The sequence below is a fragment of the Trachypithecus francoisi genome, unplaced genomic scaffold, assembly GCF_009764315.1.
Source record: "Trachypithecus francoisi isolate TF-2019V2 unplaced genomic scaffold, Tfra_2.0 Lachesis_group8, whole genome shotgun sequence".
Taxonomy (NCBI): Eukaryota; Metazoa; Chordata; class Mammalia; order Primates; family Cercopithecidae; genus Trachypithecus; species Trachypithecus francoisi.
The window spans coordinates 46890770-47027257 of NW_022681473.1; the positions used below are offsets into that span (position 1 = coordinate 46890770).

The 136488-nt window shown below is 41.0% G+C and overlaps 2 protein-coding genes and 2 pseudogenes across 5 annotated transcripts; 2 read left to right on the forward strand and 2 right to left on the reverse strand.

The window, feature by feature from the left end:
* Window positions 1-42981: 42981 nt before the first annotated feature.
* Window positions 42982-48916, reverse strand: LOC117080043 (mas-related G-protein coupled receptor member X3). The gene is made up of 2 exons (XM_033204524.1): window positions 48748-48916; window positions 42982-44284 (listed from the first exon to the last, which is right to left on the reverse strand). The coding sequence occupies exon 2, from the start codon at window positions 44257-44259 to the stop codon at window positions 43291-43293; it is 969 nt and encodes a 322-aa protein (XP_033060415.1). The 5' UTR covers window positions 44260-44284; window positions 48748-48916; the 3' UTR covers window positions 42982-43290.
* Window positions 48917-55112: 6196 nt separating this feature from the next.
* LOC117081290 lies at window positions 55113-60629 on the reverse strand (annotated as a pseudogene).
* LOC117080885 lies at window positions 60168-80508 on the forward strand (annotated as a pseudogene).
* Window positions 80509-86630: 6122 nt separating this feature from the next.
* Window positions 86631-113403, forward strand: SAAL1 (serum amyloid A like 1). 4 transcript variants are annotated; one of them, XM_033204971.1, is made up of 12 exons: window positions 86631-86816; window positions 89678-89791; window positions 96476-96559; window positions 100977-101056; window positions 102827-102886; window positions 103027-103142; window positions 103813-103993; window positions 106112-106194; window positions 106282-106470; window positions 109616-109812; window positions 112239-112331; window positions 113255-113403. In XM_033204971.1, exons 1-12 carry the CDS (start codon window positions 86685-86687, stop codon window positions 113345-113347), a joined length of 1422 nt encoding a protein of 473 aa, XP_033060862.1. In that variant the 5' UTR covers window positions 86631-86684; the 3' UTR covers window positions 113348-113403. The 4 variants fall into 4 exon arrangements, with proteins under 4 accessions (XP_033060862.1, XP_033060863.1, XP_033060864.1 ...); XM_033204972.1 differs by having other exon boundaries at window positions 109619-109812; XM_033204973.1 differs by lacking the exon at window positions 113255-113403 and adding an exon at window positions 112987-113247.
* Window positions 113404-136488: the final 23085 nt, after the last annotated feature.

The window sequence follows — 136488 nt, forward strand, 5'->3', positions numbered from 1 at the left end:
GTGTGATAGGATAGTGGGGATACGAAATTGCCCTAAGGTTGTTTGGATAAATATTCAGGTTTCTCATGTGATCAGTGGGGCCATAGAGCTCCCACGAGTTTGTGTCTTTTGTCTTTGGCTACCAGGGTAGAGAAAGACCATCAGGTGGGGGCAGGGTTAGGTGCGTCTGAGCTCAGGCTTTCCTTGGATAGGGCTTGCTGCAGCCACTGTGAAGAATAGGGGGTGGTTCTCAGGCCAATGGAGTTATATTGCAAAGGGGATTATTGTGGCCTATGCTGTATCATACAGGTTTCCAGGGATGTGCAGGAAAGCTGGCAGTGACAGGCCTCCCCCAGCTTCTACGCAGCCATCAAGGCCAGTCTGACATTCACTGTGCCTCACCAATAGCACTGACTTTTTATCCAAGCAGCTGGTGAGCAGAGCTGAGATATTGTCCCAGGCTACAGCCTCCCCACTGAGAAAGCAGGGCTTTCAGCCTTCACCCCTCTCCACCTGCTGTGGCTTCTGTGTTCATATCTGCACTTCCCGTTTGCTTCCCACCCCTGGATCCTGCACAGAAAAATTCACACTCAGTTGAATTTATTACAAAGTAGCTAGAAGTTTCCTTCTCCCTGCGGTCCTTCCCCAATACCACTGGCAGTTCTCCCCAAGGACCCCTGTGAGATAAGGTCAGAAATGGCTTCCCTGGGGACCGGACGTGCCTACAAGGCTGTTTTCACCACTTCTTCTACTTTTATATTTTGGTCTACTTTCTGAATTCTAAATCTTACCTTTCAGCTCTAGGTAAGGTTAAACCCTTCTCCCGTGATTTGGATTTTCAAATTCTCTAGTGAGGATGCACATTTAGAGGTGGACTTTCCCCCTCTCACACAGTTTTTTGGATATTTCATAGAGTTTGCAGTGGCAAACTGCTTCTTTCAAAGGGTCTGTGAATTCTTTTATTTTTTTCTTTGGCATGTTCCTGTGGTGGTTCTTGGAGCAGAGTTCATGATGTGAGTCTCCACACACATTCTGTCTACTTGAGTGGGAGCTGAGTATTAGTCCTGCCTCTTATCTGCCATTTTTCCCTTTGTCAAGTAATTGCTGATTTTTAATCCAATTAATCAGAGCTGTTTCACATATAACCATCACTGAAACACATATAAATTCACATACAGACAGAAGAAGATTCAGTTGTAAGAGCTTTCATTTGCCAGTTTTTAAGTTTCTTAATCAGATTACTGACTTCAGAGTGGAGCCCTCAGAGAAGCAGGGCCAGAAAAGCTTGCAGTTTCTGGGGCCTAATAAGCGGGCACAGCTGGAAGGCCAAAACAGATCCTCCAAATTAAGGGTCACATTTTTATACTGGATCCTGGATCCTCCCAGAAAGAGGGAAATGTTACTGGAGAAGAGAGTGCAATGATTCTACTACGTGTTTCATTGCAGCACAACCCAAAACCAATCAGCTCATCTTGTTATTAGCCCATCCCCCATGGGAGTCTCATCTCTTAATGGAGGTGGGGGGATGCTTTCATACTTTCTAGGTGGTCAAGAGCATGCTTCTCTAATCCAATGGTGGGTATGTTGTTTTTGACTCCCCTGAGTCTGGAATGCAAGCTAGAAAATAGAAGATGCTCAGTACATATTTATATAGTGAACAGAAGAATGAGTAAGAGACATTGGCATGAAAAGTCCACTTAATGATACATTGAAGACTGTAGGTGGATAGGTTAATTGAAAATGTCTTGTAATAATCAATTATAAAAAAGGATACATTTGTAAGATGAATATTTAATTTTTTTTGCTTTGGATGTATTTTCATTAAAAAAAATTTTTAAGTTATACTTTAAGTTCTGGGATACATGTGCAGAATGTGCAGGTTTGTTACATAGGTATACACGTTCCATAGTGGTTTGCTGCACCCATCAACCCATCATCTAATGCTATCCCTCCCCTAGTCCCCCACCTGAATATTTCATTTTTATCTAGAATTCATTCACTATGAAATAACTAGTCTGAAGGACTTTCCATTGTGGAGGATTCAGCAAATAGAATTCTATTCTGTCTGTTTTACAGAACACGTAACTATCAGTCACTGTCTGATTTCCAGTTTGGACTTGCTTAAGTGTAGATCTTAACATTGGATGTATGGCATTCTGTCTGAGAACATTTTTCAGTGGTGTTCGTCTTTATTTAGTCTTGTTTAGTAGGGAGGCTTACACCTAATGCACTAACAGTAACTTTGGGACTTGCTTTTCTGTTCCTTTAAGCATTCACATTAGTTTTTATTGAAACCATGATTCTTCTTTTAACTTGTATTTCATTGATATGTCATATATTCATAAATTAGGTAATTATGTTGGCAAGTCTAATCGCCATATGCAGGACAGAAAACAGATCCAACTGGTTCTTGTGAATCTGATGACTCAGTGCTTTTGAGCCCAGGTGTACTAGAGCATCAGTGAATGGCCATGAAGGCTCAGCCCTTACTCAGCAGCAATCAATGTATTTTCTAGATGTACTGAATAGGATTGGTTATACAAATAGAGTCTGTTATCCAGAGATGTATTTGAAAAGTGTTTAAATGTATGTAGAACTAGCACAGTGCCTAAGGAATTAGGTTTGAATGCTTGTTGAATTAATGCATAAAAATATTCATGAATGACAGCTCCCCAAAAGTGCCATTAGGGACTTTCATATCATTCCTTTCTTCCTGGAGGAAACTCTTGGATGTCCTGCATGCTCTTCCTTGACGTGTAATTGAGAGGAAATGATATCATTGGCCTTGGAAAGAAGGCAGCTTGTGCGCAGACTCCTGCATCCCCTTTCCCCACTTTCTTCACCCCAGAGGCAGTGAGCAGACCTGCAATGAAAGGGCAGAGCTATTCTCAGGATAACCAACTGCAGAGGACGCTCTGTTCTCTTGAGTGGGAGGTACCTGTAGGAGCTCCAGTGAGACCTGGTGACTGAGCCAGCCTTTGCAAGATGCTAGACAACCCTGTGATTTTTAGGTGGGAGCTGCTTGAGAAAAATAGTTGCTGAGCATCTTGTAAATTCCACATCTAGTCTGTGGCACTACAAATTCAAGAAAGTGTTTTCTGCTCTTAAAGACCTTACAGTGTGGTTGAAAAGCAAGGCATGAAGACAAATCATTCAAGTACACTCTTCTAAGTGCTATAACAGAGCAATGTGTGGGGCCAAGTGAGTCCAGAATGGCCTTCGGGGGCTGAAAGTAAGCTTCAGGAGCTTAAAGTTTTCTTGCAGTAAAACAAAAAGGAATATCACCGACATCAAAATAACCAGTTGCCCAGGTGAACACCAACAGTCTTTTGTTCAATTGCCAGGTGAAATTTCTCTCCAGAGCTCCTCCCTATGGACAAAATTGTTAGCTGAAGCTGTACAATTGATGATATCAGAGACTCTCAGGGACTCTCCTAATAACCTCCAGTCTGAACTGATGACATCACATCAAAAACCCATGCCTGGAACACTGGCTGCAAGCACTGTCTTCCAGCTTCCTTACACCCTCTACAGCCAAGTCCTAATACGCCATTTGCAAATTAAGGGAGGACATATAGAATACAGAATCAGCAAAGCGCTGGGCCTGGAAGAGCAATGGAACTGGATTGAGGAGGCATGAGTTCTATGTGCTGAACAGTGTTACAGGAGCCATCAATAAATATATATCTTTTTGAAAAATGGAAAACTATAGACTTCTTATTGCTTTCACAGCTACTTTGTATTGTCTGCTGAGTACTCAAATGTCATTTGTCAGCTCTCTTCTGTGAGAACCAATCTGAGGGGCAGTCTCGCTGCCTGTGAGCAACAGAGAGCCCACTGTGATGTTGTAGTGAATTCTCTTAATGGTTTCTTCTGTCTGCTTGAGTTATCTGTGGATGGGGTGACCACTGGGACAGAATAATCCTGAATTTTGCACTGATTCCAAGTTTTCATAATTAAATATATTAAACCGTGGTAAAATATCCATAACATAAATTTTACTAATTTAATCATCTTTAGAGTACAACTCAGTGACATTAAGTATATTGGCAATGAGATAAAACTATTACTACTCTCTCTTTTAAGAACTTTTTGTTACCCAAACAGAAATTTTGTGCTCGTTAAATAATAACTACACATTCTCCCCATCCTCTGCCATTTGGCTCCTCCTAATCTATTTTCTATGTTTACCAGTTTTCCTAGCTTGGATATCTGAAAAATTTGAACTTAACAATATTGTTCTTTTGCATCTGGCTTATTTCGCTTAGCACAATGTTCTCAAGGTTCATCTAGATTACAGCATGTATTAGAATTCTGTAGCCATGCTAAGCTATTATCCAGATACTGTAATTGACATTATGAAGGAAAGGTCAGAAGTTTTCAGTCTTGCTTCTAATGGTGACTGGCCATAAAACTAACTAAAAGTTAGAGCCAGAACAATTGGTACAAAAACAGGAAGTATCTAAGATTCTCCTACAACAGAAGGAATCTATAAGCGAATAATCAATGTTTTCAAGATAATTTCCACTTTGAAACCAATACTGAGGTTGTAAATGGCCAAATTAGAACTGATGTGGCATATTTATAGACTCTACACGGATTCCTTGGTCAAGGAAGAGCTAAATAACCACTTAGTAGTTCTCAAGGGGAAGGGGCCATGGTGATCTTTACTGGAAACCAAGGGAAACAGGTCACCATGCCGTGCACAAATCACAGCACAGGACTTTTCATAAAACCAGTTTCTGAGACTGTTTTTATGAATACAGAGAATCTGTTTCTAAGGACATTATTTTCCCTTATATCTGAGAATTCAATAAAATTTAGAGGCACCAGAGCTTACTAATCCAGAATTGAGCTTCCTACCTGCAGCAATGCCTCCAATTATAGAAGGGAACATAGTCTGAGAGATAAATAAGGAATCTTCCTTTTTGATACTGTCACATAGGAAACAATTAGAAAGCAGAATTTTTCAGTTTTGGACTGGAATTCTTTCCATTTTAATGAAAATTGCAAAAAAAAGTTTTCAGTAGAAAAAAATTCAATGGAAGAAAATGGGATAAATTTATTGGTGATATGAAGAGGAATCTAAACATTGTACCTTCAAACTACTAGTTTCTCTGAGTAAAACTAGAAATGTGAGATTAAAAGCTATTTGAAGATACTGGGGAATCACTGGGGCATTTCAGAGGCACAAGGATGAGAAAAACGCTTATAATTGTCAAGGATGGCAGGGCAGTGTTGCTCTCAAGTCCCGTCTGACTGACAGGGCAGAGGCTCTTCCTCATTGCCCCAATCTGCTTCCCGACAGCTCCAGGGTTTCCTCAGGAAGATGCCCTTAAACTTTCATCCACCTCAAGTGTGTCCTGCAGAGCCCTCTGGAGAACCAGCTTCAGGTTCTGCCAATTTTGATGCTGCCTAAAGGATCCCACGAAGAAGTAAATGATGGATTGGCACTGCTGTTAAGAGAGGACAGGACATCAGAAACTAGAAGAACAAGACAGGGTAAGTCATGAAAATCCTTCTGGATCCAGTATAATAGGAACCACTGAATGCCAAAGGGCAGGCCGCAGAGGAGGAAGACCAGCACTGTGAGCAGGATGGTCATATACAGCCTGGTCAGTGGCATCTGCCGGGAGCCATAGAGGATCCTGACCAGCAGGGTCAGGCTGGACCCACAGAGAACCACACATAAAAAAATCACCCCTGCAACTATGATGAAATTTAACATGGGACAACAATGATAGTCATGAAAGCTCATTAGAAAGCTACGGAACATCCCCTTTAATATGCTCAGCATCAGGGACAGGGCCCAGAACAGGGCACACATGACAGGTGTCTCGGGTGATGACAGTGGTACCAGATAGGCCACAGGATAGACAGGCAGCACTCAGTGCTGATTGCACTCAGCATGCTCATGCCTGTAACATAAGCAAGGGTGGTCATAGTGTTGAGGAACATAGGGAAATAGACGAAGATGGGGTGGAAGAAGTTATTATAGAACTCCATGATTTCTAAAATCTGGAAGAAGAAGAGGAAGTCAGCCCCGGCCAGGTTGCGGATGTAGAGGGAGAAGGTGTTACACTGCATGTGGAAGCCCAGGAGCCAGAGCAAAACTGCATTTCCTGCCAGCCCGACCAGCTCGGTAATGAAGATCAGCACTGCGAGGACCAGGACTTCCAGGCCACAACGTTGAGTATGGGTCTCCTCTGTCTCATGGATTGGTGCAAGTTCCGTACCCCAGGCTGAGATGGTTGGATCCATGCTCAGAAACGCACCTCTGGTGCTCCTGGGAACACAAACCAGATGCGATCACCAGCTATATCATCTCTGATTTTCACTACCACTCTGCTGTGTGTGAATTGCTGTTCCCATTTTACAGAGGAGAGAAACAGAAGCTTGTAGAGAATAAGTCATCTATCAAAAGGTGGGTATTCCACAAATCCAGTTTCAAATACAATATTTGCTGACTCTGAAGCCTGGGCTCTTTCCACTGCAACACAAATTCTCTACTGACATGAGAATAACATTATGATTGAAACACTCCCACTCAACCAGCCAGCATTGTGGACCCAAGCATTACTCTGTCCCGGACCTGAAATTCTGTCTCTGGTGCAGGAATTTAGATACATGGACAAAAAGGTGGTTGTGACACCCTCATGACTAAGAGTGGTCACCCATGGACGAAAATGAAGACCATCCCTCATTGATCAGAGGAAGATGTGACATCTTGCTAGGGCAAGGTCACACTTGTCCTAGGAAGACAAGGGCTAGAAATTGCCTGGGCCTGTTGGGCTGGAAATGGCTCAGTGTGTCCTTCATGGCACTTTTTAAAGTGAATAAAAGGAGCATTTTTTATATCCCCCGTGCCTAGCTCCATGTGCAACACTCTGCGTTATGCAAAAATATCCATCCAGTGAATGAATGCATGAATGAAGAGCCTCGTGGTAGTGATAGCTTTGGATTAAATGGAAAATAAAATGAAAACACAGTTAAAGGCACTCAAACACACACATTTAAGGAGATGAAGAAAATTTCATTCATCAGAATTTTATTTGTGGGCAGCTCTGTCTGTGTTAAAAGAAATTACCAGTGTGTGCCCAAATACCTGAAGTTGACCACTGATGTACCTTTGAAATAAGGACTCAGTGTGGCTTTGCTGAGCACCTAGATGCATTTTTGTACACAGTGTTGGGGGTGGGGTGTGTGTGTGTGAGCTGACTTGCTCAGCAATATGAGAGAGGAGAGAGTAAGTGCGGCTGAGGTCTGAGAGCCACTGAAGGAGGTAATTGAAGTGTGGAAATATCTAGGGGGAACTTCTAAGTGTTCTGCTGGTGTACACAATGCAAACCTACTCAATTCTGTCTCCCAGGAGATCTGCGGTAGAGTTTCTTGGTTGATGGAAACATTTGTTTGAGAGGAGTCCTTGAGGGGAAATAAGGGGAGTCCAGGGCTTGGAGTGTAAAGAGAGATGTTCATGTAGATTTCAACTGGTGAAAGAGGACTAGCTCATATCTTGGTTAAGAGCAGGAGCTGATTGAGAGTTTATTAGGGATTCTCTCTTTTAATTCTCTCAAGAGCCTAGAGGGTAGGAATTAGTATTAATTCCCATATTGCACAGCATGGGAGCACGAAAATGGTGAGTATTTTTCCTGGACATTACACAGTGTGAATATGAACCTAGCAGAGGTGCTTCAAGGTCTACCCTTTTCGCCAGCCCTTTGGACCCAGCACCACTGTGAGTCAATTATACATGATAGAGGAAAAAAGCAGAGGAGTCATTCTCAAATTTAATCCAAGTTGGCAGTCAAAATTATGGGGTGAAAAAAAAAAAAACCCTAACCTAAAAAACTCCAGATAGAGAGAGAATGAGAAGCAAATCAAATAGGGAACCAAATAGAGGTGAGTGAAAGCCAATTAGGAAGAAATCAAGGAGCACTTTTCTGCATCACAAAGGCCACCTTTGCTCTGGAATCCCAAGGATAAACAGGGGCAGGAGGCCTGAGAGTGGAAAGAAGACACACCCTCCTATGGGAGCTCAGAGGAGCATCAGAAGTGAGTGCATCCATCATGAACTCTCTTAAAGAGACAAGCTGCCACAGCCTTTGTTGTCTAGGAAATGGGAGGAAAACTAGAGCCTCTGTTATCCACACTCAGGGTACTTAAATGTTGTCCATCTATTTTTAGGGTATGATATATTTCTCTTCCTCATGAAACCTGAAGCCCTAAGCACTAAGCCATGCCTGTTCTGGTTCACTGTAGTATCGCCAGCATTTAGCATGTGTTCCTCAAAGACCATCTATTGTAATATCCTCATATAAGATAAGAAGCAGCCGAGGTTTAAAGATCAAAGGATCTTCCTGAGATCACACCATGAAGAGCAGACCTAATACCAGCCCCTCATCCCTGGAGCCCTGCATGAGACTTCTCTACTGCTGTTTACCCCATCAGTTATTACTTCTGAGGAGCTCCTGAAAAATCTGGATGTGAGCACAGAATCAGAGACAATCAGGGGCTGAAGAAACTGCTAGATTTCCCCAATCTTCATTTTCCTCCTCAGTCACATGACAAATCTGAGAGTTGAAAATCAGCACAAGGACCCACATCCCAGTTTTCCTGGAGCTGGATGACATCATATGACCAGGTTCTGGTCAATGGGAAGTGAGTAGATGTGATGTAAGCAAGTCCTGGCTCATGGGATCAATAGAAGGAGCACAGCCTCTCCTTCCCCTCTTCCTTCTCCATCAGGCTGGAATGCTGATGTTTCTGGGAACCATGTAGGATCACAAGGATAAGAGCACCTCTCTAGACACTGGGGAGCAAAAATTTTTGAAGTCCCAATGTCTGATGCCTTGGAGCTTCCAGCTCAGGTCTTAAATACAGTCATTCCTGGGTATCCACAGAGGATTGGTCATAGAGCTCCTGCATACACTAAAATCTACCCAAGCTTGATTTCCTCATATAAAATGGCATAGTATTTGCATAGAACATTCTCCTTTACACTTTAAATCATTTCTAGATTACTTACAATACCTAATGAAATGCAAATTTATGTAAGTAGTTGGTATACTGTATTCTTTAGGAAATAATGACAAAAGAAAAGTTTGTACCTTTTCAGTACCTAGCAACTCCTCTCTCCTTTCTTTTTTTTGGAATATGTTCTGTCTGTGGTTTGTTGAATATGGATTCAGAACCTACTGACATAGAAGGACAACTGTACTTTCTTACTGAAGATATTTCTACTTTGTGTCTCCGTTAGAGTAGCTAAGTTTATATTCTAATAATAAGGAATATGTTTTCTCTTTTTAAAATTACATTGCATTTTCCAGGCATTCTTGGTGAATGCAGATCATTCTTCATAACATTGACACTAGAGACAGACTATCCAAACATAAAAAAAAACTCTGATACAGATGAGATGAGACGTGATTCAATGACGTTTAAAGAAAAAAAGCCCCAGCAAGTGGGAGGATATATGAAGTTGGAAGGGATAGTCTTATTTGCCATGAGGGTTTGCTTTTCTTCTTCTCTACCCTATTTGACATTCCAAGAGGGTGGCTTCTGCATACCTCATCAGTGGGATCATTTTCCTTTGGGTTTCTGGTTCCACTGAAACAATGGGAGACACCAGGAGGAGACCAGAAGGCAGGAGGGGAGTGATTTGGAATTTTCACGTCCTGTCCCTCTGCCTGTGTGGCTGTGTGTTGGTAATGCAGGGCTTCACCACCTGCCTGCTCATCCTTTCCTGCCTCTACAGCATAGCTATGGCTGTGATCCTAATGGTAACTGCTCCTTTTCTGTCCTTTTAAGCCTAGGAGAGGAAGCAGTGCTCCACTATTGCTACTTAGGGTCCTGCCCCATGCATCGTCTCTTTCCCTTAACCCTGTCCATCTTTATAAATATTCTCCTCATGAAACACTCCTCAATTATTTCAGGTGGACCATCTATTTCTTCCTTGGACATTTGCTGATAGGCAAGGAAGAATTACTTTGAAAAGTAAGTAAAAGAATATGCTCCCTTTTACAGCAGTTCAGCTCTGAGAAGTAATGCCAGTGTGTCCCCTTCCTCTTTAAATGCATGTAAGAGACAGCATTTTCTCCATGACAGGGAATTGAATGGTTGCAATCAAGGGGGTGATACGGAGAGATGGATCAGAAGGGAGGAAGGTTTGCCAGACCACCTTTGAAACTCACAGAGTTTGGGCTGCCAGCACTCAGTTTACAGAAGGAAGCTTCATGTCGCCTGCCTTTTCCTAAAATAAGCTCATGACCCACTGTATACAGCTTCTCAAGGGGGAAACACAGGGATGTGAACTATAAGTTCACAAAAGAATAACTGACTATGGAAAGAACAGAGTTCTTGGTACATACCCTTATGTTTCCTCCTTCTTCTGTCCAGAGGTGAAGAGCTGCTCCTCGCTAAAGAGGTAGAGCCTTTCTGGGATTCAGGAACTTCAGAGGACACCTCTGTGTTGTGTAATTTAGGGGTTGCTTCCAGGTGCTGGAATGTGAGCTGGTGAGCAATCCAGGCATCTGACGATAACGGGCCACGTTGCAATTTCTTGTATGAGGACTGTGGGCAAATCAGAGGCCAGAGCTGTTTCAGCCCACTGGCCTCTGTCCCACTTTTAATACATTTCAGTCTCTCCCATCGCATCACATCTCATTCAACTCTTTGCAAGTAATTGCTGTTCTGAACCTTTAAAAACAATTATGAGTCTAGGTATCAATATAAAGCAATGTGACCTTATTTTGTGAGGCTTTAAAAGTAAAGAATAAATTAGATCATAGGCTCATTCAAGGCCCACAATGGCCTGACCCCACTTTTTTGGTGTGTTCTTTATCACAGTAGTAATACATTCATGCATATACTTTCTTTCCAAATGAGAGAGAAATGTTTACAAGGTGAAAATCACCTTCATTCTACTGTCCAGAGGCCACCACTTGATACTTTTCATTCTTATTTATTTAATTATAATCATCTCTGAGTAATAAAGTTATATTTCATTTTAATGTATCAACATGAACAAGTGAATCAGTTGATTTCCCTTATAAAATATAGAATGTTCAACATATGTAACATATTCTTCTTTTTTCTTCTACTTCATGAAATTTGTTATTTGTTTATTTTTGTTTCAATAGATACTCAAAATTTGATATCTTAACCTATGCTTCCATTCTTATGCCTCATGCTACAGTCAAATTATGCCACTTATCTTTTTCAGAAATGTCATTTAAATTAGATTATATTCCAAAGATGGTGAGAAGTTCTTCAATGCATTCTTCCAGCAAATATTTTTTTCAGCACCCTCAGCAAGCATTTAATAAGGATCTTGCACAGGCTGAATTTTGTCCACATGATATTCATATTTGATGTCCTAACCCCCAGTAATTCAGAACCCTACTGTACAGTATTTGGACATAAAGACTTTAAAAAGGTAATTAACTTTAAAAGGAAGTGTTAGCCTGGACCTTAATCCAACAGGACTGGTTATAATAGGAGGAGGTTGGGACACAGACACCCGGAAGGAAGACCACGTGAAGACACGGGAGAAAGACGATACCATCAACCTGGTCCACGCCTGGATCTCAGACTTCTAGCCTGCAAAGTTGTGAGATAATAAAATTGTGTTGGTTAAGCCTCCTGGTCTGTGGTACTTTGTTATGGCAGACCTCATGAATTAATAGAGATATACCAAGTACCTGGCTTTATTTCAGGCACTTGAGTTTTAGTGTGAATAAAACTTAGACCATGGTCTCCTGGAGCTTATCCCCAAAGGGCTGAATGAGCACCCTCAGAAAGTAAATAGAGACTGAAAAGAGAAGAGGTCTGAAGGAGACCTGGAGTTAAAGCTCTGGAGGAGAAGTTGGATCCAGCAAACCATCTAAAGAGAAACTGATCAATGGAGCAAAACCCTAAGAGTTAGATAGAAGTTCATATGAGAATTTAGTATATGATAAAGGTTGCATGTCAAAATTGTGGGCAAAACATGAAAAGGAAAAACTGTGGGAGAAGCAGGAGAGCTAGGGGAATGCTATGCTCCGGAATCCCAAGCCACGGAGTCATTTGTTAGTAGATGAAGTGAGTAGTACTTATATGCTTTTGGTAGTAATGTAAATTAGTTCGACCACTGTGGAAAGCAGTGTTGAGATTAATCAGAGAACTTAAAATAGAACTTCCATTCTACCCAGCAATGCTATTACTAAAGAAAACAAACTGCTCTATCAAAAAGATACCTGTATTTGTATATTCATTGCAGCACTATTCACAATAGTAAAGACATGGAATCAACCTAGGTGCCCATTAACAGTGAATTGGATAATGACAATGCATTACATATACACCATGGAATAATCTCCATAAAAAAGAACAAAATCATGTTTTATGCAGCAGCATGGGTGCAACTGCAGGCCATCATCCTAAGCAAATTAACTCAAGAACAGAAAACCAAATGCTGCATGTTCTCACGTGTAAGTGGAATCTAAACATTGGGTACTCAGGGACATAAAGTTGATAACAATAGAAACTGGGGTCTACTAGATGGAAGGGGGCAAAGGTTGAAAAACTAACTCTTGGGTATGATGCTCAGTACCTGGATGATGGGATCATTCATAAACCAAATCTCAGCATCTTGCAGTACACTCAGGTAATCAACCTGCACATGTACCCTTGAATCTAAAATAAAAGTTTAAAATAGGAACAACAAAAAAGGAACCTTAATGCCTTTCCTGAATCCCTGCACAAAAGGTAAGTTGAAATAGACTACACATCTAAATGTAAAAGCAAGAATTAAAATCCTGTTGGAAGACAACATTGAATATCTTTTCTTTCTTGGGAGCAGGAAAGATTTCTTAGGATATATAAAGTTCTTAAACATAAAACAATTGATGTTAGATTTCATAAAATAAAAATTTGTGCTAATCAAAAAGTACATTAAAAATGAATAGTGAAGTCCCAAATTGGGAAAAAATATTTTAAATGCACAAATATGAGAAGGATTTTTATTTAGTATATAAAGAAGTCCAACAAATCAATGTCAGGGACAACTCAATCAACATGAACAGCAGTATTGAACAGACAAGTTGAAAAAGATACATAAATAGTGAATAAGCATATGAAAAGATGTGTACTGTGTTGGGTGAAAGTTTGGCGTGTTTTGAGGTATATGTCGGATAGTTATGTTAGGGAGAGGTTTGACTCTGCTCTTGTCTTTATTTGGAATTAACTGTGGTTTAAAGAGGTGTGAATGAGCACCTAGTTGACAAGAGGTAGACTGAGATGGTTTGAAAGTGTCAACTTCGGCCGGGCGCGGTGGCTCAAGCCTGTAATCCCAGCACTTTGGGAGGCGGAGACGGGCGGATCACGAGGTCAGGAGATCGAGACCATCCTGGCTAACACGGTGAAACCCCGTCTCTACTAAAAATACAAAAAAAACTAGCCGGGCGAGGTGGCGGGCGCCTGTAGTCCCAGCTACTCGGGAGGCTGAGGCAGGAGAATGGCGTAAACCCGGGAGGCGGAGCTTGCAGTGAGCTGAGATCCGGCCACTGCACTCCAGTCCGGGCAACAGAGCGAGACTCCGCCTCAAAAAAAAAAAAAAAAGAAAGTGTCAACTTCAATTTGTCTAGGCTAAACTCTGTTTCCCAGATTTCCCTTTCCTTTAGGTTTCTAGATAGGATGGGCACCAGGAGATTTTGCACAAGATTTTGTGTATGGAAGCGAAGCAGCAGCCATATCGACGTTTTGCCTGGAATTTTGGTGCAGGGGCACTAGGATGCTCATGCGTGTCTTTGCTTCCCTGTGGGTCACTCATTGGCATGAGCCAACAGCTGGGCCTGCAGCTTCTCCACCTTCCCTTGGACACCCTCAGCTCCTCTGACTCCTGGACCAGGTGTGTGTTTAGCTCTATGATGACAGGAGCCAACTTCTCCTGCAGAATCTTCTTTATCATCAACATTGCAGGTACTGAGAGACACTGGCATGGGTTCTAGTCAGTTCTCAGGGGTTTAGCTCATGCTCCTGGGTTCAAGCTTGCCCTGCAGACTTCAGGTTCCAGCATAAGACAATCAGACAACAGCCCTACAGAGATAATTTAACCAGAACTTAGTTGTGTCAGGTCTGACCTGTCAGGATTATACATATGATCATCTAGAGGTGCTGCTGCTCTAACTGAACGCTGGTTGATATGGAATCACTACATGAAGGGCTTCCTGAAATCTTTGAGAGGAAGAATCTCCTGAAGAAGTCTTCTGCCCTTTCCCCACCTCAGTTATGTCCTCTAACGCCTTCTGGAGAACCAGCTTGGAGGTCTGCTGCTACTGCTACTGCCACTGGCGCTGCCTAAAGGAGCCAGCGAAGAAGAAATTGATGTGACTTCTGGGCAGGTTAATACTGGACAAGATAATTCCAGTCCTTTTAAGATAATCTAAGATCGTGCTGTAATTCTGAACCCCGTACACCAGAAACCAGTGGTTGCAGAAGAGCAGGCCACGGAGAAGGAAGACCATTGCTGTGAGCAGGATGGTCACATACAGCCTGGTAAATGGCATCTGCTGGGTGCTACAGAGGATCCTGACCAGCAGAACCAGGCTGGGCCCAGAGATAATCACAAATAAAAATAAAATCAGCTATGCTGTAGTGATGACATCAAATATCTGACACCAGTCATGGTCAATGTCCCCAAACAGGGAGCCACAGGAATTTCAACCAAGATGCTGAGCAGCAGGGACAGGGCCCAGAGCAGGACACACATGATCACTGACAGGTATCCTGGGTGACAGCATGGTGCAAGATGGGACACAGAATGCACAGGCAGCTCTTGGTGCTGATGCTGCTCAGCATGTCAGGCCTGAGATGTAGGGAAAGATCCTCATAGGGGTTAAGAAGCTGGAGATGGAAGTGGAATTGGAATGGAAGGAGTTGATGCATCCCACCAGGGAACCTATAGGATGGCAACAGAGCAATATAGAGGAGGAAGAGGATGAGAGTGAGGTCTGAGAGATCCAGAAAAGTATTCATATGAATGATCGTGGGCTATGGAGACTGCTAGTTTCCTCCAAAGTCCATACTCTTCTCCCGTCATGTAACAATTCTGAGAGTTTTAAAGCAACAAAACACCTACTTCCTAGTTTCCTTGATGCTGGATGACATCATGCAACTAGGTGCTGGCCGATGAGAGGTTAGAGAAAGTGATATAACCAATTCCCGGCCATGAATGTAATAGGATAGAGGCCTCCCATTTTTCTCTTTGCCTCCCCCAGGCTGAGCACTGATGTTTCTTTGTGCTATGTAGAACCACCAGAATAAGGGCACCTTTACAGGGACTGGGGAGCAATAATTTAAGAGGAGTCCTGGTATCTGATGCTTTGGAGCCTCCATTCTAGGTCTCATAAACTATCTTGTTTATGTCTTGTTATTGTGGGTCTCAAAGTCACCACATTTATAGTTAAGCAATAAGAAATGTTTTTCCTTTTAAATTACATCAATTTTCAAAGCATTTTAAATAAATGTGCAGAACTGCTTCATTAAAGTGACACAAAGAAAGTACAAACAGAAAAAACACACTGGGGAAGATCAAATAAGACATGATCCAATGATATTTAGATAGAGAAAAATCCAGGAAGTATCAGGATATAAGACGGTGTGATGCTCATCTCCAATTGCCATAAGGATTTTCTTCGTCCTTCTCTATGCTGTTTGGCATGCCGGGAGGTGGCTTTCATGTGCCTCATCAGTGGGATATTTTCCTTCTGGTTTCTGGCTGAATTCGGCCACTGGGAGTCATCAAGAGACTGGAAGACAGAAGAGTGATTTGGGATCTCCTGACTCTTCTGCCAGTCTGGCTGTGTGTTGGCCATGCAGGGCTTTGCTATCTGCCTAGTCATCCTCTCCCATCCCTATAGCTGCAGCTATGACTATGTTCTCAATGGTAGCTGTTCTTTCTCTTGTCCCTTTAAGCCTAGGGGAGAAAACAGTGCTGCACTGTTGCTGCTTAAGGTGCTTCCTCACGCACTGTCCATTCCCTTAAACCTAATCCATCTTTGTAAATAGTCCCCGGTTAAACATTCCTCAGTTATTTCAAATAGGTGTGATTGTTTCTTCGTGGGACCTTTCCAGAAATGCAAAGGAGAATAATTTTGAAAAGCAAAAAAAAAAAAAATAAAACAATAAAACATGATGTACAGCAGTTCAGCTCTGGGAAGAAATGCCTCCAAGTCATCCTGCTCCTTACGTGAATGCAAGAGGCAGCATTCTGTTTATGACGGCAGATTTGAATGGTTGGATAAAGGGAAAATATGGGTAAATGGATCAGTAGAAAGATCTACTTGACTCCATTTGGAACTCCCGCAGTCTGGGCTGCCAGCACCCAGTTCCCAGAAAGAAGCTTCATTTCTCTTGCCTTTCCTTAGTTAGCCCCATGACCCCGTGCATGCAGCACCCTCTCATGGAAAGACTGGGATGTGAACTTTGAGCAAACACCATGGCTGACTATGGAAAGAACACAAGGTCTTGGTATATTTCCTTACTTTTCTCCTTCTCTCCAGAGGTGGAGAGCAGTCCTGTGCTAAAGGCAGGGAGCCTTTCTCTGATTGGATGATGCCAGAGGACCCTTCTATGTCCTCTAGTTGGGGAGATCCTTACAGGAGCTGGAGTGAAAGCTGGTGACCCATCCAGGCTCGTTAAGATGCTGGACATCTTAATGGGCTGTGATTTCCTGTACAGGGACTGCAAGAAAGTCTGAGACCAGAGCCATTTGAGAAACATTTTTTCAGTGAGATGTTCCTTGGCCTCTACCCCATTTCCACTCACGTATCAGCCTCTCCCGTCCCATCCCATGTGGCCCACATCCCTGTAAACTATTGTTGTTGTGGACCTTTCAATGCCCGCTGTGAGCCTAGGTTCAATGTTAAGCAATGTGAGAATGTATTGTGGACTTTATAAGTGAAGAATAAGGTATATCAGAAGGTCATCCAAGGCTCACCATGGCCTGAGAAGAACTGATTTTTTTCACACATTTTTAAAGCACATTAGTTAATGTATTCATATGTCTACTTTCACCCCAATGACAGAGAAGTGCATAAAAAGTGAAAGTCCTCTGAGTCTCTTTCTCCAAAAGCCACCACTTGCTAGACTTGCCATTCTTGTTTTATGATTATTATTAGCTGTGAATAGCAAACATATTTATGTTTTTAATTTATTAGTATTATCAAGTGGATCAACTTACTTCCCTTATAAAATGTAAGTAGCACACATAGAATATCTTTCTTCCTCCACTTTATGAAATTTATTTGTTTATTTTTATTTGGTGTAAATATCAAAATTTCTGGTCTTAACTCCTGTGACTTATCTTCTTGTGCCTTATGGCGCAGCCAAATTAAACTTGTTATCATTTAAAAATGTTATTTTTATTAGAAACTATTTCAAATATTTAGAAAAGTTCTTCAATATATTTGTCATTGAGGAGAATGCATGGAATTCTGAGGACCTGGAATAGGATGTCAGTTTTCAGTATATGCATGCAAATGATTTATTTTTGAAAACTGCGAGTGTATTACTATTTTCAAAATAATATTTAAAACACAAAAATAAATTCAATTATGTAGCTAAGAGAAGGAGATAAAGATTTTAAAACATATGGGAGACAGAGACAGAGAGAGTGAATTGGTGGTGAGAAAATGAAGATAATGAACACAGAAAACTCTTATGAAGAGATTTTCTCTGAAGGAAAAAAGAGAAACCAGGTCATGGATGGAGGGGAATGTGGACTTGGGTGGTGTTTTAAGCCAGGAGGTAGGATAGCCTGTTGGTACTGCGCTGGAATGACCCAACAGAAAGAAGCAGGAGGGAGAGCTGGTCATTATACACAGTGTTTCAGTGCAGAGAGGGGAACCAGCACACAAGGGGAAAGGATGGTTATGGACAGGAGTGTGCAGAGTCCATTCCCTGACATGGAAGGGAAGGCAGAGAAATGAGCTCAGAGGCTAACTGACAGGTAGATCTGGTATGGAAAACTGGGGTAATCTCAGTAGAACATCACCTGAGAGTGATAAAAGCGAGGAGGTGATTTCAGGAGAGAGGAGATGGTCTGAAGAGTTTCCCTTGGAGTGTGAGAGGCAATGATTGAAATGTCACATGATCGTTCAGGAGAGAAAATAGTTCAGGCTAAAGGTCACAAGAGTTGGATTCAACTACGACAAAAGACTTGAACAGACACTTCTCAAAGAAGATATATGGATGACGAATAAACACACAAAAGGACATTCAACATCACTAACCATTAGGGAAATACAAATTAAAACCGTGATGAGCTACAACTACATGTCTCTTAGAATAACTGAAATAAAAAGTACTAGTAGTTTCAAGTGCTGGCAAAGACTTGGAGACATTAGATATGTCACACATTGCTGCGGGAAAGTAAAGCTCTACAGTGACTCTGAAAACCTCTTTTGCATTTTCGAAAACAGTTAAACATACACTTAACATACAACTCAGAAATCCAACCATGGAATGGATCCTAGACTATGGAAAACAATGTTCACTTAAAAATCTGTATACATTAATTTCCTTAAATAGGTGTCATGCATGCTTCTGTCTGTGCTCCTAGATAAGTTCAATCCTCTATGGAATTGCACAAAGAAATATGCCCCACTCCCCCAGAAATGAGTGCACTGGAATCTAGTTATCTAGGAGCTAGATTCCAATCTAGTACACTCAAAGAGGATTGGGCTGATGTAGGAGCACAGACAGAATCATGCATGTTCATACAAGGGAAGGGAAAGTACATGGGAACTGATGTCATTATGAGTGAGAGTAGATATTGCAATTTTGTGTAAGTTGAGTAATTTTAAAAATAAAGAAAATAGAATGCAAAATGACCTCAAGCTGGATTAAAGATAGGACTATTAAAGTGCCATATGGAAATGATTCATGATTTTAGAAAAAAGTATGTATACATATGTTTATAGCTGCTCTATTTATGCTAGCTAACCTGGAAACAAGCAAAATGTTCTTTTACTTGAGCATAGTGAAACAAAACATAGTACATACATACAATGGAACACTCAGCAATTTAAAAAATCAACAATAAAGACTAAACCAGGAAGAAGCTGAATCCCTGAATAGATCAATAGCAGGCTCTGAAATTGAGGCAATAATTAATAGCCTACCAACCAAAAAAAGTCCAGGACCGGATAGATTCACAGCTGAATTCTACCAGAGGTACAAGGAGGAGCTGATACCATTCCTTCTGAAACTATTCCAATCAATAGAAAAAGAGGGAATCCTCCCTAACTCATTTTATGAGGCTAACATCATCCTGATACCAAAGCCTGGCAGAGACACACACAAAAAAGAGAATTTTAGATCAATATCCCTGATGAACATCGATGCAAAAATCCTCAGTAAAATACTGGCAAACCGGATCCAGCAGTACATCAAAAAGCTTATCCACCATGATCAAGTGGGCTTCATCCCTGGGATGCAAGGCTGGTTCAACATTCGCAAATCAATAAACGTAATCCAGCATATAAACAGAACCAAAGACAAAAACCATATGATTATCTCAATAGATGCAGAAAAGGCCTTTGACAAAATTCAACAGCCCTTCATGCTAAAAACGGTCAATAAATTCGGTATTGGTGGAATGTATCTCAAAATAATAAGAACTATTTATAACAAACCCACAGCCAATATCATACTGAATGGGCAAAAACTGGAAAAATTCCCTTTGAAAACTGGCACAAGACAGGGATGCCCTCTCTCACCACTCCTATTCAACATAGTGTTGGAAGTTCTGGCTAGGGCAATCAGGCAAGAGAAAGAAATCAAGAGTATTCAATTAGGAAAAGAAGAAGTCAAACTGTCCCTGTTTGCAGATGACATGATTGTATATTTAGAAAACCCCATTGTCTCAGCCCAAAATCTCCTTAAGTTGATAAGCAACTTCAGCAAAGTCTCAGGATACAAAATTAATGTGCAAAAATCACAAGCATTCTTATACACCAGTAACAGACAAACAGAGAGCCAAATCAGGAATGAACTTCCATTCACAATTGCTTCAAAGAGAATAAAATACTTAGGAATCCAACTTACAAGGGATGTAAAGGACTTCTTCAAGGAGAACTGCAAACCACTGCTCAGTGAAATAAAAGAGGACACAAACAAATGGAAGAACATACCATGCTCATGGATAGGAAGAATCAATATCATGAAAATGACTATACTGCCCAAGGTCATTTATAGATTCAATGCCATCCCCATCAAGCTACCAATGAGTTTCTTCACAGAATTGGAAAAAACTGCTTTAAAGTTCATATGGAACCAAAAAAGAGCCTGCATTGCCAAGACAATCCTAAGTCAAAAGAACAAAGCTGGAGGCATCACACTACCTGACTTCAAACTATACTACAAGGCTACAGTAACCAAAATAGCATGGTACTGGTACCAAAACAGAGATATAGACCAATGGAACAGAACAGAGCCCTCAGAAATAATACCACACATCTACAGCCATCTGATCTTTGACAAACCTGAGAAAAACAAGAAATGGGGAAAGGATTCCCTATTTAATAAATGGCGCTGGGAAAATTGGCTAGCCATAAGTAGAAAGCTGAAACTGGATCCTTTCCTTACTCCTTATACGAAAATTAATTCAAGATGGATTAGAGACTTAAATGTTAGACCTAATACCATAAAAACCCTAGAAGAAAACCTAGGTAATACCATTCAGGACACAGGCATGGGCAAGGACTTCATGTCTAAAACACCAAAAGCAATGGCAACAAAAGCCAAAATTGACACATGGGATCTAATTAAACTAAAGAGCTTCTGCACAGCAAAAGAAACTACTAACAGAGTGAACAGGCAACCCACAGCATGGGAGAAAATTTTTGCAATCTACTCATCAGACAAAGGGCCAATATCCAGAACCTACAAAGAACTCAAACAAATTTACAAGAAAAAAACAAACAACCCCATCAAAAAGTGGGCAAAGGATATGAACAGACATTTCTGAAAAGAAGACATTCATACAGCCAACAGACACATGAAAAAATGCTCATCATCACTGGTCATCAGAGAAATGCAAATCAAAACCACAATGAGATACCATCTCACACCAGTTAGAATGGCAATCATTAAAAAGTCAGGAGCAAACAGGTGCTGGAAAGGATGTGGAGAAATAGGAACACTTTTACACTGTTGGTGGGATTGTAAACTAATTCAACCATTATGGAAAACAGTATGGCGATTCCTCAAGGATCTAGAACTAGAAGTACCATATGACCCAGCCATCCCATTACTGGGTATATACCCAAAGGATTATAAATCATGCTGCTATAAAGACACATGCACACGTATGTTTACTGCGGCATTATTCACAATAGCAAAGACTTGGAATCAACCCAAATGTCCATCAGTGACAGACTGGATTAAGAAAATGTGGCACATATACACCATGGAATACTATGCAGCCATAAAAAAGGATGAGTTTGTGTCCTTTGTAGGGACATGGATGCAGCTGGAAACCATCATTCTCAGCAAACTATTGCAAGAACAGAAAACCAAACACCGCATGTTCTCACTCATAGGTGGGAACTGAACAATGAGATCACTTGGACTCGGGAAGGGGAACATCACACACCGGGCCTATCATGGGGGGAGGAATTGCATTGGGAGTTATACCTGAAATACCTGATGTAAATGACGAGTTGATGGGTGCAGCACACCAACATGGCACAAGTATACATATGTAACAAAGCTGCACGTTATGCACATGTACCCTAGAACTTAAAGTATAATAATAATAATAAAATAAAATTTAAAAAAGTCAACAATAAACTGTACAACCATGGAGTATATCTATACCTATAAAACTTGCATGGATTTTGAAGGCATTATGCTAAATGAAAAAACTAACTCAGAAGGTTAGATACTGTAACATTCCATTTTAAAACATCTTCAAACTGACAAAATTATAGAGGTGGAGAACAGATCTGCGGTTGTCAAGGATTTAAGAAGTGGGATGGGAGTGGGTGTGACTATATATGGTAGCCCATGGAAATTCTATGGTTGTGAAGAAACAGTTCTATATCTTCACTGTGGTGATGGTTATATGAATGTCCACATGTGAAGAATATGGCAGAATTAAACACAAATAAATACACCCAACTCCCCCAGAAACGAGTGCATGCAAAACTGTTGAAATCCAAGTAAGGTCTGAAGTGTAGATGATTGTACTGTACCAATGTCAATTTCCTGGTTTTGATAATATACTATATTGATATAAGATGCCACTTTTGGTGTAGGTTTGGTGATGGGTACACAGGAACTGTCTGTACTATTTTTGTTAAGTTCTTACTAGTTTTTAATTATTTCAGAATGAAAAGTTAAGAAACAATGGAAAGTTGTTTGTTGTATGGACTACCTCCATAGGTATTGAAGTCACCATGAATGAGGACAGAGTTTATGCTGGAAAGAAGTTTGTAAACCATGTACACAGGATACAACATAATGTAATAAGCATTCGCACATCCACCACTAAAATGAGGTATATATTAACATTTTGTCATATTTGCTTCCAAATTCTCTTTAAAAATTGATGAACTAAATTGTACAGGTACAATAAAAAGTTCAAACCTGTATGTTTCCTCTCACTGATGTCTTCAGAACTTCTGAAGCCAATATGCATTATTCTGTCACACATGTGACAGGATGTTAAAACAGGAGTATTAATCTAAACATGAAGACAGGGCCAGGTGCTGTGTCTCACTCCTGTAATCCCAGCACTTTGGGAGGCTGAAGTGGGTGGATCACTTGAGGTTAGGAGTTCAAGACCAGCCTGGCCAACATGGTGCAACCCCGTCTCCACTTAAAATTTAAAAATTAGCCGGGCATGGTGGCATGTGCCTGTAATCCTAGGTACTTGGGAGGCTGAGGCAGGAGAATCACTTGAACCTGGGAGGTGGAGGTTGCAGTGAGCAGATATTGTGCCACTGCACGCCAACCTGGGCAATAGAGTGAGACTCAGTCTCAAAACAAATTAGAAATAAATAAATAAATAAATAAGAAGAAGTCACTATAGATACCTTATTACGAAAGAGGTGCAAAAGTGACGAACAGAATTTAAATATGGTTTCTGATTATTGGTTATCAACTCACAATCTATCACTCATACCAAGGCCATAAAAGTTCGAAGTTGAATTTTTATGTGAGCAATAAAATGCTGAATTTAATGTAAGATGAACCATCTCTCTATTCCCAGCGTTGTCCTTTTGCAGGCAAAAAGACTGCCAGAGGGAAAAGAGTGCACTCCGCAGCTTTCTCTTCCTCCTCACCCTGTATATTTCTCCTTGTTTCGCATCCCCATTGCTTTTATTAGTGTTTTCTGACACTGAAGGGTTGGACATATTCTAGGGAGGAGGGTCAGGAGAGCAAGACTTTGCTTGTTGGCTTGTCCTGCTGGGCTGACCTGGCTGGTTCTCTCCAGACATGACTATATTTTAGTGTACACTCCAACTAATTTCACAAAATGAATGCCAACTTCTATCACTTCAAGGCCATGACAGGCAATGCTCATTGTTCCGAGCACTCCGTCTTTGAGCCTTTTAAGAGTGTTCTCCTAACCATGTACAAATGCTTGTTGTGGCACAAGAAATGAAACTCATTTATGTTCTGATCGCCATATTCAAAACAATGCTATACTTTTATTAGCAATGCCACTAGAAATTAACTTTTCTACCATTTCCATCTGTCCAGATCATATTTATCTTTCGTTGCCTAATTCAAAAATGCATGTGACTGGCTAAAGAGACAGAGGATAAAAGCTGGGTGAATTGTAGAGTCATCACTTCAAATTCCAGGTGTTTCAAGAAATCTTCCTTGATCTATTCACCATCCTAGACACACTTATTAATGAGGATTTTACCCTCTGCTCCCATCTCAGTGTTTAATCCTAGTGGATTTTGAGCCATTTATGCTAATATGATAAGCATGTGTAATAGGATCTTTTTTTCCACACTCTACTGTAGCTTCTGGAAAACAGGAGCTAAATTCCATCTATTTTTATAGTCACCATTGGTGCACTGACACTGTTGGTGCCCAATACATACCACACCATTGTCTGAGTTCTAGGTACCTTCCACATATGTGAGAAGAATATATGCTCAATGTCATTATAGTCATGATGTAGATATATGATCTTCTGCACCTGCCTGGGTCTCAATGATAGTTACCTTTAAGTTTATGGTAAGGTAAGCTCCCACCAATGTTTTCTTTTACCTGGACATAAGTGGCATAAGATTCAGACTGGAGAAATCTCATAAACTCACTAGCTGCTTCAGTGGCCTGGATAGGGCATGTGACCCAAGTTGGTCATGGAGTCAACATGAGAATCCAGGTTCCCTGACTCCAGGTCCACTGTTCTTTCCAATCTGGCATTGTCCATTCTGCATCCCTACATATCTTAGGATTTCCTGATGCTGAGTTGGGCTTGGCCAGAGGCAAGGGCTTCGTCTGCTGGAATACAGGGTGGGGGGAGTAGGTAGTTCTGTAATGCCTATGCCCTACACACCTGTAGGGACTCTCCTTGAAATTGTTTCCACAAATTGTGAAGTGGTGAGACATCAGACTGTAGACTGAGCAACATTACAAGATTCAGCAGAATGAGTCTTGCCCTTCCATCAATTGTAAACCTTTTGCTGAAGATGTATTTCATCCTCATGTGTAACCACGGGGTGAACTCTCCCTTAATTTTTGGAACCATATTCTCATGCATACGAGGGAGGTTGGATGTGACATTCCTCTTTAGGATGGGAGTAAGACAACTGAGAGTTTTTAGACGCCTCCTCCTCTGAGCACACTAGACCCACACATGCAGCTCTATGACAGCATGTTTCACAGTGTGCAGCAGTCTTCCCTGCATTAGGCTCCATCCTTTTACAGACTGTGACCTCTGTGAAGGTGGGTATGTTTTCTCTGACGCTCCAGTGTCTGGCATGGAGGCTAGAAGATGGAAGATGCTCAGTATGTATTTATAGAATAAACAGAAGAATGAGCAAATGACATTGCTATGAAGAGCCAACTTAGTGACAAATTTAGGACTACAAGTGGACAGTTTAAATGCAAAGGTCTGTTAAATGACAATTTTTTAAAAAATGATATATTTATAATACAAATATTTTATTTCTAAGTAGAATTCATTTACCAAAAATGAAGGAGATGAAGGACTTTCCTTTGAGTAGTGTTCAGCAAATAGAATTCTACTCTACCTGTCTTGCAGAATGCACATCTATCAAGCATTGTCTATCACTTGCAGTTTGACTTTATTAAAATGGAGAATATAGCATCATATGAAAGGCATTCTGTCGGAGAATGTTTCTCAACATTGTTAAATTTTTTCAGTGCAGAACAGTTGTCAGGCTCACAGCTAAAATTCAATAACAATAATTTTGAATCCAGTCTTTTTTGCTCTGTTTAGCATGCACATTAGTTTTCACTGAATCTACATTTTTACTTTCATACTCATATTTCATTGATTTACATTGTATTTTGATAAATCAGGTACAGCATGCATCACTTAACAATAGGGATACATTCGGAGAAATGCATTCTTAGGCGATCTCATTGTTGTGTGAACATCATAGAATGAACTTACACAAACCTAGATGGTATGTAGCCTGTTACACACATAGGCTATATTTTATGGTCTATTGCCCCTAAGTTACAAACCTACACAGCAATAACTATACTGAATAATGTAGGCAGTTATAGCACGATGTAAGTATTTGTGTTCTAAATACATCCAAACATAGAACAGGTACACTGAAAGTGTGGTACTAAAGATTAAAAAATGATATGCCTATATAGGGCACTTATCACGAATGGAGCTTGCAGGACAGTGAGTGAGTTACTCTGGGTAAGTCAGTGAGTGGTGGGTGAATGTGAAGGCCTAGGATATTACTGTACACTACTCTAGACTTGATAAACACTGTACATTTAGGTCACACTAAATTTATAAAAAATGTTCTTTCCTCAATAATAAAGTAACCTTAGTTTACTGTAACTATTTTACTTTATGAACTTTCTAATTTTTAATTCTTTTCTCTTTTGTAATAACACTTAGCTTAAAACACAAAGACGTTGTACAATTGTACTAAACTGGTTTTTTAAATTTCCTTATTCTATAAACCAATTTTCTAGACTATTTTTATGCAGGCAGAGAGTCTGTCTCCAAGGACATTATTCTCCCTAACACCTGAGAATTCAATGAAATTGAAAGATAGCAGAGCTCACTTATTCAGAACTGAGCTTTCCATCTGCAGCAATGTCCCCAGCCCCAATCTCAGAACAGAATATGATTTTCAGGGGAACATAGACTGAGAGATAAATAAAGAATCTTTTTCAATATTGTCAGGGAGGAAACAATAAAGAAGAGTTGTACGGTTTTGGACAGAGATTCATCGCATCAGATGAAAATTGCTGCCTCAGTCCACTTCCCGATAGCTCTAGCTTTCCCTGAGCAAAGTATCCTTCCCTGTGATCCATCCTAGGCATGTCCTGCAGAGTCCACTGGAGAACCTACTTGAGGGTCTGCCTATTTTGACGTTGCCTAAAGGAGCCCAAGAAGAAGTAAATCATGGGGTTGGCACTGTCTTAAGAGAGGACTAGACAACTAAAACTGAAAAAGGAAGACATGAAAGTTTTTGTGAATCCAGAAGAACAGGAATCACTGAATGCCGAGGGGCAGGCTGCAGAGGAGGAAGACAGCCCTGTGAGCAGGATGGTCACGTACAGCCTGGTCAGTGGCATCCGCCCGAGCCACAGAGGATCTTGACCAGCAGGACCAGGCTGGACCCACAGAGAACCACAAATCTAAAAATCAGCCACGTGTCTGTGACAGAATAAAATGTCTGAAACCAACTGTAGTCCCCAATCTTAAACAGAAAAGCACAGTAGTAACCTCCAGGAAGGCAAGCAGCATGGACCGGGCTCAGAGCAGGGCACACAGGACTGCTGACAGGTGTGTGGGGTGATGGCAGCAGTACCAGATGGGCCACAGGGTGGACATGCAGTGTTTGGTGCTGATGGTGCTTAGATGCTCAGCCCTGCAAGGTAGTAAAGGATCATCACAGCAATGAAGAAGCTAGGAAAGTAGATGGAGATGGAAGAGAAAGTGCTGATGAATTACATTGGTGAACATATAATGTGGCCGCTGAGGAAGAGGCAGTCCGTCCGACCAGGTTGAGCATGTAGATAGAGAAGGTGTTCTTGGCCACATGGAAGCCCAGGAGCCAAAGCACAGCCGCCTATCCTGCCAGCCTGACCAGGGCAATGATGCACATCAGTAAGTTTGGGATCAGGGTCTCCAAGTCACAAGTTCAAGAAAGGTTATTTTTATTTCCATTCATTGATGTGAGTTTTGTCCTCTAAACTGGGATGGTTGAATCCACGATCCAAAACCCTTCACTGGTGCCTGGGGAAAGACAAGGAGATTTGAGCTCCAGATATGTGATCTCTGATTCTCAAGATCACCCTGCAATGTGTGAATTACTGTTCCCATTTTTCAGAGGAGAAAAACAGGGGTGTATGGAGAATAACCAAATAAAATATCAGGAGGCCTTGGATCTGGTTTCAAACCAGTTCTTGCTGACACTAAAGCCTGGGCTCTCTCTATTGCAACAAGATTCTCTAATCACATGGAAGTATTCCTTGATCAAAACACCTCCATTCAACCTGCTAGGGCTATGGGCCTGAGCTTTACTCTGGACTGGGCCAGAAATTTTCTCAGGTGCAGGAATTCAGAAAGACAAAGAGGTGACTGTGACACCCCCATGACTAAGAGTGATCTATCCATGGAGGAAGAATATCATGATTAAGGGACACGAAAGGATGTAGCATTTTGCTGGGACAGATGTAAGGATTGCTGGGCCTGATAGGCTAGAAAGGGCTCAGCATGTCAGTCACTGAAGACAGTGAGGTAAGAGGTGGGACTTGATTCTAGAGCCAGGGACTTAGACATCAGACCAAACTGAAGACTAGCTAAAACAAGGCCACGGTGAAAGCAGCTTTCCACAGGACATGCCCACCAGTGTGCCATTGAGGTAGGAGGTGTGACTCGACTCTGGAGGTGAGGACTCTGACACTGGACCAGATTGAGGACTAACTAAAATAGGGCTGGGTGGAAGCAGTTTTCCATAAGAATGCCCACTAGTGTGCCATGTCAGTTTATCATGGCCATGGTAACACCTAGAAATTATCACTTTTTTCCATGGCAACTACCTCATTACCTGGAAGTTACCACCCTTATCCTAGAAATTTCTGCATAAACTGTCCCTTAATTTGCATATCACTAAAAGTGGGCAAAAATATGACTGCAGAACTGCCCCTGAGCTGCTACTCTGGACACATTGTTTATGGGGTAGCCCTGCTTGGCAAGGAGCAGTACCTCTGCTGCTTTAATAAAACTTGCTATCTATCACCACTGGCTTGCCCTTAAATTCTTTTCTGTACAAAGCCAAGAACCCACTTGGGCTAAGCCCCAGGAAGGAGCACCACTTTTTATATTCCCAGTGCCTGGCTCCATGTAAGGCACACTGTGTTCTCCACAAACATTTATTCAATCAGTGAATGCATGCAGGAGGAGCCTAATGGTAGTGGGAGATTTGAGTGAAATAGAAAGTAAAAAATGAAAGCACAATTAAAGGTATCAGAACACACATATGCATAAGATGAAGAAAATTTCATTCATCAGAATTCTATTCGTGGACAGCTCTGTCTGTGTTAAAAAGAATTACCCACATAAGCCTAAATATCTGATCACTGATGTGCCTTTGAAATGGGGACTCAGTGTTGGCTTTGCTGAGCACCTCGAGGCGTTTTGGTATACAGTGTTGGGGTAGGGTGTGAGTCTGAGGTGAATTGCTCAGAATATACAGGAGGAAAAAGTAAGTGAGCATGAGGCCTGAGTGTCACTGAAGGAGGCAACTGAAATGTGGAAATAGACCTGGAGAACTTCTAAGTGGTGTGCTGGGTGGGCACAATATAAACCTACTTCATTCTCTCTCCCAGATCTTCGGTAGAATTTCTTTGCTAATGCACACTTTTGTTTCAGAGGAGTCCCTGAGGGGAACCAGAAAAATTTCAAGGTTTCGAATGTAAAAAGAGATGCTCATGCAGATTTTAACTGAAGAAAGAGGACTAGCTTCCATCTGGGTGAATAACAGTAGCTAATTGAGTATTTATCAGGTATTGTCCCTCTTAATCTTTTCAAGAGCCTAGGAGGTAAGAATTAGTAATATTCCCATTTTACAGGGGATGACAAAGGAAGACATAAAGGATGTGTAATTATTTCTTAGTCTCACATGATGTGGATTAGAACCCAGCAGGGCTGCCTCAGAGTTTATCTTTTTTGCCAGCCCTTTGGACCCAGCACCACTGTGTGTTGGTTACACATCACTGTATGGGAAAGCAGAGTAGACTGTAATTCCCAACATAAATCCAAGATGGTAGTCAAAACTGTGGACTGAAAAAAAATAACCTAGCAAACTCTGGAGACAATGAGAAGCGAACCTAATATCTAGCAAATGAGAGTGAAGGGAAACCAATTAGGAGCACAATAAGGAATTCAGGCACCCTTTCCTTCCTCAAGAAGGTGAGCTTTCCTCTGGAATCCTGGGGAGCCACAGGGGTAGAAAGCATCCAAGTGGAAAGAAAATGCGTCCTTCCTCAGGTGTACAGAGAGACATCAAAAGTGAGTGCATCCATCCTGAGCTGTGTTAGAGAAACAAGCTGCCACAGCCTTGGTTGGCCAGAAAAGAAAATGGAAGGAAAACTGATCCCCACCCAGGGAACTTAACAGCATGTGCATCTATATTTAGGGTATATATTTGATATACCCTATTTAATATTTGAAACATTTGTCTTCCTCATTAAACCTGAAGCTCCATAGGGACTAAGCTATGCCTGTTTTTGTTCACTGTAGTATCACCAACATTTAGCATGTGATATGGTTTAGCTCTGTGTCTCCACCCAAATCTCATCTTGAGTTGTAATCCTCATGTGTGGAGGGAGGGAGCTGGTTGGACATGATTGGATCATGGGGCCAGATTTCCTCCTTGCTGTTCCCATGATAGTGAGTGAGTTCTCACGAGATCTGGTTGTTTAAGTGTCTGGCACTTCCCCATTCTCTCTCTCTTTCTCTCTATCCTGCTGCCATGTAAGACATGCCTTGCTTCCCTTTCACCTTCCTTCATGATTATAATTTTTCTGAGGCCTCCCGAATCGTGTGGAACTGTAAGTCAGTTAAATCTCTCTTCTTTGTAAATTGCTCAGTCTCAGGTAGTATCTTTATAGCAGTATGGGAACGGACTAATACAGCATGTGTTCCTTAAAGGCCATCTATTGTACTATTCTCATTTAATGTAAGAAGGAGTTAAGGCTACAAGAGTCAGACTTGTTTTTCCAATATCACAAAGAGCAGACCCGATATCAACATCCCTGTACTTATGTACTATTCTCTGCCCCATCATTGGTTATTTCTGAGGAGCTCCTGAAAAGCCTTGATGTGAGCAACAAGTCTGAGAGATAATCAGGGGCTTCAGCGACTGCAAGGTTGCCCGAATCTCCATTCTCCTCTTCAGTGACATAACAATTCTGAGCATTTAAAAGCAGCACAAGGACACATGTCCCAGTTTTCCTTGATGCTGGATGACATCGTATGACCAGGTTCTGATCAGTGGAAGGTGAGTAGATGTGATGTAAGCAAGTCCCAGCTCATGGGATCAATGGATGGAGTACAGGCTCCCCTTTCCCTCTTTCTTTTTCCATCAGGCTAGAATGCTGATGTGGATGGGAACCAGTAAGACCACAAAGAATGAGGACTCCACTCTATGGACTGGGAAGCAGCAGTTTGTGGAGTCTTAATGTATGATGCCTTGAAGCCTCCAACTTATGTCTAAGATACACTCATTTCTGGGCATTACAGGCGATTCATTCTGGGATCCCTGCATACACCACAATCTTCAGATGTTCAGTTTCCTTATAGAAAATGGCATAGCATTTATATATAACCTACCCACATTCTCCAATATACTTTAAATGATTTCTACTTTGCTAATAATACCTAAGACCATGTAAATGCTATATAAATAGTTGGGTTTTTTTAGGGAATAAAGAAGGGATAAAAATGTCTGTACCTATTCAGTACAGATGCCACTATCGTTTTTTAATTTTCCTTTTCTGACCGTTTTTGATTTGCCATTGGGTGAATCCCCGGATGTGGAAACTATGTATATGGAGAACCCACTGTACTTTCTTGTTGAAGATATTTTGATTTAATAAAGATATCTGTATTAGGACAACTAAACTTATACTCAAACTAAAAGAAATACGTTTTCTCTTAAAAATTACCTTCCAATCAGTATTTTTTTTTTTTTTTTTTTTTTGAGACGGAGTCTGGCTCTGTCGCCCAGGCTGGAGTGCAGTGGCCGGATCTCAGCTCACTGCAAGCTCCGCCTCCTGGGCTTACGCCATTCTCCTGCCTCAGCCTCCTGAGTAGCTGGGACTACAGGCGCCCGCCACCTCGCCCAGCTAGTTTTTTGTATTTTTTAGTAGAGACGGGGTTTCACCATGTTAGCCAGAACGGTTTCGATCTCCTGACCTCGTGATCCGCCCGTCTCGGCCTCCCAAAGTGCTGGGATTACAGGCTTGAGCCACCGCGCCCGGCCTTTTTTTTTTTTTTTTTGAGACGGAGTCTGGCTCTGTCACCCAGGCTAGAGTGCAGTGGCCGGATCTCAGCTCACTGCAAGCTCCGCCTCCCGGGTTTACGCCATTCTCCTGCCTCAGCCTCCCAAGTAGCTGGGACTACAGGTGCCCGCCACGTCGCCTGGCTAGTTTTTTGTATTTTTTTTAGTGGAGACGGGGTTTCACCGTGTTAGCCAGGGTGGTCTCGATCTCCTGACCTCGTGATCCGCCCATCTCGGCCTCCCAAAGTGCTGGGATTACAGGCTTGAGCCACCGCGCCCGGCCCCAATCAGTCATTTTTAATTAATGTGGGTGTTTGTCCATAAAATTGACACTAGAGAGAGAAGGTGGAAATAGAAAAAAAAAATAACATAGATGGAGCTGTGATGATATACAATTGAATGACATTTAGATTGAGAAAAACCTCAGAAAGTAGGAGGATATAAGAAGGTGGGAGAACCATAGCATATCGAAAGCTATGCTTTCAATAGTAACTGCTGTTTTCCTGTCCCTTTAAGCTGCCCTAAGGATTTTTTGTCCCTCTTTTTCTACCCTATTTGGCATTCCAAGATGGTGGCTTCTGTGTACCTCATAAGTGAGATTCTTTTCCTTCTGGTTTCTGGTTTAACTGAGCAACTAGGAGACACTGTCAGGAGACTGGAGGGCAGGAGGACAGTGATTTGGGGATTTCTGGCTCTCTGCCTGTGATGCTGTGTGATGGTGATGCAGAGTTCTCCACCTGCCTCATCCTCTCCCACCTTTACAGTTACAGCTACAGCTATGCTTTCAATAGTAACTGCTGTTTTCCTGTCCCTTTAAGCTCAGGGGAGGAAATAGTGTTTATCGCTTGCCTTAGGTTGCATCACCATGCATTGTCACTTTCCTTTAAGCCAGAATTTTTTGTAAGTAATCCTGGCATAAAATACTCCTCAACTATTTAATGTTGGATCATTTGCTTCTTCCTGGATAACTATTATTATTATTTCAGAATAACTTTGAAAGCAAGCAAAGCAATGAAACTTGGGTTAATAGCAGTTTAGCTCTGGGAAGCAATGCCTGCATGTCTCTTTGCTCCATAATGAATATAAGAGGCAGCATTGTCTCCATGACAGAAGATTTGAGTGGTTGAAATAGAGGAGAAGCCATGGAGAAACAGATCAGTAGGGAGAAAAGTCTGTTTGACCCCATTTGGAACTCCTACAATCAGGTTTGCCAGCACTCAGTTTCCAGAAGGAAGCTTCATGTCTCCTGACTTTTCCTCAAGCAAGCTAATGACTCCCTGCATGTAGCATCCTGATGTGGTTTGGCTTGTCCCCAATTCAAGATGTGTCCCTCATCTTGAATTGTAGCTCCCATAGCCCCCACATGTCAGGGGAAGGACCCAGTGGGAGGTATTGAATCATGGATTGGGTCTTCCCTGTGCTGTTCTCATGATAGTGAATAACTCTCACAAGATCTGATGGTTTTATAAAGGGCCATTCTCCTGCACATGCTCTCTTGCCTGCTGCCATGTAAGATATGCCTTTGCTCCTCCTTCACGATTGTGAGGCCTGTGAAACTATGAGTTCATTAAACTTTTTCTTTATGTATTACCCAGTCTCAGGTATGACTTTGTTAGTAGTACGAGAACAGACTAATACACACCCCAAGATGAAAACACAGGAATGTGAATTTATAGCAAAAACCCATAACTGACTTTGGAAAGAAGACAATTCTTGATATATACCCTTACCTTTGCTCATTCTTCTATCCAGAAGTAGACAGCCATCCTGTGCTAAAGTAGAAGAGCCTTTCTGGGATTTAGTGACTCCAGAGGACCCTTCTGTGTCCTGTAATTCCAGAGATGCCTTCAGGAGCTGGAGGGAAAGTTGGTGACCAAGCCAGGCTTATCAAGATACTGAACAGCCCTGTGTTTTCCTTTACAGGGAATGGGTGCAAATTGGAGACCACAGACAGCTAAGGCATAATCCTTAGTTGAGGTGTTTCTTGGCCTCTGTCGTATTTTTACTCACATATCAGCCTCTCCCATCCCATTTCATCTGGTCCACCTCTTTGTTAGTAATTGTTGTTCTAGAGCACTTAATTGCCAACTGTGAGCTTAGGTAGCAGTGTCAAGCAATGTAAGCTTGTGATGTGAGTCTTTAACCAAAATAATAATGTATACCATAGAGTTATCTAAGTCTCATAATGGACTGACACCACTTATTTTAGTGTTTTCTTCTCTTTTTTTAAAAATAAAGAAATGCTTTTACACTGTTGATGGGAATGTAAATTAGTTCAACCATTGTGGAAGACAGTGTGGCAATTCCTCAAAGATCTAGAACCAGAAATAAGATTTGATCCAACAATCCCATTACTGGGTATATACCCAAAGAAATATAAATACCCAAAGAAATATAAGTCATTCTATTACAAAGATACATACACACATATGTTCATTGCAGCATGAGGTCATGTCATTTTCAGAGACATGAATGCAGCTGGAAGCCATTATCCTCAGCAAACTAATGCAGGAACAGAAAACCAAACACCACATGTTCTGACTTTAAGTAGGAGCTGAACAGTGAGAACACATGGACACAGGGAGTGGAACAAAACACACTGGGGACTGTTGGGGCTGTTGTCAGGGGAGGGAGAGCATTGGGAAAAATAGCTAATGCGTGCTGGGCTTTATACCTAGGTGATGGGCTGATGGGTGCTGCAAACTACCATGGCACATGTTTACATGTGTAACAAACCTATACATCCTGCACATGTACCCTTGAACTTAAAATAAAAATAAACATTAAAAAATACAGACCAATTTATATTTTGTATGACAAGGAATAAATATATGTAAAAGAATATATATAAGAATACATATATAAAAATACATATATATTCTTTATCATACTAAAACAACTACATATATATAGTTGTTTTCCACTTGAATGCAGTTTCCCTGCCCCTCCCCTGAATTCTTTTATATCATTATTGAATCTCCCTCCTGCACCTGCAACGTTTCCTTCTCTGTTGGATCCTTCCATTACAGAAACAAATATATATATGCAGGTATGCCTGAGGACCTGGAATGGGAATGTCAATTTTCACTGCATGCATTAAAATTATTTTGAAATCCGTGACTTTATTACTTTGACAAAATAAATTTTCAAACAAGGAAAATAAATTTAATGATCTAGCTAAAAGAGGGAGATAGAGATTTGAGAAGATATGAATGGGAAAGGAAATGAGGATAATGAGTGTAGAAAACTCTTTGGAAGAGATTTTTTTCTAAAGTAAAGAAAAGAAATCAGGCTGTAGATGAAGGGAAATGTGGACATGGGTGGTGATTTAAGCCAGGAATAGGATAGTGGGTTTCAACTATAATGGAAGGATCCATTAGAGAAGAAAATATGAAAGATGCGGGAGGGAGATCCAATGATTTTATAAAATGATCCAGGGCAAGGGGGCAGGGGAAACTGCATTCAAATGGAAAGGATGGTTTCAAACAGGAGCACACAGAGCCCATTTCCTGGGATGAGAGAAAAGGCAGAGCAATGGGCTCAGAGGCAGATGGGCAGGTAGCCTGTGTGGGGAGGTGGATAATTCTCAGCAGTGCATCACTTGAGAATGATAAAAAGAATGAGGAAGTGGTTTCAAGAGAGAGATGGTGTGAACAGCTTTGCTTGCAGAGTAAGAGGCAATTATGGAAATGTTAGATGATTGTTCAGGAGAAATAAATGGACTTTTCAGGTTGAAAGACATAAATACAAAGTAAAACAATGGGGTATGGTTCTTTACTGTGCTCCAGCCACATTCAGTTCTATGGGAGCAGGCCCGGAGTTAGCGGAGAGCTGGATTTAACCAGGGCAAAAGATGAACAGATGCTTCAGCAAGGAGATGTATGCATGGCACATAAATGCATGAAAGATGCTGAACATCACTAATATTTTGGGCAATAAATAAAAAATCTCAAATATTGGCTGAGATTTGGAAGGATTACCAGTGAGAAAGTAAAATGATAGAGCTATGCTGGGAAATCCTATTTTCATACAACTCAGAAATCTGGCTCTAGATTTTATCATATGGAGAGGAAAATTAAGTTCACTTAAAAATCTGTACACATAGGTTTCTATTTGCTTTATTTTTAAATGCAACATTAGAAAAAAATGACAATGTCCTTCCACTTATGAAGAGTGAAACAAAGCACAGTCCATCTGTACCTCGGTAGTATAAAAAAAACAATCAGCAAAAAGCTACTGATACCTGCAACAACTTGGGTGGATCTTGAAAACATTGTGCTGAATGAAAAAAGCCAAAGTCAAAAGATTGGATACTGTATGACTCCATTTATGTAACACATTTGAAATGACAAAATTATAGAGATGGAAAATAGATCAGTGATTAGAGGAATTTGGGAAGAAACATAGTGTGGATATGACAGTAGGAGGAGCCCAAGGCAGTTGTTCTAGGTCTTCAATGTGGTTTATGTGGTTTTGATTATATGAATCTATACATGGGACAAAATGTTATGGAATGAAACACAGAGGCATAGCTCACTTCACAAATGAGTACGTGCCGACACTGGTAAAATCTGGTAAAATTTTACTGTAGATATTTGGTGAAATCTGATAAGATCTGAAGTGTAGTAATTAGATGGTACCAATGTCAATTTTCTGGTTTTGATAAGATATTTATGTTACATGTTACTATTGCTGTAGTTTGGCTGGTAGGCATACAGAAACTCTCTGTACTGTTTTTGTAACTTCTTCATAGTCTACAATAAATTAAGAATGAAAACTTTAAAAACAACTGAAAGGCCTTTTTCTTGTATGGACTACCTCCATAGATATTGAAGTCACCAAGTGATATGGTTGGGCTGTGTCCCCACCCAAATCTCATTTTGAATTGTAGTTCCCATAATTCCCATGTGTCGTGGGAGGAACCTGGTGGGAGAGCACTGAATCATGGGATGGGCCTTTCCCATGCTGTTCTCATGGTAGTGAGTAAGTCTCACAAGATCTGATGGTTTTGTAAAGGGGAGTTCCCCTCCATATGCTCTCTTGCCTGTCACCATGTAAGATGTGACTTTGCTCCCCATTCGCCTTCCACCACGATTGTGAGGCTTACCCACCTATGTAGAACTGTGAGTCAATTAAACCTCCTTCCTTTATAAATTATCCAGTCTTGGGTGTGCCTTTATTAGTAGTGTGAGAACAGACTAATACACCAAGAATGAGGACATGGGGTACACTGGAAGGAAGTTTGCAAGCCAGGGACATAGGCTAGAAGATATTATAATAATCAGTCACACACCTACCACAAAATTGAGTACATATTAAATTTTTATCATATTTGCTTCCAATCTCTCTTGCAATGAATATATAAACTTTTACAGACACAATTAAAGGCTGAATCCTACATTTCTACTCTTTAGTAACTGTACATGAATTGATAAGAAGGAAGGAAGCCTGAGGACTTGAACAGGGAATGACAATTCTCATCAACTTCTTTAGAACTTCCCAGGTTGGTACGTATTATTCTTTCACATGTGTATCAGGATGTTAAACCAGGAGTACTGAGCCAAATATCAAGACACTGTAGATACTACATTACAAAAAAGGTGCAAGGTGACACACAGAATTTGAATAGGGATTTTTTGAAGAACTGGTTACCAACTCTTAAGCTAGCATCCATACCAAGGCTATGCAAAAGTTTAGAGTTAAATGTGGGCCTTTTGCAGGTAAAAATGCTGCTCCAGAGAAGGGGCTGCATTCCACTGCTTCTGTCTTCTCCCCTAACCCCCACGCTTTTTCTTATCTTTTATGTATGCCTTCTGACTCTGGAGGGCTGGAGGAGGGTATGGACAGCAGAGCATTGACTTTGTGGCTTGTCCTGTTGACCTGACCTGCCTGGCCTGCTCTGGACTTTACATTATTATGGAGTTCATTTCTATGAATATCACAAAATTAACACCAACCCCTATCACTTCAAGGCCACAAAAGATAATGCTCATTATTCAGAGCATTCCAGCCTTGTGATTCTATTTAAGAGGGATCTTGCCACCATTACCAAATACATGGGAGGGGTGGGAACACAAGGAATAAAACTCATGTATGAATTATTCACCACTCCCTAAAAAACTCTATGCTTTATTTTTTTTATTTTTTATTTTTATTTTTTGAGATGGAGTCTGGCTCTGTCGCCCAGGCTGGAGTGCAGTGGCCGGATCTCAGCTCACCGCAAGCTCCGCCTCCCGGGTTTACGCCATTCTCCTGCCTCAGCCTCCCGACTAGCTGGGACTACAGGCGCCCGCCACGTCGCCCGGCTAGTTTTTTGTATTTTTTAGTAGAGACGGGGTTTCACCGTGTTAGCCAGGATGGTCTCGATCTCCTGACCTCGTGATCCGCCCGTCTCGGCCTCCCAAAGTGCTGGGATTACAGGCTTGAGCCACTGCGCCCAGCCCAACTCTATGCTTTTAATAACAGTGCCAGTATAAATTATCTCTTCTTCTATTTCCATCTGTCCAGATCCTATTTATCTCTCCTTGCACAATACAAAAATTTGTGTGACTGGCAAAATTTACAGAAGGTATAATTATTAATAATAATGCTGGGTAAGTTGTAGTCATCAGTTAAAATTCTACCTATTACATGAAGCCTTCCATGATCTACTGACTTCTACATACACACTTAGGAATGAGATCTGCTCTGTCTCTGCTCTCCTTCTTTGCGTTTGCATCCTGCAAGGTTTCAGAACAATTGAACCAATATGATATGCATGAACATTGAGATTTCTTCTTCTATACTCTGCTGCTGTTGTTAAATAACAGCAAACAAATGCCATCTATATCTATAGTCAGCATTGGTACATTGACAATAATGGTGCCCAATGGATACCACACCGTCATACAGAACAAGCACCACAGCAGTCTCTTCAGATGCTAGGTCACTGCCACATAGGTGAGAAGAACATACGATTACTGTGATTATAGTCACTGTGTAGAGACATGAATTTCTCAGGTGGTCTGGATCATAACAGTACTTATCTTCAGTCCATGGTTATGGCAAAGTCACACTTTACCCACATATTCTGAAAAGAGATACCTGAGCACAAATGCACAAATGGCACAGTTTCAGACCGGGGAAATCCCATAATCTCACTATCTGCTTGGTTTCCCTGGAATGAGCATGTGACTCATGTTGGCCATGCAGTCAGCTTGAGAATCCCAAATCCCTGAAACTATGTCCATGTTCTTCCCATTTTAGCACTTGCATATTCTGCATCCTTCTGTATCCTGGGATTTCTAGATGCTGATTTGGGTTTGCCTGGAGGCAAGGGCTCTGCTGGAACACAGGGTAATGGTAGTAGGTAGTTCTGCGTGCCTGTGACCTAAGCACCTGCAGGGTCTCTTGAAAATCTTTTCAGGAATTGTGCATTGGTGTGATGTTGGACTATAGACTGAGGGCTGTTGTAAGATTCAGCCTATTAATCTTTTGATGTCATCAACTATAAAACCGTTGCTAATATTGTTGTCTTGCATGAGCAGTCACCTGGTGAACATTCTCTAATTTACTGGAATCTTATTGTCCTGCTTCAGCTGGGTGCTTGGGTGTGGCATTCCTCTTCAGGATGGCAGCAAGATAACTGGGAAGTTTTAGATAGCCTCTCCTCTGAGCATCCTTGAGCCACAAACACAATACTTGGATAGCATGTGTCACGTTGGGAGGCAGTCTTTCCTGCACTAGTGTCCTTCCTTCACAGGCTGTGCACTCTATGAATGTAGGTGTGTTTACTTTGACGCCTAAGTGTCTGGCATGCAAGCTAGAGGATAGAAGATTCTCAGTATGTATTTATACAATAAAAAGTAGAATAAGAGATACTGTTATGAAAAGCCCACTTAATGATATATTCAGAAATGCAAGTGGACAGTTAATTCAATTAATTAACTGTCTGTTAATCAGTATTATTAAGAAAGAATACATTTGTAACATGGATATTTCATTTTTACCTAGAATTCATTCACTGTAATAGAACCAGACTACAGAACATTCCTTTGTATAGCATTTACAAATAGAATTCTGTTCTATCTTGCTGAAAGCATATCTATCACTCATTGTCTATGATTTGCAGTGTAGATTAGTTTAAGTGTAGATCCTAGTATCAAATGCATAGCATTCTCGCTGAAGATATTGTTCCATATTGTTCATTTTTGTTTAATCTGATAGAGTTGGCAGACTCACACCTATTAAAGTAACAATAATTTTGGAACCTGCTTTTATTGTCCCTTTAAGCATTCACATTAGTTTGTATGGAAACCACAGTTCTTCTTTCATACTCGTATTTCATTGATTTGTGCTGTATTTTGACAAATTAGGTAATTGTATTGACAAGCCTAATTGTCAAAAGCAGGACAGGAAACAGATCCAATTGGTTCTTGTGAGGCTGATGACTCAGTGCCCTTGAGCCCAGGTGTACTATAGCATCAGTGAATGACCATGAAGGCTCAGCATTTGCTCAGCATCAATCAATGTATTTTCTCCATGAAATGGAAAGGATTGGATATAGAGATAGAATGTATTAGTGAGAAACTTATATGAAAGGTGTTTGCTATTATGTAGAATCAGCACAGTGCTTGATAAATTTGTTTGTTGAATTCATGCCTAAAAAGTAGTCATGGGCTGGGCGCGGTGGCTCATGCCTGTAATCCCAACACTTTGGGAGGCCAAGGCAGGCGGATCACGAGGTCAAGAAATCGAGACCATCCTGGCCAACATGGTGAAACCCTGCCTCTACTAAAAATACAAAAAAGTAACCAGGTATGGTAGCAGGCATCTGTAATCCCAGATACTTGGGAGGCTGAAGCAGGAGAATCGCTTGAATGCAGGAGGTGGAAGTTGCAATGAGCCGAGATCATGCCATTGCACTCCAGCCTGGGCAAAAAATAATAAATAAATAAATAAATAAATGCACAAAACTCCGTCTCAAAAAAAAAAAAGTATTCATGAACAGTAGCTCCCAAAAAGTGCCATGTGAGATTTTCATATCATCTCTCACTTTCTGGAGAACACTCCTGGATGTCCTGCATGCTCTGCCTTGACATGTAACCAAGACGAAATAGTATCATTGGCCTTGGAAATAAGGCAGCTCATGAGCAGACTCACACATCCCCTCCATTCTTCTTCCCAAAGGCAGTGGGCAGACCTGCAACGAAAGGGAACAGCTGTTCTCAGAACGACCAGCTGCAGAGGACACTGTTGAGTGGGAGGTGCCTATAGGAGTTCCAATGAGACCTGGTGACTGAGCCAGCCTTTGCAAGATGCTGGATGACCATGAGATTTTCAGGTGGGAGCTGCTTGAGAAAAATAGTTACCAAGCATCTTCTAAATTCCACACCTAGTCTGTTGCACTAGAAATTCAAAGACAAGTTCTCTGCTCTTAAAGACCCCAGGCTGCAGTTAAAGAGAAAGATGTGGGTACAAATACTTGAAGTACACTGTTTTAAGTGCTGTAGTGGAGGAATGTGTGAGGCCAAGTGAGTTCAGAATGGGCTTCAAGGACAGAATCTAAGCCTTCATGAAGTTGAAGTTTTCTTCTATCAAAAGAAAAAGAATGTCACTAACATCAAAATAAACAGAATCCCAGGTAAGAACCAACATTATTTGATTCAATTGCCAGGTGAAAATTCTCTACAGAATTCCTCATGATAGACAACATCTTTAGCCAAAACTGTACAATTGATATCACAGACTTCCAGAGTGGACTTTCTCAATAGCCCTCAGTCTGAACTAAAGACATCAGAGCAAAGCTTCTGGCCCAGAGCATTGGCTGTAAACACTGCTTTCCTGCTTCCCCTCACCTGTAGGAAATTCTCACCTACAGCTACGTCCTACTACAGCATTTGGAAATCCAGGGTGGACAGATAGGATTGAGCATCAGCAAAATGTTGGGCCTAGAAGAGCAATGGATCTGGACTCAGGTGACCTGAGTTCAACATTGTGAACAGTGTGATAAGAGCCACCAATAAATATGGTTTGAAAAATGGAAAAGTATAGACCTATTTATTACTTTCCTAACTGCTTTGTACTGCCTCCTGCATACTCAGATTGCACTTGTCAGCTCCCCTCAGTGAGGGACAATCTGAGGGGCAGCCTCACTGTCTGTGAGCAGCACACAGTCCACTGTGATGTCACATCTTCTCTTGGTGGTCTCTTCTGTCTGCTTATTTGTGGAAGGGATAACCACTGGTGGAGCACAGTCCTGAATTTTGTACTGATCCCGTTTTTATAATTAAATGTTTTAAATTGTGGTAAAGTTTACATAACATACATTTGATAACTTTAACCATTTTAATTGTCCAACTCTGTGTCAGTAAGTACATTCACAGTAAGTCGTAACGGTTACCACTGTCCCTTTTAAGAACTTTTCATTATTCAACACAGAAATCCTGTGCTCATTTAATAATGGCTACACAATATCTCCATCTTCCAGCACCAGGATCATCCTAATTTATTTTCTGTGTTCAAGAATTTCCTAGTTTGGGTACCTCGTAGAATTTGAACTTACTTATTGTTTGACATCTGGCTGATTTTCCTTAGCACAATGTTTCCAGGTTCATCTATGTCACAGAATTCTGTACCAATTATCCCGATTCCGTAATTGAGATTGGCAAGGAAAGGTCAGATGTTTTCAGTTTTGCTTCTCATGTAAACAGCCATAACACTACCTGAAAGTTACAGTCAGAACAATTTATACAAAACCTGGAAGTATGAAGAATTCTCCTACAACTGAAAGAATCTGTAAGTGAATAATAAATGGTTTTCAAGATAATTTCCACTTTAAAATCAATATTGAGGTTTCCAATGGCCAAAATGAAACTGGTGGGGCATACTTATAGGCTACTCACTGGTCCGTTCGTTCAGGAAGGGCTAAACAAGAACTTACCCATTTTCAAAGAGAAGTGGCCACAGATGTCTTTACTACAAACCAAGGCCAACATGTCACCATGCTGTGGACAAATGACAGGAGAGGACTTTTCATAAAACCAATTTGTGAGAGTGTTTTTATGAAGAGAGAGTCTGTAAGGACATTATTTTGCTTTATATCTGAGAATTCAATGGAATTTAGAGGTAGCAGAACGCACTTATTCAGAATCGAGTTTCCAACTACGGTAAAGCCTCTAGACATAGAAGGGAACATGATTTTGAGTGAAACGTAATCTGAGAGATTAATAAGGAATCCTCCTTTTTGATACTATCAGGTAGAAAACAAGTATAAAGAAGAGTTTTAGGGTTGTGGACAGGAGCTCCTTTTATTACAATGAAAATTGCAGAAAAAGTATTCAGTAAGAAAGATTCGGTGTAAGATAACAGGAAAAATGTGTTGGTAATATCAAGGAGAATCTAAACGTTATACTATCAGACTAATGCTTTCTATGGGTGAAAACTGCAACTGTCAGGTTAGATAAACATCTATTCGAAGACCTGGAGGAACCACTGAGACATTTCTGAGGCAGAAGGCTAAGAAAAATGCATATAATTGTCAAGGGTGGCAGGGCAGTGTTGGTCTCAAAGTCCCCTCTGATAGGGCAGAAGCTCTTCCTCACTGCTCCAATCTGCTTCCCGACAGCTCCAGGGTTTCCTCAGGAAGCTGCCCTCCAACTTCATCCACCTCAGGCGTGTCCTGCAGAGCTCTCTGGAATACCAGCTTCAGGTTCTGCCTATTTTGACGCTGCCTAAAGGAGCCCACGAAGAAGTAAATGATGGGGTTGGCACTGCTGTTAAGAGTGGACAGGAACATAGAAACTAGATGAACATGACAATATAAGACTTTCCAATTCAGGTGGATCCTGAAAAACAGGGCCCACTGAATGCCGAAGGGCAGGCCACAGAGGAGAAAGACCAGCACTGTGAGCAGGATGGTCACGTACAGCCTGGTCAGCGGCATCCTCTGGGATCCACAGAGGATCCTGACCAGCAGGACCAGGCTGGACCCACAGAGAACCACAGATAAAAAAATCAGCCACGCAATTGTAATGAAATCTAATGTTTCACACCCAACAGAATCCGCACCACTAAGCAGGAATTCACAGAACATCCAATCCAGGATGCTCCGCAGCAGGGACAGGACCCAGAGCAGGACACACACGACCGCTGACAGGTGTCTGGGGCGGCGGCAGCGGTACCAGATGGGCCACAGGACGCACAGGCAGCGCTCGGTGCTGATGGCGCTCAGCATGCTCAGGCCTATAAAGTAGAGAAAGGTCATCACAGGATTAAGGATTTTGAAGAGAGGATGGAGGATATTGATGAGGCGTAGTGGCGAACGGATAACGTGGCCACTGAGGAAGAGGAAGTCGGTCGCTGCCAGGTTGAGGATGTAGGTGGAGACAGTGTTCCTGCGCATGCGGAAGCCCAGGAGCCAGAGCACAACCGCGTTTCCTGTCAGCCCCACAAGGGAAATGATGCACATCAGCACCGTGAGGATCAGGGTCCGCTTGTAGCAAGGAGTTTCCACAGTTCCGTTGATTCGTGTCAGTTCTGTATCCAAGGCTGGGATGGTTGGATCCATGCTCAGAAACCCTAGTCTGGTGTCCCTGGGAACACAAACCAGATGTGATCACCAGCTGTATGATCTCTGATTCTCCCCACCACCCTGCCATATGGGATTTACTGTTCTCATTTTAAAGAGGAGAGAAACAGAGGCTCACAGAGAATAAGTCACCTACCAAAAGGTGGGGGTCCTCAAATCCAGTTTGAAATCCAGTTCTTACTGACTCTAAAACCTGACCCCTCTCTACTGCCACACAAGTTCTGTACTGACATGGGAATAACATTAGGATCAAAACACCCCCACTCATCCGGCCAGGGCTGTGGACCCAATCATTACTGTATCCTGGGCCTGACATTTTCTCTCAGGTAGAGGAATTCAGATACACAAAGAGGTGGTTGTGACACACTCATGACTAGGACTGGTCATCCATGGACAGGAAAGAAGACCAATGCATTATGAATCAGAGGAAAATGTGACCCTCGCTAGCATAAGTGTGAAAATGACTGGGCCTGGTGGGTGAGAAATAATTCAGTGTGTCAGTCATTGCAGACAGGACCACATTTTATGTTTTATACTCTAAGAGCCTATTTCCATGAGCAGCACAATGTGCTCTTCATAAACATTCACTCAATGAAGGAATGCATGCATGAGGAACCTAATGGTAATGGTAGATTTGGATGAAATGGAAAATAAAAATGAAAGCACAATGTAAGGCATTAGAACACATACATACATTTAGATGAAGAAAATTTAGTTAATCAGAATTCTATTTGTGGACAGCTGTATCTGTGTTGAGAAGAATTATTGATGAGCGCCCAAAACCTGAAATTGACCACTGATGTGCCTTTAAAGTAAGTGCCCAGTGTGGCTTTGCTGAACACCTAGAAGCATTTTGTAAGCAATGTTTTTGGTAGGGTGTGGGTCTGAACTGAATTGCTCAGCAATAAAGCAGAGGAAAGAGTAAGTGAGGGTGAGGTCTGAGTGCCACTGATGTAGGTAATTGAAGTGTGGGAATATCCATGAGGCACTACTAAGTATTCTGCTGGGTATCCACAATGTAAACCTATTTCATTCTCTTTTGGGAGATCTTTGGTAGCGTTTCTTTCTTGATGCAAACATTTGTATGAGAGGAGTCCATGAGTAGAAATAGGAGAAGTGTAGGGCTTGGGTTGTAAAGAGAGATATTCATGCAAATTTCAACTGGAGAATGAGGATTAGGTCTACTCTGGGAGAATAACAGCAACTGATTGACAGTTTATTAGGTATTGCCTCTTTTAATCATCTGAAGAGCCTAGGAGGTAAAAATTAGTATTATTCTTGTATTGCAGATAATGCAATTAGAGTACAAAGAGAGGGAATTGTTTTTCCTGGGGGTTATATATTATATAGTATGAATGTGAACCCAGCAGGGCTGACTCACGATCCGGTTTTTCATCAGCCATTTGGACGCAGCACCACTATGTGTCGATTATACATGTTAGAGGGAGTAAAGTAGAGGAGTGATTCTCAAGTTCAATCCAAGTTGGCAGTCGAAATTGTGGGCTGAAAAAAAAAAAAAAAACTAACTTAAACAAACTCCAGATAGAGAATGAGAAGCAAATGAAATAGGGAACAAAATAGAGGTGAGAGAGCGCCATTTAGGGACAAATTCAGGAGTTCTTTTTTGTCTATCAGAGGCCACATTTGCTCTGGAATCCCAAGAATGCACATGGGCAGGAGCTCTCCAGGTGGAAAGAAGATGCAGCCTCCTCTGGGAGTACAGAGGAGCATCAGGAGTGAGTGCATCCACCATGAGCTCTCTTAGAGAGACAAGCTGCCACAGCTCTGATTGGCCCAAAAAGGAAATGGGAGGAAAAGGAGAACCTCTGTTATCCACACTCAGGGCACTAAGCTGTTTGTCCAGCTATATGGTATGCTATGTTTTTCTTCCTCATGAAACCCAAAGCTCCGTAAGGAGTAAGTCATGCCTGTCTTTTTCACTGTGGTATCACCAACATTTAGCATGTATTCCTTAAAGACCATCTATGGTATTATCCTCATATAACATGAGATGAAGCCAAGGCCTAGATAATTAAAGGGTTTTCCTGAGTTCACAACAGGAAGAGCAGGTCCAATACCAGCCCCTGGTCCCTGGAGCCCTGCATGAGACTCCAGTTCTGTTCTCTGCCCCATCATCTATTATTTCTGAGGAGTTCCTGAAAAATCTTGATATGAGCACAGAATCAGAGACAGTCAGGGGCTGAAGAGACTGCTAGGTTGCCCCAATATTCATTTTCCTCTTTGGTCACGTAACAATTCTGAGAATGTACAAGCAGCACAAAGACCCACATCCCAGTTTTCCTTGATGCTGGATGATATCGCATGACCAGGTGCTGTTAAGTGGAAGAATCACAAAAGTGATAGAACCAAGTCCCAGCTCATGGGATTAACAGAAGGAGCAAAGCCTCTCCTTCCCCTCATCGTTTTCCATAAGACTGGAATACTGATGTTGCTGGGAATCAGATAGGATCACAAGGATGAGGGCAACTCTCTAGGAACTGGGGAGCAGCAATTTTTGGAATTCTGATGTATGATACGTTGGAGCTTCTAGTTCCGATCTCAAAGAGTGTCATTTTTGTGTATTCACAGGGGATTGTTTCCAGAGCCTCAGCACAAACCAAAATCTGCAGATGCTCAATTTCCTTATATGTGGTATTTGTTTATACTCTATGCACTCTTTAATATACTCTTCTAGATACATTAAATCCTTTAAAGTTATTTAGAATAACTGACAAAATGCAAATGCTATATAAATTCTTGTTGTATTGTAGTTTTTCAGAAATAATGACAAGGTAAAACAAGTTTGTACCTGTTCAGTACATACACAATTCCACCACACCTTTATTTTTGGAAAAGTTTCCTCCTGTGGTTTGTTGAATCTGTAGATTCAGAACCTAGTGACCCAGAGGCCCAACTATACTTTCTTGTTTAAGATATTTCTACTTTGTGTCTTTATTAGAACAGCCAAACTTATATTCTAAACAAAATAAATATGTTCTCTTTTTAAAATTACATTTTATTTTCTATGCATTTTTAACAAATGCAAACATTTCTGCATAAAAGTGACAGTAGAGAAAGACATGCCAAACATTAAAGTAGTCTGATAGAGCTGAAATGAGACAGGAATCAATCAGATAAAGAAAGCCCCAGGATTTAGGAGGATACAAGAAGGTGAGAGGGATAGTCTCATTTGCCATGAGGATTTGCTTTCCATTCTTCTTTATCCTGTTTGACATCCCAAGAGAATGGCTTCTATGTACTACATCAGTGGATTCTTTTTATTTCTGGTTTCTGGTGGAATTGAGACACTGGGAGACACTGATAGGAGACTGGAAGACAGTAGGAGAGCACCTTGGGATTTCCATCTCCTTGATCTTTGCCTGTGTATTAATTCCTTCTTGCATTGCTAAAAAGAAACACCCAAGACTGGGAAATTTATGAAGAAAACAGGTTTAACCGGCTCATAGCTCTACAGACTGTACAAGAAGCATAGCAGCTTCTGCTTCAGGGGAGGCCTCAGGAAGCTTCCAATCCTGGTGAAAGGCAAAGGGAGAGTAAGACATCTCACATGGTGAGAGCAGGAGCAAGAGAGAGAGGGAGGAGGTGCTACATGCTTTTAAACAACTAGATTTCATGAGAACTCATCAGTATCACAATACCAAAGGGGATGGTGTTAAAATGTTCATGAGAAACCATCCCCGTGATCCAATAGTCATCTCCCACCAAGCCCTCCCTCCAATATTGGGAATTACAATCAACATCAGATTTTGGTGGGAACACTGATCCAAACTGTATCAGTCTGTTTGACTGTGTGTTGGCCATGCAGGGTTTCTCCACTTGCCTGCTCATGCTCTCCTACCCTTCTGGCTACAGCTATGGCTATGGCGACAATGGTAACTGCTCCTTCCATGTCCTTTACAGCCTAGGGCAGGAAGTAGTGCTCCCCCATGCCCCCATGTATTGCTGCTTAAGGTGCTGACCCATGCCTCGTCTCTTTCCCTTAACCCTGTGCATCTTTGTAAATACTTTCCTCATGAAACACTCCTTAATTATTGGACCATCTATATCTTCCTTAGATCTTTCCAGATAGGCAAATAAGAATAAATTTGAAAGGTAAGTAAAACAACAAAACTGACTCTATAACAGTTCAACTCTGGGAAGAAATGCCTGCATGTCCCCTTGCTCGTTAAAAGAATGTAAGAGGCAGCATTCTCTCCAGGAGAGCAGATTGAATGGTTGGAATGAACTAGGTGATATGAGAAGATAAACTAGAAGGGGGACCCCATTTAGAACTCACACAATTTGGGTTGGCAGCACTCAGTTTCTGAAAGGAAGCTTTGTGTCTCCTGTCTTTTCCTGAAACAAGCTCATGACCCCTGCATATAGCACCAAGGTGGAAGCACAGGGACATGATCTTATAGCAAAAACCATAACTGACTATGGAAGAAGACAGTTCTTGGTACTTACCCTTATTGTTCCTTCTTTGTCCAGTGGTGAAGACCTCACTTGTGCTAAAGGTAGAGAGCCTTTCTGGGATTCAGTGACTTCAGAGGACTTTTCTGTGTTGCTTAATTCAAGAGATGTCTACAGGAGCTGAAATGAAAGCTGGTTAGCAATCCAGGCTTATGAAGATGCTTGACAGCCTTGTTAATGCCTGTATGAGGACTATGGACAAATCAGAGGCCAGAGGTATTTGAGTCACAAATCCTAACTAAGGTGATTCTTGGCCTATGTCCCATATCCATTACATATAAGCCTCTCCTATCACATCCCATCTTTTTCAACTTCCTGTAAGTAATTGCTGTCTTGATTTTAAAAATCAATTATGGGTCTAGGTATCACATTAAGCAATGTGAACTACCAATATTAGGCTTTATATCCAAATGAAAAAGCAGATCATAGGATCATTCAATGCTGACAATGGCCTGACACCATTTTTTGATGTTTTCTTTGTTATAGTGGTGATATATTCATGTGTATACTTTCTTTCCAAATGCTAGAGAAGTGTATGCAAGGTGAAAATCTAGAGTCCCATTGTTCAGAGGCTACCACATGCTACACTTTTCATTCTTACTTCTTTTATTATTATCAACGCTGAACAGTGAACTTTTTATGTTCGGTGAAATTAAATCTTTTTTTTTATTTCAATGGGTTTTGGGGGAACAAATGGTGTTTGTTTACATGGATAAGTTTTTTAGTGGTAATTTCTGAGATTTTGATGCACCCATCACCTGAGCAGTGTACATTATATCCAATGTGTAGTCTTTATCCCTTACCCCTCTCCCATCCTTCCCCGACAAGTCCCCAAAGTTCATTATATTATTCTATGCCTTTGTGTCCTCACAGCTTAGCCCCCACTTGTAAGTGAGAACATAAGATGTTTGGTTTTCCATTCCTGAGTTACCCCACTTAGAATAAGGGTCTCCAATTCCATCTAGATTGCTGTGAATACCATTATTTTATTCCTTTTTATGGCTAAGTAGTATTCCATGGTATATAAATATATATATTTATACATATTTAATGGGATTGCTGGATCAAATGGTCGATCTACTTTTAGTTCTTTAAGAAATTTCCATATTGGTTTCCATAGTGGTTGTGCTAGTTTACATTCCTACCAGCAGTGTAAAAGTGTTCCTTTATCACCACATACTCATCAACATCTATTATTTTTAGATTTTTAAATTATGACCATTCTTGCAGGAGTAAGGTGGTATCTCATTACAGTTTTGATTTACATTTTCCTGATCATTACTGATGTTAAGCATTTTTTCCTATTTGTTGACCACTTGTATATCTTCTTTTGCGAACTGTCTATTCACGTCCTTGGCCCACTTTTTCATGGGATTATTTGCTTTCTTCTTGCTGATTTGTTTGAGTTCCTTGTAGATTCTGGATATTAGTCCTTTGTCAGATGCATAGTTTGTGAAGATTTTCTCTCACTCTGTGGGTTGTCTGTTTGCTCTGCTGATGATTGTTTTTGCTGTGCAAAAGCTTTTTAGTTTAATTAAGTCCCATCTATTTATTTTTGTTTTTGTTGCATTTACTTTTGGGTTCTTGACCATGAAGCTTTTGCCTAAGTGAATGTCTAGAAGCATTTTTCTGATGTTATCTTCTAGAATATTTATGGTTTTAGGTCTTATATTTAAGACTTTGATCCATCTTGTGTCAATTTTTCTATAAAATGAGAGACAAGGATCCAGTTTCATTCTTCTACATGTGACTTGCCAATAATCTCAGCACCATTTGTTAACCAGGGTGTCCTTCCCCCACTTTATGTTTTTGTTTGCTTTGTCAAAAATCAGTTGGCTATAAGTATTTGGCTTTATTTCTGGATTCTCTCTTCTTTTCTATTGGTCTATGTGCCTAGTTTTATGCCAGTGCCATGCTGTTTTGGTGATTATGGCCTTGCAGTATAGTTTGAAGATGGCTAAAGTGATGCCTCCAGATTTGTTCTTTTTGCTAAGTCTTGGTTTGGCTATGCAGTTTTTGTTTGTTTGTTTTTGTTTTTTGTTTTTTGTTTTTTTGGGGGGGTTGTTCTTTTTTGGTTTTGTTTTAGTTTTAGTTTTTTTTTGGTTGTTGTTCCATATGAATTTTAGAATTTTTTTCCTAGTTCTGTGAAGAATGATGATATTTTGGTGGGAATTGCATAGAACTTGTAGATTGCTTTTGGCAGTATGGTCATTTTCACAATATTGATTCTACCCATCCATGAGTATGGGATGTGTTTCCATTTATGTGTGTCATCTATGATGTCAGCAGTGTTTTGTAGTTTTCCTTGTAGAGGTCTTTCACCTCCTTGGGTAAGAATATTCTTAAGTATTTTTTTTACATCTATTGTAAAAATGTTTGAGTTTTTGATTTGATTCTCAGCTTGGTCACTGTTGGTGTATAGCAGCGCTACTGATTTGTGTACATTGAATTTGTATTCTGAAACTTTACAGAATTTAGGCATCAATTCTAGGAGCTTTCTGGATGCGTCTTTAGGGTTTTCTAGGTATACAATCATATCATCAGTGAACAGGAACAGTTTGACTTCCTCTTTATTGATTTGGGTGCCCTTGATTTCTTTCTCTTGTCTGATTGCTCTGGCTAAAGTTTCCACTACTATGTTGAATAGAAGTGGTGAAAATGGCATCCTTGTCTTGTCCCAGTTCTCAGGGACAATGTTTTCAACGAGACAATTTTTTCAACTTTTCCCCATTCAGTATAATGTTTGCTGTGGGTTTGTCATAGATGGCTTTTATTACATTAAGGTATGTACCATCTATGTCAATTTTGCTGAAGGTTTTAAATCATAAAGATATGCTAGTTTTTGTCCAGTGCTTTTTCAGCATCTATTGAGATGATCATGTGATTTTTGTTTTTAATTCTGTTTATGTGATGTATCACATTTACTGACTTGTGTATGTTAACCTACCCTGCATCCCTGGTACACACTTGACAATGGTGGATTATCTTCTTGATATGCTGTTGGATTGGGTTAGCTAGTATTTTCTTGGGGATTTCTGCATGTATATTCATCAAGGGTACTGGTCTGCAGTTTTCTTTTTTGTGTGTCCTTTCCTAGTTTTGGTATTAAGATGACATTGGCTTCATACAATGTTTTAGGCAGGATTCCCTCTTTCTCTATATTTTGGAATAGCTTCAGTAGGATTGACACCAATTCTTTGAATATCTGATAGAATTCAGTTGTGAACACATCTGATCCTGTACTTTTTGCTGGCAATTAAAAAAAAATTTTTTTATTTCAATTTCACTGCTTTTTATTGGTCTGTTCAGATTTTCTGTTTCTTCCTGGTTTAATCTAGGAGGTTTGCATATTTCCAGGAATTTATGCATAACCTCCAGGTTTTCTGGTTTGTGCAGGCAAAGTTGATTGCTAGTAGCCTTGAAAGATCTTTTGTATTTCTGTAGTATTGGTTGTAATATTTCTTGTTTCATTTCTAATTGAGCTTATTTGAATCTTCTCTGTTCTTTTTTTGGTTAACCTCGCTAATGGTGTATCAATTTTGTTTAGGTTTTCAAAGAACCAGCCTTTTGTTTCATTTTTCTTTTGTTTTGTTTGTTTGTTTCAGTTTCTTTTTTTTTTTTTTTTTTTTTGAGGCGGAGTCTCGCTCTGTCGCCCAGGCTGGAGTGCAGTGGCCGGATCTCAGCTCACTGCAAGCTCCGCCTCCCGGATTTACGCCATTCTCCTGCCTCAGCCTCCCGAGTAGCTGGGACTACAGGCGCCCGCCACCTCGCCCAGCTAGTTTTTGTATTTTTAGTAGAGACGGGGTTTCACTGTATTAGCCAGGAGGGTCTCGATCTCCTGACCTCATGATCCGCCCGTCTCGGCCTCCCAAAGTGCTGGGATTACAGGCTTGAGCCACCGCGCCCGGCCTGTTTCAGTTTCATTTCGTTCTGCTCTGATGGTTTTTATTTCTTTTCTTCTGCTTGTTTTGGGTTTAGTTTGTTCTTGCTTCTCTAGTTCCTTGAGATGTGACCTTAGATTGTCTATTTGTGCCGTTTCAGACATTTTGATGTATGCATTTAATGCTATGAACTTTCCTCTTAGCACCACTTTTGTCGTATTCCAGAGGTTTTGATAGGTTGTATCACTATTATCATTCCGTTTATAGAATTTTTAAATTTCCATCTTGATTTCATTGTTGACCCAATAATAATTCAGGAGCAGGTTCTTTAATTTCCATGTATTTGCATGGTTTTGAAGGTTCCTTTTAGATTTGATTTCCAATTTTATTCCACTGTGCTCTGAGAGAGAACTTGATATAATTTCAGTTTTCTTAAATTTATTGAGATTGTTTTGTGGCCTATAGTATGGTCTATCTTGGAGAATGTTCCATGTGCTGATGAATAGAATGTATATCTGCAAATGTTGGGTAGAACCTTCTGTGAATATCCTTAACCTTCGTTAAGTCCATTTGTTCTAGGGTATAGTTTAAATCTGTTTTTTCTTTGTTGACTTTCTGAATTGATGGCCTGTCTAGTGCTGTCAGTGGAGTACTGTTGAGGTTCCACACTATTATTGTGTTGCCACCTGTCTCATTTCTTAAGCCTACTGGTAACTGTTTTATGAACTTGTGAGCTCCAGTGTTAGATGCATATATATTTAGGATTGTGATATTTTCTTGTTGGACTAGACCTTTTGTCATTATACAATATCTCTCTTTGTCTTTTCTCACTGTTGTTGCATTAAAGTCCATTTTGTCTGATGCAAAAATAGCTCTTTCCACTCACTTCTAGTGTCCATTTGAGTGGACTATCTTTTTCCACTCCTTTACCATAGGTTTCTGTAAGTCTATGTGTTAGGTAAGTTTCTTGAAGACAGCAGATAGTTGGTTGATGAATTCTTATCCTTTCTGCCATCCTGTATCTTTTAAGTGGAGCATTTAGGCCATTTATATTCAGTGTTAGTATTGAGATGTGAGGTGCTATTCTATTCATCATGCTAGTTGTTGCCTGAATGCCTTATTTTTTTCATTCTGTTATCATTTTATAGGTCCCGTGAGATTTAATCTCTAAGAAGGTTCTATTTTGGTGCATTTCAAGGTTTTATTTCAAGATTTAGAGCTCCTCTCAGCAGTTCTTACAGTGCTGGCTTGGTAGTGGCAAAATCTCTCAGCATTTGTTTGTCTGAAAAAGACTCTATCTTTCCTTCATTTATGAAGCCTAGTTTCATCATATTCCTGCCTGGTAATTGTTTCGTTTAAGGAAGTTAAAGATAGGGCCTCAATCTCTTCTAGTTGTAGGATTTCTGCTGAGAAATCTGCTGTTAATCTGATACTTTTATAGGTTACCTGGTGCTTTTGCCTCATAGCTCTTAAGGTTCTTTCCTTCATCATGACTTTTGATAACCTGATGAGTATGTGCCTAGGTGATGATCTTTTTTGATGGATTTAACGGGTGTTCTTTGAGTTTCTTGTGTTTGGGTGTCTAGATCTCTAGCAAGCCCAGTGAAATTTTCCTTGATCATTCCCTCAAATATGTTTTCCAAACTTTGAGATTTTTCTTCTTTCTCAGGAACACAGATTATTCTTATGTTTGGTCATTTAACATATCTGGAACTCCAATTATTCTTAGGTTTGGTCAATTAACATAATTCCAAATTTCTTGGAAGCTTTGTTTTTTTTTTTAATTCTTTTTTATTTGCCTTTGTCATACTGGGTTAATTTGAAAGCCTTGTTTCCCAGCTGTGAATTTCTTTCTTCTACTTGTTTGATTATATTATTGAGATTTTTCCAGTGTATTTTGCATTTCTCTAACTGTGTCCTTTATTTTCAGAAGTTGTGATTTTCTAAAGTCATACTATTTCTCTGAGAATGTTTTTGTCCATATTCTGTAATATTTAAAAAATTTCTTGTTTTTTTTTTTTTTTTTTTAATTTCTTTGAGTTGATATTCACCTGTCTGTGGTGCCTCCTTGAGTAGCTTAATAATCAACCTTCTGAATTCACTTTTTTTTTTTTTTTTGGAATTTCAGAGATCTTTTCTTGGTTTGGATCCATTGCTGATGAGCCACTGTGATCTTTTGGGGGTGTTAAAGAACCATGTTTTGTCATATTATCAGAATTGTTCTTCTGGTTCCTTTTCATTTGGATGGACTGTCAGAGGGAAGATCTAGGGCTCAAGGGCTGCTGTCCAGATTCTTTTGTCCCATGGGAGTACTCCCTTGATGTGGTGCTCTCTCCCTTTCCCTAGGTATGGGGCTTCCTGAGAGCCAGACTGCAGTGACTGTTATTTCTCTTTTGAGTTTAGCCACTTAAGGGAGCTATTAGGCTCCTGGCTGGTACTGGGGAGTGTCTGCAAAGGGTCCTGTGATGTGATCCGTATTCAGAAGTAAATGGTGGGGTTGGCACTACTGTTACGAGAGAGCAGGAAAATGGAAACTAGGTGAACATGACAAAATAAGACATCAAAATCCAGGTGGATCCTGGAAAACAGGGCCCACTGAATGATGAAGGGCAGCCCACAGAGGAGGAAGACCAGCACTGTGAGCCGGATGGTCACGTACAGCCTGGTCAGCGGCATCTTCTGGGACCCATAAAGGATCCGGACCAGCAGGACCAGGCTGGACCCACAGAGAACCACAGATAAAGTATTAGCAACGTGACTGTGATGAAATCTGATGTTTGACACCAAACAGAATCAGCACCACTAAGCAGGAAGTCACAGAACATCCATTCCAGGATGCTCCGCAGCAGGGACAGGGCCCAGAGCAGGACACACAGGACAGGACCGCTGACAGGTGTGTGGGGTGGCAGCAGCGGTACCAGATGGTCCACAGGACGGACAGGCAGTGCTCCGTGCTGACGATGCTCAGCATACTCAGGCCTGCAAAGTAGGAAAAAGTCATCACAGGGTTGAGGATTTTGGAGATGGGATAGAGGATATTGATGAGGTGTAATTGGGAAGTATAACGTGGCAGCTGAGGAAGAGGAAGTTGGCGGCGGCCAGGTTGAGGATGTAGATGGAGAACAGAGCATAACCACGTTTCCTGTCCCACAAGGGAAATGATGCACGTCAGCACCGTGAGGCTCAAAGTCTACTTGTAGCAAGGAGTCTCCTCGGTTCCGTTGATTGGTGTCAGTTCTGTGTCCAAGGCTGGGGTGGGGTCAGAAACCCCAGTCTGGTGACCCTGGAAACAGAAACCAGATGTGATCACCAGCTGTATGATCTGTGATTTTCTCCACCACCCTGCCATATGGGATTTACTGTCCTCATTTAAAGAGGAGAAATCAGAGGCTCACAGAGAATAAGTCACCTATCAAAAGGTGAGGGTCCTCAAATCCAGTTTGAAATCCAGTTCTTGCTGAGTCTGAAGTCTGACCTCTCTCTACTGCCACACAAGTTCTGTGCTGACATGGGAATAACATTATGGTCAAAGCACCCCCACTCATCCCGCCAGGGCTGTGGACTCGATCATTACTGTATCATGGGCCTGACATTTTCTCTCAGGTGGAGAAAGTCAGATACACAAAGAGGTGGTTGTGACACCCTCATGACCAGTACTGCTCATCCATGGACAGGAAAGAAGACCATGCATTATGAATCAGAGGAAAATATGACCTTCACTATGATAAATGTGAAAATGGCTACGCCTGGTGGGTGAGAAATAACTCAGTGTGTCAGTCATTGCAGACAAGACCACATTTTACATTTTATACCCCCAGTGCCTATTTCCATGAGCAGCACACTGTGCTCTTCATAAATATTCATTCGATGGAGGGATGCATGCATGAGGAGCCTAATGGTAATGGTAGATTTAGATGAAGTGGAAAATAAAAATGAAAGCACAATATAAGGCATTAGAACACACATATATAATTAGATGAAGAAAATTTCATTCATTAGAATGGACAGCTCTATCTGTGTTGAGAGAAGAATTATTGATGAGTGCCCAAAACCTGAAATTGACCACTGATGTGACTTTGAAATGAGGACCCAGTATGGCTTTGCTGAACACCTAGAAGCATTTTTGTACACAATGTTTTGGGTCAGGAGTGGGTCTCAGCTGAATTGCTCAGCAATAGAGCAGAGGAAAGAGTAAGTGAGGGTGAGGTCTGAGTGCCACTGAAGCAGGTAATTGAAGTGTGGGAATATCTATGAGGCACTACTAAGTGTTCTGCTGGGTATACACAATGTAAACCTATTTCATTCTCTCTTTCAGGAGATCTTTGGTACCGTTTCTTTGTTGATGCAAACATCTGTATGTCCATGAGGGGAAATAGGAGATGTGTAGGGCTTGGAGTATAAAGAGAGATATTCATGCAGATTTTGACAGGAGAATGAGGACTGAGTCTCATCTGGGAGAATAATAGCAGCTGATTAAGAGTTTTTAAGGTATTGTCTCTTTTAATTATCTGAAGAGCCTAGGAGGTAAGAATTAGTATTATTCCTGTATGGGAGATAATGAATTAGAGCACTAAGAGAGGAAATTATTTGTCCCTTAAACTCAAGATAGAGGATGAGAAGCAAATGAAATAGAGAACAAAACAGAGGTGAGTGAATGCCATTTAGGAATAAATTCAGGAGTTCCTTTTTGCCTATCAAAGGCCACTTTTGCTCTGGGACCTGAGGATGCATAGAGGCAGGAGGCCTCCAGGTGGAAAGAAGACGCACCCTCCTCTAGGAGTACAGAGGAGCATCAGGAGTGAGTGCATCCATCATGAGCTCTCTTAGAGAGAAAATCTGCCACAGCCTTACTTGGCCAGAAAAGGAAATGGGAGGAAAAGGAGAACCTCTGTTATCCACACTCAGGGCTCTAAACTGTTTATCCATCTACATTTAGGGTATGATATATTTGTCTTTCTCATGAAACCTGAAGCTCCATAAGGACTAAGCCATGACTGTTTTTGTTCACTGCAATATCACCAGTTTTAGCATGTATTCCTTAAAGACCATCTATTATAATATCCTCATATAACATAAGAAGCAGTTGAAGCTTGAAGAATTAAAGGGTCTTCCTGGCATCGCATCATGAAGAGCAAACCCAATAGCACCCCCTGGTCCTTGAAGCCCTGCATGAGACTTGTCTATTGCTCTCTACCCCACAATCATTATTTCTGAGGAGCTCTGGAAAAATCTTGATGTGAGCACAGAATCAGAGACAATCAGGGGCTGAAGAAAGTACTAAGTGGCTACAATATCCATTTTCCTCTTCAGTCACATAACAATTCTGAGGGTTTAAAAGTAGAACTCTGGAAGGGGAACATCACACACTGGGGCCTATTATGGGGAGGGGGGAAGGGAGAGGGATGGCACTGGGAGTTATACCTGATGTAAATGATGAGTTGATGGGTGCTGATGAGTTGATGGGTGCACCACATCAACATGGCACAAGTATACATATGTAACAAACCTGCACATTGTGCGCATGTACCCTAGAACTTAAAGTATAATTAAAAAAAAAAAAAGTAGCACAAGGATCTGCATGTCAATTTACCTTGATGCTGGATGACATCATATGACCAGGTTCTGGTCAATGGGAGGTGAGCAGATGTGATGTAAGCAAGTCCTGGCTCATGGGATCAATAGAAAGAGTATAGCATCTCCTTCCCCTCTTCCTTCTCCATCAGACTGGGATGCTGAGGTGCCTGGGAGCCCTGTAGGACCGCATGGATGAGGATGTCTCTCTAGGGACTGGGGAGCAACAATTTTTGGAGTCCTAATGTCTGATGCCTTGGAGATTCCAGCTCAGATCTTAAATATAGTCACTCCTGGGTGTTCACAGGGGATTGTTTCCAGAACCCCTGCACACACCAAAATCTGCAAATTCTCAATTTCCTCATATAAAATGATGTAGTATTTATATATATATATACTGTGTACTTTCTCCCTTATACATTGAGTCATTTCTAAATTATTTATAATGTCTAATAAAATGTAAACATTATGTGAATTCTTGTTATACTGTATTTTTTAGAAAATAATGATGAGAAAAAATGTTTGTACCTGTTCAGTACATACACAAATCCACCATATCTCTATTTTTGGGATATTTTCGACATGTGGTTTGTTGAGCCTGCAGGTTCAGAACCTAGTGACACAGAGGGACAGCAGTACTTCCTTCTTTAAAATCTGTCTAGTTCATGTCTGCATTAGAGCAGCCAAATATAGGTTCTAAACAAAAGGCATGTTTTCTCTTTTTAAAATTACATTTCATTTTCTATGCACTTTTGGTAAATGCAAATGTTTCTGCATAAAAGTGACAGTAGAGAAAGATGTGTGAAACGTATAACAGTCTGGTAAAGCTGACATGAAACAAGAATCAATGACATTCAGTAGAAAAAGTACCAGGAATTAGGAGGCTATAAGAAGGTGAGAGGGATCGTCTCATTTGCCTTGAGGATTTGCTTTCCACTCTTCTCTATCCTGTTTGACATCCCAAGAGAGTGGTTTCTATGTACCTTATCAGTGGGGTTCTTTTTATTCTGGTTTCTGCCTGAATTGAGATACTGGCAGGAGACTGGCAGGCAGTAGGGAAGCGATTTGGGATTTCCACCTCCTGGCTCTCTCACTGTGTATTATTTTGTTCTCTCATTGCTATAAAGAAATACCTGAGAGTGGTTAATTTGTGAAGAAAACGGGTTTAATTGGCTCATGGCTCTACAGGAAGCATAGTGGCTTCTGTTTCTGGGGAGGTCTCAGGAAGCTTCCAATCACGGCAGAGGCAAAGGGGGAGCGAGGCATGGTGAGAGCAGGAGCAAGAGAGAGAGGGAGGAGGTGTTACACACTTTTAAACAACTAGATTTCATAAGAACTCATCCACAATCATGACAACAATACCAAAGGGGGTGTTGTTAAACCATTCATGAGAAACTGTCCGTGTTATCTAATCACCTCCCACCAGGCCCTATCTCCCACACTGGGAATTTGGGTGGAGACACAGATCCAAACAGCCTATTTGGCGTGTATTGGCCATGCAGGGCTTTTCCACCTGCCTAGTCATCCTCCCTCATCCCTATAGCTACAGCTATGGTTATGCTGTCATTGGTAACTGTTCCTTCCCTGTCCCTTTCAGGCTACGGGAAGACGTAGTGCTCCACCATTGCTACTTAGGGTGCTGCCCCATGCAATTGTCTCTATCCCTTAAACCCTTTGTAAATACTTCCCTCATGAAACACTCCTCAATTATTTCAATTCGGACCCTCTGTTTCCTCCTTGGGCCTTTCCAGATAGGCAAAGAAGAATAACTTTGAAAAGTAAGTAAAACAAAACCTGCTCCTACAGCAGTTCAACTCTGAGAAGCAATGCCTGCGTGTCCCCTTGCTCCTTAAATGAATGTAAGAGGCAGCATTCTCTCCACGAGGGCAGATTGAATGGTTGGAATAGTAGGTGTAGTATTGGGAGATAAATCAGAAGGAAGTTCTGCCCAAACCCATTTGGAGTTGCCACACTCTGGTCTGCCAGCACAGTATTTCCAGAGGGAAGCTTCATGTCTCTTGCCTTTTCCTGAAACAAGCTCATAACCTCCTACATGTAGGACCCCAAGGTGGAAACACAGGGACATGACCTTATAGCAAAAATGATAACTGACTATGAAAGAAGACAGTTCTTGGTACTTACCCTTATCTTTCCTTTTTCTTTTGTCCAGTGGAAGCGGTAAAGACCTCCTTTGTGTTAAAGGTGGAGAGCCATTCTGGGAGTCAGTGACTTCTGAGGACCCTTCTGTGTTGCTTAATTCAGGAGATGCCTACAGGAGCAGGAATGAAAGCTGGTGGTCAATCCAGGTTTATGCAGATGCTGGACAGCTTTGTAATTTCCTGTATAAGAACTATGGACAAATCAGAGGCCAGAGGTGTTTGAGACACAAACCCTAACCGAGATGATTCTTGGCCTGTGTCCCATGTCCAGTACATATCAGCCTCTTCCATCACATCCCATCTCCTGAATGTAATTGCTGTCCTGAACATTTAAAATCAGTCATGGGCACTGGTATCAACATTAAGCAATGTGAGCTTTTGTTGTGAGGCTTTGTAACTAAAGAAAAAAGTAGGTCGGGTGCGGTGGCTCACGCCTGTAATCCCAGCACTTTGGGAGGCTGAGGTGGGCAGATCACGAGGTCAGGAGTGCAAGACCAGCCTGATCAACATGGTGAAACTCTGTCTCTACTGAAAATACAAAAATTAGCTGGTGTGGTGGCACGTGCCTGTAATCCCAGCTACCCAGGAGGCTGAGGCAGGAGAATTGCTTGAACCTGGGAGGCAGAGGTTGCAGTGAGCTGAGATCACACCATTGCACCCCAGTCTGGGTGACAGCACGAGATTCCATCTCAAAAAAAAGAAAGAAAAGAAAAGAAAAAGGTAGATCATAGGTTCATTCAAAGCTGACAATGGCCTGACACCATTTTTGGGGGTGTTTTCTTTATCATAGTGGTAATATATTTATGAGTATACTTTCCAAATCATAGAGAAGTATATACAAGGTAGAAAATATAGAATCCCATTGCCCAGAGGCTACCACTTTCTGCACTTTTCATTCTTACTTCTTTTGTTATTATCAACTCTGAATAGTAAATGTATGTTTAATTTTACTTCATCAGTACGAACCAGTGGATCAATTGATTTACCTTTTAAAGTATAAAAAGTTCAACATATATAATATATGCTTTTTTCCGCCACTTCATGAAATTTGTTATTCTAAAATTTTTGTTTTGGGTAGATACTCAAAATGTTATGTTTTATCCTATGCTTCCATTCATGTGCCTCATGCTACAACCAAATTATGCTCCTTATCTTTTTAAAAATACCTTTTGAATTAGACTGTTTATCAACAATTGAGAAAAATCCTTCAATTGAGTCTTTCAGCAAATATTTAATAAGGACTTTGTATGGGCTGAATTTTTTTCCCCTACAATAATCAATATGTTGTTGTCCCAATCCCCAGTAAGTCATAATCTTACTGTACAGGATTTGGAGACAGGGACTTTGAAAAGATAATTAAGTTTAAAAGAGGCTCTTAGCCTGGGCCTTAATCCAACAGGACTGGTGGTTTTATAATAGGAGAAGGTTAGGACTTAGACACACAGAGGGAAGACCATGTGAAGACACAGGCATGAGAAGACACCATTCAACTCTGTCCATGCCTCGATCTCAGGCTTTTAGCCTCCAAAGTTATGAGAAAATGACCTTGTGTTGTTTAAGCCACCTGGTCTGTTGTACTTTGTCATGGTAGTCCTTGAAAACTAATACAGATGTATCATGCCCCAGGCTTAATTTCAGACATTTGAGTTTCAGTGTGAATAAAACTAGACCATGATCTTCCGGAGCATATCATTAAAGGGTTGAAGGTGAGTCCTCAGAAAGTAAATGAAAAGAAAAAAGGTCTGAAGAGTCTCCATCCATTTAAGCTCTGGAGAACTTGGATCCAGCAAATCATCCATAGAGAAACTGACCAATGGAGCAGAGGTCTTATACAGGAGTGTATATGGGAAATTACTTTGTGATAAAGGTTGCATATTAAAATTGTGGGCAACACATGAAAAGGAGAAACTGTGGAAGAAAGAGGAGAACAAGAAGATTATGATTTTTCAGAATTCCAAGCCATGGAGTGACTGGTGAGTAAACAGTTTCAGTAGCAGCTATGTGGTTGCAAAATTGACCTTTGGCTGAGCAATGAGGAGTTATTGCCAATATTGTCAAAGTGGTTGCAGAGTGGCCTGAAGACTAAGGGGAGCAGGTGTCCTAGAGAATGGCAGGTGGTGTGATGGGATTCCTGGCCACCGCAGATGAGAACTATCTGAAACACCACAGACAAGAATACAGTTCAGGCTGGCACGATGGCTCACGCCTGTAATCCCAGCACTTTGGGAGGCCAAGACGGGCGGATCACAAGGTCAGGAGATCGAGACCATCCTGGCTAACACGGTGAAACTCCGTCTCTACTAAAAATACAAAAAATTAGCCGGGCGTGGTAGCAGGCACCTGTAATCCCAGCTACTCGGGAGGCTGAGGCAGGAGAATGGCATGAACCAGGGAGGCGGAGCTTGCAGTGAGCCAAGATGGCGCCACTGCACTCCAGCCTGGGTGACAGAGCAAAGACTCCGTCTCAAAAAATTAAAAAAAAAAAAAAGAATACAGTTCAGGCAGGTGGTTGCCTGCCATGTTACTGTATAAGCACCGAACAGTGTTTCTATATACAAAACAGGGAGTAGGAAGAAATAAGAAAAATGAACCCCAACCACATCTTCTGAAAAAGAAGGGTAATGAGGATGATTAAAACATAGTGTAAAGCCTGAATAAGCACAATATTGTAGTAGTCACGTTCACGTATAGAAAATCTAATCAGTGAAAAGTTGTAAAACTAACCCTAATACATATGGAAACAGTACTGTCATATCTCATTTTATTTTATTTATAATTTTTTATTTTTCTGTATTTGTGTGGGTATATAGTAGATGTGTATACTTATGGGGTACATGAGATGATTTGATACAGGCACGCAATGTGAAATAAGTACATCATGGAGAATGGTATGTCCATCCCCTCAAGCATTTATCCTTTGTATTACAAACAATCCAATTCCATTCTTTAAGTTATTTAAAAATATACAATGAAGTTATTACTGACTATAGTCGCACTATTGTGCTATCAATAGTAGGCCTTATTCGTTTTTTCTCACTATTTTTTGTACCTATTAACCATCCCCACTTCCCTCGCACACACCCTTGCGACCCTTCCCAACCTGTGGTAACCATCCTTCTACTCTCCTATGTCCATGAGTTCAACTTTTTAGATTTTTAGATCCCACAAATGAGTGAGAACACGTGACATTTGTCTTTCTGTGCCCGGCTTATTTCACTTCACATAATCATCTCCAGTTCCATCCACGTTGTTACAAATGATTGGATCTCATCCTTTTTTATTACCGAATATACTCCATTGTGTATACATACCACATTTTCTTTATCCATTCATCTGTTGATGGACACTTAGGTTGTTTCCAAATCTTAACTATAGTAAATAGTGCTACAACAAACATATGAGTGCAGCTATCTCTTTGATACACTGATTTCCTTTCTTTTGAGTATATACCCAACAGTGGGATTGCTGGATCATATACTAGCTCTATTTTTAGTTTTTTGAGGTACCTCCAAACTGTTCTGTATAGTGGTCATACTAATTTATATTCTTACCAACAGCATACAAGGGTTTCCTTTTCTTCACACCTTCACCAGCGTTTGTTATTGCCTGTCTTTCTGATACAAGCCACTTTAAGTGGGGGGTGATATCTTATTGTAGTTTTGGTTTGCATTTCTCTGATGATCAGTGAAGTTGAGCACCTTTTCATATGTCTGTTTTCCATTTGTATATCTTCTTTTGAGAAATGTCTATTCAAATATTTTCCCAATTTTAAAAATCAGATTATTGGATTTCTTTCCTATAGAGTTGTTTGAGCTTCCTATATATTCTGGCTATTAATTCCTTGTCAGATGGGTAGTTTACAAATATATTCTCCCATTCTGTGGGTTGTCTCTTCATTTTGTTGATTGCACTCTTTGCTATGCAGAAGCTTTTGAACTTGATGTGTTCTCATTTGTCCATTTTTGCTTTGGTTGTCTGTTCTTGTTGGGTATTGCTCAAGAAATCTTTGCCCAGACTAATGTCTTGGAGATTTTCCTCAATGTTTTCTTGTAGTAGTTTCATAGTTTGAGGTCTTAGATTTAAGTCTTTAACTCCTTTTTGATTTTTGAATATGACAAGAGGTCTAGTTTCATTCTTTTGCATAAGGATATCCAGTTTTCCCAGCACCATTTATTGAAGAGACCATCTTTTCCTCAGTGTGTGTTCTTGGCACCTTTGTCAAAAATGAGTTCACTGTAGGTGTGTGCATTTGTTTATGGGGTCTCTGCTGTGTTCCATTGGTATATGTGTTTGGTTGTTTTTTTTGTTTGTTGTTGTTGTTTGTTTGTTTTGAGACAGACTCTCTCACAGTTGCCCAGGCTGGAGTGCAGTGGTGTGATCTCAGCTGATTGTAACCTCCGCCTCCTGGGTTCAAGCAATTCTCCTACATTAGCCTCCTGAGTAGCTGGGACTACAGGTGCATGCCACCACACCTGGCTAATTTTTGTATTTTTAATAGAGATGGGGTTTCACAATGTTGGCCAGATGGTCTCGATCTCTTGACCTCATGATCCGCCCACCTCAGCCTCCCAAAGTGATGGGATTACAGGCATGAGCCACTGACGCCCGGCCTACGTGTCTGTTTTTAATGCTAGTACCATGCTGTTTTGGTTACTATAGCTCTATAGTATAATTTGAAGTCAGGTAATGTGATTCCTTCACTTTTGTTCTTTTTCCTCAGGATAGCTTTGGCTACTCTCGGTCTCCTGTGGTTCCATGTAAATTATAGGATTGTTTTTTCTATTTCTGTGAAGAATGTCATTGGCATTTTGATAGGGATTGCATTGAATATGTAAATTGCTCTGGGTGGTATGAACATTTTAACAATACCAATTCTTCCAATCCGTGAATAGGAAATATCTTTCCAATTTTTTCTATCTTCAATTTCCTTCATCAGTGTTTTATAGTTTTCATTATAGAGAATTTTCACTTATTTGGTTCGATTAATTTGTAGGTATTTAATTTTATGGGCTATTGTAAATAGGATTACCTTTTTATTTCTTTTTCTAGAAATGCTACTGATTTTTGCATGCTGTTTTTGTATTCTGTAACTTTACTGGATTTGTTTATCAGTTCTAATAGTTTCCTTGTGGAATCTTTAGCGTTTTCCAAATATAAAATCATATCATCAGCAAACAAGGATAATTTGACTTTTTCCTTTCCAAATTGGATGCCCTTTATATCTTTCTCTTGTTTTATTGCTCTAGCTAGGATTCCCAGTACTACACTGAATAACAGTGGTGATGGTGGGCATCCTTGTTGTATTCCACTCTTAGAGGGAAGACTTTCAAGTTTCTCCCATTCAGTATGATACCAATTGTGTGTCTATCTCATATGGCTTTTATTATATTAAGTTATGTTCCTTCTATTTCCAGTTTTTTAAGTGTTTTTGTCTTGAAGGTATGTTGAGTTTTATCAAATTCTTTTTCAGCATTAGTTGAAATGGTCATATGGTTTTTGTCCTCCATTCTGTTGGTATGATGTATTAATGTTGATTCATTTGTGTATGTTGAACCATTCTTTCATTGCAGGGATAAATCCCACTTGGTCATGATGAATAATCTTACTAATGTATTATTGAGTTTGGTTTGCTAGTATTTTGGTGAGGATTTTTACATCAACATTAATCAGAGATATTGGCCTGTAGCATTTTTGTATGTGTCTTTGTCTGGTTTTAGTATCAGGCTAATACTGGCCTTACAGAATGAATTTGGAAGTATTCCTTCTTCCTCTATTTCTTTGAATATTTGAATAGCATCGGTTCTTTAATGTTTGGTGGAAATCAGCAGTGAAGTCATTGGGTCCTGGGCTTTTTTTTTTTTTTTTTTACTGGGAGACTTTTCCTTACAGCTTCAATCTTGTTCCTTGTTATTGGTCTCTTCAGGTTTTGGATTTCTTCTCAGGTCAATCCTGGTAGGTTGTATGTATCTAGGAATTTGTCAATTTCTTCTAGATTTTGCAATTTATTGGCATACAGTTCTCATAGTATCCACTAATAATCCTTTGAATTTCTGCAATATCAGTTTAAAGTCTCCTTTTCATTTCTGATTTTATTTATTTGGGTCCTCTCTCTTTTTTCTTAGTTTGGCTAAAGTTTTTTCAATTTTGTTTAACTTTTCAAAAAACCAATTTTTAGTTTCATTGATCTTTTGTATTTTTTTATTTCAATTTAATTTATTTCTCTCTGATTTTTATTTTTTTTGTTCTACTAGTTTTGAGTTGGGTTTGCTCTTCCTTTTCCAGTTCTTTAAGATGCATTGTTTGTTTATTTGAAGTTTTCCTCTTTTTTTTTTTTTTTTTGAGATGAAGTCTCACTCTGTCGCCCAAGCTGGAGTGCAATGGCACCATCTCAGCTCACTGCAAGCTCCACCTCCTGGGTTCACGCCATTCTCCTGCTTCAGCCTTCCGAGTAACTGGGACTACAGGTGCACACCACCATGCTTGCCTAATTTTTTGCATTTTTAGTAGAGATGGGGTTTCACCATGTTAGCCAGGATGGTCTCGATCTCCTGACCTTGTGATCCGCCTGCCTCAGCCTCCCAAAGTGTTAGGATTACAGGTGTGAGCCACCACGCCTGGCCTCCTCTTTTTTAAATGCAAACACTTATAGCTCTAAGTTTCCCTCTGAGCACTGCTTTTGCTGTATCACATAAGTTTTTGTATGTTGTGTCTCCATTATCATTTGCTTCATTAAATTTTTCAATTTCCTTCTTCATTACTTCATTGACTTATGAATCATTCAGAAGCATGTTAACTTCCGTGTATTTGTACAGTTTCCAAAATTCCTCTTGTTATTACTTTCTAGTTTTATTTCATTGTGATCAGAGAAGATGCTTGATATTATTTCAATTTTTTTGAACGTTTTAAGACTTGCTTTGTGACCTAACATATGCTCTATCCTTGAGAATAGTCCATTTGCTGAGGAAAAGAGTATGTATTCTGTAGCTCTTAGACAAAATGTTCTGTAAATATCTATTAGATCCATTTGGTCTATAGTGTAGATTAAGTCTGATGTTTCTTTGGTGATTTTCTGTCTGGAAGATCTGTCCAGTGCTGAAAATGGGCTGTTGAAGTCTCCAGCTATTGTCATATTGGCACCTATCTTTCTCTTTAGCTCTGTATTTGCTTATATATCTGGGTGCTTCAGTTTTGGGTGCATATATATTTAAAATTGATATATCCTCTTGCTGAACTGACCCCTTTATCACTATATAGTGACCCTCTTTGTCTCTTCTTAAACTTTTTGTCTTGAAATCTATTTGTCTGATATAAGTATAGCTACTCCTGCTCTATGGAATATATTTTTCCATCCCTTTATTTTCAGTTTATATGTGTCTTTATAGGTGAAGTGTGTTTCTTGTAGCCAACAGATCAATGGGTCTTGTTTTTACATCTATTCAGCCACTCTATATCTTTTGATTGGAGAGCTTAGTCCATTCAGTAACAGTCAATGTTATTATTGATAAGTAAGAACTTACACCTACCATTTTGTTATTCATTTTCTGGTGGTTTTTGTGGTCTTCTCTTCCTTCTTTCTTTTATTCCCATCTTCCTTTAGTGAAGATGATTTTTCTGATGATACGATTTAGCTCCTTGTTTTTTATTTTTATGCATTTATTGTATGTTTTTTGGTTTGAGGTTACCAAGAGGCTTGCAAATACTCTCTTAGAACCAATGATTATAACCTGATAAGAACACGATTTACATAAACAAAGAAGCAAAAAGAAAACTAAAATAAACCTCAACTTCATCCCTCCACTTTTTAACTTTTTGTTGTTTCTATTTATATTTTATTGTACTGACTGTATGTTAAAAGTTGTAGTAATTTTTGATTGGTTTATCATTTAGTCTATCTACTTGGAATCAGAGAAGTTTAGATGCCCCAGTTACAGTGTCATAATATTCTGTGTTTTTCTGCGTACTTACTATTACCAGTAAGTTTTGTATGTTCAGATGGCTATTTATTGCTCATTAATGCCCTTTTCTTTCTGATTGAAATACTCCCATTAGCATTTCTTGTAGGATGTGTCTAGTATTGATGAAATCCCTCAGTTTTTGTTTGTCTGGGAAAGTCTTTATTTCTCCATGTTTGAAGGATTATTCTTCACAGATATACAATTCTGGGGTAAAAGTTTTTTCTTTCAGCACTTTACAGGCCACTCTCTCCTGGCTTGTAAGGTGTCCTCTGAAAAGCCTGCTGCAAAACATATTGGAGCTCCATTATATTTTATTTGTTTCTTTTCTTTTGCTGTTTTTAGAATCTTTTCCTTATCCTTGACCTCTGGGAGTTTGGTTACTAAATGCCTTGAGGCAGTCTTCTTTGAGTTAAATCTGCCTAGTGTTCTATAACCTTCTTGTACTTGAATATTGATATCTTTCTTTAGGTTTGGAAAGTTCTCTGTTATTATCCCTTTGAATAAATTTTCTACCCCATCTCTTTCTCTACCTCCTCTTTAAGGCCAATAACTCTTAGATTGCCCTTTTTAAGCTATTTTTTAGATTATGTAGCTGTTTCATTTATTATTATTATTTCTGTCTCCTCTGACTGTGTATTTTCAAATAGCCTTTCTTCAACTCACTAATTCTTTCTTTTCCTTGATCCATTCTGCTATTAAAGGACTGTGATGCATTCTTCAGTAAACCAATTGCAATTTTCAGCTTCAGAATTCCTGCTTGATTCTTTTTTATTATTTCAATCTGTTTGTTAAATTTATCTGATAAAATTCTGAATTCCTTTTCTGGGTTATCTTGAATATCTTTGAGTTTTCTTAACACAGCTATTTTGAATTATCTATCTACTTTTCTCCTTCTTTTCTTCCCTTCCCTTCCCTTCCTTTTCTTTTCTCTTTCTTTCTTTCTTTCTTTCTTTCTTTCTTTCTTTCTTTCTTTCTCTCTCACACTCTCTTTCTCTTTCTTTCTTTCCTTCTTTCTTTCCTTTTCCTTTCTTTCTTTCTCAGGGTTTCACTCTGTTGCCCAGGCTGGAGTACAGTGGCCCAATCTCAGCTCACTGCAGCCTCTGCATCCTCAGTTCAACCAATTCTCCCACCTCTGCCTCCTGAGTAGCTGGGACTACAGGTGTGTGCCAACTCTTTTTTGTGGCTAATTTTTGTATTTTTTGGTGGAGATGAGGTTTCACCATGTTAACCAGGCTGGTCTTGAACTGTTGACCTCAAGTGATCCACCCGCCTCAGTCTCCAAAAATGCTGGGATCACAGGTGTGAGACACTGTGAGACCCAGCCAAATTCTTTGTCTAACAGATCACATATCCCTGTTTCTCCAGGATTGGTCCCTGGTGACTTGTTTAGCTTATTTGATGGTCATGTTTTCCTGAATGTTGCTGATGCTAGTAGATGTTCTTCAGTGTCTGAGCATTCAAGAGTTGAGTATTTATTGTAGTCTTCACTGCCTGAGTTTATTTGTACCATCCTTCTTAAGAAGGCTTTCCAGACATTCAAAAGGACTTGGGTGTTGTGATCTAAGCTGTTTCTGCTTTAGGGGACACCCCAGGCCAAGTAATGCTGTGGTTCTTGCAGACTTATAGAGGTATCACCTTGAGGGTCTTGGACAAAATTTGAGAGAATTCTCAGGAATACCATGCAGAGACTCTTGTCCTCTTCCCTTAAAACATACAGAATCTCTCTCTCTCTCTCTCTCTCTATTCTGAGCCACTTAAAGCTGGGGGTGGAGTGATACAAGCACCCAGTGGTCACCACCACTATGACTGAGCTTGGTCTGACCTGAAACCAGCAGCATAGTGCTGGGTCTCACCCAAAGGCCTACTATAACCACTCCCTGGCCACTGCCTATGTTCCCTCAAGGTCCTGGGGCTTTACAATTACTACGTGGCAAATTCAACCAGGCCTGTGTCCTTCCCTTTAGGGAGGTGTGGTCCCCCAGGCCCTGGGTGAGTCCAGAAGCATCATCTGGGAGGCAGGGTTTAGAATTAACAGCCTTAGAAGTCTAACTGGTATTCTATTGTCTTGCAGCTGAGCTAGCACTCAAACCACAAGACGCAGTCCTTCCCACTCTTTCCTCCCCTTTCCAAAGGCAGAGGAGACTCACACTGCAGCTACTGTAGCCATCCCTAGCCACAAGGAGTTCTCCCAGACTACCACCGATGTTCCCTTAAGACCCAAGTTCTCTTAAATCAGCTTGTGGTAAATACTGCCGGACCTGGGACTAACCCTTCAGGAAAATGGACTCCCCTCTGGCCTAGTGCACATCCAGAAATGCCATCTAAGAGTCAATTCCTGGAACTGGGGACCCCAAGAGTCTGCTTGGTGCTCTACACCCCTGTGGCAGTATGGGTACCTGAAGCTAGCAAGTCTCAGAGGCTCACCAAGGCCCTCGATGTAGTACCTGGGTATTGTTGCTGGTTATTCAGGACCCAAGGGCTTTTCAGTTAGCAGGTTATGAATGTTGGTGAGACTGGCCCTTTCCTTCAAGGCAGCAGGTTTCCTCCTGGCCCACAGTGTGTTTAGAAATGTTATCTGGGATCTAGGACCTGGAATAGGGGTCTCATAACTCTGACCTGTGCATTATCCTGCTGTGGCTCAGCTGGTATCCAAGATGCAAGACAAAGTCCTCCCCACTCTTCCTTCTCCTCTCCTCAAGCAGAATGAAGGGGTCTCTTTTGGAGCCACAGGCTATGCAGCCTGGGTTAGGAGAGGGTTGATTCTAACACTGCATTAGCCACCCCAGCTAGCGTCTGAGTAGGTTGTGTGTTCTAGCCCCCAAGGTCACGGCCTCTTGGCCTAGTTCAGCCCTAGGACTGGCCTATGAATTGCAGTCCTTATGGCCGAGACTGCCTTTTGCAAGATGAGTAGTCCTGCAGGATACCAGCCAACTGCCAGATGGTTACAAGTTCCTGATACCTAGTAGAGCCCAGGGAAGAGAATAAAAGCTCCCTATTCCTAATGTAGCTTCCCCACTGTCTAGGCAACCAGCACCAAAGCCCAAGAAGCTATTAGCTACAAATTCCTGCCTTGGTGGGGCTACGGACTTCTCCAGGGTCCCGCATGCTCAGCTAGGATCAAGGTTTAGCTTATAGTGATCTTTTCCTCATTTTAATAGTAAAAACCACACCCCTAGGTGGATGTTTATTTTTAAAAATATTTTTAAAAATATTTATTTACTTATTTATTTATTTATTTATTTATTTTTGAGACAGAGTCTCACTTTGTCGCCAGGCTGGAGTGCAGTGGTGTGATCTCGGCTCACTGCAACCTCCACCTCCCGGGTTCAAGTGATTCTCCTGCCTCAGCCTCCTGAGTAGCTGGGACTACAGGCACGTGCCACTTCGCCTGGCTAATTTTTGTATTTTTAGTAGAGACCCAGTTTCACCATGTTGGAAGGGTCAGGTTTTATAAGCATAGGGTAATGAAACATGATCTGATTGGATCTTCCAATGAGGTGATGCTGATAGGCATGATCTGACTGGATCTTGCCATGGGTGATACCAGGGCTCAATCTGATTGGATCCTCAATTCTGACATGTATTGTTTGCTTCTTAATTCAGTTCCCATTCCTCAGTCTGAGGACTTAGGTTTCGTCCATGGCTGTGCCCTTAGTTCTTCTGGGTATGCTTATCTGGGGGTCCATAGCAACTGAAAAACAACTCACAACTTTGTTAGATAAAAGGATTCTCTATTTAATAAATGTTGCTGGGAAAACTGGCTAACCATATGTAGAAAGCTGAAACTGAATCCCTTCCTTACACTTTATACAAAAATTAATTCAAGATGAATTAAAGACTTAAATGTTAGACCTAAAACCATAAAAACCCTAGAAGAAAAGCTAGGCAATACTATTCAGGACATAGGTATGGGAAAGAACTTCATGACTAAAACACCAAAAGCAATGGCAACAAAAGCCAAAATAGATAAATGGAATCTAATTAAACTAAAGAGCTTCTGCACAGCAAAAGAAACGACCATCAGAATGAACAGGCAACCTACAGAATGGGCGAAAATCTTTGCAGTCTACCCGTCTGACAAAGGGCTAATATCCATAATCTAGAAAGAACTTAAACAAATTTACAAGAAAAAAAAAAAACAACCCCATCAAAAAGTGGGCGAAGGATACGAACAGACACTTCTCAAAAGAAGACATTTATGCAGCCAATAGACACATGAAAAAATGCCCATCATCACTGGTCAACAGAGAAATGCAAATCAAAACCGCAATGAGATACCATCTCACACCAGTTAGAATGGCAATCATTAAAAAGTCAGGAAACAACAGATGCTGGAGAGGATGTGGAGAAACAGGAAAGCTTTTACACTGTTGGTGGGACTGCAAACTAGTTCAACCATTGTGGAAGACAGTGTGGTGATTCCTCAAGGATCTAGAACTAGACTTGGAACCAACTCAAATGTCCATCAATGATAGACTGGATTAAGAAAATGTGGCACATATACACCATGGAATACTATGCAGCCATGAAAATGGATGAGTTCATGTCCTTTGCAGGGACTTGGATGCAGCTGGAAACCATCATTCTGAGCAAACTATCGTAAGGACAGAAAACCAAACATTGCATGTTCTCACTCATAGGTGGGAATTGAACAATGAAAACACTTGGATGCAGAAAGGGGAACATCCCACCCCGGGGCCTGTTGTGGGAGGGATAGCATTAGGAGAAATACCTAATGTAAATGACAAGTTAATGGGTGCAGCAAACCAGCATGGCACATGTATACATATGTAACAAATCTCCATACTGTGCACAGGTACCCTAGAACTTAAAGTATAATAATTAAAAAACAAAAAGTCTCAGCAAAGTTTGAAGGAATGTTATCTCTTGCAGCTATAAGCAATGCAGATTTTTTTTGCATGCAAGCAATGCAGTTTTGTTTTGTTTTGTTTTTTGCATCATAAACATATCCTTGCAACACTTATTTCTAACAAAAAAAATCTTGAAAGATTTTTCCTTCAAGTCTTTCACCCAGACTTCAAAGATGATTGTATGTCCTATTGTTACAGGACAGGGCTCAAGACCCAGACCCCCAAGAGAGGATTCTTGGATCTCGCACAAGAAAGAATTCAGGGTGAGTCCACAGTGCAAAGTAAAAGCACGTTTATTAAGAAAGTAAAGAGGCAAAAGGACAACTACTCCATAGACAGAGTAGAATGTTCCTGAAAGTCAGGAGAGGAACGTGTCCACCCTAGGTACAATTGCTTGTATATATGGAGAGATGTCTTCTGCTACAAGGGTTTGTGATAACAGATTTCTTTTCCTTTTTCTTTTCTTTCTTTCTTTTCTTTTCTTTTTTTTTTTTTAATGAAGTCTCACTTTGTTGCCTAGGCCGTAGTGAAGTGGCACAATCTTGGCTCACTGCAACCACTGCCCACCAAGTTCAAGTGATTCTCCTGCCTCAGCCTCCCAAGCAGCTCAGATTACAGGTGCCCACTACCACGCACAGCTAATTTTTGTATTTTTAGTAAAGACAGGGTTTTGCCATGTTGGGCAGGTTGGTTTTGAACTCCTGACCTCAGGTGATCCACCACCTTGGCCTCCCAAAGTGCTGGGATTTCAGGTGTGAGCCACCGGGCCCAGCCCTGTTTTCTTAATTACTATATTTTGCAAGAATCAATAGCATTATCTTTTTTTTTTTTTTTTTTTGAGATGGAGTCTCACTCTGTTGCCCAGGCTGGAGTGCAGTGGCTCAATCATGGCTCACTGCAACCTCCACCTCCCGGGTTCAAGCAATTTTCCTGCCTCAGCCTCCCGAGTAGCTCGGACTACAGGTGCGTGCCACCACACTCAGCTAATTTTGTTTTCTGTATTTTTAGTAGAGATGGGGTTTCACCATTTTGTCCAGGCTGCCCTCAAACTCCTGACCTAGTGATCCACCCACCTCGGCCTTCGAAAGTGCTGGGATAAAAGGCATGAGCCACCACACCCAGCCAATATTATTATCGTTAAAGCAAAATTAGGAATGTCTTTGTTCTCCAGATATTGGGATATCTGTACATTCCCAAGTCTGGGTCTGTTTAGTAAACATTATGAATCTATAGGTAAACATCTATAGGTTAGGAAGGCCTAACTTTCTGAGAATGGAGCCTAGCAATCTCAGCCTCATTTTCCTAGCGCTCATGCCAAATAGAGTCGCTCTGGTTCAAACATCTTTGACACTATGTGAAAATAAACCTTGGTCCTTATAACTGTAGTTCTAACTGGTAATCTCACTTACTAATGTCTTAATAATAGGTTGCCTTGGTAATAATATTGTAATTAATATTTCTGTCTCCTGGAAAATATAAATTATTATGCATTTCCTTGCTTAAGGTGGAAGCTCTAAAATTCATTACATTCTTTACATGCGCCCAGAATTAATCCAAGCCCCTGTCAGCATTAATCATTTAGTTCTCACAACAACTCTAGTATTTTTCGGCATCCTTCCTATATCTACTATTCAGATAACTAGGATTCATTAAACTTGAATTTTTTTAGGGTAGTGATTTTGTATCATTATTTTCTTCATTTTATATTTAGGGAATATAAATATATTCCTGGTCTTCTAAGACTGGGGCTTAGGTCTGAGATGTCATTCGTAGTCATGATACCTGTGGACTTTCGGACTTTTCTGATTTTTGTTTTTCTAATTCTTAAGAGAATTAAGCCTTGGTATTCTCCTCTTCCACTTAAATTAATTGTAACAAAAAAGAATGGAGGTCTCTTGGGCCTCTCAATCAGCCTGGTCGCACAAGGTTATTAGAGTAGTGCTACCATCTAATTTACTCTTCAACCCAGGCCATCGTAGACAATGAAAAGATGTGCCACTATTAAGCTTGGACAATCGACACTGATCTCATGCAAACCAGGACAAGTAGTCACTTACAAGAGACTGTTGGAAAATCCCTTTAAGGCCTGGGGACTCTGATATCACGATGACAGGAAATCTTTCTTTTTCAGGAGAAACAAGTGAAAAGAACCGACTGCCGCTTTTGTCTGTTATTCTCAGCTTGGCACCATAAGAAACTGTGTGTACCTTCCCGAAAGGCAGAATACATTAAGTAACAAAGGAAGAGAACAGGCAAGGCTTGTCAAAGTCCCTGTGAGGAGTTTCTCTTGGCATCTAGAAATCGTACTCGCTTTCTTGCTCTTTTTCCTACGAGTCAGTGTGTCACTCTGTCTCCCAGGCTAGAGTGCAGTGGCGTGATCATGGCTCACCATAGCCTTCAACTCCCGGGCTCAAGCAGTCCTCCTGTCTCAGCCTCCTGAGCAGCTGGGACCACAGGTGCATGCTACTACACCCAGCTAATTAAAAATATATACATACACATATATAGTGGAGATGAGGTCTTGCTGTGTTTCCCAGGCTGGTTTTGAGTTCTGGCCTCGAGTGATCCTTCTGCCTCAGCCTCCCAAAGTACTGGTATTACAAGCATGAGCCACTGTCCCCACCCTACTTGCTTCCTAGCGCTGACTAATAATTCTGTATTAGTCAGTTCTCCTACTGCCATAAAGAAATGACTCAAACTGGGTACTTTATAAAGGAAAGAGGTTATATTGGTTCATGGTTCTTTAGGCTGTACAGGAAGCACACTGGCTTCTGCTTCGGGGGAAGCCGCAGGAAACTTTCAATACGGCAGAAGGTAGAGGGGAATGAGGCATCTCACATGGCAGGAGCAAGAGCAAAAGAGAGTGAGGGGGGAGGTACTGCACACTTTTAAATAACCAGATCTCAAGAGAACTCACTCACTATCACGACGACAGTACCAAGGGGGATGCCGTCAAACCTCTCATGAGAAACAGCCTCCATGATTCGATCACCTCCCTCTAGGCTCCACGCCCAACATTGGGAATTACAATTGAACATGACATTTGGGTGAGGACACAGATCCAAATCATATCAACTTCTATCAAAGAAGAGGATGATTTGAATGAAACGAGAAAGCAGATTTCCAGCATTGAATGGTCCCAAAGGGAGTAAAATAATTGTGACAGGATATGATCATTGGCCTGCAATTTCTGCCTGAAGAAGAGTAGGAAAAAGGAGGTCTGGACATCACATGCCGTGCTTTATGAAGCAGCTCCACCAAGTACAATGTGACCAGTGGCTGTGGATGGTTGACAACTCCCTACTCTTCCCCCTCTTCTACTGTCTACTCCTGGGACAAAGTGAGCCACGCCAGCTCAGATACTACACTGACCACAGGACACCTCACCTTTTCCATGGAATGGAAGTTGTGTAGGGAATATCCAAATGTTGCTTAGCATTGCCTTAGATAAGAGCCAAAGGGACAGTGAAGTCCTCTGATAGCTGTCTGCCCTATAACTTTCATCTTACTGTGCCTAAAATATGCTCAGAACCCAGAAAGAGGCATCATTCCTCATTTTGGCAGGCTCTAAATCTAAAATAATGATTCTCAAACATGGTGTAACTTTTGCCTGATTTGCTTTATCCTGGGTCACTGCTCCTCTTCTGTCAGACACTGGGATTCCAGTGAGACAAATGGAAATGGAGCCCTAGACCCTCTGACCTTCTCTCTTTTATCTATACACATACACGTGTGTGTGTGTGTGTGTGTGTGTGTGTGTGTGTAAAACCGAGTGGGCTTTTTTTCTTGGAATGAAAGAATGGGCCAACATTACAAAAAATAAAAACTTGGAACAGAATTTGTATTATCCTTGGTTGTGTTTCCTTGGCCCTGCAGCAGGAGGAAGCTCTCCATGGGCATCATTTTCTGCTCCCTGGTACTGGGTGTCAGCAGCCAACGATGGTTAACATTCCTCAAGGAAGCTGGCCAAGGTAAGGTCCACAGGATAGGGGGCAGGAGGCTGCTTCTGGCTGCCCCCAAAATTCAGCTGAGCAGAGGCCACATCCCCACTGGGCGAAGGTGCTAGTGATGCCACAGATGGATAGAGAGGGGGCATGTTTTTCCATAAGCGTGGTTCCTCATGCTTTTATTGCCAGCTTTGACACTCTTCTATGAGGATCCCCCAGCCTGGGGCCGCATAAGGTGTGAGCTGCCTCTTTTCAGCAGGAGCGTGAGAGCGATGCGGAGTTCAGGGGTGCATGTTCTCATAATACTGGTGGGGCTCTACTGTCCCCTAGTGGGGAATCTGGGACAGCTCATCATGTCTATGTCTCCTGGGAAGCCAGGAAGCAGGTAGATCAAACCTGTTTTGATCGTGTGAGGCGATCGTGTGAATCGTGTGAGGCGAGTCCACGGGGAAGCAGAATGGAGCCAACAGTTCCCATAAAAACAACCAAGCTTAGCTGAGATTTTAATATGTACTAGGCACTGTTTAAATGTACTAATGAATTCGTTTCCATCATTTAGTCCTATGATGCAAGTAAACTCTTAACCAGAGAAGCTAACACACACACACACACACACACACACACACACAACCCAAGATACCAAGCAAAGTTCCGAAGCAGAGCAGAATTTAACCCAGGCAGTCTTGCTCTGCAGACCTTGCTCTTAATCGTGGTGCTCTGCTGCTTTCAAAACAAGAGTTTTGCATTTGTAAACACATAGCTCATCCTTTATCTAAGAAATGGCAAATAGGATGTGATGCCTTTGGAAGGTAAGTCTAGCTCCACTGATCCCAGTAAAAGATACAGTGAATTACCTTGATGGTGGTTCTATTGGGGTTTATACGTGGCCAGAAAACTGCTAGCAAGAGAAATATAACCCAAGGCTGGGCGCAGTGGCTCACGCCTGTAATCCCAGCACTTTGGGAGGTTGAGGTGGGCAGACCACCTGAGGTCAAGAGTTCGAGACCAGGCTGGCAAACATGGCGAAACCCTGTCTCTACTAAAAATACAAAAATTAGCCGGGTGTGGTGGCATGCGTCTATAATCCCAGCTACTCGGGCGGCTGAGGGAGAAGGTGGAGGTTGCAGTGAGCCGAGATCACAGCACTGCACTCCAGCCTAGGAGACAGAGCAAGACTCCATCGAGAGAGAGAGAGAGAGAAATATACCTACCCCACTAGCCATAATAAAGTGGCAAAATTTTGTTTTCAGAATGCAGTATTTTAAATTTCAGGTATTATTATTTTTCTGAGCCTCTGAAAAATGGTTTTAAGGATTTGCTTTTAATCCTATTTACATGTTCACACACTCAACTACAAATATCTTTTATTCCTTAGGTTACTATTTTTCAAAGGGTTGTTCTGGGACCACTTGCCTGAGACTCACCTGGAGTCTGGGATGCTTTGTGAAATGAAACGAAGATTCCTGGATCCATACCCTACCCCCCACCCCCAGCAGCCATGGTCTCTTGGGATACAGCCTAGAAATCTTGCCTTTACCAAGCACCTCAGTAGATTTTTATACACAGTAAGGGCTGAGAACCACTATCTCTTGTTTTGCTGCCCAAAGTGATAAAATGTGCCAGGAATTTTTGAAGTACTTATTAAGCCAACCTGAACATCAAGGAGCCATTTAAGTCAGTAACTCAGAAGAATGAGTTGAGTAAAATGTTATAAACTCTGAATAAAAGCAATCAATTTAACACTAGGAATAATAAATGCATAAAATGAAGATGAATTATCTCATAGAGAAATTATATAAGTCATGATTGTAACTCTACATTTGAGTTCCCCCTTTTCCCTAATCAGCTAATTTTTAAAAAAATATTCGTCACTTAATTCTAGCTTGATCAGATCCCTTCGGTCCATAACTCCCTGCTCCTCATCTTAGTTTAGCCCTTCTTTATTCTTATGCCACCTTTCCTAAGGACCAGAGAAGTGAAATGAGAATATATTGACCACCTACAATGTTCTAGGCATCATACATGCATTTTCTCTGTTCTTCTGCATAATCACTCTGAGGCAGGCAATACTTCTCCATTTCACTGCGGGGGACACTGAGGTTCTGAACTAGTGGGTCAGTTGTCCTTTTTCTGAATTTGATTACCCAGTTGTATAAAGCTTTCTTAAATAACTCTCCTTTATCACTTGTTGACTGAATTCTGACAGATGTCAGTTTCTAAATATAGCCTGAACATTCAGATGTACTCAGGACCAAGTTGTCCTCACTCTAACTACAGGCATGAATTTCTCCCATTGACTAGATTAGGAGCGCCGTATGTCTGCAGCCTCCCTCACAATCCCCTGTGTTCTCACACCTTGGTCTAAGGGTTCCCTGGGTCCTTCCAGGAAGAAGTTCATTGTGCAATGAAACATCCCTTAAGGCCCATTTCATCTCTTCTTTAGGTGCATCACACATGGTTAAAAACAAAGTAATAACAGAACTTTGAATGGAATCAAACAGAATGAAACTTACACCAAGTACAATTCTCATTAGATTAACCCAGGGAAGTGAAAAGTAGAAGAATATTTATTTCAAGCCAGTATAATTTCCAAGGGCTTTGTTAAAGGCTGAAATCTTCAGGAGGAAATTAGTGAGAAGAAAACTGTTCATTCCTCTATTTTCCCAGACACAATTGTTTTGATCATTTTCTTTCCTTTCCAGGGACTAAAGACATGTGGAAAGCCTACTCTGACATGAAAGAAGCCAATTACAAAAATTCAGACAAATACTTTCATGCTTGGGGGAACTATGACGCTGTACAAAGGGGGTCTGGGGGTGTCTGGGCTGCAGAAGTGATCAGGTAATGCACATTCCTGATGTTGCCGGAGATGGGTGAGCAGAGCTTGCCTGCCTTGGACAGTCAGGAGAGAGGCAAGCTCCTTTAGAGAAGTTAGAGGCTCTAGACCCTCCTCCTCTTGCTCTCTGTTTGCCTCTGTGCTTAGTGCAAAGGTCTGAGTGGATGGCAGGAGTGAGTGATTCCTCACCCTCCCTCTCTGCGTGCTGTTCATCCAGCCTAGGGGAGACCAGCCTGGCTGAGTGGGGTGGTGCCCAGGCAGGGTCAGTGTTTTCACCACCACTTCCTTGGCCTTTCTGGGCTTCTCCCAGAGTCCTCCCTTGGAAAGCGGAGAATGGGAAAGTGGGCTATTGCTCACTGGCCTGGTGATTAATCTCTTTGCTTGCCTGGACTACAGCAATGCCAGAGAGAAAGTCCAGAGACTCACAGGAGACCATAAGGAGGACTCGCTGGCTGGCCACGCTACCAACAAATGGGGCCAGAGTGGCAAAGACCCCAATCACTTCTGACCTGCTGGCTTGCCTGAGAAATACTGAGCTTCCTCTTCACGCTGCTCTCAGGAGACCTGGCTGTGAGCCCTGAGGGCAGGGACATTTGTTGACCTACAGTTATTGAATTCTATATCCCTAGTACTTGATACAGAACACATAAAAATGCTTAATAAATGCTTGTGAAATCCAGTTTGTTACTGGAATCTGGAAGCAGAATATGACAGTTTTCCTGGGATCATGGGCCTGTTTAGTACCACAGGGATGACGAATAAACATCACTGTTTCATGTTTTAAAACATAAGGCACTAATGCACAGTAGTGGGAACTGGGGAGAAAACTATATCTAAATACGGACCGCATTGTATGGACCATAATATGGACCAACTATAAGCCTATAATTGTATGGTTCATAAAATAGAAAGATAGTAAGAGAATCCTATGAACAACTTCAGCAATGAAGTCTAAAACTAAATTAAAAATCAACAAATCATAGAAAAATACAATTTACAAATACTGACTAAAGAAGAAATGCAAATCTAGATTAGCCTGTAATTATTTTAAGAGATTGAATTTTCTTACAAAGTAAACAGCAGGCCCAGATGGTTTTGTAGACAAATAATACGCCTTCAAAAAGGCAAATAAGGGCCGGACATGGTGACTCATGCCTTTAATCCTAACACTTTGGGAGGTTGAGGTGGGAGGGTTGCTTGAAGCCAGGAGTTTGAGACCAGCCTGGGCAACATAGGAAGACCCCATCTCTATAAAACAAAAAACAAACAAACAAACAAAAAACAGCCAGGTATGGTTATGTGCACCTATCATCCCAGTTGCTTGGGAAGCTGAAGCCAGAGGATAGCTTGAGCCCAGGAACTCAAGGTTGCAGTGAGCTATGATCACACCACTGCACTCCAGCTCAGGTAACAGAGCAAGACCCTGTCTCTAAAGAGAAAGAAAAGAAGGAAGGAAAAAATGAAGAAAACAAGAAGAAAGCTAGAAAGAAGGAAAGAAAGAAATCAAATACAAATGCAAAAAAAAAGCAAAAGTACCTGGAGTTACAATGAATTGGCCCCAGCAGTGACCATCTCCAGGTTCACCGCGTAGCCTGAGGCTATCCGTTTCATAATCCCAGGAAATCCTGGATTCTTGGAGAAGGGTGTTCTCAGACACTCCACATAGTTTATTTCCCAAGTTGGACCCTCTCTCCTGGGTCTTGCTGGCACAAGTATCTCTGGTTACAGTGGACTGTTTCTAGGCCCCTCTATGTCCAGGCCTCCTTTCTGTCCAGTCAGCTGTGTCCTTTCTTCTTTTCTTCCCCCCAGGAATCTGGATTCCTCAGTGTTCTCTTTCCCTGCCACGGAGGCATAATCCCAGGAATCTTTCCCCACTTCATTTGCCAAACTCAGGGTCAACCAGTCCCTGTCCATGGTACTAAGAAATACCTTTCAAAGCTATTTCTCTTCTCTTTGCCTACTCCTTGGTTCGTGCCAGGGTAAAATGTCATCTTCTCAGTGAATCAGATCTGTCAGCTCCTAAATCCTTACCCTGGGGTAATAATGAATGCCTCTGTAGCACTTTGTTCATGCCTTCTTGAGAATCCAGGTCCATCCTTGTCAGAGTCAGTGGTTAATATGGCAGTCCTCCTGCTGGTTGATTTTCAAGCTCCTCTAAACTAGTCAATGGCAGTGAAAGAAAGTGTGATCATGATAAAGGTGGTAGAATGACAATTACTATTCATGATGCGGTGACCAGGGGCCAGGCACTGTTCTAAGTGCTTTCTTGTGTTATCCACTGGATCCTCATACTTTAATTATCCTTGTTTTAGAGCTCAGGAAACTTGAGGCACAGACAATTTAAATAACATACACAAGTTGCATTGCTAGTTTGATGCTAGAGTCAACATTCTTAACCATTTGCTGTAACTAGCAATTGCATTGGAGTTTAGAACTTATAAAACACACTTGCACATGAGTTCATGTAATCACTCCTCCTGTGAATGTATTCCATGAACTACCCTAGTTACTAATCTATGAATCTCATATCAAATCTGTATGTGTGGGGAGCAACAAGGAGCTGAGAAAAAAACAAGCAAGATGGAGGAGGTTGCCTCACTACTCAAGGGAGCTGTGGAGAGGCGTCTCCAGCGATACAGGTGGTATATGTGAAGAATCCACAACACACACACACACACACACACACAGAATCAGCTTTAAACACCTGCTGGGTCCAAAGAACATGAAACCATCTTATGAAAACACCAGTCAAGTAAGCATTTTCCTTTCCCTCTCCTCTCACTTCCAATCTTTCCCTGCTAATCGGGGAGAGGTCAGAAAGAGCAGCTGTCTATCTGTGCGAGGAGAAAGTAGGGAGAGAAACAAAGTCATCATCCTCCTCCAGACTAAAGTACCCCTCTGTAGTGGGCTGAACTAGGAAACGGGAGAGAAATTTTCATTTTAAATGAATTGGAAGCTTAAAATCATGACTTGGACCTGGACTTTCTAGTTACCATTTTGAGACAAACTAAAGGCCATCAAACCTATGGCTTTAAATTACTACCTGTATAACACTGTTTTCTTGTTTTGTTTTGTTATTTGAGACAGAGTCTTGCTCTGTTGCCCAGGCTGTAGTGCAGTGGCATGATCACCACTCACTGCAGTCTCAAATTCTTGGGCCCAAGCTACCCTCCCACCTCAGCCTCCCCAGTAGCTGCGACTACAGGTGCTCCCCACCACACCCGGCTAATTAAAAACTATATATATTTGTAGAGACAGGGTCTTACTATGTTGCCCAGGTTGGTCTTCAACTCCTGGGCTCAAGTGATCCTCCCACCTCAGCCTCCCCAAATGCTGGGATTACAGGCATGAGAGACCGTACCTGGCCTGTATAGTACTTTTTTTTTTTTTTTTTTTTTTGAGACAGAGTCTCGCTCTGTTGCCCAGACTGGAGTGCAGTGGCCGGATCTCAGCTCACTGCAAGCTCTGCCTCCCGGGTTTACGCCATTCTCCTGCCTCAGCCTCCCGAGTAGCTTGGACTACAGGCGCCCGCCACCTCGCCCGGCTAGTTTTTTTGTATTTTTTAGTAGAGACGAGATTTCACCATGTTAGCCAGGATGGTCTCGATCTCCTCACCTCGTGATCCGCCCGTCTCGGCCTCCCAAAGTGCTGGGATTACAGGCTTGAGCCACCGCGCCCGGCCCTGTATAGTACTTTCAATAACCTTTGAGTAACTAGGGAAGGTATAAATTGACCTATGTTCAGGATCAAAGTGAGAAACATTGGGGACACAAAAAAAAAAAAAGGAAAAAAAACTGATTTCTGGTTATAAAATGTAATTCTGTTTCATTAGCACACTGATGACATACGAGACTCTGTAATAACTACGGATTATGATTAATCCAATTCTGTGCACCTGAGAGCCAAAGAGAAAAGAAAAGAAAAAAAAAAAAAACTCACGAAGCCTAGCTGTGAGTATCAGATGCAAATAAAAGTTGAGAAGACATTGGGAGGTTATCTCAGCAATGTCAACAACTTAAAAATGAATTTTAGACTAGCCTCTTCTTCTTCTTTTTTTTTTTTTTGAGACAGGATCTCACTCTGTTGCCCAGGCTGGAGTGCAGTGGTGCGATTTCAGCTCACTGCAACATCCACCTCCCAGGCTCAAGCCATCTTCCCAGCTGGGAATACAGGTGTGTGCAACCACACCTGGCTAATTTTCATATTTTTTGTAGAGACCAGGCTTCTCCATGTTTTCCAGGCTGGTCTTGAACTCCTAACCTCAAGTGATCAGCCCACCTCAGCCTCCCGAAGTGCTAGGATTATAGGCGTCAGCCATCGCGCCCAGTCCTGGCTTCTTCTTTTTGAAACTCATTTTTATTTTATTAAGAATAAAACGAATAATATACCATGAGTATATGTCGAAATTTACCATAAATTATATAGCATAAACCAGCAAGTATTGGACTGCGGACTTACATCAATATGATGGTTGGTAAACATAACCTATATGTGTGTATATAATAAAAGAAATGAGCTGGGTGTGGTGGCTCATGCCTGTAATCTTAACGCTTTGGGAGGCTGAGGTGGGAGGATCACTTGAGATCAGGAGTTGGAGACCAGCCTGAGCAACATAGGGTGACCCTCTGTCTCCAAAAAGGTAACTCTCTGCAAGCCTGGCTGCTGAAACTGCCTCTTGTAAATGGAGACCAGTTTTATCTAACAGCTGCTGAAACAACCTACTGTGCCTCTAAGACTAATTTTACCCACTGCCATCTCTCACCAATCCTAGCTTGCAAGCTCCCCCAAACCTTACTAAAACCAATGAAATTTCTTTCAAAACAATGTGTAACTCTTCTCCTTTTTATAAAACCCCCAACCTTCTCTTTGTTCTCCCGATATATCGAAGACAACCACCTGTCTCATCTGTGGGTGTGCCCTGAATTGTAATTCTTACTTCCTAAAAAAAATGCTTTAAATTTAGAGATTCACCTCTATGTTTTATTTGACTTTGACTTAAGTATCACAGTAATTCTAGGCAAACATTGGGCACCTTCATTATGTTTTCTAATATAGTTATGACTGTGTATTTAAAATATTCAAGTGGACATTATTTTATTTTAAATAATTGCATGTCTCCATTCCTGTTTGGACATTATATTGATACTTTTGAAATTTCATGTGGAAGTAGGTTATATCATCTATAATTTTAATTCCATTAAATCAAAGTGGATAGTTGTAAATCAATTCCATCATAGGTAGTTTGTTTAGTTTAATGTTTATGATTCTTATGGAGAAAATAAACAATGCAATCATTTAAAAAGTGTTTTTCATTTACCTTTGCATAGGTGCTTAAAATACATATTTCTGTTTCAAGATGACACTGAAAAACTATTCTAATATAACAGCAGCAAAAATGTAATTCTGCAGTTACAAAAGTGCAAAACTGAAATTCATAATTAAGGTTTTCTCATGTTTACAATTATGGTTATTTAATCAATACTAATACTATGCAGGTCTGTTGTAAGATTTCTAGATTTGGGTTAAACACATGCACACAATACTGCCAGTTGTGTGAGGCTTTCCAAGTTATATTTCGTGCACTTTTTTGAAAGAGTTCTAAAAGAGTCAGCCAGTCCACAAGACAGACAGAAAATAGTTAAATTAACTGGAGTAAATTGGACTCTTAACATTTAAAGCATGCAAGATTCTGCAGCAAACTGGGAGTACTTCGGGATTGGCCTGCTATCTTCTTTAGTATTAATTTCATCTTAACAGTTTAAGAATTTGAACATTTTAACACCATCAAGTTCATTTAGGTGACGTGTTTCTTGTGTGTTAACTTGACTCCCCTGAATGATCTAGTTAGTGAACTAGAGTCACTAATAATTTGGTCACAAGGCAAATCAAGCCTACACGAAAGGAAGTGAAAACTCAAAATATCATAGTATCATCTGAACCTACTCAAGTAATTTATTTTCAATACAAACATGTAACTTCAATAATGAGATGACTCATTAATGAGTCAAGCTCCTCCAACAAGACAACGACAACATCTCTTCTTCTAAGGTTTAGGTTTTGCATAGAAATCCGGATACATGGAACAGCCCATACCAACAGTCATTGCTCCTACAACAAAGCTGGACTGCCACACGCATGTGGATCACATCACCTGATGTGATATTTTAGTATTTCCCCTGCTCTTCAATTTGTATAATCCATATGCAGCAACTACTGCAAAACCTGCCATTCCAATGGGACAAATGGTGCCTTTTTAGCTTTACGAATCAGTTTGGATCCCTGGAATCCCTTACAAGTCATCCAGCTTCGCCCACGGATATTTTCAGGAATGGCAACGGTGACCAGAGATCAGAGGATTGTAGGAACAGAGAGCGAACAGAATAAGTTCGCTAGCTTTAAGATTTACATCTGTTCCTGAGGCTTCCTCCCTGCCCCTACCCTTCCTTCTTCAATCAGGCTAAGAGCTCCTGGAGAAATGGAACACCTGATTCAGTGAGGGTGACAAATAATTATGAGTATGTTCGTGCCTGGGTCCTGGGTAGAATGGGTTGGGTGAAGGCAAGCCATCTTGGCTGGCTGGCCAAGCCCCGAACAGCAGGGGGCGCTGTAGGGGGAGTCCCGCCGGGAGCGCCGGGCGCTCTGGCACTAGGGTGCCGGTCGTCTCCTCCGCAGCTTCCGGCACGGCCTTCGAGCGCGGAACGCGGCAAAGTCATGGATCGCAACCCCTCGCCGCCGCCCCCGGGTCGCGACAAGGAGGAGGAGGAGGTGGCAGGTGGAGACTGCATAGGGAGCACGGTTTACAGCAAACACTGGCTCTTCGGCGTCCTCAGCGGACTCATCCAGGTGTGGAAACTCGCGCCACGCGTGGGCTCTCCCCACATCCCCCAGGCACCCGGGCTCCGCCTCTGGCGGCTCCTCCTGCCCCGGGAGCGGCCATCCCCACGAAGACTCCTCCCCAGGCGTGCGCTGCGGGACCTCGCTCCTTGCGTTTCGCCGGCCGCTGCGGACCCCAGAACTATCTGGGGCCCCTCGGGATCTCTCGACACAGAGGGAAGTATAATGGTAGGGATGCTGGAATACTTGCGGTTCTATTTTAGTTTCGCAAGTTCTCCAAAAATACACGATCGTGTAACTGCATTGCTCGGGTTTTGCTCCCCATCCCCACTGTCATTTCTGAAGCCCAGGTCCTTAGTTTATATATTTCATGGACTATAGTGGTAATAGAATAAATGGTGTTTTATGGGTTATACAACTTTTAGATAAAAAACGTGGCTTCTGACTAGGCGCGGTGGCTCACGTCTGTAATCCCAACACTTTGGGAGGCCGAGGCGGAAGGATCTCTTGAGCCAGGAGTTCGAGACCAGCCTGGGCAACATAGAACTGGTTTCTACAAACTTAAAAAAAAAAAAAGCCGATCGTGATGGTGCACACCTGTAGTCCCAGCTACTCAGGAGGCTGAGGCTGGAGGATCGTTTGAGCCTGGAGTTGGAGGCTGCAGTGAGCTATGATCCAGCTACTGCACTCCAGGCTGCAGGACAGAGGGAGACACTGTCTCAAAAAGACAAAAAACACTAGCAGCAGGTCACCTAACGGCTCAGAACCTCTGTTTCTCTTAATTTCTATAAAATGGATTATAATATTTACATTATTGTATATAGGGTTAATGTGTAGGTTAAGTGAGATTATAATGGCCATAGAGTGCTTAGCATGGTGTTTCACTTATAGGAGGCTGTCAGTAAATGTGAGTTTTCTTCTCCCCATGTTTCCCTCATTGGTTCCTCTGCTTCTCTTCTCTATCCTCTCCAGTTAATTTTCTACACAGCTGCCAGAATAATCTTCTTTAAAGACAGCGCTATTCATGACACTGCTTAGTTCCCTTTGCATAGGAGAAAATGCATATTTCTTGAAGCTTGGAATCCAGGGCTGTTTGTGCATTTTCTAGCCTCATCTTCTCGTGATACACTGTGTTCCATCAACAGCGAACTGTTCACCATCCCCAAACATGCTAGGCCCTCTCTCAACTCTGAACTCTTGTACTTTCCTCTGAATACTCACTTCTCTCCTTCTTCACATGACAATACTATTCTTCCTTTAAAATTTAGCTTAAATATCAACACCTAATATAAAGTTCCCCATCTTCTCCCGGGAATAGATCATTGGTCCATCATTTTTGCTACCACAACTTTTTGTCCACAATTCATTTGAATCACTTTGCCTTTTTTTGTTCTTTTTTTTTTTTTTTTGAGACGGAGTCTCGCTCTGTCGCCCAGGCTGGAGTGCAGTGGCCGGATCTCAGCTCACTGCAAACTCGGTCTCCCGGGTTTACGCCATTCTCCTGCCTCAGCCTCCCGAGTAGCTGGGACTACAGGTGCCCGCCACCTCGCCTGGCTAGATTTTTGTATTTTTTTTTGGTAGAGACGGGGTTTCACCGTGTTAGCCAGGCTGGTCTCGATCTCCTGACCTTGCCATCCGCCCGTCTTGGCCTCCCAAAGTGCTGGGATTACAGGCTTGAGCCACCGCGCCCTGCCCACTTTGCTTTTTCTGATATGACTATCCCTTTACATGTCTTTCTCCACTAGATCCTAAAAGTTAAAAAAAAAGAAAAAAATCTTAAAAGTAAGGGATTATATCTAACTCGTCTTTGTATATCTACCCCAGTGCCTAGCAACAGTATTTACTTTGTGAATGTCGAAAGAATAGATTTACCCAAGGCACTACGTTTTTAAAAGAAGGTTTTTGCAAGAAAAGATACTTTGCTGGTAGCCTCTTTGTGTCTTCTAAACGATTATGGGTTATTATTAAAGTAAGTCCTCACTTAACATCAGTAGGTTCTTGGAAATTGTGACTTTAAGCAAAATTACTGATAATGAAACCAATTTTACATAGCTAATTGATATAAACAAGAGTTAAGTTCCCGTGGCATATTTCTGGGCACAAGAACATCACCAAACTTCTAAATGAGGACCCAAAACACATCTAGTATTAAATATTGAGATAAATGAGCTATAAATACATTTAAGAAAGGTTAATAAAAACAAGATAACTGTTTACCTAGTTTTGGTGAGTTAGTGAGTGATGGTGGTTGTAGTGATTATCACTACAACTTTTATTGTTTGATTATGTTAAATCAAGGAATAAATGTTTACAAAGCAAGAATGACTACCTCTTACTACTGTACAGTCCAAAAACAATAACAAATAAGGCAGGCTTACTGAGCACGTTCCTACCACATAATTATTGTCGTGCATCTCTATGATTATTGTCTTCTTTACAGATTTTTGTTTTATAATAATTTGTATTCATCCATTTCCCAACCCACTTGCTCTGGTTCAGGGTTAAGGGTGGCTGGAGCCTATACCAGCAGCTCAAGGTGCAAGGCAGAAACCAGCCTTGGACAGGATGCCATCCCATCACAGGTACACACACACCCACACTCACTCAGATTGGGACCATTTAGACACACCAGTTATGCTAATGTGCAAATGTGGGGGATGTGGGAGGAAACTAAAGTATCTGGAACAGACTCATGCACACATAGGGAGAACATGCAAACTCCACACAGATGGTGGCCCTGGCCAGGAATCAAATATTTTTGTCTCATCAACGTTACAAGGTGATGTTATTCGATCACCTGCTGTATTTGGGTGCCTGATTAGTATTGTAGACAACTTTTATTCATGTTTTCTTTCTTTGTGTTTCTGAAGATTGTTAGCCCTGAAAACACCAAATCTAGCTCAGATGATGATGAGCAGCAGATGGAGCTTGATGAAGAAATGGAGAATGAAATTTGCAGAGTATGGGATATGTCAATGGATGAGGTATGAGGCTGGAAACAAAACTCTGAAAAGACTGTTGGGTGAGGAGATGGTGAATGGATGTTTTAAAAACGGTTCAGTCCTTCACTCTGGGGTGTAATCACACTCATATATGATATAGGGAATGAGATCCTATGAGCTATAGTGCTAAACTTCTGTCTTTGAGGCTGGAGGATCTGAGCTCTCAATAGATTCGGACTAAATACATAGCTCTTATGAATGTATTCCTACACACATGTAGGCCAGGAAAGTTCTGATACTTACCTACCTAAAGAGAACTCTGGCCATATATTTGAGAGCAGGTTAGGAGTTAGAAGACCACTAATATACCATGATAGTATTAGAAGGAAAGGACAATAAATAATATGTCTATAGTTGCAATATTAATCATTGTTTTAATATCTGTATTTTATTCTATAGCTCAAAAGCATTTTCATGTATAGTATTCTATTTGATCTTCACAATAACCCTGTAATGTAGGTAGTACTCTTATTTTACAGTTAAGAAAATAGAGGCCAAAAGAGATTAAATGGCCTATGTGATCTCTCTTGTTTTATTGCCTAGACTTTTGCAGTAGCTTCCTGATTAAAATCCTTGTTTTAGTCTCTTTCACCTCCCTTCTGTCCTCTACATTGCCACCCCTGTTACCTTTTTTCCAGAAATACAGACTTAATTGTACTCATTTTCTTAAAAATTGTCAATGGCTATTCATTGTTTCAGTCATTTTATTTAAAACTTATTGAGGTATAATTAACACACAAAAAAACTGCCTATTGTTTTGAAGTATCATTGACACTGATAATTTTTTTTTTGGAGATGAAGTCTCTATCACCCAGGCAGGAGTGCAGTGGGGATCTCAGCTCACTGCACCCTCCGCCTCCAGGGCTCAAGTGATTCTCCTGCCATAGCCTCCCGAGTAGCTGGGAGTACAGGCGTGCACCACCAATCCCGGCGAATTTTTGTATTTTTGGTAGAGACAGGGTTTCACCCTGTTGGCAAGGCTAGTCTCGAACTGCTGACCTCAAATGATCCACCCACGTTGGCATCCCAAAGTGCTGGGATTATAGGTGTGCGTCACCGCACCCAGCCAATAAACTTTGACAATGTGTACGCAGATGAAACTGTCACTGTAATCGGAATAGAGAGCATATCCATCACCCCTAAAAGTTTCTTTATGGTTCTTGGTCGTCTCTTCCTCTTGCCTCTCCCTTCCTCCATCCTCTCCAGGCAACCACTGATCTGCTTTCTGCCACTACAGATTAGTGTGTATTCTAGAGTTTTATATAAATGTGCTCATATTCTCTTTTTGGCCTGGCTCTTTTATGCAGCATAATTATTTTGAGAATCATCCATGTTATGTATATCAATGGCTTATTTTTTTTTGTTGCTGAATTGTGTTCCATTATATGTATATACCACAATTTATTTTTTACCTGTTGATGAATGTTGGAGTTGTTTAAGGTTTATTACAGATAAAGCTGTTGCGAACTTTTGTATACAAGTGTGTATGGACATATACTTTTCTTTTCCTTGGATGAATACCTAGAGTGGTGTATTAGTCCATTCTCACGCTGCTATAGGGAAATACCTGAGACTGGGTAATTTATAAAGGAAAGAGGTTTAATTGACTCTCAGGTCAGCATGGCTGGGGAGGCCTCAGGAAACTTACAATCATGGCAGAAGGGGAAGGGGAAGCAGGCACCTTCTTCACATGGTGGCAGGAAGGAGAAGTGTGAGCAGGGGAAATGCCAGATGCTTATAAAACTATCAGATCTCATGAGACTCACTTATTATCATGAGAACAGCATGGGGGAAACTGCCCCCATGATTCACTTACCTCCACCTAGTCTTGGCCTTGATACATGGGGACAATGGGGATTGCAAATCAAGGTGAGATTTAGCAGGGGACACAGAGCCAAACCATATCAAGTGGCCTGACTGGATCATATGGTAAGTGTATGCTGAACTGTTTAAGAAACTTTCAAGTTGTTTTCCTAAGCAGTTTTTACCGTTTTACGTAACCACAAGCAGTGTGTGAGACATAATTCCAGGTCCAGTTTCTCCTCATCCTCATCAACACTTAGTATGGTCAGTCTTCTTAATTTTAGCCATGCTAGTAAGTGTGTAGTGATAGCTCATTGTGATTATAATTTGGACTTCCTTAATTCCTAATGATGAGTATCTTTTCTTTTTTTTTTTTTTTTTTTGAGACGGAGTCTGGCTCTGTCGCCCAGGCTGGAGTGCAGTGGCCGGATCTCGGCTCACTGCAAGCTCCGCCTCCTGGGCTTATGCCATTCTCCTGCCTCAGCCTCCCAAGTAGCAAGGACTACAGGCGCCCGCCACCTCGCCCGGCTAGTTTTTTGTATTTTGTAGTAGAGACGGGGTTTCACAGTGTTAGCCAGGATGGTCTCGATCTCCTGACCTCGTGATCCGCCCGTCTCGGCCTCCCAAAGTGCTGGGATTACAGGCTTGAGCCACCGCGCCCGGCCGATGAGTATCTTTTCATGTGTTTATTTGTACTCCATGTATCTTTTTTGGTGAAGTACCTGTTTGAATCTTCTGCCTGTTTTTTAATTATGTTGTTTTCTTACATTTTCTTCTAAAAGTTTTATAATTTTAGGTTTTACATAGAAGTCTGTGATCCATTTTGAGTTAATTTTTGTATAGTACATAGTGCAAGGATGGGTTGAAGTTTATTTTTTTGCCTATGGATATTCAATTGTTCTAGTTCATTTGTTGAAAAGATCCTTTCTCCACTAATTGCTTTTGCATCTTTGTCAAAAATCAGTTGTCCACATACTTTATACTTTGAAATCTTTCTTTTTAAAGATAGACATCTAGCACTATAAAATTTTCCCTAAATATTTATGCTTTACCAGTATTCCACAAATTCTGATATGCTGTGTTTACAATTTTTTTTTAAGACAGAGTCTTGCTCTGTACTTTTTGTAGAGATGGGGTTTTGCCATGTTGGCCAGGCTGGTCTTGAACTCCTGGCCTCAAGTGATCTGCCTGCCCCGGCCTCCCAAAGTACTGGGATTACAGGCATGAGCCACCATGGCCACAGAAGTTCAGAATACTTTCTAATATTCTTTACTTTTTCTTTGGTTCATAGATAAGATTCAAATATTTGGGAATGTTTTAGTTATCTTTCTGTTGCTGTGGTCGTTGAACACTGAATCCTTTTAAATGTGTTGAGACTTGTTTTATAGCCCAGAATATGGTCTGTCTTTACCAATCTATCTTTGTCTTTACTTTGTCTTTACTATCACTTAAAGGACATGTTCACTTAAAAAGCATGTGTGTTCTGCTGTTACTGGGTGGAGTATCTTATTACCAATGTCAGATCAGGTTGGTTGAGAGTATTGTTCAGATCTACTTTCTGTTTGCTCTACAATTATTGATAAATTATGGTTACATTTTTTAAAAAGAAATAAAACCTGTGTTTTAAATGAAGTCAGGGTGAAAATCTCAGTTTTAAAATTGAGAAAACAGTGCTGCTGTTTGAAGGAGGTTATTGGTGCGGGGCAAAGTCATGTTCTTTGGCCTCCTTTTGCTCCCTTACAAGAGGTGCCCTTGAGGCACCACTCAGAACTAAGCGCTCCACTGACCATTGAAGTCCGTGGTGCAAAGTCTAGTGAGTTTATATCTCAGCCTTGTCTCTTATTGCTCTGTAACCACGAATTCAGTGTGCGAGGACCAGAGACCTCCAGATAGATACTTCCTGCACTTTCATGTGTCCATGGGTACTATTCATGCCTCTCTGTTTAGAATGGCTTCCAGCTGGCAAAATCCTTCTCACTGTTTATGGCCCGGCTTCAGTGTCACCTCCTCTGTGATGCCACCCCAGACCCTCCAGTCAGAATTAACCTCTCATTTCAGTGTTCCCACAGAATTGCTTCACTCTGTTACATGTGTCCTCTGATGGATTTCAATTCTTTCTCATCAAAGCATAATGTCACCCCTTCTGAAATACCTTCTTCAATGTCATGTCTAAAGTAGCCCCCTTTATCTGGGTTTCTAGCACATACCATCTTATTTTCTTTTAGAAATTGTGTAGTTCAGTTGTTTATATATTTATTGTTTGTTCATTTATTTAGAAAGAAAATTCCTTGGGACTGAGTCCTTATTTAGCTTGTTCACCGATGTGTCCCCAGAATCTAAAACAGTGCCTATTAGGTTTTTCAGAAAATATTTGGGGAGTCATGAATGAATAGGTGAATGCCTGAGAGGTAGCATGCTGTAGTGGTTAAGAACATAGTCTCACTGGGTACTTGTCTATATTCCCAGTTATTTGGAAGGCTGAGGCAGGAGGATCACTTGACCCCAGTAGTTGGAGGCTGCAGTGAGCTATGATAATGCCTGTGAATCTGTGAATAGCCACTGCTCCGGTGTGGACAGGATAGCAAGACCCCCATCTCTTTTAAAAAGCAAGACCATAGGCTCAAGTCAGACTCAGGTGGGTTCAAATCCTAGCTTTACTCTACTGAGACTGTATAATCTTGGGCAGGTTGCTGAACTTTTTAAACTTCAGTTTGCTTATGAGTGTAATGGGACTAATAATGTTAACTAGTTGATAGAGTTGTTTTGAGAACTAAATGAGATAGCATGCAAACCACTTCACTGTGCCTGGCATTTAATACTTGTTCAATGAATGTTAATTTTATTACTGTTGGTATTGATATTGTTAGGCCACCCTTGTGCCACTCCAGGAATTACCATTAAATTTAAAAATTTCTGCATGTGACAAAGAATTGCCCACAGGACAGACAGCTTGATCACTTACAGTGAAGAGAATCTGCTGTTATGACTTTCAGTTTAGAGTGTATCTTTGAAAATATTATTTTCTCGAACCATGGTCTTTTAGTAAGTAGAGTGTGTCTCTCCCAGTCAGTTGTCTGGCAGGTTACTGGTTTCAGTTGCTGTAGAGAATAATTGCGTCTCTCTTTGAGGTGTTCCAGGGCCCTTTAATGCATGCAGCTTATATTTTAAGTTAAGGCTTCTCAAATATACACCTCAAATTTAGTGAAAATCTGAAGCAGTAGACAGCCAGAAACTTAATTTTATTTATATATTTTACATTGCAAATCCCCAAGCAAACTGACTTAGCTTTTGTGTCTTACATTCCTAGGTGAGATTTGGCCCATTTGGGGCCACATGTCCACTCACATGTCACCTGTATGTTATGCCCCTTTCAGCACTGTGGCAGACTCTCTAGGAAGAAGTTATGAGGCTACCACAGTTACATTGTCATCAGACTTTTTATTCTGTTGATGATTTTGAAAACACAAGTTCTGGTTTTGGACAGGACCCTATAGCAGTTCTTGACTTCTTTCCCCTACCGTGTTTTAAGCTCTTGGAGGACAAGAAGGAATTTTGTTTTTGTTTGTGACAAAGTCTCACTCTGTTGCACAGGCTGGAGTGCAGTGGCGATATCTCAGCTTACTGCAACCTGTGCCTCACGGGTTCAAGCAATCCTTCCACCTCAGCCTCCTGAGTAGCTGGGACTACAGATGGTACACCACCATGCCCAGCTAATTTTTGTATTTTTTGTAGAGATGGTGTTTCACTATGTTTGCTTAGGCTGGTCTCGAACTCCTGGGCTCAAGTGATCTGCCTGCCCTGGCCTCTGAAAGTATTAGGATTACAGGTGTGAGCCACCTCTCCCAGCCAAGTTTTACTCTTTTTTTCTCGCTGTGTTGCCCAGGCTGGAGTACAGTGGCAAAGTCATGGCTCACTGCAACCTCAGCTCCGCCAGGCTCAAGTGATCCTCCCACCTCAGCCTCCCAAGTAGCTGGGACTGCAGGCATGTGCCACCACACCTGGCTAATTTTTGTATTTTTTGTGGATATGGGTTTTCACCATGTTTGCCCAAGCTGGTCTCAAAATCCTGGGCTCAAGTGATCCACCAACCTCAGCTTTCTAACCAGCCTCCCAAAGTGTTAGGATTACAGGTGTGAGCCACTGTGCCCAGCGTGTTGCTTTTTTCCCTTGTCCCCCACTTCTAGCTTAATACCTCATAGGTAATCACCAGATGTGTTTGGATGTGTTTAATGAGAATTCCTAGTGGGCAGAAACATTATTAAGGTAAATAGATTCGGGGCAGAAAAGAGTGGGATAATCCTCCGGAGTATTGTAGGTAGATTAGATTTGTTTACAAAATCGTTCCATTGTCTGGGACCAGTTACCATAAAGACTCTCTAGTATCCCTTTTGTCTGTTGACACAGTTCCTAAACCTGTGGGTTTTTTTTTCTTTTCTTGTGTCTAAAATTCTAATTTTATTTTATTTTTAAATGTTTTTTGGAGACAGAGTCTTGCTCTGTTGCCCAGGCTGGAGTGCAGTGGTGCAATCTCGCCTCACTGCAACCTCCACCTCCCGGGTTCAAGCAATTCGCCTGCCTCAGCCTCCTGAGTAGCTGGGACTACAGGTGCACGCTGCCACGCCCGGCTAGTTTTTTTGTATTTTTAGTAGAGACGGAGTTTCACCGTGTTGCCCAGGCTGGTCGTGAACTCCTGAGCTCAGGCAGTCTGCCAGCCTTGGCCTCCCAAAGTGCTAGGATTGCAGGTGTGAGCCACTGCGCCTGGCCTAAAATTCTAATTTTAATATAGAATTTTATGGTTGCCTAAGCTTTGGGGTTTAGGGAAGAATATTCAATATCCACGCTAATAATCATTTTTCTTTTCAGGATGTGGCTTTATTTCTCCAAGAATTTAACGCTCCTGATATATTCATGGGAGTACTGGCTAAGTCCAAGTGTCCTCGATTAAGAGTAAGTATGTACATTTCTAAAGTCTTCTTCTTTGAAGCAATAAGAACAGATAGTGCTGGATGGTCATTTATTTTTCTCACTTTGATTTTCTTACTGACTGTAAATCAACAAATCAGCCTGTAGATGTTAATTGAACATTGCCAGGTCCTAGGTAATTTGCTATTTAAATTTATTTTATTTTATTTTTGAGACAGGGTCTCACTATGTCTCCAAGGCTTAGGGTACAGTGGCATGATCACAGCTCACTGCAGTCTTGACCTCCTGGGCTCAAGGGACCCTCCCACCTCAGCCTCCCAAGTAACTGGGACTGTAGGTGTAAGCCACCACACCCAGCTAATTTTCATTGTTATTTTGTGAAGACAGGGGTCTCCTTATGTTACTCAGGGTGGTCTTGAACTCCTGGCCTCAAGTGATCCTCCCACCTTGGCCTCCCAAAGTACTGGGATTATAAGCATGAGCGCCTGTAATAATTTAAAAATTTAAAATTATTAGAATCATAGAATTATAGATTCAGGCTGGACCAGGGAAATTAGCACTTTCATTTAACTGCTGTGGAGACGAGTTAGGCATAACCACTGTTATGCTGCTAGTATGTATCAGAGCAAGGAGCAGAACCCGGGCCTCCCATTTTTCAGTTGATTGCTCTTTTTTGCTGACAAAATCCACCATTGCTTGAAAACTATTGTAAACTTAGCCTGCTGCTCAAGACTTCTACTCTCTGAACCTAACTCATCTTTCCAGCATAAAATCTGGATAACCAGGTAACCCTTCTGATTGAGCCAGGCCTTTCTTCTCCCTGTCTCACGCTGTCTCTGCCTCCCTTTGGGTGCCTTCTGTCCCCTCTCAGTATTTGCATCTGTTATTCACAGTAGTACTTTTCCTTCCACACCTTCCCAAGGAAGTAAGTAAGCTTTCCGTGGTCATTGCTGTTAGTAAACTGCCAAGAACAATAGATAAGGACTAAAGGAGAGGACCTTATATAATGTGTGCAGTGTACTGTGCTTTATTGCCAATTAAATTGCCATGTGCTGTGCATACATGGATTAGTAAATATCTGTTCAATAATTGTAATTATGAAGAACTGCTGTTTACTGAATACCTGGTCTTACTACTATGAGGTATACTTTTAAAGAACTAGATCTTGGGTGAAGATATGTGTTCAGGGTCACACAACTAGGAAAGAATGGAGCTGAGATTTCAGCCTAGGCCTGACTTAGGTATAACCACTGTACTGTATTTCCTCTCTTTCAGATTATAAAATGGAGAATTCCATAGTGTGTTTTTACAAATTGAATGTTGAATTAAAATTCTTATTTAAGTAGAATGTTCTGTCTGAATTAGGGCCTGATTAACCATTTTTTCCTTGGTTCCTTATATTAATGTAAGATTTGATGATTATGCTATTTTTGTACTGAGTTTTTCTGTACAAAAAAGTAGTGAGTAAATATATTTACTCACTACTAGTGTATAAAAAAATAAGCTTATGTCAGGAACGGCACCTTTTAGGATTTAGTCATACTGTTGTATATACCCGCTGGCCACCGTCTGCTGCCACAGTGATTCTCAGCCTTGGCTGCATGTTAGAATCACCTGGGACATGGGCTCTCAAACTTAAGCATGTCCCCGCATCACTAATCGCCAAGCCCCCCTCCAGAGTTTCTAGTCCAGTAGGTCCAGGATTCCTAATATGTTCCCAGGTGACGCTGGTGCTCTGGAGCATTGCCACACTCGGAGAAGCTTTGCCCTGGGGAACTTTTGAAAATCTTGAGTCAGGCCATACCCTAGATGAGTTAAAGCAGAATCTCCAAGTGTGAGACTTTGGCCAGCTTTTAAAGTTCCCCAGGTGATTCCAGTGAGCAGCCAAGACAGAAAAACTTGATCTTTGATTGGAAGTTCAGTTATTCTCTCTTTAGTTTATAAGGGAAATGTATGTGGTTTTTTTCTGCCCCTACTCACTCTTAATCTTTTCCCAACATTTGACCACCCATATTTTTTTGAAACTCCATTTCTGTGGTTCCTGTGTCATCTCACTGTTGGGTCACTCCTCTCTCACCTTTCATTGGCTTTTTTCTTTCTTCCTTTTTTATACTGTCCTGAATATGGACATTTTGTAAGGTGTAGGCCTGATCCTTTGCTCTCATTATATTCATTTTCCTAGTGAACTTATGTGTTTTCTTTACACCTTTAAGTTGCAACTCGCCTGTAGGAGCAAAGCCTCGACTTCCTTTGTGATAACTGATGTCACATCTCCAACTTCCTCCAGGCACTCTCTGCTTGCATGCTGTACAGTTGTCCCTTGGTATACATGGGGGATGGTTGCAAGACATTCCCCATACTGAAATCCGCACATACTCAATTCTGCAGTCAGCTCTGTGGAACCTGTGTGTATGAAAAGTCAGCTCTGCATATTATGCAGGTTTTGCATCTTGAGGACACTATTTTCATTCCAAGTTTGGTTAGAAAAAATCCACCTATAAGTGGACCCACACATTGAAACCTGTGTTGTTCGAGGGTCAACTGTGCTCTCTAACCCTGATTGTGTATGTCCTCAGTGATTTATGTTCACGCTTATCTGATCATAAAAGTCACCTGGTATATGCTGGGTAAACAATAGCTTTCCAGGCTCTACCCTGGAAATTATAATTCAGTAGATCTGAGATGAGATTTGGAAATCTGTATTTTTAACAAGCTCCCTGAGTGATTCTTACATTCCAGCAAGCTTGGAAACACCGTACCATCTGAACTCATTGTAGCCTTTTATGCACTTTCTTTTTTAGTTTTCCTGTCAATGGGACCAATATCACTGACTGGGGAAATGAGGCAACTTGAAAGCTAGGAGTCAAGTTCAGCTGCTTTCTCCCTTATCCTCACGTTGGGTTATTTTGCTTTTACCTTGAGAGTCTTCCTCAGCTTCATCCTTTTCCATGCCTGAGGGCCCTCCTCCTCTTGTGTCTTGATAACTGAGGTGCAGTTTGGAATAGTGGTTAAATGCTCAAGCTCTGGAGCTCTGCCATGTTCTAGTTGGAGATCTCAAGATCCTATTAGGCAAGTAGCTTAACTTCTCTGTGCCTTAGTTTCCTCATCTGAAAAAATGGGGATACTATTAGTACCTATCACCCAAGTTATTATATGAAATTATACATGGAAAATGCTTAGAGTAATGCCTGGCCATAATGAGTGGTAATAAATGTTATTACATATTAATTAACTACTACTTAGATAGATTCTTAAATTCTTTTCAACTTCTTTTCCCTATGCACTAGTCTCCCCTTATCCTTGGGGGATACATTCCAAGGCCCCCAGTGCCTAAAACCAAGGATAGAACTGAACCCTATTTATAATATACACAAATTTCCTTTTCCTTCTTCACAATTTCATGGATAGATTTGTTCTTAGAGATCCTAAGCAACCTCAGCATACATTTTTGTATGTTTTTCTTATGAAATCAAGAACTTTCACCTTTTCATGTAAAGAAAGCACTTAATGGTGGCTCATTGACATATCCAAATTGCCAGCATCGCTACTCTTGTGCTTTGGGGCCATTATTAAGTAAAATAAGGGTGATATGAACACAAGCCCTGTGAGATACCATGATGGTCGATCTGATAGCCAAGATGGCTACTAAGTAACTAATGGGCAGGCAGTGTATACAGTGTGGATATGTTGAACAAAAGAATGAGTCACATCCCGGGTGAGACGGTGCAAGATTTCATCATGCTACTCAGAAAGACATGCAATTTAAAACATGAATTGTTTATTTCTGGACTTTTCCGTTTAGTACTTTTATACCAAAGTTGACCATGGGTAACTGATACCATGGATAAAGAGGGACTACACTAATACATTATGCATTTTGCCACCAGTATAATCTTTCTAAGATACTGTTTCAGTATGTTGTCTCCCCTCCTTGAGCATCTTCATGATTCCAAATAACTTCCCAGATTAAGTCTAATTCTTCAGCACGGCATTCAGAGCCCTTAATCTCAGTCCTTTATACCGGCAGTATTTACCTCATGCTGTTCACCCACTTTGTGCCACAACCAGAGTACTTTATTGTCTACCATCTTCACCACATACATGATTCCCTTCCTGCCTTTGCTGATACTTTCCCCTTATTTGAACGTCTGTCTTTTTGTTTGCATATCTCAATCCTGTCAATCATTTAACACTCGTTTTATCGATAGGAGTTCTTCTTCCATAGCTCCTGCCTTTGCCCTTTCTTGTTCTTATGTCTTTCATCCCTTCTCAAATACTGTAAGCTTGTCAAGGTTAGGGCACAGGCAGTATATGTCTTTATCCTGCCTCCCCTCTGCCTTACCCCAAAAGTTGGCTCAGTGAAAGTTTTTGTTCAAGTTGATATTTTTGTTTATGTTTTTCGTCTCAGAGCCATTGTGACTTGTAAAATTTGATTTGGCAGGAAATCTGTGTGGGAATTTTAGGTAATATGGCCTGTTTCCAGGAGATATGTGTGTCCATCAGCAGTGATAAAAATCTTGGGTAAGTCTTACTATATAATTATGTTTTAAAATATATTCTTTTATACCCTTAAGGAAATTCTAATACTTAGGAAAAGTAGCAAATCTGAAAGATAGTCTTTTCTTTGTCTTGATGAATACTCTCTAGGAACTTCATTGCGTGTTGATGGTAACTAGGGGCTTCTTCAGGAGGTACTGAAATGATTCAGGATTTAAGCCTGTTTTCTTCAGTAGCAAAGGAATCTGAATTGTCAGCTGGTGGCAGTAAGCCAGATAGGGGAAGAACCAGTGGGACAAAACTTGGAGATGGGGCAGCCAACTGGAATCCAAAACATTTTAGGTGCAGGGAATCCAATGACTCAGCTGGAGTCTGCAGAAACTAGATTTGTTGAATAATGTCATCCTGAGAGCTCTGACTTAGAGGATAAGACTTGTCAACAAACTGGAAGATAAAGGGTTGCCTCTGTGATGAAAAGACTTTCAGATTTCTGCTTCGAGGCTAGTTCTCTTCTCCATGTGTAAAGTTCTGGGCAGAAGGTTTTTTAACGGAGGAAACCCAAGTTTGGTTACTGTGTTCTGAGAACACCCTGGAATTATATGCTAAATTTTGTGGATGTATTAGTTTTCTAGGCAAAGGGTTCATGGCTGTTAATCAGAATCTCAAAGAAATTTGTACCCAAATAGGTTAAGAAAACTGTTCTAGGCAGTTTTTGTCAGAGCTGGGGCTGTGAGGGTTTTATCACAGGATTCAAGTACCTGGGTTTCTCAGAAAGAGATAACTCCTAGTTATGGAGGGAATTTAAGATCCTAGTTCAGAGTATTTATTCCTCAGTAATTTACAGTCATCCATGGAGCAAATGACTTAGGGTTATGTTTGGTCTCTATAATGTTCTCTATCAAAACTCCAAAAATGAGAAATGTTAACAAATGTTATAAATTCAAGTAAATGCTTATCTTAATATTAGTATGGTGCAATTTATTTTGCTGATGGGAAAATAAATTTGTTGAACCACTTTAGAATAGTTGGGCATTATCTGGTCACATTGGAACATATGCACGTGCTGTGACCAGCTCATAGTGGGCATATATGGTAAGATAAACTGTGCACATGTGCATCAGGATAACTCTTACAAATATTATAGGAGGATTACTTGAAATAGCCCCAAATTGGAATCAACGCAAATGTCCATCAGCAGTAGTCTGGAAAAATAAATTGTGTTATTTTCACACAATGAAGTACTCTGCAGCAATCGGTCAAAGAATAACAGCTAAAGAAACAACATGGGTGGATCTTACATGTATAGTTTCCAGCAAATAAATGAAGACTCAAAAGAATAAGTATAATATAATTTATTTCATATGTTGTCTCCCCTCCTTGACCATCTTCATGAATCCGAATAACCTCCCAGATTATGTCTATTTATTCAACATGTCCTCTTAATCCTTTTACCTGCAGTATAAAGCAACACCAAAATATATAAAATAATAAAACTATAGAGCAAAGTAAAGAAATGATTGCTGGAAAAATCAGAATGGTCATCATTTCTAGGTGGGAAAGAGAATTGTGATTTGGAATGGACACATGGTGACTACTGAGATGCAGCTCTGTTCTGTTTCTTGGAAACACGAGTGTTTGCTTTATAGTTATTTATTAACTATAGATTTGTATCTTTTGGGCTTTTCTGAATACATGCTGTATTTCACAATAAAGATGTTAAAAAACTTAAATGAAAACTCGGATATTTTAAATGCGAGAAGTGATGCATATCGGTTAACTTCTTTGTTTTTGTAGGCAGGTATTGTTGCACTGTTTGTATGATTCAGACCCACCTACTCTGCTGGAAACAAGCAGGTATGCTTTTCCTTTTACGAATTCTATAAGGTTACTCATAAGAGTAGCTAGGAAAAAAAGCTAATTTTTAATTTTCGAATTCCGTTTACTGTTTTTTTTTGTTTTGAAAAGTAGAAATTCAACCCACGTTTACCATGTAGGTTGTTGCTTACTTGCCTTTCCCAGGCAGAAGTGGCCAGTGTTTGGGTTGAAAGGATCCGGGAACATCCAGCGATTTATGATAGCATTTGCTTCATTATGTCAAGTTCAACAAATGGTAAGTCATCATGTAGTCTAGAAAAAAAAAATGTTTTAAATTTTATTTAAATTTTAGGAAACCATGTAACTATTTCTAGAAGTCACCTTTTTGAAAAAAGCCTTGGGTGCAAGGTAATAAAGTTTGTTAGTTTGAGACAGAATCTTGCTCTGTCACCCAGGTTGGAGTGCAGTAGTGTGATCATAGCCCACTACAGCCTCAAACTTCTGGGCTGAAGGTATCCTTCTGTTAATCTCCCCAATAGCTGGGACTATCGTCGTGCACCGCCATGCTCAGCTCATTTTAAAATTTTTTGTAGAGACGGAGTCTCACTTTCTTGCCCAGGCTGGTTTCGAACTCATGTGTTCAAGCAGTCATCCAGCCTTGGCCTCCCAAAAGTGTTGGGATTACAGGTGTAAGCCACCATGCCCAGCTTTTTGTTTGTTTTTTGGAGAAAGTTTTTTGATTGAAGATATACAATTTCTTAAAGTCCTGGGACACTGATGAATTCCTCATTTAAAAATGAGGAAAAATAAGCAAATTTAAACATGTGAGATAAGTAAATCACCCTTTAGAATAAGTACTGCCTTGGCAAGATTTGGTTTTGTTAGAATAGCTTTAGGAATTTTGCTTAACACCTATTGCTTTTAGCAGTTTGTTTTTATTTCAATATCTGTTTTATTCTCTGCAGTTGACTTGCTGGTGAAGGTAGGGGAGGTTGTAGACAAGCTCTTTGATTTGGATGAGAAACTAATGTTGGAATGGGTCAGAAATGGGGCTACTCAGCCTCTGGACCAACCCCAGGAAGAGTCGGAAGAGCAGCCAGTGTTTCGGCTCGTGCCCTGTATACTTGAAGCTGCCAAACAAGTACGGTAGGTGAGCTCTTTCGTGCAAAGTGCTCTGGGAAAATGCAATTGATAGAAGTATTCTCAGATATAAAAGTCTTCTTAGATTCCTTATAACAGAATAAAGTACACAGTCACTCCTTGTTACGTTAATTCACTACTAATATTTGTGATGCAACCTGTATGCTTTTTACAAGAATGATAGTGGTTGCAAACTTCCTGTTACATTATCATTTAGCTGTAGGATGTTATTCAACATTAACTGGTTTCTGTCTTATCATATTTTATGTAATTTAAATCAAAAAGAAAACATTTTCTTGTGCTTTTACACTGAACATTTAACAACTTCTTAATTAATGTTGCACATGTTTTTTTTTTTTTTTTGCTCCTTGTGTTTATATGCCAGTCTTCAATAAGTGACTGATTTTGGAACTCTGATGTCAGGAGTGATTACTAAGCCTTACAGGTCATTATAACTGTTTATTGCTAATCACTAGAAAATTAATTTTTAAATTGGTCTGCTTAGTGATTTGCTTAGTGCATTCTTAGTGCTGAGTAAGCCACATCAAAACCTATTAATTTTGTGTCCTTTATCCAAGTGAGGATTAAATTCATCATCTTTCCCTAAACCTGCTTCATCAGTATTCTCAATCTCAGTAAATGATGTAATCACTGTCCTATTTGGATAATATAGAAGAAATGGAAAAGCCATTACAGAATCTTTCCTGCCCCAGTATTTTCCCATTGTAGTCAACTCCCAACCCTTATTCCTAACTTTTTCTGGGATTCCATCCATGCCAGTCAAGCCATTATTGTCTCTCATCTGGAGAACTGCCACATTCTTTTACTTGAATTTCCTGCCTCTATGCTTGCTTTTCCCAAGCCTAGACTTTAAAGCTGTTTTTGCAAAGTACGCACTCATCTCACTCTCATGCTTCAGTCTTTTCAGTTACCTTCCTTAGGATAAGGTCCAGAAAAAAACAAAAACAAACACAAACACAGCTTGGGTACTGTGTACATCACCTGGGTAATGGGACCATCCGTATTCCCAAACCTCAGCACCATGCATGTAACAACCCCCAACATGTACCTTCTGAATCCAAAATACAAATAAATAAAATAGGGGAAAAAAGAATGAAATAAATGAAAAATTCTCAGAAAAATAAAGTGCAGCTTATAGGCCCAGTAGTGCTATCCTTATTCCTTGTGCTCTGTGTTTCAGTCATGAGAAGTTTGCTTCACTTCTTCAACTGAACCAGCTCTCTTGTCTCCAGGCCTTTGCACAGTACATTTCCTCCACCTCACATACTTCTTTGCCCCTTCATTTTCTGTGTAAACATCATTTTTCTTAAGGTACCTTCCCTGACCCTGCAAACTAAGTCTCCTTGCTGTATAGTGGCTCCTAGCCCTATAGTGTTACATTCATACCACTTTATTGTAATTACCCCGCTAGCAATCTTCTTTCCTTTTAAAGTATAAACTTTATGAAGGTAGGGATAACATCTTATACATCTGTTTTCTCAACTCCTAACATAGTGCCTGAAATTTAATTTGTAAGTACTTAAACATTTGCCAAACCATTGTTTTAATTGTTCGCTGTCTTTTCACTTGCTTGGTTGAAGAACTAAGATTATGAGTTTCCAAACTATTTAGATTTTTGAGAATCCAAATGGTTGATCATAAAAATTAGACTTATATGCTTTTAGTATTCTCAGCTAGGGAGCTAGGATAATACTGAGACGTTTTCAGAACATCATTATTGTTGATGCATGGTGCAGTGGACCTTACGTTCATACTATAAAAATCGCAGTCATATTTTGTTCTGATTATTCAAGTAAACCAAAATGATAAAGTATCAACTAGCAGGTTTCTGCATTGTTGCTTTTATGCGATAGAGCCAAAAAGATTTTTTTACTTCTTGTCCTGTGTGTGTTGATTATTTTATATAATATTTATTTTTTGCTGTTTCCCCTATTAGAATATAAAGGCTCTAACGAGCACAGAGCCTTCGTTCCTTTCCTTGTTTTATCCTCAGCACCTTGAACAGTGGCTGGCAGAGTAATAAATATTTATTGAATGGATGAATGATTGGAATCCCCTGGACAGTAACGTTGTTGATTCAGTGCTTTTACTTTTCCTGTTTAGTTCTGAAAATCCAGAATGGCTTGATGTTTACATGCATATTTTACAACTGCTTACTACAGTGGATGATGGAATTCAAGCAATTGGTAAGATGGTTTATCGGAAGCGCTACAGTTACTCATTTAATTGTTTGCCGATTTTAAAGTACTGCTTTATTTGTTGTCTTTATTAAGTACATTGTCCTGACACTGGAAAAGACATTTGGAATTTACTTTTTGACCTGGTCTGCCATGAATTCTGCCAGTCTGATGATCCACCCATCATTCTTCAAGAACAGAAAACAGTGCTAGCCTCTGCTTTTTCAGTGTTGTCTGCCATTTATGCCTCACAGACTGAGCAAGAGTATCTAAAGATAGAAAAAGGCAAGTACAATTTCCTAGGCTCATATTGTTTTTCATTTCATTGATTTCTCCCTTTTAAAAAATGCTTTCATTTCCCTAATTATAAAAATATGCTAAACTTCAAAAATTTATTTTATTATCGTATTTATTTACTTATTTTACTTTTTATTTATTTTTATTTTTTGGAAAGAGAGTCTTGCTCTGCTGCCCAGGCTGGAGTGTGGTGGTGTGATCTTGGCTCACTGTAACCTCTGCCTCCTGGGTTCAAGTGATTCTCGTGCCTCAGCCTCCCAAGTAGCTGGGATTACAGGCGCACACCACTGTGCCCGGCTAATTTTTGTATTGTTTCAGTAGAGACAGCCTTTCACCATATTGGCCAGGCTGGGCTGGAACTCCTGAGCTCAGGTGATCCACCTGCCTCGGCCTCCCAAAGTGCTAGGATTACAGGCGTGAGCCACCCTGCCTGGCCTATTTACTTATTTTAAAGACAGAGTCTTATTTTATCACCCAGGCTGTAGTGCCATGGCAGGATCATAGCTCACTGCAACCTTGAATTCCTGGGCTCAGATGATTGTCTCACCTCAGCCTTCTGAGTAGCTGGGACTACAGCCATGTGACACCACACCTGGCTAGTTTTTAAATTTTTTATAGAGACAGGGTCTCACAATCTTGCCCAGGCTTGTCACAAACTCCTGGGCTCAAATGACCCTCCTGCCTTGCCTTCCAGAGTGCTGGGATTACAGGCATGAGCCTCTGCACCCTGCCTAAAAACTTATAAAAAATATCAAGGAAACATGATGTCTGTAATCTTATCATCCAACACATGCACATATATTTAATTCTGCTTTTTAGCCAACATTTCATTTAGAAATATAAAATGAATATTTTCCTATGTAAACACACAGTCTTTCACAGAATGATTTTTATGACCACAATTAAATTCATGATTCATTTAGAATTTATTCTGGTGTCACATGTGAAGTGTGACTTTAATTCTTTTTTCCCCCTTTGATAACTTTGGTACTAGTGGTATCAATTTTTTTTCCAGAGGGCTACCCAGTTATCTCAACATCATTTAGTGAATAATCCAGCTTACCCACACTGATTTGAAATTTCATCATTATTTTTAAAATTCCCCTATATATTCTATTCAGTTCCATTACTATGTTCATATATTAGTAGCCATAGTGTTTTTAAATATTAAGGTTTTATGTTTTAATACTTAATAAGGCAAATTCCTCTTCCTTCTAAGTTTTCAGAATGTTTTTAACTATTCTTATCACTAACTTTAAGTTCCAAAAACAAAAACTTTCTGATATTTTTATTGACATCGTGTTAACTTTATAGAATATCTAAGAATATATTATACCCTTTCATTTGTTCAGGTCTTTTTTGTGTCCCTCAGTAATGGTTTCTTTATATAGATCTTGGATATTTCTTATTAGTTTCATTCCTAGATATGTTATCTTTTGGGTTTACTATTGTCTATGACATATTTTCTTCCACTGATTATTGTTGTTGGAATATATGAAGGCTATTGATTTCTGTATATTAACTTTGCATCCTGTAACCTTACCAAATTTTTACTATTTTTAGTAGTCATTCCAGTAATAATCTTTGGGCTTTATGTGATAGTACTTTGGCTTAAATTAGATATATTTTATCACTTGTCTATCTCTGGTTTATTCTTCTTATCTTTCTGGGTTGCCTAGAATCTCTGGTGTAAAATAATAGTGATGGTAGAAAACATCCTTACCTTCTTCCTGATTTTGTTAGAAATAATCCTAGAGTTCCACTGTTAAGCATTATTGGGTATAAGATACATGTTTTACAACCAGGTGCGGTGTCTCACACCTATAATCCCAGCACTTTGGGTGGCTGAGGTGGGCGGATTACCTGAGGTCAGGAGTTCAAAGTCAGCCTGGCCAACATGGTGAAACCCTGTCTCTACTAAAAATACAAAAATTAGCCAGGTTTGGTGGCGTGCGCCTGTAATCTCAGCTATTCGGAAGGCTGAGGCAGGAGAGTTGCTTGAACCTGGGAGGCGGAGGCTGCAGTGAGTCGAAATGACGCCTTTGCACTCCAGCCTGGGCAACAGAGCAAGACTCTGCACCCCCTTGCCCCCCTAAAAATAAGATATATGTCTTACCATTTAAGGAAATATTAATCTGTTTCTATTTTATTAAGAGTTTTTAATAAAAAAAGAACATTGAATATTTTTAAGATCTTCATTTATAAATATGTTAACCTCATTGAGAAGGTGGCATTGAGTACAGTCCTTAGGGAGAGAATGGAGGAGTCATGTGCATACTTGGGGAGACGAACATTCCAGACAGAGGGAATAGAAAGTGTAAAAGCCCTCAACCAGAAGTATGCCTGGTATATTTGAGGGGGAACAGTGAGATCCCATGTGGCTGGGGTGGATTTAGCAAAGTAGCACATGGAGCCAGAGAGGTAGAGTATAGAGGGCCTGATTTTGCCTTTTTCTCTAAATGAGGTAGGGAATCATGGTGAGTTTTAAGCAGAAGTTGAATACACATGAGCTGACTTTAATAGGCTGCTGTTTTGATGAGAAATGTAGGAGTCATTGGTATAAAAGGGAGATGAGTTAGGAGGCTTTTAGAGATTCTTGATAATTAACTCATAGCAAGAAATGTTATAACTTGGACCAAGATATTAACAGTGGTAGTGGTAGAAAAATCCTGTGAGCTAATTTTTGTGTACTTTTTGTAAAGACACGGTTTCGCCATGTTGCTAAGGCTGGTCTTGAACTCCTGGGCTCAATCTACCCGCCCATCTTGGCCTCTCAGAGTGCTGAGATTGCAAGCGTGAGCTACCACCCCTGGCCTCCTAGGCTCTTTTGATTGCTGAGTCTTCATTGCTTTAGTTCTCAACTCAATGTCACCTTGTCAGAGAGCTTGCCCTGCTAGACTGCTGTATTCCTCTTTTATTTCCTTCATAGAACCTAACCAAAACCTAAAATAGTCTATTTTATTTACTTATTTGAAAGTATAAAAATGTAAGCCTCTTATAGGCTGACATCTTGCTGATGTTACCACTGTATCTGTAGTACCCAAAATAATAATGTCTTGCACTAATTCAATACATATGAATGAAAAACCAAACTTAACTGGCCAATTCCATGTTTCTTGATTTGTTTATATAGTAGATCTTCCTCTAATTGACAGCCTCATTCGGGTCTTACAAAATATGGAACAGTGTCAGAAAAAACCAGAGAACTCGACAGAGTCTAACACAGAAGAAACTAAAAAGACTGATTTAACCCAAGATGATTTCCACTTGAAAATCTTAAAGGATATTTTATGTGAATTTCTTTCTAATATTTTTCAGGCATTAACAAAGGTAGGAAAGAAGTATTGATGATGTCATGAACAAAAGAAAGTGTGGGTTGCTTAACGCTCCAACTTTATTACTGTTTTTTTTAATATGAAAGTAATAGGCCGGGCGCGGTGGCTCAAGCCTGTAATCCCAGCGCTTTGGGAGGCCGAGATGGGTGGATCACAGAGTCAGGAGATCGAGACCATCCTGGCGAACACGGTGAAACCCCGTCTCTACTAAAAAAAAAAAAAAAAAAAAAATACAAAAAACTAGCCGGGCGAGGTGGCGGGCGCCTGTAGTCCCAGCTACTTGGGAGGCTGAGGCAGGAGAATGGCGTGAACCCAGGAGGCAGAGCTTGCAGTGAGCTGAGATCCGGCCACTGCACTCCAGCCTGGGCGACAGAGCGAGACTACGTCTCAGAAAAAAAAGAAAGTACTATGTATTTTGGGAAAATGAAGTAAAATCTTAATATCACCATGAGTTTATAATCTTAAAAACTGCTAGCTGATGTGGTTTGGTATATTTATGTATGACAAACATATGCATATGTTTGCATGCATGTATTTTTATAAATGCATTTTTCCTATACTTTAACCCAGCATATGCAATTTTTATAGACTGTTTTCCCTTAACACTATATTATAAGCATTTTTCTTGATTCTAGATGAAAGACTTTTTACTGAGAGCCAGTTTAAACCTAATTTACCAAATAATCAGTTTTCAAAATTTACTGCAAACTTCTCTTAAGGAATATTCTCCCTGAATATGTTCAGTGGTTATTAACATTCCTCCTTTGACCATATTTTTTTCTATCCATATATTTGGAAAGAAATATATTATGAATATGTTATGAATATATTGTATTATGAATATAAAATGATACAAATATAGCTGTGAAGAATATATTTATTCATACCCACTGAATTTTTTAAAGAGTATTCCTTAAGAAGTTTCTCTTGGCCAGGCGCCCATAATCCCAGCACTTGGGAGGCTGAGGCAGGTGGATCACTTGAGCCCAGGTATTTGAGACCAGTTCGGGCAACATGGCAAAACCTCATCTCTACAAAAAATACAAAAATTAGCCGGGTATGGTGGCACATGCCTGTGATCCCAGCTACTTGGGAGGCAGAGATGGAAGGATTGCACTCCAACCTGAGCGACAAAGTGAGACCCTATCTCAAAAAACAAAATGAAACAAAAGGTTTCTCTTATTCTGGTGATTTTTTTTTTTTATTAGTTGTCTTGCTTCTCTTTTCCCTATTTGTATTTTCCAGATTTGGGGTTATTACCTCAGCAGGTTTTACAGAATTTAAATTACTGAATTCAACATTATAAATGTGAAGATGGCTAAGGCATAATGGCCATATTTTGTCAAAATACTATTTACATGTGAAATGTTGGCTTTTACTTGACACTTATTATTGGGTATTATAATTTTATGTCAAAGTTCAGGTAATAAATTGTGTCTTATTTTGATTTGCATTTTTAAATTAATGAGATTGAAATATTTGGATGTCGTATATTTTGTTTCCTACTTTTTTATAATTTATCCATTTGATTATAAATTTATCCATTTATAATTTATCCATTTGATTTAGTTGGATCATTTTTAATTATTGGATAATTAAATAAAAAGTATTAATTGGATAATTAATTGGATAATAATTTTTAATTATCTAATTAAAATTTATCCTTTTTTAATAATTTATCCATTTGTATGAATTTCTTGGGTAATAATGCATCTTTTCCATATTTATCACATGTATTTGTTCCCATTCTTTGCTGTTGCTTTTGTTTTTTGGAGCACCTACTTTTAAGTGGTAGGAACATCAAAGGTGAGCTGAGGCTATGTCATGCAAATTTTTATATGCCATGTTTAGGGGATTTGGACTTAATCTTGAAGAAACTGAGGAGCTACTAAAGATTTTTTTTATTTTAAGCACCAAGTGATATGATCAGTTTAGAAAGATTACTCCAAAAGCAATAGAGAGGAAGGAGTAGGAAGGAGTAGAGAGAGTTGAGGCTGGAGGGCAGGAGATCAACTAACAGGCTCTTGGGGTTGGTAATCTTCAAGAATAATCTGAAAAAGGATGGCAGCCTAAACAATGGAAGTTTGAATGGAGAGGAGGGATGGGGTAAGAGAGATTTGGTAGAATAAAATTGAGCACTTGCCGGGAGGGGTCAGGAGTAGAGGGGAGGGAAAAGTCTTCGCTGTGTTCCAAGTTTGTAGTCTGTGTAGCAGGGTGGATGGTGGTGTCCTTTACTAAAATAAAGACGACAGTGGAGAACACGTTTGGGTTACATAAGCCTCCTTGATGTCGGTGGGTTCACTTGGGACATTTGAAATGCCTATGAAGTCAGGAAGGAATTGAATATCCTAATTTGTTTTTATTCACTAGTTAAAGCTTGAAAAAATTTTCCTTTTTTGACATTAAATGTTGTTGTTTTAGGAGACGGTGGCTCAGGGAGTAAAGGAAGGCCAATTGAGCAAACAGAAGTGTTCCTCTGCATTTCAAAACCTTCTTCCTTTCTATAGCCCTGTGGTGAGTATGGGTAAATGTATAGGTGCCCAAGTTTTGTAGGATTACTAAATGTTTTCAAGTAAGCACTTGATTTCGAGGTCATTGTCAAAAATTATAGTATATACAATTTATATGACTTAATGCCTTTGTCAGATAGATGACTGCTGGAAACAGAAAACCACATACCATATGTTCTCACTTAGAAGTGGGAGCTAAAACCATTGGATACCATGGACATAAAAATGGGAAAGGTAGACACTGGGGACTACAGGAGGAGGGGAAGAAGAGAGGGAGGGCAAGGGCTGAAAAACTACCTATTGGGTACTAAGCTCACTGCCTGGGTGACAGGTTCATCTGTGCCTCAAACTTCAGCATCATGTGATATACCTTTGTACCAAACCTGCACATTTAGACATTTAGATCCCCCTGAGTCTACAATAAAGGTTGGGGGAAAAAAGATGACTACTGGAAAATTCATACTACTCTTGGGAGTAATAATTCTAAGAGGAAAACTTCAGCTCTGAATCTATAGTACTCCTTTCTGTTATGAAGTAGGTAGCATCTATATTAAACCAAAATCAGATTCTTGGGAATAGGCAGTAGGTTTTTATGGTTCTTCAAATGACATCACATTTCCTACCATTAGAATCAGATTTCACAATAAGAACTTTTTCAGGAAAATGAAGGACAGAATGTGGGAACAGGCTGTAAAGAGGAGGCAGGGGGAGAAGTACTAGCTCAAGAGTAAAACGGAATGGGAAAGAATAGTCATTTCCTTGAGAATGATTTAGAAGACTGCTTAGGAAGTCCTGTTACTGTCGTCTGGAGATCTGCCAGCAATTCTTTTCCATTGGACCATTTAGAAACCACAGGTAGAGCAATCAGTACCTTAAACCACGTTTTTCTCTTCTGTGTTTGATTTTATTTGTTTGTTTGACTCATAGGTGGAAGATTTTATTAAAATCCTACATGAAGTTGATAAGGCGCTTGCTGATGACTTGGAAAAAAGCTTCCCAAGTTTGAAGGTTCAGACTTAAAACCTGAATTGGAATTACTTCTGCATAAGAAATAAACTTTATTTTTCTCACTGACAGTTGAAATTGATTTATTGGAAATATTAGCTAAAGCCCTATTAGACCATAATTGTCTGGTGTTATATTTTTCTGTCCTAGACTTGTCTCACTTTTTTTGACTTTGGAATCTGGAGTTTCACCCCTGTCACCTTATTGGTAGGCTGCATTGACCATATTCAACATGAATTTGAAAGACACTGATGAAATCACTCCTACCTGCTAGCTGACACGAAAATTCCACTCGTTTTTTTTTTTAAGTTTAAGCTTAAGATGCAAATACCAATTAAGAATAATACTTGAGGTTATTAGTTATGTTTACCTCAGTGCATATGAATTTCACATTTTTTTCCTGAGAGCATGTTTTGTTTGTTCATTTGTTTTAAGACAGAGTCTTGCTCTGTCGCCCAGGCTGGAGTGCAGTGGTGCGATCTCGGCTCACTGCAAGCTCTGCCTCCCGGGTTCACGCCGTTCTCCTGCCTCAGCCTCCTGAGTAGCTGGGACTACAGGCACCCGCCACCTCGCCCGGCTAATTTTTTTTGTATTTTTAGTAGAGACGGGGTTTCACCATGTTATCCAGGATGGTCTTCATCTCCTGACCTTGTGATCCACCTGCCTCGGCCTCCCAAAGTGCTGGGATTATAGGCGTGAGCCACCGCGCCCAGCCTTCTGAGAGCATGTTTTAAAAGGGGAAGCACAAGGACCTTATGTACCTGAAGGAGTGTTCCACAAAAATGGTAAATTACAGAGGAAGAAGGAGAAAGAGGATAGTAGTGGGAAGACTAGGAGTGTCCAATTTATTTTCTGCTCACATTTCTGCCTTGGACCTACACTGTTTACTTTGTTACTTATTTATTGTTAACATTTTGAGTTTTGGTACATAGTTTCATAGTACTTTGGTATGTTTGAAAAGTTAACATTTTGAGTTTTGGTACATAGTTTCATAGTACTTTGGTATGTTTGAAAACATCCTCTATCAATAAATTATACTTTTAAGTGACCAGTGTTAAAGCATTTTTAATGCTACATGTTCTGAAGTATTCACTCACAAGATTTAGTGCTTGTATCAGTTGCAGTGATATTTTGAAATGGTGCTTTCTCCAGAACCATAAATATGGAATTTTATACACAAATGAAATTATATACAAATATGAAATGGAAACTCATTTTTTTCCCTATACTCTTTGGCAGGGAAGAGGAAAAATGCAAAATGAGCTTGAGTTAGCATTTGTTATATTGAGTTTGATATTTCAAGTACCTAAACCACTAAGAAAGAAGACATGGTTTTCTTCCACTGTTGTTTTTTTGTTTTTTTGTTTTTTGTTTTTTAAGATATTTTATCCCCTACAGCAAATGGGATATAGCTAAACTGTTGTTTTCTTGGTAGGTTCATTTTTCCAGATCAAAAGAATTTTCCCACTCTATCTGTAATATTTCCTATTGTCTTGCTTTGCATTAATTACTGAATAATTTTAGTATGTAAGTGGGAAAAAGTTTAAGAGCCACCTCTCAGCCTGATGTACTTTTTTTTGGTGAAGCACATGCAGAAACCGACTATAAACATTAAAAAAAACCTCTGTTAGGGGTTCAGAAAATCTTAAGTGTATGAAATATTGAATGCCATTATCTGTTCTTCAGGACTGGGCAATAGTGATGCTGTGTCTGAGCTAGCTGTGAAGCTGATCTATAACTCTAGTATTCTGTTTCTGCAACTAATACTCTTTTTTAACTAATATTCTTTATGACCTAATCAATAGCCTTTTTTAAAAAGAAGAAATAGGTCCGTATTAATTTAGGATTGAATTATTTATTCTGCTTGAGCATGTGTTCTCTTTTACCACTTTGCAACCTCAGTTTCCTCCATGCTCCTGTCAGAAGTTTTAAGAAAGGGAAAATAGGCAAATGGCCCTCTTGACCACACCATATTTTTCTTTCCTTTTTTTTTTTTGGACACTTGAGTCTCACTATATTCTTGCTAAGACTGGTCTCAAACTCCTGAGCTGAAGCGATCCTCCTGCCTCAGCATCCTGAATAGAATATTTTTTTCTTTTTGTTGCTGGTTTGAGATCCAATCCAAGAACGATTATTAAAAGTTATATATTTATAGTGAAATAGTGTATGATGTCTTGGATTTGCTTCAAATTAGTCTGGGGCAAAGGGAAAGAAGTAAGTTGATGGAGTAGATGAAACGACTGGCTGTGAATTGGAGTTGCTGAAACTGGGTGACAATTACATGGGGTTCCATTATACTGGTTTTTGTTTTTTGGTTTTTTTTTTTTTTCAGAGACAGGGTCTTGCTCTGTTGCCCAGGCCAGAGTTCAGTGGCACACTCATAGGTTACTGCAGCCTCAAACTCCTGGGCTAACGCCATTCTTCCATCTCATCCTCCTAAATAGCTGGGACTATGGGTGCATGCCACCATGCCCAGCTAATTTTTGTTTATTCATTTTTATTTTATTTTATTTTATTTTATTTTATTTTATTTTGAGACAGAGTCTCACTCTGTTGCCCAGGCTGGACTGCAGTGGTACGATCTTGGCTCCCTGCAGCCTCCTCCTCCCAGGTTCAAGCGATTCTCCTGCCTCAGCCTCCTGAGTAGCTAGGATTATAGGCGCACACCACCACACCTGGCTAATTTTGTGGGTTTTCTTTTTCTTTTCTTTTTTTTTTTTTTTTTTTTGAGACGGAGTCTCGCTCTGTCACCTAGGCTGGAGTGCAGTGGTGCCATCTCGACTCACTGCAACCTCCCCCTCCTGGGTTCAAGCGATTCTCCTGCCTCAGCCTCCTGAGTAGCTGGGATTACAGGCACGCACCTGGCTAATTTTGTATGTTTTTTTTGTTTGTTTTTTTGTTTTTTTTGAGACGGAGTCTCACTCTGTCACCTAGGCTGGAGTGCAGTGGCGCAATCTCGGCTCACTGCAACCTCCACCTCCTGGGTTCAAGCGATTCTTCTACCTCAGCTTCTTGAGCAGCTGGGATTACAAGCTCATGCCAACACGCCCAGCTAAGTTTGGTATTTTTAGTAGAAACGTGGTTTCACCATGTTGGTCAAACTGGTCTCAAACTCCTGACCTCGTGATCCTCCCACCTCTGCCTCCCAAAGTGCTAGGATTACAGGCATGAGCCACCGTGCCCTGCTGAGCTACTTTTTATATTTTTAGTAGAGACAGGGTTTTACCATGTTGGCCAGGCTGGTCTGAAACTCTTGGCCTCAGATGATCCGCCTGCCTCGGCCTCCCAACGGGCTGGGATTACAGGCGTGAGCCACCGCACCTGGCCTATTTTATTTATTTTGTAGAGATGGGTTCTCACTATGTTTCCCAGGCTTGTCTTGAACTCCTGGCTGCAAACAATCCTGTCTCAGCCTCCCACAGTGCTGGGATTGCAGGCCATCACATGTGGCCTCCCTGTTAAAGGTTTATAAAAGCAAATAAATCATACACAACTTAAGCTTTAAGTTGATTATGAATGATGCTTATTCCTTTTATGTCATTGGGCTAGTCAAACCTACAAGAGCCTGGGCCAATGTAGTCTTGAGACTTGTGGGCCAGTCCAGCAACCAAAAAAAAAAAACAAAAAACAGGTGAGACTAGAAGCAGGAGGGCACCTTGTGGTGGTGCAGCTAGCCTCCACTCACCTCTCATATTATTTGTTCATCAACCTGACTGCTTTGTATTTCTATATAGAATGTAAAATCTCTGCATCACTAAGCTTTTATGATGTATCTTAGATAATTTGCATGAAGTCACATTTGCTTAAATCCAATTTTACACAACCCAAGGAACATCTGTAATATAAGAGCCGGAAAACCTCCATAGAGTTCACATTTCACAGCCAAGGATTTTGTGATATCAGGCTACTCCTTCTATCATGATCATTGTGCCCATGTGATTGCCCTTTCTTTTTTTTTTTTTTTTTTTTTGAGACGGAGTCTTGCTCTGTCACCCAGGCTGGAGTGCAGTGACCGGATCTCAGCTCACTGCAAGCTCCGCCTCCCGGGTTTACGCCATTCTTCTGCCTCAGCCTCCCGAGTAGCTGGGACTACAGGCGCCCGCCACCTCGCCCGGCTAGTTTTTGTATTTTTAGTAGAGACGGGGTTTCACTGTGTTAGCCAGGATGGTCTCGATCTCCTGACCTCGTGATCCGCCCGTCTCGGCCTCCCAAAGTGCTGGGATTACAGGCTTGAGCCACCGCGCCCGGCCGTGATTGCCCTTTCTTAACAGCTGTGTTTTCCCTGGACGTTTGCAAGATTCTATAGTGTAGTAGCATCACGGAGTAGGGCATTCTCATTTTATCCTAATTGTTCATGCCTCAGGGCTCTGGCAAGGATCACAGTTCTGGGAGAGGGCCATGCCACACTGAAACCAGACCTGGGGGGGAGAGGATCTGCCCCCAAAGAGGTGGCATCAGGGTCTGCTCTGAGTCCCTGTCTCACCTGGCTTCCTTATTTCTGTTTCTTCTTTCTTAGGACTTCAGCTTGTATGTGGACCCTCAAGACCACACCAACCTCTCCTTTTTAGGGAGTTGTGTTCTGCCAGCTTAATCACTTTATTCTCTTGGTATTTCTTTAAATTTGTGAGAGAGAAATTCTTGCCTAGTTACCAGTCTTTTTGTATCAAGCAGTTGTGAGTCACGTGTGGTTTGGCTACTTTGGGCTAAGTGTGTGACCCCACACAATCAGCTAAAGTTGAAATTCAAACGAACGTGATAAAAAATGTACCTAAGGACACAGAAGGATGTGGTAGACACCAGACTTCATTTCCTGTTAGAGATGACCGCCATTTATTGAGTATTTACTATGTGTCAGACACTCTCTAAAGGTCTTTAGGTATATTATTTAATTTTGCAATAATCCCATAAGGTAATGTCACCATTTTATAGATGGAGAAATGAAGATTCAGAGTGGTAAAATAACTTGCTGAAAGTTACTTAGGTAGTAAGTAGCTGACCCAGGGCTTGGATGTGGACCTGCCTAGCCTAATGAATATTCTTTTACCCACTATACTGTACTTGCATACTGTGGGGAGGCATGGACTGGAGCATGAAGGTCTTGATATATCATGTGGAAGAGACAGCTGGACTGTCTGCGTATCCATGTTCCTTTCTCCAAAATTGCCGTTGGACTGCCCACATTCTTTCCCTGGTTACAGCATGTGGTTTAATAAGGGAATTACTCCCAACCCAAGCTGGACAATTCAGGTTGGCTCAAGGACACTGTTCTCTAGATCATGTAACTTACAAGGCTGAGGGCACTATTTGGGGGAGGTGGGGGGGGCAGCCAGTCATATTTATCATCCACTGTGTACCAGCTATTCTAAGTACTAGGAAGACAGCAGTAAACAAAACAGATAAAATATGTGTAATAGAAATATAGTGGACAAAGCAGACAAAAATCTTGCCCTAATGGGCCTGGAATTCCAGAGTCATGTGTAAGAGGAAGAGATGAAGAAGCTGGTCTACATAGAGGTCATGCATCCTGTAGCAGACTGGATCATTGTTCTCCATTCTTCACCTCTGTGTATCGTGCCCTTTGCCATGGCTTCTCTGTGAATAGAGTGTACTTCCCTGTCCCTTGACTTTGAGCTTGACCACGTAACTTGCTTTGGCCAACAGAATGTTAATGGAGCTGATGTAAGCAGAGTACTTCCAGCAGTTTGCTTGTGCTCCTGTCATTTACCGTGAGAAGAGCATGCCCTGGGCAGTCATTGATCATGGAGGATGAGAAACATGGAGCAAACCTAAACCCAATCTGCAGCCGGCGCCGGGTGTGGTGGCTTGCACTTGTTAATTCCGGCTACTTGGGAAGCTGAGGCAGGAGGATTGCTTGAAGCCCAGGAGTTTGAGGCTGCAGTGAGCTGTAGTCGTGTCGTTGCATTTCAGGATAGGTGACAGAGCAAGACTTCATCCTTTAAAAAAAAAAAATTTGTTTTTTTTAAATCTGCATGGACTTCAGCCTAACCTAGCTGAGTTGCAGCCAACCTACAGATCTGTAATCAGTGGTTAAATGCTTATTGTTTTGAATCATTGAATCTTGGGGTAGTTTGTTACACATCATTATTGAAGTAACCTCTCACTGAAACAGCGTGAAAGAAAAGCTGCCTTAATTGCTCAGCCACTTTACAGCTTCATGTCACAGTCTCATGGGTTCCAGCAGTAATTGCTGCTTTAGGTTGTCTGAAAGATATGCCCAAATCCCTATAGTAAATTTAACTTATAATAAATTCTACTTGGGGCCGGGCCACGGTGGCTCACGCCTGTAATCCCAGCACATTGGGAGGCCGAGGCGGGTGGATCACGAGGTGTAGAAGATCGACACCATCCTGGCAAACACGGTGAAACCCCGTCTCTACTAAAAATACAAAAAAAATTAGCCAGGCGTGGTGGCGGGCGCCTGTAGTCCCAGCTACTCAGGAGGCTGAGGCAGGAGAATGGTGTGAACCCAGGGGGCGGAGCTTGCAGTGAGCGGACATCATGCCACTGCACTCCAGCCTGAGCAACAAAGCAAGACTCTGTCTCAAAAAAAATAAAATAAATAAATAAATAAGTAAGTAAGTAAATAAATTCTACTTGGGACATGATCATTTGCATTCCCATCTTTAAAAAAAAATGGCACCAGGAATGTAATAAGTGACAGAGAAAATGTGGAAGTGTCTGTGGGGTTACAGAAGGGTAGGGTACAGGATAGTGAAAGTTCCCCAATTCTAGATGAGACACAAGCCATCCATGATATAAGGTTCTGAAGAGCCAACTGATTGATTTCTTGTGTGCCCTTGAGATCTAAACCACAGGTCTCATGGGGCTGAGAGGATTTTTTTGTAAAATATAGTGGAAAAGGGAAATTCTCTGGTCCTCAGTGGCACATCACTATGCTGAGTGTGACCTTGAAGGCAGTGAGAAGCCCTTAAAGTGTCATGATCACTGAAAGCCTTCTGAAGGAGGAGGGGCTTGATACAGAGAGGTTTAGCAGTAGACGCAACTGGATTTGGGCATCGATTGGAAGCAAAGGAGAGTGAGAAGTTAAATCCAGAATTCTGGCTTAGGTGACTGAATAGATGACGGCATCATTCATTGTGATAGGGAAGTAACCCAGGAAGAGTTGCAGGTAAAGGTGGGTAAAAGATGTGTTCAATTTTGAATACCTGTTGGACATCCACATGGAGATGTCCCATTTCCATACAGACTTGGAACTCTGTGAGAGAGTGGGCTAGAGATACAAGTTGAGGACTTAGGACAAAGTTCCAAGGAATACAAACATTTAAAGGACTAACAATGTCAACAAAAGAGATGGGTTGTACAGGGAGACACCAGACTAAATTGGGAGAGATTTACAGCTTATAAGTGACAGTTCACAAGGAAATAGTACATTTGAAGCTGAACTCCAGATCCACTGCTCTCACCTCTGAACATGATTGCCCCACCTAGGGCTCAGGAAAAATAGCTCCGTATGATGAACTGGTGCTGGACACTCAAAATCACAGCCTTCTACAGAAAGGTCTGCTATAAGGATATAGGAGGAACTTACATTTCACACCCATGCTTGACCAAGCAGGTATGGCATAATGGGAAGCATGTTTTTTTAAAAAAAGGAAACAACACGTTGGATATGAAATATGATTTTGATTAGGTTAAAATACATAGACTATTGAACAGAAATAGATTATATCAAACAGAAATAGAACACACATTAGTGGTGAAAATGAAAAGAAAACCATTGATCAAGGGTCAGTATGACCTTGACCAAGTCAGCTAGCTTTTCTGAGCATCCTCATCTATAGAGTAGAGATGATGTTAAATTGCCTACCCTGCAGGATTACTTGAAGAGTGTTAATGAGATTAAATTAACACTGGAAATTGTAAAGGCCTGTACAAATCTCACATATTACGGAGCTTCCAAACACTAATGTTTTGTTCCAAGGAAATCTGTTTCTAAGGGGACTTCACCAAAATGATGTTTGATGTTGGTTAAAATGAATTGGCTGATAACATCTTAGGTTTTCTTGAATGAGATCTGAAAAGTCTCGAAACTCTGAAAATTCTACAACCACATTTATCTTTCACTAGAGCTAATCTAAATAAAGATGCACCATGCTTGGTATTTCACAGCAAATCTGATTTGTAATGGAACATCAAGAACTCTTTAGCTGTGGTCTTACTGTATACTTTGGGCTGCCTCTAAATACCTTTCCTTGTGAAATGGTTTTAAATTAACTTTTTTTTTTTTTTTTTTTTGAGATGGAGTCTCACTCTGTCACCCAGGCTGGAGTGCAGTGGTGCGATCTCGACTGACTGCAACCTCCGCCTCCCAGGTTCGAGTGATTCTCCTGCCTCAGCCTCCCGAGTAGCTGGGACTACAGGTGCCTGCCACCATGCCCAGCTAATTTTTGTAGTTTTAGTAGAGATGGGGTTTCACCATGTTGGCCATGCTTGTCTCGAACTCCTGACCTAAAGTAATCCACCCACCTCGGCCTCCCAAAGTGCTGGGATTACAGGCCGCAGTGAGCCACTGCAACCGTCCTAAATTAACTTTTAAACACCAACTTCCTGTGTTCCACTGCCAAGGCTACAGCCTGTATTTATAAAAACTATTCTGCTTTCTAGAACTCCTCATAATTACATAGTGACCTTGTATCAATATTGAGCTTGTTGACCTGCAGGCTGTTTAGAGGTTGAGGACTTACCAGACCATCTGCCAAACGCTGCCATTGGTAATGCTTTTCTCTATTACTGTAATGAAATCACTAAAATCATTTCCTGTTCCTAGTCCTTGTTCAGATCTTCTATCTACTGTCAATAAGAGGATATTAAAATACTCAGAAAAGTCCACATATCCTTTTCATCGTGGTCCACAGTGTAGCACATGGCTTTATGTTTTAGTGTTGGAAATAATAAATAATCAATGATGTCAAGCCTGTTATAATAAAAGAAGGCTGCTTATTAAACTCCCTCTCTCCAGCTGTTTTTCTTTTGACATCACGGGATCTGTTTATAATGACCTTTATGGGTTTTCCCCCTTACCATTCAGGCTTTATATGATTACAAGAGAAATTAAAGTTCTCTTCACAGAAGTGACACCTGCCTGCTCAGGCTCAATGTGCATATAGGCTCCAACAACAGGATAGTGGGAAGAAGGAACAAAGAGGCCTCCTGTTCCCTTGGAGGAGTTTGACTTCCTGAAGTATGGGCTTGCTTCCAGGAAGCAATATACGTTGAAAGCAGCCGGTGGGTAGGGATTATATATATTAATAACAGCCCACAATTCAAGCAAATGCATATACTATGGCTTTATTATGTCACTCAACATAGGATCGTGTCGTTTTGAGTGGTGCCTGTTGAACCTAAACCATTTGAGGAATTTGGCATCTCTGCAAATTCGTTCTGTTTTGGGGACTGTATTTGGTAAGGCTGATGGCATTTGTAAATCTATGAATGTGCTTTCTGCAAAATGCTACTGGTGTTGGACTTTTCCTACCTGTACCCAGGAATAAGCCAATTGGCAGGAATTTCTGGAGGAAACTCCTAAATCCTTTAACGCTGCCGCCTGCTCCCCATCACAGAGAAGTCTGTACTCTGCTGTCCTTGGAAGAAAAAAGTTTGTTGATGCCCTGGAACAAAATCTCTAAATTAAATTCTCTAACTTATTTTTATATTTATTTTAGGTTTGAACAAACCAGATAACTGTTCTGTGTGTCCTAAGTGACCTCTAGAGATTGTTGCCTTTCCCATGATTGTGGTGTTCAATATTCAAAGCAATTTGGAGACTTCTTGTCCCAGATGCACCCCTTTGTTGCTCACATCAAGTGATATCTGACTGGTCTTTAAAGATGCAAATTTCACAATTTTGGATGAGCCTTGAGTGATCTGAAAATGTTAGATTTTTCTCTTTCATTCTATTTGAACACACTTTAATGTGGGTTGGCTATTTCTTTAGAGCAATTAAGGAAAAATGCCCAATTTCCCAGAACAACTCACGAAGTACTCATGGATTATTTCATTTTCTTAGGAAGTTGCCTACTTCCCAAAAGGTGTGCCCTGAGCGTTTGTGACTCCAAGGGAAACCAGGAACATCATGCTGCAGAAACCCTTTAGAGGATCGTGCCAATTGCTCCGTGACCATAAGCTGGCTCTCCTTTGATGGAGAGATTAATAGTTTCCATAATTATATCGTCCTGGTTGTTCTGGGCCCAGAGTTTACTCAGACTTGAAAGAAATTGTAGTTAATTGAAAAAGAAAAAAAAAATTCTTCCTGTCTTATTTTCCCTCTAAGCCTCTCATCTAGAGAAATGATGAGAAAGAGATTCAAGGATTTGTTGCCAATGGGAGCTAAAATGTTTCTTTTGAAATTGTAGATAAAAAGAACCAGAAGAAAGCAATTGAATGGTGGGGAGGAGGTAGTTACGGGAAAAGGGTTACAGCTGTGCCTAAATAATTCCAAACAACAGAAACACTGGGCAGTGGAGCCAGTGTACATGTGGCAGATTGTCCCGGGGAGTGGACGTTGGTTCTGGAAACGAGTGCAGAAGGAGCAGAAGAGGAGTTTGGTAGTTGAAGTGATTGTTAGCAGAAGAATTGGATTGGTCTAGTGATTTTTATCTGTGTCTACGTCTAATAATACAGAGGAACTTCCATGAACTTATTTGCCACATCGTGGAGTTTGGGAATACTTATCTTTGGTTAAAATCCATTTTTTTTTCTGGCTCTAAAATTTGAGCTCAATTTTTTTCTTTGTAAAGCCCCTATCATCACTCTTGACCAGTTCTCTCCAACTGCACTCCAGTAAGGCTGCTGCTGGACCTTGGAGAGTTTCAGTGGGCAGATGGTGCAGCCCTCCCTGGAGAAACGGGATGTTAATGAACATAGGTCCTATTGAGAGTGTCATGTCTTCAGTCGAAGATGAACTTCCAGTGTGTGATCACCAAGTGCTTTGCTGAAGTCTACTGAACCAGTAAGAGAGAAACTGAATTGCAGATCAACACTTCTCGTTCATTCATTCATTCCAAAGTGTACTGAGATTTGACCTTATCATGTGTTAAGCACTGTGCTCAGTCAGTGGGACTAAGGAGGTGACAATTCAAGATGGGAGGAAGACAAGGGGGCTAGTTAATGGCTGTTCATTCCATCAGTTTCTGAAAGTTCAAGGTCCATCTCACTTCTCCTGAAGCTATGTACTTTCACTCTTCCAATTTACATGCTAGTCGGAGATGTGGGGGTCTCTTGAGGATTACACAACTATAAGAGATGTATATATTTAGTGAGAGAGTATCTCCCTGCAGTTTATATGCAGGCTCAACAGCACCCTTCCACCATTGCCCACCCTCCATGACAGTTAAGGACAGCAGATAAATGCTTCCACCCACTCCTCTTTTGGGACTTAACAAGGAAATCACTCAGGCCACTCTCATTCCAACCCAAGACTTGGCCATATCGCACCTGTAGAGAGAGGTTCTGAATTTTTAGCTTTCCTGTGATTCCTGAAGTTCCCATGCAATATCAATGCTGAGTTGAGAGTTAGTGGACCTGTCAACACAGCTGCATGGCAGGGGACGATTGTGCCGCAGCAGAGACTAGAGGAATGATGTATATGTGAGAGGCTCAAAGGTTTGTTGCCAGTGGGAGCTGTGATAAGGCCTACTCACTCAGGGAGTACTGTGGAGTCTTACCCAGGCCAAGAAAAACAAAATCCTTAAATTACATTAGCTTCATGACACAGCCTCACAGAGTAGTGAAGCAACCAGCTCGTTGGAAACCAAGAGGCTAGAGTTGGAAAGAACATAATCCTCTCCACACCTACCATGAGGTCTCATAGGTGTACCTCTCTTCATAAAGTTGGGCTCCATCTTAAGACGAAGCTATTTAAGCACTGAATCTTTTTTTTTTTTTCTTTCTTAATTAACGACTGAGCTTTTTTTTTTTTTTTTTTTTGAGATGGAGTCTCACTCTGTTACCCAGGCTAGAGTGCAGTGGTATCATCTCGGCTCACCGTAGCCTTGACTTCCCCAGTTCAAGCAATTCTTCCACCCCAGCCTCCCAAGTAGCTGGGATTACAGGCACCCGCCATCAGGCCCCACTAAGGACTGGGCAATTCTTAAAGGATCTATTTAAGTTATTGGACCAGAGTAGATTGAAACTGAATTGGGTGTTCAGTTTGTTAATTTTCCTGCTACTAACAGATGGGGGCTCCAGAGAAATAGCAGATTTGTCACAGGCAAAATGAAGCTGTTACCTTTCTCTCTGCATCTGAGTAACAGCATGAGTTGAATTTTGAGACCCAGACCTTACAATATGGGGAAGAGTAGGAGGAGATGAAGTTGCTGAAGCTATGATAGGTAAAATAGATAAGGTAGATAAAATAAGAATCCTTAAAGACTTTTGGAATCCCTATAGTTAGAGATACTCAATATCCTTCCACCTACATAGATCCATTTTCAAGAAAACAAAGAGCAGGATGGCAGATAAAAAAGAGATTTCATTATATTTCAGTATGCTTGCTGACTGACTTACTTTATATCCAGAATTTACAGGGAGCACCTAATGTGTATGGAGGCGCCATGAAGCATATCTATCCTGAGGTAAGCCTGAAGTATTCCTTTAAAATGCTGACACATCTAAAGAGAAAGATAAACTGGAATTGCACATCCAGTCTACAACCCGTCTCCAATGTGAAACAGGAGACACAGTTGAACGTATTCATTTTTATACTCAGCAAGCATTTGCTGATGGCCAGCTCCACGTCAGGCACAGCACTAAATGCTGGGGGATACAGTGCATGGCATAGGGCAATTGCTCCACAAATGTTAGTTAAGTAAGTGAATGAAAACTATGTTCACTAGCTGGAGGCTGACTTACCTCAGTAAGGCTTAACCCTTAAGGTAGTGGTTCCCAAACTTTGATGCAGATTGGAATCACCACAGGGTCTTTAAAAATGCCAGTGCCTGGTTTCTACTCCCAGACATTCTGATTCAATTGATATGGGGTGCAAACTGGGGACCAGGACTTTTTAAAGCTCCCCAAGTGGTTCTACTCTATGACAAAGTTTGGGAACCATGGGTTTAATGGCCCCTCACTTGGTCACGTGTTCTCCTTCCACGACTCTGGGAGGTGCCTAGCAATTTTGAATGTGAAATTTTACATGATTTTTATTGAACAAGGCCCCCAACTTGAATGATTTTCAGGTGCCATAAAATCTGAATCTGCCCTTCCCTATCCTTGAGGTGGTCTTAGTCTAGTCAGCTGGTTGCTTAGTGAGCACGAGCTTTTCAGAAGTGGAATTTGGCTGAAGATGCAGATTAGCAGCCATCTTACGGCTACCACCACATGACAGCTAAACCATTATAAGCAACAGATGTCACCCTTTGTGGTTTTGTCTCCCCTTTGTTTTGGCCCATGACCTTAACAGGGATTTTTGCATGGGGGGCGGAGCAAGATGGCCGAATAGGAACAGCTCCAGTCTCCAACTCCCAGCGCGAGCGACACAGAAGACCGGTGATTTCTGCATTTTCAACTGAGGTACTGGGGTCATCTCTCTAGGGAGTGCCGGACAATCGGTGCTGGTCAGCTGCTGCAGCCTGACCAGCGTGAGCTGAAGCAGGGCGAGGCATCGCCTCACCTGGAAGCGCAAGGGGGAAGGAAATCCCTTTTCCTAGCCAGGGGAACTGAGACACACACCACCTGGAAAATCGGGTAACTCCCACCCCAATACTGCGCTTTAAGGAAACAGGCACACCAGGAGAATATATCCCACACCTGGCCGGGAGGGTCCCACGCCCAGGGAGCCTCCCTCACTGCTAACACAGCCGTCTGCGGCGATCTATCCGCAAGGCAGCAGCGAGGCTGGGGGAGGGGCGCCCGCCATTGCTGAGGCTTAAGTAGGTAAACAAAGCCGCTGGGAAGCTCGAACTGGGTGGAGCTCACAGCAGCTCAAGGAAGCCTGCCTGTCTCTGTAGACTCTACCGCTGCGGACAGCGCACAGCTGCAGTCCATTAGGGGAAAGAGCGGGGCCGCTGCAGACCCGAACGACTCTGTCTGACAGCTTTGGGGAGAGCCGTGGATCTCCTAACGCGGAGGTTGAGATCTGAGAACGGACAGACTGCCTGCTCAGGTGGGTCCCTGACCCCTGAGTAGCCTAGCTGGGAGACATCCCCCACTAGGGGCAGTCTGATACCCCACACCTCACAGGGTGGCGTCACCCCTGAGAGGAAACTTCCAAAGAAAGAATCAGACAGGTACACTCGCTGTTCAGCAATATTCTATCTTCAGCAACCTCTGCTGCTGATACCCAGGCAAACAGGGTCTGGAGTGGACCTCAAGCAATCTCTAACAGACCAACAGACAGTCCTTCTGACTGTCAGACGGAAAACTATCAAACAGGAAGGACACCTATACCAAAACCCCATCAGTACGTCACCATCATCAAAGTCCAGAGACAGATAAAACCACAAAGATGGGGAAGAAGCAGGGCAGAAAAGCTGGAAATTCAAAAAATAAGAGCGCATCTCCCCCTGCAAAGGAGCGCAGCCCATCGCCAGCAACGGATCAAAGCTGGTCAGAGAATGACTTTGACGAGATGAGAGAAGAAGGCTTCAGTCCATCAAACCTCTCAGAGCTAAAGGAGGAATTACGTACCCAGCGCAAAGAAACTAAAAATCTTGAAAAAAAAGTGGAAGAATTGACAGCTAGACTAATTAATGCAGAGAAGATCATAAACGAAATGACAGAGATGAAAACCATGACACGAGAAATACGTGACAAATGCACAAGCTTCGTTAACCGACTCGATCAACTGGAGGAAAGAGTATCAGCGATTGAGGATCAAATGAATGAAATGAAGCGAGAAGAGAAACCAAAAGAAAAAAGAAGAAAAAGAAATGAACAAAGCCTGCAAGAAGTATGGGATTATGTAAAAAGACCAAATCTACGTCTGATTGGGGTGCCTGAAAGTGAGGGGGAAAATGGAACCAAGTTGGAAAACACTCTTCAGGATATCATCCAGGAGAACTTCCCCAACCTAGTAGGGCAGGCCAACATTCAAATTCAGGAAATACAGAGAACGCCACAAAGATACTCCTCCAGAAGAGCAACTCCAAGACACATAATTGCCAGATTCACCAAAGTTGAAATGAAGGAAAAAATCTTAAGGGCAGCCAGAGAGAAAGGTCGGGTTACCCACAAAGGGAAGCCCATCAGAATAACAGCAGACCTCTCGGCAGAAACTCTACAAGCCAGAAGAGAGTGGGGGCCAATATTCAACGTTCTTAAAGAAAAGAATTTTCAACCCAGAATTTCATATCCAGCCAAACTAAGCTTCATCAGTGAAGGAGAAATAAAATCCTTTACAGATAAGCAAATGCTTAGAGATTTTGTCACCACCAGGCCTGCCTTACAAGAGACCCTGAAGGAAGCCCTAAACATGGAAAGGAACAAGCGGTACCAGCCATTGCAAAAACATGCCAAAATGTAAAGACCATCGAGGCTAGGAAGAAACTGCATCAACTAACGAGCAAAATAACCAGTTAATATCATAATGACAGGATCAAGTTCACACATAACAATATTAACCTTAAATGTCAATGGACTAAATGCTCCAATTAAAAGACACAGACTGGCAAACTGGATCAAGAGTCAAGACCCATCAGTCTGCTGTATTCAGGAGACCCATCTCACATGCAGAGACATACATAGGCTCAAAATAAAGGGATGGAGGAAGATCTACCAAGCAAATGGAGAACAAAAAAAAGCAGGGGTTGCAATCCTAGTCTCTGATAAAACAGACTTTAAACCATCAAAGATCAAAAGAGACAAAGAAGGCCATTACATAATGGTAAAGGGATCAATTCAACAGGAAGAGCTAACTCTCCTAAATATATATGCACCCAATACAGGAGCACCCAGATTCATAAAGCAAGTCCTTAGAGACCTACAAAGAGACTTAGACTCCCATACAATAATAATGGGAGACTTCAACACTCCACTGTCAACATTAGACAGATCAACGAGACAGAAAGTTAACAAGGATATCCAGGAATTGAACTCATCTCTGCACCAAGCGGACCTAATAGACATCTATAGAACTCTCCACCCCAAATCAACAGAATATACATTCTTCTCAGCACCACATCGCACTTATTCCAAAATTGACCACATAATTGGAAGTAAAGCACTCCTCAGCAAATGTACAAGAACTGAAATTATAACAAACTGTCTCTCAGACCACAGTGCAATCAAACTAGAACTCAGGACTAAGAAACTCAATCAAAACCGCTCAACTACATGGAAACTGAACAACCTGCTCCTGAATGACTACTGGGTACATAACGAAATGAAAGCAGAAATAAAGATGTTCTTTGAAACCAATGAGAACAAAGATACAACATACCAGAATCTCTGGGACACATTTAAAGCAGTGTGTAGAGGGAAATTTATAGCACTAAATGCCCACAAGAGAAAGCAGGAGAGATCTAAAATTGACACTCTAACATCACAATTAAAAGAACTAGAGAGGCAAGAGCAAACACATTCAAAAGCTAGCAGAAGGCAAGAAATAACTAAGATCAGAGCAGAACTGAAGGAGATAGAGACACAAAAAACCCTCCAAAAAATCAATGAATCCAGGAGTTGGTTTTTTGAAAAGATCAACAAAATTGACAGACCGCTAGCTAGACTAATAAAGAAGAAAAGAGAGAGAATCAAATAGACGCAATAAAAAATGATAAAGGGGATATCACCACCGACCCCACAGAAATACAAACAACCATCAGAGAATACTATAAATGCCTCTACGCAAATCAACTAGAAAATCTAGAAGAAATGGATAATTTCCTGGACACTTACACTCTCCCAAGACTAAACCAGGAAGAAGTTGAATCCCTGAATAGACCAATAGCAGGCTCTGAAATTGAGGCAACAATTAATAGCCTACCCACCAAAAAAGTCCAGGACCAGATGGATTCACAGCTGAATTCTACCAGAGGTACAAGGAGGAGCTGGTACCATTCCTTCTGAAACTATTTCAATCAATAGAAAAAGAGGGAATCCTCCCTAACTCTTTTTATGAGGCCAACATCATCCTGATACCAAAGCCTGGCAGAGACACAACAAAAAAAGAGAATTTTAGACCAATATCCCTGATGAACATCGATGCAAAAATCCTCAATAAAATACTGGCAAACCGGATTCAGCAGCACATCAAAAAGCTTATCCACCATGATCAAGTGGGCTTCATCCCTGGGATGCAAGGCTGGTTCAACATTCGCAAATCAATAAACGTAATCCAGCATATAAACAGAACCAAAGACAAGAACCACATAATTATCTCAATAGATGCAGAAAAGGCTTTTGACAAAATTCAACAGCCTTTATGCTAAAAACGCTCAATAAATTGGTATTAATGGAACGTACCTCAAAATAATAAGAGCTATTTATGACAAACCCACAGCTAATATCATACTGAATGGGCAAAAACTGGAAAAATTCCCTTTGAAAACTGGCACAAGACAGGGATGCCCTCTCTCACCACTCCTATTCAACATAGTGTTGGAAGTTCTGGCTAGGGCAATCAGGCAAGAGAAAGAAATTAAGGGTATCCAGTTAGGAAAAGAAGAAGTCAAATTGTCCCTGTTTGCAGATGACATGATTGTATATTTAGAAAACCCCATCGTCTCAGCCCAAAATCTCCTTAAGCTGATAAGCAACTTCAGCAAAGTCTCAGGATACAAAATTAATGTGCAAAAATCCCAAGCATTCTTATACACCAGTAACAGACAAGCAGAGAGCCAAATCAGGAATGAACTTCCATTCACAATTGCTTCAAAGAGAATAAAATACCTAGGAATCCAGCTTACAAGGGATGTAAAGGACCTCTTCAAGGAGAACTACAAACCACTGCTCAGTGAAATCAAAGAGGACACAAACAAATGGAAGAACATACCATGCTCATGGATAGGAAGAATCAATATCGTGAAAATGGCCATACTGCCCAAGGTGATTTATAGATTCAATGCCATCCCCATCAAGCTACCAATGAGTTTCTTCACAGAATTGGAAAAAACTGCTTTAAAGTTCATATGGAACCAAAAAAGAGCCCGCATTGCCAAGACAATCCTAAGTCAAAAGGACAAAGCTGGAGGCGTCACGCTACCTGACTTCAAACTATACTACAAGGCTACAGTAACCAAAACAGCATGGTACTGGTACCACAACAGAGATATAGACCAATGGAACAGAACAGAGTCCTCAGAAATAATACCACACATCTACAGCCATCTGATCTTTGACAAACCTGAGAGAAACAAGAAATGGGGAAAGGATTCCCTATTTAATAAATGGTGCTGGGAAAATTGGCTAGCCATAAGTAGAAAGCTGAAACTGGATCCTTTCCTTACCCCTTATACGAAAATTAATTCAAGATGGATTAGAGACTTAAATGTTAGACCTAATACCATAAAAACCCTAGAAGAAAATCTAGGTAGTACCATTCAGGACATAGGCATGGGCAAGGACTTCATGTCTAAAACACCAAAAGCAACGGCAGCAAAAGCAAAAATTGACACATGGGATCTAATTAAACTAAAGAGCTTTTGCACAGCTAAAGAAACTACCATCAGAGTGAACAGGCAACCTACAGAATGGGAAAAATTTTTGCAACCTACTCATCTGACAAAGGGCTAATATCCAGAATCTACAAAGAACTCAAACAAATATACAAGAAAAAAACAAACAACCCCATCAAAAAGTGGGGAAAGGATATGAACAGACATTTCTCAAAAGAAGACATCCATACAGCCAACAGACACATGAAAAAATGCTCATCATCACTCGCCATCAGAGAAATGCAAATCAAAACCACAATGAGATACCATCTCACACCAGTTAGAATGGCAATCATTAAGAAGTCAGGAAACAACAGGTGTTGGAGAGGATGTGGAGAAATAGGAACACTTTTACACTGTTGGTGGGATTGTAAACTAGTTCAACCATTATGGAAAACAGTATGGCGATTCCTCAAGGATCTAGAACTAGATGTACCATATGACCCAGCCATCCCACTACTGGGTATATACCCAAAGGATTATAAATTACTCTACTACAAAGACACATGCACACGTATGTTTATTGCGGCACTATTCACAATAGCAAAGACTTGGAATCAACCCAAATGTCCATCTGTGACAGACTGGATTAAGAAAATGTGGCACATATACACCATGGAATACTATGCAGCCATAAAAAGGATGAGTTTGCATCCTTTGTAGGGACATGGATGCAGCTGGAAACCATCATTCTTAGCAAACTATCACAAGAGAGAAAACCAAACACCGCATGTTCTCACTCATAGGTGGGAACTGAACAATGAGATCACTTGGACTCGGGAAGGGGAACATCACACACTGGGGCCTATCATGGGGAGGGGGGAGGAGGGAGGGATTGCATTGGGGAGTTATACATGATATAAAAGTCATGCACATGTACCCTAGAACTTAAAGTATAATAAAAAAAAAAAAAAAAAAAACAGGGATTTTTGCAATGCTTTCAGAGGGAACCCCAATGTGGAGTAAAGCATGGTTGCTGCAAGTGCAAGGTTCTGTAGTTTTATTGAGAATTTTTATTTATTTATTTATTTTTTGAGACAGAATCTTGCTCTATTGCCCAGGCTGGAGTGCAGTGGCATGATCTCAGCTCACTGCAGCCTCTGCCCCCCAGATTCAAGTGATTCTCCCACCTCAGCCTCCCAAGTAGCCGGGACCACAGGCATGCACCACCACACTTGGCTTTTTTTTTTTTTTTTTGTATCTTCTTTTCCTTTTTTTTTTGTTTTAGACAGAGCTTCACTCTTGTTGCCCAGGCTGGAATGCAATGGTGTGATCTCGGCTCCCTGTAACCTCCCACTCCCAGGTTCAAGTGATTCTCCTGCCTCAGCCTCCCAAGTAGCTGGGATTACAGGTGCCCGCTACTATACTCAGCCAATTTTTGTATTTTTTAGTGGAGACAAGGTTTCACCATGTTGGCCAGGCTGGTCTCGAACTCCCGACCTCAGGTACTCTGCCTGCCTCGGCCTTCCAAAGTGCTGGGATTACAGGCATGAGCCACCGCTCCCAGTCTTTTTTTGTATTTCCTATAGAGATGGGGTTTTGCCATGTTTGCCCAGGTTGGTCTCAAACTCCTGAGCTAAAGCAATCTGCCCGCCTTGGCTTCCCAAAATGCTGGAATTACAGGCGTGAGTCATCGTACCTGGCCTGAATTTTGTGTTATATTGATTGGGTTTCATGGTCAGCATAAAGTTTTTGCCTTCATAGCATTTCCAGCACAAGGGCTTTGCAAGAAACACACCATGGTCCTTCTCTGTGTCCCTGGAGTTCTCTACCTCACCATCCCCCTACCCTTCCTGGAAGAGTTGCCTGGTGACACTTATGAGGCTGATTCAAAGTACTACAAAATGTATTCAATTATTTTATTACAGAGGCAAACAATACTGATATCTGCTGCACACGTGGGCCGGTTGGCAGAGGATGGTCACATGTGCAACTTCCTCTTCTGTGCCTTTGGCCAGGTGCACACCTGGGAATGTGCCTCTGTGACTCACTGGAGTGAATATGCACACAGCCTGAAGGGGAGAGAATGGAGCTCGCTGTGCAGGAGCTGACGCCAGGCTCCCGGCGCCGTTTGGAAGTGGCTCTGAACTTGCTAAGTGGCTGTCTGCATTGTATTTACTCATATCATCTACAAAGTAGAGGCTGCTCTGGGGTTCTCTGAGGGTTCTTTTTCCTGGCCAGGCTTGTTGTGAGTCCTGGCCCCTTTGGTATATCAAACACTTCCTCAGCAGGTTATATCCACGTTGTGTGTGCATCTGATTATCAGTAGCTTTGTTGCCCACTGAGGAAAATGGACCCTCCCTCTCCAAGTGACCAATAAATGCAGTTTAAGGTCATACTGCTGCTCTCTGTCAGGTGGGGCTTGGGCTTTTCTGATTACCTTCTGCCGCAATGGAGCCTGTAAAGTCTTCTAACATCTGGCACCCATGAGGAGGTGCCTCTGATTAGCCTCTTCCAGGGTGGGTTACGGGGCATTTATGCTATGTAGGTAGGATTTTCCCAAAGATGAGAGGAAGCTCTCTCCTTCTATCCATTTGGAACTCCAGGAGTGGCATTCCTTGCCTCTCCACATGGTGTATTTTGTTCTCTTAACTCTCCCAGATGATCACATTTGGATTCTCAGAATCTTCCTGATTTCCATGAAAGCTCGGTCACAGTACCTTAAGCTCAGTTGGAGAAACAAAGAAGGGAGGTTAATCATCACGTTTGCTCATTTCCCCTCATGTAGACTCATCATACCCTTTCATAAAAGCTTCAGAGGTCATTAATTTGACAAATGATACTGGCTTTGTTTTCTGCAGCCTCAACAAATGCTGTTTAACTTGTTGGAGAAAAGGCTAGTGGCACTGTATGAGCAGGGCGATAATGCCTCTTTGAACAACACAAAGCAAACATTAAGTCAGCAGACATTGGGGGAAATCAAGTGTGCCCAAGTAACGGGGCCCATTTCCCCAAGCACAGTTGATTCTCATGCTAAAAGATAGTCTTCCTCACCCCAAAAATCTGAGTAGCCGGCACTTCCTAATGATTCAGACCATTCTGTGTTTCCATATAAATGGCATTTTTGCACAGTTTGCTTTATTAACTTGAGCAGGAATGCTGCATGGTACAACTCCAGGGGGCACCATTCACACTGTCTTAATGTAAATAATGAGTCCTAGTCTTAGAATGTCTTGGCTCTCCCAGATGGTATTGAGTGCTTTCATAATTATCACTAAAGGAGGTTTCTATATGATTCAGAACCCAAAGTTAATGAAGTCTTAAAAACCTGAAGGAACTGAAAAATGAGGTATATCCTTTGGGTTCCTTAATCTACTTTTTGAAATTTTGTGGTACATTGAGGTGAAATGCTTCCAAGGATAAGTGAGGCCTTAGGTTCTGTTCCCCCTCTGCCACTTACTGTGTGACTTTTGGCAAGCTGTAATGCACAGCAAATGAAAGGCTTTGTCATGATCGATACTTGTTGGGCCATTTTGCTCAGCGTGTTTGAAATGGCCACACGCCAACATTTCATGAGGTAGTGTGTTGAAGCAGAGGAGTTCAAGTGATAGCCAGGGTTTCCAATTGTAATTTTGAAAAGTGTAATTGAGAATTGAAGGGGACTTGGAATGAAATTTGTGTAATGCTGTGTGTAAACAGACTTGTACGCCACTCTTCCCGTAAAGCCATTTGGGTGTCATCCGATGTGAGAGCTCACTGAAGATGTCGCACTGTGAAGATTACTATGCTTTTTGCAGGGAGATTTAGTAGATCTGGATCTTGAGGACTCAAGAGATTATGTCCTGGCCTAACCTCTCTCCTCCATCCCTTTGCCTCATCAAATGAGTTTCAATTTGAACACGGATAGAATGCCATATGGCTTCTAACATCTGAGGTCTTAAAGAAGCAGCCTCTGATCACATGTGCGGAGGCATGCATGGAGCTTTGACCTTCATGATTAACGATTACAGACAGCATTTTGTTTTTATTATCATGTCTTGCATTTCTCTCACATCTCACATAGATTTGCTTTTTTCTTTTCGTTTTTGAGACGGAATCTCAATCTGTTGCCCAGGCTGGAGTGCAGTGCCGTGATCTCCACTCAGTGCAACCTCCACCTCATGGGTTTCAGTGATTTTCGTGCCTCATCCTTCCAAGTAGCTGGGACTACAGGTAACCGCCACCATGCCAGCTTCATTTTTGTATTCATATGTTCCTTCTCAACAAGCATGTATTGGATAATTACTTATTAACAGCCTTCTCTGTAATAGGCACTGTGCTGGATCCTGCCCTAGAGGTGAAAGGGACAGTTCCTATCCTGAAAGAGTTTATGGCCAAGGACAGAAACAAAGGAACAAATACGTACAACGGCATAGGCAGAATTAAGCTTAGGGAGCATTCCCATGGCAACTGTGGTTTCTGGAAAATGGTTGTCGCTTGTTACAGGGGTCTCCTTCAAGTAAGTGATAAAATCTAAGCTAAGCATGTAGATACTCACTCACTGGAGTTCAAATCACGTTTCCTCTTAGAAGAGGTAGCATGATGAGT

Coding starts and splice junctions, on each gene's coding strand:
- SAAL1 (XM_033204971.1), top strand. CDS start 86,685: ATGGATCGCAACCCCTCGCCGCCGCCCCCGGGTCGCGACAAGGAGGAG. Junction 106,195..106,281: donor TGATGGAATTCAAGCAATTG/GTAAGATGGTTT, acceptor GTCTTTATTAAG/TACATTGTCCTGACACTGGA. Junction 109,813..112,238: donor TTTTTCAGGCATTAACAAAG/GTAGGAAAGAAG, acceptor TTGTTGTTTTAG/GAGACGGTGGCTCAGGGAGT.
- LOC117080043 (XM_033204524.1), bottom strand. CDS start 44,259: ATGGATCCAACCATCCCAGCCTTGGATACAGAACTGACACGAATCAAC.